Source organism: Biomphalaria glabrata, chromosome 6 (genome assembly GCF_947242115.1).
Source record: "Biomphalaria glabrata chromosome 6, xgBioGlab47.1, whole genome shotgun sequence".
Classification (NCBI taxonomy): Eukaryota; Metazoa; Mollusca; class Gastropoda; family Planorbidae; genus Biomphalaria; species Biomphalaria glabrata.
In genome coordinates this window covers 31,358,027-31,496,735 of record NC_074716.1, presented here as the reverse complement: position 1 = coordinate 31,496,735, position 138,709 = coordinate 31,358,027, and the positions used below count along the sequence as shown (strand labels likewise).

The 138,709-nt window shown below is 35.7% G+C and overlaps 2 protein-coding genes and 1 long non-coding RNA gene across 10 annotated transcripts; 1 reads left to right on the top strand and 2 right to left on the bottom strand.

The window, feature by feature from the left end:
- Nucleotides 1–17,018: 17,018 nt before the first annotated feature.
- LOC129926862 (uncharacterized) lies at nucleotides 17,019–17,894 on the bottom strand. The gene has a single exon (XM_056033328.1). The coding sequence runs from the start codon at nucleotides 17,892–17,894 to the stop codon at nucleotides 17,019–17,021; it is 876 nt and encodes a 291-aa protein (XP_055889303.1).
- An 11,215-nt stretch (nucleotides 17,895–29,109) lies between these two features.
- LOC106059497 (uncharacterized) lies at nucleotides 29,110–135,672 on the top strand. 8 transcript variants are annotated; one of them, XM_056032869.1, is made up of 41 exons: nucleotides 29,110–29,583; nucleotides 30,147–30,274; nucleotides 30,417–30,460; nucleotides 32,499–32,565; nucleotides 33,228–33,558; nucleotides 34,084–34,161; nucleotides 35,335–35,391; nucleotides 35,929–35,988; nucleotides 37,619–37,683; nucleotides 38,235–38,382; nucleotides 38,521–38,628; nucleotides 39,163–39,251; nucleotides 39,939–39,976; nucleotides 40,668–40,759; nucleotides 41,392–41,489; nucleotides 54,701–54,741; nucleotides 56,421–56,503; nucleotides 57,036–57,134; nucleotides 57,617–57,727; nucleotides 58,124–58,232; nucleotides 58,986–59,112; nucleotides 59,271–60,134; nucleotides 60,829–60,933; nucleotides 61,069–61,132; nucleotides 87,471–87,549; nucleotides 89,181–89,518; nucleotides 92,340–92,438; nucleotides 114,237–114,559; nucleotides 122,404–122,434; nucleotides 123,572–123,712; nucleotides 124,064–124,195; nucleotides 124,519–124,616; nucleotides 125,229–125,275; nucleotides 125,512–125,570; nucleotides 126,423–126,488; nucleotides 128,257–128,337; nucleotides 129,175–129,249; nucleotides 131,433–131,608; nucleotides 131,825–131,887; nucleotides 133,299–133,439; nucleotides 134,039–135,672. In XM_056032869.1, the coding sequence occupies exons 1-41, from the start codon at nucleotides 29,317–29,319 to the stop codon at nucleotides 134,235–134,237; spliced, it is 5,421 nt and encodes a 1,806-aa protein (XP_055888844.1). In that variant the 5' UTR covers nucleotides 29,110–29,316; the 3' UTR covers nucleotides 134,238–135,672. The 8 variants fall into 8 exon arrangements, with proteins under 8 accessions (XP_055888844.1, XP_055888845.1, XP_055888848.1 ...); XM_056032870.1 differs by having other exon boundaries at nucleotides 29,111–29,583; nucleotides 61,084–61,132; XM_056032873.1 differs by lacking the exon at nucleotides 92,340–92,438 and having other exon boundaries at nucleotides 29,111–29,583.
- Nucleotides 55,449–56,427, bottom strand: LOC129926800 (uncharacterized). Its single transcript, XR_008778540.1, has 2 exons — nucleotides 56,161–56,427; nucleotides 55,449–55,872 (listed from the first exon to the last, which is right to left on the bottom strand). It is a non-coding gene; the product is annotated as an uncharacterized LOC129926800 (long non-coding RNA).
- Nucleotides 135,673–138,709: the final 3,037 nt, after the last annotated feature.

The window sequence follows — 138,709 nt, the reverse complement described above, 5'->3', positions numbered from 1 at the left end:
TTTTAGCTTCCTTCACAAAACATCATTAGCCCCATGGATCGCAAGGTCTGAAAGGGAAACTCTTGCTTCACCTTCAAGTTACTGTTTAATGTCCAAATATCTCTGGACATCCAATGTTGACAAGGCAATAAAAGGCTTGGCTTCGAGTCCGAAGATTAATGAGAAATGCAGTATTTCCCGTGGCTATGCATCCCAAGCTGACAAGGTAGAGTGAATTAAATACCTGGGACTTAGTGGGTATCCATTAATTAGTAAGGGTATCATAGCATTATCTATTGATGAGCAACCCATCCTGTAAGGTCGACAAGGTTTAACGTAGGACCATCCATGAAAGACTCGTGTTATCAGTGGAATGCGATTACAGCAAATTTTGAGTTCCGTTCAACTAAGTTAATTTTTTTCAATATTTTAAGTGGCCCCCAATAGGGGAATAGCTGCTAATAGTTTTGTGCGATTTGTCTGTCCGTCAGTCTGTCCCGTTTAGATCACGAAAACTAGAAAAAAAGATTGAAAATCCATCATATTTTAAGATCTTTCAAAGTCTTGATGCAACTGCTTTTTGGCCTCTGAAAGCGATACTTTTAATTTTTTAAATTAATTATGCAAGTAGTGTTAGACACCTTATTTATATAGGTTAGTTATTTTAGTTATTTAGCGACGCACCATAGTAGACGCATATTGAACGGGACTAGTGACGTTTGGGATATGTTGGGTTAGAGACCGGAAAATCAGTTAGCGATAGAATATTCCAGGGTAACGACGTGTTTAGTGACAGAGACTTCTACTGTGGCCTTTTATCAGAATAAATCTATGTAAATTTGTTCATCATCGTTTGACTACATCTCTTCACTTGTTACAATAGATGTGCCAGTTCTTGTTTGTGTTGTAGTTCAACTGCACGTAATACACCCGAACAATTACACCCAAACGATTGCAGAGTAATTGGTTGACTTCAAGACAGCCTGAACTAGCAACATCACAGTGGCGACCCCCGACGCCCGAAGCCCGAACATCGAACCGGACCTCGAAGCAGAACGTTTACTCAGGTGAGGGTCGTGCACTCGAAGATATAAGATTTCATCGGAGTACGGCTGAACACAGCAGTATCGCAGAGTGACTTTATTCTGGATCTACATACAGTCATCGCCTGTTTGATCGCACGTTCAACGAGCCGTTAACTCAGGGTGACCTTCGTCAGGACCGTAATCATCGCAACGTCTGGTCTACTTAACCAGTATATTATCAAAGCCTGATCTTCATATGCTGGATCGACCTACAACCAGAGAAACCGTTCATTCATAACGGGTGAGAGATCGTTAGTGAACCTGTTGGACATATTTTTTCTTCGTCATAGGAGCCACGTCGAGTATCAAGTTTTACCTCGTCAGTTCGAGAAGGACAGTTTGCCCGCTGTCAGAAGTATTGTGAGTACTACAAGTTTGGTAGCTAACTAAATCGAAATCGCTCTGTCGTCTTACCCTTGGAGAGATTCTTGTGGAGCAGTTTGCTCATTGAACCGGTTGCTTGCCACGTTAATAACGGTCACTGTGTTTAACCTTTGGAAGGTTAGTAAAGTTGTATGTATCATTACTGAACATTGATATATCTAGTATTCGTCGGTCTAGACCATATCTAGACTTGCTGATATTGAAGTTGTGGAAACAGCTACATCCACTTAATTTCGTTGAAAACCGTTAGTCGTATAGCGGAACGTCGTCGGAGGTGACCTTGGTTTCACCTAGTCTACATTGGACAGTTTGGTCTATTGAAGCAGAGTACAACAACAAACTTCGTCGTACTACCATAGTAGCAGCAGAAGCAGTGAACTATTTTAAAGAACCGTTATTCGTCAGCCCAGATCAAGTCATCGTCAAGAAAGTCGTTATTCGTCAGCCCAGATCAAGTCATCGTCAAGAAAGTCGTTATTCGTCAGCCCAGATCAAGTCATCGTCAAGAAATTCGTTATTCGTTTATTCGTCAGTCGTCCAGATCAAGTTGCCGTCAAGAGACTGTTATTTGTCAGTAGTCGTCTACACAAGTCAAGTCATCGCCAGAAGAACCGTTAACCTATTCGTCAGTAACTGTGTACACAAAGTCGTCGGAACTACACATACGGTCATCAACAGTCGTCGAAGGAACTGGAACATTTTGCTGTGGCATATCAGGACATCTGTGGCATTACGTGGGATACTGGTAGCACCGGAGAACAGAGTCAGAACTGGAAGAGAGGCAGTGGAATTTGTTGTGATCTAGCATATTCGGGAGTCCGAACAAAGGGATCTTTCTTATCAAAAGCTAAGTGCCATTTTTCTTATTAGTATATGTTTAGATTGCCCTTAGAAATAGATTTTGTCTAAATTTGGTACGTTAGCCTGAGTAAAATCAGGTGGTGCGCCTTAAAACCCGTCGGGGTAGAAGACGTAATTTAGATGAAAAGCTATATTATACGTTTAGGATTGTAATTTGTTTTGTTTGTATAAACGTCATATCCGTTGTTGCCTGGTTACTTCGTGACGTCATCATTGTGTGCCATATTGTCATATCCCAACCCATAGCGATAGTCTCATTTTAATTATTTCATTTGTTTATATTATTTTAAATTATTTATTTTTATTAATTTAATTAGATCTGTATTTTTTTTCACTTAATGATAGAAAGTGCGGGTAGGATTCTTTCATTGTGAATCAGACTAAAATAATTTTTAGTTTGAGCGGTTAAAATCAAATATGATTTTGCCATGAGAATAATGCCGAAACTGGCTATGTAGTCAAACACTGTCGTCTGGCTAAATTTAGATCTGCAAATTGTTGTACATCTCTTTGGTACAATTTAATTATCTAGACTCTAATTTGAAATATTATTAATTGGAAGATGAATGAAGGTAGTACATTCTAGATATATATATCTTGTTGAAGATATATTTGACACTGTATACACATATTTGTTTTATACGGTTAAATAGAACCATAATCTACTCTAGATCTAGACTCTAGACAGTCTTTGAATTTACTCTAGACACTTCAGTCATACCAGATTTTTAAAATTGATCATAGTTATTCATACTAGATCTAAAAGTCATAGTGCTCTTGATAACTATAGATCTAAATAGTATTATTATACATACTATAATATACTAGATTTAAATTTGTGTGTAATACTGGACCTAATATACAGATTTGAATATAACCATAATAACTCAGACTAGATTTATACATTTACTAAATCTATAGATAGAGACATAACATTTAAAAATTTGTATAAAAGTGTGGAAAAACCTAAATATAAAATAAGTTTAAAGTATAGCCATAACCAATATAGGCTAAGTAAAAATATATATAAAATATAAATACAATGGCTACATCATCATATGTGGACCTTAAGGAGGTTAAGGAAACAGCTATGCAGGATGGAAAGGCCATGGAGTTAAAAGGAAAAGACTTAGCAGCTTATGTACAGCAAGTTGTGAAGGAAGAAACGGAACGTCAAAGACAAGAGATAGAAAGACAAGAAGAAAGGCAAGACAAAGAGAGAGAAAAAATTAGAGAACATGAAGCTAAAATGGAGAAGATGAGATTGGATGCAGCACAAGCCAGAGCTCAAACTGAACAAGGAAATAACACAAATAACTCAAATAATTATACCACTCAAAGAGACAACCCTAATTCGCAGACATGGCTAAAGAGAAAAATACAAAGTTTTGATGAACAGAAGGATGACATTGGTGATTTTCTGAAAAGATATGAGGCAAAAATGTCTACATTTAATATGCCTGAAGAAGAATGGTCTGAAATACTGATAGACTTTGTTCATGGTCAAGCTCTAACAATATGCCAAAATCATGACCATCATATTGATGATAGCTATCAGGTTTTAAAAAGAGAGTTATTGAATGCCTATGGTCATAATGCTACAACTTTTAGAAAGAAATACTTTGACAATATACCATCATTAGAAATAGAACCCCAAACTACCATTAATATGGAAAAGGATTTTTTCAATAAGTGGGTAAAATTAGAAAAAGTGAATAACTCTTATGAGGGATTAAAAAATTTTATTTTAGTGGACAACTTTGTAAATAAATGTGATTCTCAATTACAATCTTTTATTAGAGAAAGAAACCCCAAAACTATAGATGAAATAACAGAGATAATGAGAGTATACAAAAATGCTTATCCAAATAAACCATTTTCTGATAGGGATAAGAGCAAAGTAGATTTAATAGGATACACCAAAGAAAATGTTGATAGAAGTAGAAATAGAAACAGATCAAATAGTGGAAATAGAAAATATAGTGAAATAACCTGTTTTAAATGTCAAGGAAAAGGTCATATAGCAGCTAACTGTAGAAGAGGGAATAGTAGGTCTGGAAGTAGAAATAGATACAATGAACAAAATAACAGTAGATATAGGAGTAGAGATAGGAATGATAGGGGAAATTATAGAAATAGGAGTTACAGTAGGGAATACAAAAATAAAGGTACAGATAGGATATATTTCATGGAAGGAAATAGGAACAATTTTGCAGTGTACCCAGGGTTTGTAGATAGAATTCCAGTAGAATTAATCAGGGATTCAGGTTGTAACACTTTGGCAGTAAAAACTAAATTTGTCAAACCTCATTGGTATAAAGGGTTTACTAAGAAAGTAGAATTAGCAGATGGCACTGTAAGGGAATTTAAAGCTATAAGGGTATACATTGAAACTCCATTTTTCACTGGTTATTGTGATGGCATTGCAATACCAGAAATGAGATATGATATGTTAGTAGGAAACATAAAAGGAGTTAAAGAATGTTCAAGAAAAGAATTAGAAGACTGGCAAAACAAATACAAAAACATAAGACAAAATCATGAAAACATAGAAACACAAAATATAACAAGTATGGTAATAACAAGATCAATGAATAAACAAGATGAGAAACAGGAAAATACAATAAATGTAATTAGTAATGATAAAGAAAAAGAAACCAGTAATGTAATACAAATAGAAAATACAAATGTTAAGGAAAAAGAGATAGAAAATGAAACACAAAATAGTCTTGAAACACAAATATCTCGCACCATAGTAGACGCATATTGAACGGGACTAGTGACGTTTGGGATATGTTGGGTTAGAGACCGGAAAATCAGTTAGCGATAGAATATTCCAGGGTAACGACGTGTTTAGTAGATACCCAGAGGCAATTCCATTATCAAATACAAGTGCAGAGAATATCATTAATGCCATAACTCAAAAAGTAATTACAAGACATGGTATACCTAAAATTATATTGAGTGATCAGGGATCTCAGTTTAAGTCAGAACAATTTAAGAAATGGACTAAACAATACAATATACAACACATATACTCTTCGGTTTACCACCCAGAGAGTAATGATTTATGTGAACGATATGGTGGTTCATTAAAAAGATCACTAACAAAAATAATTCAGAATAATCAGAACAAGTGGGATCATTACATTAACTATGTACTATTTGCTCATAGAAACAACATCCATGAAGCAACACGATTTTCACCATATGAAATAATACATGGAAGAAAACCCAGAGATGAATTAGATGTTTTTAAAGAAAATCTAATAGACAATGAGAATAAATTAAATAATGACAGTGAAACAACAATCACAACAGAATTGAAAGAAATATGGACTCAAGCATATAACAACAATAAGAAGTACAAACAAAGTGCTCATGAGAATTTAAATAAGAAAAGACAATTGAAAACACTAGAAGTAGGAAACAATGTATTAATATTGATAAATGACCTGAAAAATAAAATTGGTAAACAATGGAAAGGTCCATTTAAAGTGATAAAACAAATTAGTGATGTGAATTATCAAATTGAAATAAATGGGAAAATTAAAACATATCACATAAATAATTTGAAACTGTATCATGATAGAGAAGATGAGTTGATACAAAACATTCAGGAGAAAATAGAAAATACATTTTCAGAAAGAGAAGAATGCTTTATGATAATAACAAATGAAAATCACAATGAAAATGATATTAAGGAAATACCTGTAATAGAAACAAAAGAGAATCAAACTTGGCAAAAGATTAATCTTAATAATTTAACTAAGGAAAAGTCAAAAGATATAACTAAAATAATACAGGAATACAAAGAAATTTTTTCCAGTATACCAGGAAAAACTAATATTATTAAACATGACATTAAAGTAACAGACCCAAAACCTATCAAGCTTAAGCCATATAGAATACCACTACATTTACAAGACAAAGTAAAGAAAGAAATAGACAATTTACTAGAATCAGGTATAATTGAGCCATCAACATCTCCTTATGCTTCACCAATTGTGATAGCCAAAAAGAAGAATGGAGATATAAGGTTATGTATTGATTATAGGAAACTTAACAACATCACAGAATTTGACCCATATCCAATGCCAAATATAGAGGATATTTTACATAAATTAAATGGAGCAAAATTTTTTACTAAATTAGATTTAACTAAAGGTTATTGGCAAATACCTTTAACAGAAAATGCAAAACCTTACACAGCATTTGTAACACCATATGGTATTTTTCAATGGAATTATATGAGTTTTGGATTAGTAAATGCACCTGCCACATTTAATAGAATGATGAACATGATAATTGGAAACAAAGAAAATGTTATTTGCTATTTGGATGACATATGTATTTTTAATAATAGTTGGGAGGAACATTTGGTAGATGTAAAAGAAGTATTCAAAATAATAAAAGAAAGTGGACTTACAATTCAAGCAGAAAAAGTAGAAATAGGATTGGAGGAAATAATTTTCTTAGGACATAAAGTAAATAACAACATGATTAGCCCTATTGAAGATAACATAAAGAAAGTACTTAATATTGAAATACCTACAACAAAAAGACAAATTAAAAGCATATTAGGAATAGTAAATTATTACAGAAAGTTTATAAAGAACTTAGCAGAAATAGTGAATCCATTAAATGACTTACTTAAAAAAGGAAAACCTCAAAAAGTAGTTTGTAATGAGGAATGTGTGAAAGCTATTGACAGAATTAAAGATGTTTTTAGTCATGAACTAATATTAAGACTACCTGATAAAGACAAAATATTTTATGTCACAACTGATGCATCTGGTAATGCTATTGGTGGTTGTTTAATGCAGAACTATGATAACTTACATCCTATATTATATGTAAGCAGAAAATTGTCAGAGGCAGAGAAAAAATATGGTGTCATTGAAAGAGAAGCCTTAGCTGTAATATGGGTAATTACTAAGCTAGAGAGCTATTTAATAGGAAGGAAATTCATATTATTAACTGATCATAAACCTATTCAGTATATACAGCAAAAGAGCATGAAAAACAGTCGTGTTTATAGATGGTTCTTAGCACTACAGGAATATAAATTTGAAGTGAAAGCTATTAGTGGATCTGTGAATATTGTAGCTGATCTATTGTCTAGAATGACATTGAAGTGAAATAATTTTGTAAATAAACTATGATTATATTGATTATGTACTATATATTAATATATTGACACCATTTATATGTTATGGAAAAGGGAGATAAGTAAATTTGATGTTAAGCATTTAAAAGTAAGTATGGATATTTTTTTTTGTGTGAATCATTTCATATATCATTGACGAAAGTTAGTTCTATGGAAAAGGGTGAGTATAAAAGAAAAATGGACAAAAGCGTATAAAAGGGTGGTAAGAAAAAATGTATTGAATGTATAAATAAAGTCTGTAATTGTTTTTTGAAATATTGTATTTTATCAGATTACTGCCAGTGAAGAACATTTGAGATGTGTAGGACATGCCAATAAGATGCCACATTTTCCTCCATGATGAACTGTGTACCAATGAAGATGATTTTGGAATGTTATGAACTGTTATGAACATTGACATGAATATGAGGAACTGTCAAGATGAAGATGTCAAGTTTTTATGTTTGTGGTCTTCCCCTTAAATTGAAAATGCCCTTGTAAGACTTGACAGTAGTGGAAAAATATTGACATATTTTTTTTTCAAGGGGGGGAGGAATCTGTTAGACACCTTATTTATATAGGTTAGTTATTTTAGTTATTTAGCGACGCACCATAGTAGACGCATATTGAACGGGACTAGTGACGTTTGGGATATGTTGGGTTAGAGACCGGAAAATCAGTTAGCGATAGAATATTCCAGGGTAACGACGTGTTTAGTGACAGAGACTTCTACTGTGGCCTTTTATCAGAATAAATCTATGTAAATTTGTTCATCATCGTTTGACTACATCTCTTCACTTGTTACAATAGATGTGCCAGTTCTTGTTTGTGTTGTAGTTCAACTGCACGTAATACACCCGAACAATTACACCCAAACGATTGCAGAGTAATTGGTTGACTTCAAGACAGCCTGAACTAGCAACATCACAGTAGATTTTTCATAAAAATACGCCATTTTTACAGCTATTCACTATTAATAGTAAAAACAACAACAAACAAACAAAAAACATGGGCAACTAAATAAGGGAGGCTATTTCTTGTTTTTTTTTCAACTATTACGCAAACATTTATTTTCCAAAATAAAAAAAAAAACTTTGTTGGACTATTATTATTATAGCTTTTATATAGCGCTACTTTCATGCTTATAGCATGCTCAGAGCGCTTTTGGTCCAATCTCATTTGTGGACCGGTGGGGGGGGGGAGGTATCTAGGTGCCTTTAGGCGCTCAGTAAACACAACTCTGCCCGAGTCGGGTGTCGAACCTCGAGCCCCCTTCTAGGTAGCCAAGCCAAGCCAAGTTCAAGCGCACTTGGCCTCTCGACCACGCTTCCCACTAAAAAATTATTATATTTTATACAAGCTATATAGCCTTTGAACAAATCAGCGTGTGTACTGTTAGATACTAATAGATGCTATTAGCAACACTTTCGATACGTACACGTCTCTTCTTTTTGTATTGGCGGAGACTAGTTAGTAGTTCTTAGCTTCCCATAGTCATTCTAAAAATATTGAAACCTACCTTTTAATCTACTATTATGAGTAGCTGAGGGAACCCAAATTTCAGTTTGTCTTTCTGCACAAAATATCCTAATAACTTTTTATAGGTTCAATCCGTGTTGATTTTTAATTCAGGGCAATCCAAGCAATTACAATTAGGCTATATATGACATACGGATGACTACATCATAGATACTCTATCTATCTATTTATTTATCTATCTAGTTATCTATCTGTCTGCCAGTCTGTTTGTCTGCCTGCCTGAAAATGGGGCTAAAGTGGTGGGGGGAAGTGATCCCTAACAGCCTCGGAAAACTCACTAATTGTGTTGAGATCACCTTCACCTATCCATTTGTCTGTTGTAACGTTGGTGCACCACACAAGATCTGTTGAACGTCTTTCTCCATTCCTCTCTGTTGTCTTGGACAGAATCTCTTTCAATTACAAACCCGTCTATTCTTTTATGTTCTCTTCCCGTTTTTTCCCTGTCCGCTTCTTCGTCTTTTTTCTGGTACTGTTCATTGAATAGGATCTTTGAGAGACCTGAGGACCTTGTGATGTGGCCATAGAGTTTTAGTTTGCGTTTTTTGTTTCTACAGTATTTTGCTGGTCATCGTGGGGTCAAATCGCTGTGTAAATACTGTTTCTAATCTCTTCGTTGTGATGCGTTCTTTGTATGTGATACCTAGGATCTTTCTGTAGCATCTTAATTCCATTGCTCTAGTTCTGCAGCCAGCGTCCAAGATTCGCAAGCATATAAGAATGTGTCCATAACCAGGGAGCGCATCAGTCTTATTTTAGTGTCAAGGGCTATGCTTTTGTCTTTCATATTGTTTTTAGTTTTGCGTGTGATGCTAAGGACTGTGCAATTCTGGCCAGTAGTTCAGGTTTGTTTCTTTCATCTGAGATGATAGCTACGAGGTATTTAAAACTGCTAACACTTGTAAGCTTTTCACCTCCCTTTATCCCTTTTAAATGCTATGTTGGCTATTGGTCATGATTTGAGTTTTTTCGACATTGATTAGCATATCTTATGCTGCGGAAGTCTTGTTTATGCCATCACCGTCTGCTACCTAGCTCTGCTCTTGTTCCTGCCAGACCATCTATGTCGTCTGCGACGCGCAAGTTACTAATTCCTCTTCCTTTAATGCTTACAGTACCTTTATAGCCCTAAAGAGCATCTTCCATTATATTTAAAGATATTGAAAAGAGTTGGTAAAAGTAGGCAGCCTTGTCACACTCCAACTGTGGTTTTAAATTAGCCCCCAATGATGTTGAAATACACCGCACTAGAACTAGTTGCTTGCTTGTAGAGTACAATGTAGAGGATCTGGATTACTTTTATTATGTTTTTATTAGCGGCCCCCCTAAGGGGAAAAAGCCGCTATTAGGTTTGTGCAAAATGTCCGTCTGTCACACTCAGATCTCGAAAACTAGAAGAGATATGAAAAATATTATTTCACCATTAAATGCGGCTTGAAAAGTTTAGGTGCAACAGGTACTTTTGGTTTTCTAAAAGCAAACCGTATAATTTATAAAATTAATTATGCAAGCGATTTTTTCATAAAAATACACCAATTCTAAAACAATTACGTAAATGTAAGGGAGGCAATGTTACAATATGCTAACAAAGATGAACAGTGTCAGTGTATTTTCAGTATCATTAAGTCAAATATATTTATAAAATGTACAAGAAATGTTTACAACAAATATAAATAATAGTTAAAGGTGTTTTTTCTGGTCAAGTAGCTGCTAAAAATAAAAGAAAACATTTCTGTTTGTTTATAAAGGCTAATAATGCACTTTGTATGTAAATATCACGCACATTTTTTAAAATGGACTTTTTATGCAGCAACTTTCGTGCAATAGCGTAACGCCGCAGCTCTGCTTGGAGCTAAACCAATTCCTTAAACTTTTTTAAAAAATCAGATTTTATTTATTTTTTGTTTAGTACCCCCATCCAAATAAAAGAAGCTTATTTTTGTGCCTTTTGTCTGTTGGTCGGTCTTTCCGTCACGATTAAATTTAACAAATAACACTAAAGGCTATTGTAAATCTGATTTAACCTTTAATTTTTCATTGAGGAATATTGCAATAGTTTTAAGTATCTATAAAAGATTGTTCCGGATGTTTTGTGAAAAACAAATCAATGCTAGCTCTTCTAACTTATATTAGATTTTATTTCCATGCTTAAACGATACAATAAACACATGATCTTTAATACATTGTTCCGGTTTTTTAATGTAAATAGCATATAAATGCTAAAATAATATATCTATACTGATTTATAATTCATTAACTATAAAGTTGTTCCGGATATTGTTTTATAAAAAATAAATTATGTCAAATGATTGTTTGAAATCGCATAATTGATAATATTACACTTATTTTAGACTTATTTTACTGTTACTTTTCTAGCCGAAACATAATAAAAGTTGTTTAATCGGTTCAGATTTTTTAAGGAAAACAACTTCCTAACACCAAAGTATGGTTTGAAAATCTCTCCATAAGTCTATGGTAGGCCTACATCTAATTTTCATAACAGACCATCCCACAAATTTAATTAACGGTATTTGATTAATCTGGAATTCTTATTTTCTCTCACTATAAATATATAAACATCCGGAACAATCTATTATAGAAACTTAAAACTAATGCGATGTTTCCAACGGGAAATTAAACTTAAATCAGATTTTCAATAACTTTTAGTCTTTTTTTTTCTCGCTATTAACATGACGGAGAGACAGACTGACAGACAAAAAAAGCGTCTTTAATCCTTTAATATATATATGTTATATACATATTTAGTCTATCTAGCCCATCAAATGAAATGCCAAAAGAACTCACTCGGTGCACCAATGTTTATGAACACTCGACAAGCTGCTCGTATAGAAGACATTTTTAAGTCTAACTAGGACGTGTGACGTAATGGAATTTTTTTCCTTTGACGTCATATGGAGTTAATTCTTTAAATGAAATGCTTAAAGATCTCACTCGGTGCACCAATGTCTATGATCCCTCGACAAGCTGCCCATATAGATGACATTTTTAGTCTAACTAGGACGTGTGACGTAATGGAATTTTTTCATTTGACGTCATATGGAGTTAATTCTTTAAATGAAATGCTTAAAGATCTCACTCGGTGCACCAATGTCTATGAACCCTCAACAATCTGCTCGTATAGATGATATTTTTTAGTCTAACTAAGCCGTGTAACGTAGTGGATTTTTTTCCTTTGACGTCATATGGAATAAATTCTTTAAATGAAATACTAAAACAACTCGGTATAGTAATGTTTATTAAACCTCGTAATGTGACTCGCATTTTAAAAAGACATAATAGCTAGATTTAGATCTAATCTAGATTTTTTATACTAGATCTAGATTTTTTTTTACACTAGAGCTAGATTTTTTACAATAGATCTAGATTTTTTTTTACACTAGAGCTAGATTTTTAGCGTCCCCCGAAAGGGGAAAAGACGCTATTAGTTTTGTGTGAAATGTCTGTCCGTCTGCTCGTCTGTCCGTCCGTCCCGTTTAGATCTCGTAAACTAGAAAAGATATTTTAAATCCGACTTCACAATATTTTAGACCATTCAAAGTTCTGCAACGGCTACTTTTTTTTTCCTGAAAGCGAAAATTCTAATTTTTTAAATCAATTATGCAAGCAGTTTTTTAAAGAGAAAAAGCTAATTAGTATGCATTATAAATTAGACCTAATTTAAAACGAATAGTAATATTATAAACTTCATTTTCGTGAACATTTTTTTTATGTAGCGGAAATTTTTTTTTTTTTTTTTTTTTTAAGGATTCGAATATGTGATTGAGCCTTTTCAAAACAATTAATTTATTTATTCCGAACCGAGGGTCCCGGGTTCGAATCCTGGTGAAGACTGGGATTTTGAACTTCTGAGTTTACCCAGCTCTAATGGGTACCTGGCATTAGTTGGGGAAAAGTAAAGGCGGTTGGTCGTTGTGCTGGCTACATGACACCCTTGTTAGCCGTAGGCCACAAAAACAGATGAACTTTACATCATCTGCCCTATAGACCACAAGGTCTGAAAGGGAAACTAGTTAGGCCAGGTTCACATCTTACTTTACATTCACTTTCACCTATCCTTTGATCTGCGGGACCGTTGGGGCACTACACAAGATCTGTTAACCTTCTTTCTCTATTCTTATCTCTCATTTGTCTTTGATATAATTTCATTCGGATGTTCTTTCTGAAAATATTGAAGCCTACCTGGGTGGACCACTAGTCGTGCGGTTTGCGCGCTGGACTGTCGTTCGGATTTATCGACGGTCGAAGGTTCAAACCCTGCCTGCTCCCATCCCCCGTCGTCCTGCTGGAGGTTTGGACTAGGAAGTAAACCACCTTCAACTCTGAAGGATTATCCGAATTATGTAAACATTTTACTTCGGGGGCCGATTTTGAGTTTGTGTTTCCACACAAACTGTCTTTTGTAACCTTGTTAAAACTAGATTTAGATTTAAGTTCTAATTAAAATCATTGTAGAATCTAGATCTAGAATTTCTTGATCTAGTTTAGAATGTTTATTGTTTTACATGTTTCGGATGTTCCTTCAGAGTTGTAGTCCAAACCTCCCGCAGGACGACGGGGGATGGGAGCGGGCAGGGTTTGAACAGTGTGACCATCGATGAATCCAAACGACAGTCAAGCGCGCAAACCGCACTACCAGACAGCCATGATTTAGACTATATCAAGATCTATAATTTTAATTTCTAGACTTAAAGTGTAGATTTTTATTTTAAAGTCTAGATTGTCAATATGTCAATATTGCAATGTTATAAAATACTAAAACTAATGTACTATTTAAAAATTTAATATTACGATTAGTCTATTAATTGATTATCTAGTGTGTGTGTTTTTTTTTTACATAAATCTTATCTAAATTACATCTACATTATTCCAAATTTATATTTTAGGCCTATATCTAGATCTAGTAGATATAGATACTGAAAGTGCTAAATTAGAAGTTTAATTTAGGTAGATCTACATCCTTATTCTAGTTCCATTGAAATGAAAATACTCAATACCAAAAGATTATCTAAAATCGCTCTACTGACATATTGTGCATATCCGGTAGTTGTCATTCCGTAAGGTGTAGGTATATTATCAATAATAGGCTATTAGTTTGTAACCAGTTTGTCATTAGGTTAAGAGCAATGCCTGGTCGGGCGGTTAGCGCACAGGACTAATTATCTCTACGGTCTCGGTTTCATACCCTGCTCGATGCCATCCTTCGTCGACCAGCGGGAGATTTTACATTTAAAAAAAAAATTACAACTCCAAATGAATCTTTGAAACATTAATACTGCTATAAATTTCCAGGAAAACACTCAACAGGTTAATGATAATATAGATAAGGATTTAATGATTAAATAAACAACACACACAAACCACAGAATGTCAATTTGTTCTAGATCTAGTTTGATTCAACGAAATAAGCCGGCATCTACTATCATGTCTCCATTTCCTCCTCTCCTTGTTCCACGCTCGTGTGGAACAGTGCCTAGTGCACACCATGTATCTCAGTGCGGAAATAGAGTTACAACACTGCTCCCCCCCCCCTTCTCAAACCTGTTCGTCCCGAACAGAACCTGTACTGCCACAGTACTGATGAAGTCGATCTACATGGACGACCTTCAGCTTAGACCGGGGACTTTTCTGAATGCGGTACACGACGTCGTTGATTCTTTTAATGATGCGGTATGGACCTTCCCAGTCTCTCTGAAGCTTTGGAGATCTGCCCTTTCGTCTATGCGGATTGTACAGCCACACCAGATCGTCCTCGTGGAACCCGGAGGCATTGGCCCGTTTGTTGTATTTTTTCTTCATCTGGTCACTGGTCATCTTGATATTTCTGTGGGCCAGAGCATGGGCTTCCTCCATTCGTTTTCGGAGATTAGTGACGTACTCAGTCGAAGTAGCTGGCTTATCACCTGGAACCCCGAATAGCAAGTCACATGGTAATCGCAGTTCTCGGCCAAACAACATCTTTGCTGGTGTATAATTTGTGGTGCCATGAACGGATCCCCTGTACGCCATGAGGAACATTTGGGATATAGGTGTCCCAGTCATCTTGTCGTTCTCTGGCGACCTGCATTAGGTGTTGTTCTAGAGTTCTGTTAAAGCGTTCTACCATTCCATCCGATTGGGGGTGTAGAGGCGTGGTGCGAGTCTTTTCGATGCAGAGTGTCCGGCACATCTCCTGAAAACTCTGGATTTAAAGTTTCGGCCCTGGTCTGAATGTAACTCAATTGGAGCACCGTACCGACTTATCCAGTTCTCTACAAGGGTTTCCGCTACTGTGGTGGCTTCTTGATTAGGTATCGCATATGCTTCAGGCCATTTAGTAAAATAGTCAATAACTACCAAGATGAACTTATTTCCTTTCTTGGTTTCAGGGAATGGCCCGGCAACATCGATTGCGATCCTTTCAAAGGGGTTCCCAACGTTGTATTGTTGCATATGTCCTCTTGTTCTACGTTGCGGGCCCTTGGCTGCTGTACAGACATCGCATCTTCGGCACCATTCTTCAACATCTTCCCGGTAACGGAACCAGTAAAACCGCTGGCGAAGGTCACCTTCTCCAAAGTTTTGTTGACACCAAGATGGGAGCCACTGAAGCCATTATGTATCTCTTTCAGTACTTACGACACCCTAACCTTAGGTAGTATCAGCTGAAAGCGATTGCTTGTCCCGTCTGGCGTTTCCCATACTCTCTTGAGGACACAGTTCACAATTGTTAGGGAGTCCCATTGGGCCCAATATGCCTTGGTAGCGGTTCCCCTATCAGAGATGTGTTGCCAATCTGCTCATTGTCCCTCTTCCTTCATCAAGAGAATGGGAGCCAGATCTTCGTCTCTTAGCTGATCCTCTCGGACTTTTTCGTCCGACCACGGTCCGGAAGCTTCTACCCCAAGACAATGGCAATCGACGACCGCCTCCTTTTCTTCGACCTTTCTACAGTGCTTGCATTCAGTTTTGCAAGGTCTTTGGGACAGCGCATCAGCATTCTGGTGAGTCTGTCCTTTTCGGTGCTGAATCTCAAAGTCATAGGTTTGCAGATGTTCGATCCACCTAGCGACTTGACCTTTGGGACTCTTAAAGAAGAGCAGCCATTATAGAGCGGCGTGATCACTTCTAAGGGTGAACGTTTGTCCATATAAATATTTGTGGAAATGTTTTATGGCGTCCACAACGGCCAGAAGCTCGCGTCTCGTGACGCAGTAGTTCCTTTCAGCCTTTGACAAACTACGACTGAAATAGGCAATGACTCGTTCAGATTCATCCACTTTTTGGGACAAGACAGCGCTTATTCCGGTACCACTCGCATCTGTGTCCAGTATGAATGTCGTGCCTGGTAAAGGGTAGGCCAATATGGAAGATGAGGCAAGTGTGTTTTTCAGCTTTTCAAATGCCTGTTGACATTCCGTCGTCCAAATAAATTGCTTCTTTTGTTCTGTCAGTAAATGAAGAGCCCTTCAAATGTTTGAGAAATTAGGCACAAAACGTCTGTAATATGTACAAAACCCCAGAAAGCTTCTCAATTCATGAATATTCGTTGGGGTAGGCGATCACTGCTAACTCCGTCTCCTGACACGATGTGCCCAAGATATTTTACACTCCTTCCAAACAAAGAGCACTTTTTTGAGTTGAGTTTCATCCCAGCGCCTCTTATCCTTTGAAACATCTCCTTCAAATTTGTAAGATGCTCTTCAAACGTCCTACCTAAGACGATAATGTCATCCAGATAGACAAGGCAGATGTTCCAGTTAAGTCCTCGTAAGACACGCTCCATCAATCGCTCAAAGGTTGCCGGAGCATTGCAGAGCCCAAAAGGCATTACGGTAAATTGCCAGAGACCGTTTTCTGCAGAGAACGCCGTTTTCTCTCTATCTTCGGGATGCATTCCAACTTGCCAATACCCGCTTTTTAAATCGAGAGTAGAGAATATCTGTGCTCCTCTAAGTGTATCAAATGTGTCGTCGATTCTAGGTAGAGGATAACTGTCCTTATGGGTGACCTCGTTCAACGATCTATAATCTACACAGAATCGCATAGAACCGTTTTTTTTTCACTAAGACTATAGGTGAGCACCAAGGACTATTTGAGGACTCAATGACTCCTTGTTGTCTCATGCATTCTATCATGTCCATGGCTTCTTGTTGTTTTGCCAGTGGAAGACGACGTGGTGGATGTCGAATTGGTCTGGTGCTTCCTGTGTCGATACGATGTTGAACCATATTCGTCCGCCCGAAATCTGTCTCATCAGTCGGAAAAATATCACTAAACTCAAAAATCAATTTTTCGGCACTGGCATATTGTTCATCCGATAAATTCGTCTTAATCTTCCCCAAGAGCCCTATAACTTGCGGGTGGGCTGATGCAGTGCTGTCCCTGATGATGTTATCATCGCTGCTATTTTGTATCAGGTCGACCGTATAGCAAACAGCTATGATGCTGTCTTTTCTTAGTTTTTTTTTACCCAAGCTAAGGTTCATAACTCTAACTGGTACTTTCTGATCTCTATCGATCATGACCAATGTCTTACCTACGGCAAATTCACTGTAGTTATCTTCCTTGCCCTCGACCAGTGCCGTTCTAGTTTTTGTATGACAAGGCTCCAATTTTCCCCAAATAATCAATTCAGACTGTGCAGGCAAACTCGTATCCTCCGTCAACATGATTTTTCTGATTCGATCATTCTCTTCCTCATCCCCATCATTTAGTAAAGGAATCTCTACGTTCCCACATATCAAAGCTCCTCCGCCAATGTCAATAGAAAACCCCAATTTCTGCATAAAGTCGAGTCCTATGATGCAGTCATCGTTTATATTGGCGATCAGGAATTCATGAATGAATAACTGATTCCCGAGCTTGAATTGAACACTCGTCAATCCTTGTATAGGCATCAACTCACCACTGGCGGTTTTTAAGGAATATGAGTTCACCTTGGTTATAATGTTTTTGTTCACGACCTCCGGCCGAATGACTGATCGAGAAGCACCAGTGGCTAGCAGAAAACGATAATTTTCAGCACCGATTTTGCCTTCTACCTTTAAAATCTTATTCTGCCCTAGCACGGCGACTGGGATGACGGTTGCGGGATTTCTTATTCTCTGTGTCGCCGGATTCCGCCCCTTGAAGCCGGCGCGTGCTAGTTTCCCTGGTAGCCCCGGGAACCAGTTCGTGCATTCATTTCTGATCTGTGATGGGTTCCGGTTTGTCGAGATCTTCCAGTGCAGCTTCTTTGAATATGGCCAAGTTCACCACAATTCCAACATCGTACAGGGGCCCTGGGTTGATTTTCTGGTATCCGGGTTGTTCGCCTTTCGTGCAGTGCCTCTGTCACCCTTCTGACAAGTTGTGCGAATTCCTCCTCCTTGACGTCCAGCCTTCGGCCCTGGTGAGTGCCCCCAGATGCGTCTTTAGCAGCCTCGTATGACAGAGCGTAAACTAGGGCTTCGCTTGCCCTGCGTTTACCACTAACTCTTGTGGCTTTCTTCAACTCAGTGTCTCGAAGCGCATCAATGAAAGCGTCTGTGATGATGACCTCCAAGAAATCTTGTGCGGCGGTTGGGTAGGCCAAATGTGCGAGGCGTTCGATGTCTGTCTCTAGCTCCTGTAGTGTCTCATCGGGGCGCTGTTGTCGGGTCTTCAGTTGCACTCGATAGACTTCTTGCAAATGTTCATCCCCGTATCGGAGTTCCATAGCTTGGACAAGAGCGGCGAAATCCTGCTGGTTCGGTAGAGACTGAAGCAATTCAGATGCTTTTCCTCTTAGAGATAACACAAGGGCGGTGGCTTTCTCTTCCTCACTGTTCCATTTGTTAACTTTTGCCGCTGCGTCAAATTGCTTCTTATACATGGACCAGGACACGGAACCATCAAATACGGGGGTCTTCATTTTCTTGGAGACTTCAGGTACAAATGACGTCATATCGGCATCTGGTACATTTCTGTGCTTGCATTGAGCTTGTATCTTCATTTCATCGATGACCTTCTCCACTGCGTCTACCCTCTGTTTCATCTGTTTGTCAATGTTGGTGATTCTCTCCTCCACAGCTTGCACGCGTTGGTTCATAGCCAATAACTCGGTTTTGATTCCCGATTCCATGAGATCTATCTTGTCATTGGTGTTTCCTAGCCCTGAGTTTAACTGTTCTCGCATAGAACCAATACTTTCGAGCACAGCTGCCATATCTGGTTCAACTTCAAAAAGATAGGTGTCCGGATCTGCTTCTTCCTCCATCAAACTCTCCCGTAGGCGTGCCTGTAGGGTTTCCTTATTTCCAATTGTCTTCAGACCTCCTTCACGGAGTTCCCGCTTCAGTTCCTTCATAAGGAGTTTGTCTAGCGTTTTCGTGGTAGCCATTATAAATCCCACTTCTGACACCAATTGCTATAAATTTCCAGGAAAACACTCAACAGGTTAATGATAATATAGATAAGGATTTAATGATTAAATAAAGAAAACACACAAACCACAGAATGTCAATTTGTTCTAGATCTAGTTTGATTCAACGAAATAAGCCGGCATCTACTATCATGTCTCCATTTCCTCCTCTCCCTTGTTCCACGCTCGTGTGAAACAGTGCCTAGTGCGCACCATGTATCTCAGTGCGGAAATAGAGTTACAACAATACTTTAAAAAATCAAAACAAAATCACGTCTTGAATATTCCTTGCGAATATGCGGATCTGACAGGGATCCGTCTCCCACGGGGGCCGCATGGGCGTAGCCAGGATTTGGGGGGGGGGGATTTTTTCTCCCCCCCCCCCCCACGAATTTTTTTTTAGTATGTATTTATGTGTGTGTGTACATAATCTTTATTGCATTCTGACCCTTCATTCTTTCGGAAGACGTTTATTGTGCCCTAGAATAGGTTCTTCCTGTAGTTAGTGGAAAAATTGCAGATTCCCCGCCAATACTAGCAAGGGGGTCTGGGGGAGTGCTAGGAGTTCCCACAGCGCGGGGCGAAGCCCCGCCGCCAAGCACTATTTCTGATATTGAAAGCCAACAAAATACATATTCTGAGGTATCTACAGTGTATTTTCCTGCTATTAAAAAGTTTTCTTTCAAAAACCGAATGTGCTATTCTTACTGACTTAGACCCTACCGCGCCGTTCGGAGCATTTGACGTCAAGCTGTTTCCATAAAAATCTGTCACTGGTAATGTCTGAAGCCTCTTCCCACCTGCCATGAGAACCTCAATGAATGAGTGGCGTCAAGTTGTACTAGGATATCAATGCAACTCTTCTTATGCGTAATTTATTTTGTCGGAGAAGATGTCCCGCAACATCATGCGTCGCTCTCTCACAATCTTACTAAATGGTCGACTCCCAGTTTGGCATAGGATTTCCTTGATTTAAACCCGATCTCTATAACTGACTCCTAAAATCTGTCTTAGCCATCTTTGTTGAGCCACATTTAGTGTTTTTCAATTTTGGCAGATGACTATTCACTGCAGTTTATTAAGGGAGCCCTGCCACTGGTAAAAATGTGTAACCACTCTTGAATACGCTCTTGGAATTAAGTGACTGTAGTTTGCTTTAGATTTTATAACGAAAAGAGAAGTTTTATCGTCAAAATCATCTGTTGGGGGTTTTCCACCTCAAAATGCTCTGTAGGGGGATCTTAAACTCAAAACCATCTGGAGGGGTTTTAAACTTTAAACAAACGCCATCTGTAGAAGAGGGGTTTTAACTCAAAACCCCCAATTGGATTGGCTACGCTGAAATAATTTTAGTTTGTAATTTGCTTTTTTTTATATTGAAGAGGTATTTTTAGCATTAAACCCCTCTGAATGGGGGTTTAAACTCAAAACCCCTTTTGCAACGCTCATAGCATTTTCAGTGCGTAATTTGCTTTTTTTCTTACACTGAAGATGTATTTTTTAGCCTCAAACCCCCCTGGCGGGGGGTTTAAACTCAAAACCCCTTAGGTTGCGTTCATAGATTTAAGTGTGAGTAATTTGCTTTTATTTATATTGAAGAGGTACTTTTTAGCTTCAAACTCCACTGGAGGGGAGTTTAAACTCAAAACCCCTTTGACTACACTCAAAACATTTTGAGTGTATAATTTGCTTTGTTTTTATTATTAAAGAGGTATTTTTTACCTTCAAACCCCGCTGAAGTGGGGTTTAAACTAAAAACTAAGTCAAAACCCATTTAGCTACGCTCATAACATTTTGAGTGCGTAATTAACTTTTTTTTATATTGAAGAGGGGGTTTATCGTAAATTTTGGAGGGGGTTTTTAAATCAAAATCTCCCTTAACTGTGCTCTTGGAATTAGGGGATTTTCGTTTGCATTTTTTTTTATAGAAGAGGGGGGGGGGTTAACTGCAAAAACCCCAAGTAGGGAGTTTAAAACTCAAAACCCCTAGTAGGGGGTTTTAAACTCAAAACCCCCTGGTAAGGGGTTTTAAACTCAAAACCCCATTGGTTGTGCTGGGGCAACTGATGGTTTAGTATTAAAATCTCACCTAAAATAAACAAAATCAAAGCAAAAAATCATTCACTAAATTCCGATCCTCCCCCCCCCAGGGGGGGATTTCATTTGGGGGGGGGGGTTTGAACCCCAACCCCCCCCTGGCTACGCCCATGGGGGGGCCGCCTCTGAGTTTGTGTGGCAACACAAACTCTCTTTGTAATCTTGTTTATATTGTACTTCACCATTGTCGCCCAGAGTGTCCCGTGCTATAGTCTGTCGAAAGCTTTCTTGAAATCAATAAGGATATGAAAAAGACTCTTTAGGGATAGCCTACATTGCAATGTTGCATATATATATATGTAGGCCTATATAAATAACTGCGCCAAAAATGGCACTAACTAATCAAAAATATATAAGAATTAAGAACCAAAGGAAATGTGTTTTTGTTAGAAGCAGAAACTAACATAATGTTCTATTTTATTTAAGAATTTGGTCGTACCTTTAAATTTACTTACACTTGCAGTCCGACTTGTATCAACTACAAGATAATATTTCTATCTTACTTAATTACTTTCACTTTTCCAACATAACAAAACAAATATTAATTACTTTTCCATTTCGTGATCATGACATCTGATCTGTGTCAACTGGCCATGGTAGGCCTACTAGTCTACTGACTGTGTCAACTGGCCATGGTAGGCCTACTAGTCTACTGACTGTGTCAACTGGACCCTGTCTACCTGATTCTATAAACAAATTCGTGCTTCCTACAGTTCAAATACGGAGTCACGATTCATGCTCAATATGTTGAACGAGCCCACTTCCTACAGGTAAAAACAATGAAGGTGAAGGGTATACAACTAATATAGTAAGATGCTGTCTTGTAGCCCCTCTTTGTGTACATCTGGATATATTTTTCTAGTTCGGCCGTCATCGCGTTTAAAATTAATAGTGTACAAAATATTTAGCTTCAAGAAATGTGTACAGATCAAGTAGGTGATTGCAGCGCTTGTGTTGTATAAAGACCGAACCGGACTTACACCGCCTCATAGCCTAAGCACAATGGAGTTTTTGTCATGTTTGGATTAAAAATGTTCACAAGCTTTATTGGAGATTCCATCCTTGATTCTGTAAATAGATCTATGTTTCTATAATTTATTTTTAGAGGTGTATGCATTACATCGAATATTCGTATCACTTCATAGTTTTTATTTCTCTCTAAGGATTATCGGTACTTTGTACTACTTGGGTACTTAATAATTAAATGTGTGTGTACTAAATTCAAAGTGTGTACCATCGCATCAGAACTCAATACAAAACGTTGGTTACCACATAAATGTTAATAGTAACAAAGGTTAATGTTTTGTTGTTCATTTAGGAATAAACCTACATTTCTTATGTTTGTCTATTTAATTATTATTTTTACTTACTCTGTTATTGTTACAGCTTTTTGGGGTCTCCTGTCACATGCTTAGTTCATCTTAGTTCGCTAATATGTTAGTTCATTGAACTTTACTCAGCTAAAAATAGTCTACTAAAACTATAGGCTCTAGCCTAAACTAGCTAGTACCGGTGCTTCGCCTTTATATACATGTTGGTTATACATCTCGCAAGTTCAAAGAAAATTATGATGTTAAAATGTATGTTGTTGATTTCTTCTTTAACCATCCTGTGGCTTACGCCGACGTAGTACATTATAAAACCATCACGCGCATTAAAAACAAACATCATGGGAGTAGCCAGGATTTTTTTTCGGGGGGGGGGGATTTTTTTCTCCCCCCCCCCTCACCGCAAAAAAAGGGTATGTATTTATGTGCGTGCGTGGGTGTGTACATAATTAATCTTTATTACATTCTGACCCTTCATTCTTTTGGAAGACGTTTATTGTACCCTAGAATAGGTTCTTCCTAAAGTTAGTGGAAAAATTGTAGACTCCCCGCCGCCAAGCACTATTTCCGGTATTGAAAGCCAACAAAATGCATATTCTGAGGTATATGTCACTGTAGTTTGCTTTAGATTTTATATCGAAAAGGAACGTTTTATAGTCAAAATCATTTTTTTTGGGGGGGGGGGGGGGTTAAACTAACAAATCTGTGGAGTTGTTTTTCTTTTAATTCAAAACCCCCTAGGCTACGCTCATAGAATTTGGTGACTGTAGTTTGCTTTACAATAAAATTGAAGAGAGAGGTTTTCCACATCAAAACTCTCTGTAGGGTATTTAAACTCAAAACCATCTGGAGGGGCTTTAAGCTTTAAAAAAAAGCCCTCTGGAGGAGGGCTTAAACTCAAAACCCCTTATGGCTACCATCGTAGGATTGTGTAATTTGCTTTTGTTTATATTGAAGAGGTATTTTTTTTAGCTTCAAACCCCGCTGAAGGAGGGTTTAAACTCAAAACCCTTTGGCTACGCTCATAGATTTTTAGTGTGTAATTTGCATTTTTTTTATATTGAAGAGTTTTTTTAAGCTTCAATCCCCACTGAGGGGGGGGGGGGGGTTAAACTCAAAACCCCTTCTGGCTACGATCGTAGCATTTTGAGTGTGTAATTTGCTTTTGTTTATATTGAAGAGGTATTTTTTTTAGCTTCAAACCCCGCTGAAAAAAAAAGGGGGGGGGGGTGTGACAAGTCAAAAACTCGCTGTCAGAGTCACTCTAAATTATCACAGCATTAATTATTATTTTTCATTATTTATTTATTTTATTTTAATTATTTGTCCATCCTACCCCTAAATCATTCACCCGCACCACCTTTTCCGCTCCAGGCTAGACTTAGTTGACCACCTTGGAGATAGCTAAGGCGCGTCCTTTCATTTATCTGCCCTTGATCGGGGACAGGTAAACACACAATCTCTTTTGTCTTGCCCGCCGGATGTCTGAAGGACGGTCGCGGTTGACACCACCTTGGTTTGAATGCAAGCTAATCCTTCTCCCCCCCCCCCACTTTCTCCTACGTCTCTCTTTGATCTAGGAGATTACTCGAGTCAAAGCGCCTCTCGACGCTCCCATCTTAAGGCTACTTCACCCACGTGTAAGATAATTCTTAGCCTAGGACATTTCCTGTGTCCGCCCACATTCTCCAGGCCTGTATATAAGTAGATTCAAATCAAGCCAGACCCTTTCACTCCTCTATCGCTGTCGATCGAGTCTGGACTATATCATTTATTCTCCCTCCTAGAGGAATACCTGGTGGTAAGCCGAACTTAATCACAAGTTCCATCTTAATTACTTTTGTGCTATTTCCATTGGATATCATCATGTGTATTTTGCTTAGTTCATTTATATTTAATTAGTGCATTGTGTATTTCTCACTGGCGTAAGTAGAAAACATAAACATGTGCTATGTATATATTTTAGTATTGCATTAATCTATTAATGCTACGTTGCTCAATTGATCATTGATGCAACCATGTATATATTTGTACACCTTATTTTATTTCCTTTATCTCGGTTGATCGCCTTGATAATTTTACTAGCGCACTGATACTGCGTTTAGAGAAGATATATGAATTATCTCCCCTTTACTCATTTTACTCTAATGAGAGTTGCGCCGCTTGAAGGGACATTCAAGCACGCTCCATTGTTCTCGACCCACGGTCATATGCAAACAAAGCGTCTCGGTCGCTGATCACCGCCCAACTCACCCCCCCCCCCCTTTCCTTTCTCTATCCACCTGTGTTGTTTATTTGAGACTATTATTTCCCCTTCTGTGTACATTTTTATATTATTACGTTCCCTTTTATGTACATTTGTATATTGCTACTATTGGCCATCTATTTTCCAAATCCCATTTGTCATCATCTCCACACTATGCTCTAAAGCAATTTTACCAATCTGACGAATGCACCTCAGTCGAGGGCATCGATAAGATGCATGAGAGACATGTCCTAACTTGTCTTTATTTATCCGCAGCCTCCCTCAGGTGTCTGCCTATTTAGATGCTTAGTGCTATTCAGCACTGTATTTGCCATCGAGAATCACCTATTGCCTAGCTATTGGATCAACGATCTATTTACCTGCATATGTGCTTAGTGCTATTCAGCACTGCACTTACCCACTGAGATCTACTCAACTCTACCACTTGGCGCTATCGGCATTGCCCGCCTATTCGACAGCCCACCTGTCATCTTATTAGGTGCGACGTCCCTATGGACTCAGGTCTGTGTGAGACGTCATAGCTACGCCAACCCTCTGCAACTCACTGGACATATCCTGTCAACTACGCTGCCCACGGCAGATCCGCTCTGCCCGCAGTAACCTTGTGCCCACGGTAGCCGGCCACCCGCCCTACTGTGCCCACTACAGATATTAGGACTTGGGATTGAGACTCCACAAGAACTATATCACCGGCGTCCCTCTATCCGCTAGAGCGCCACCTCCAGCTGCAGAACCTCAAGCCAGGACACAGCCAGCTGCGACATCAACAGGACAACCAGCTAAGTCAGAGGACAAAGTGACATGCTCTCTTATTAAGTGCTAGAGTGATGATCAAAATACCTTACTAATTAGAGATAGATGCAAACCCTCCCCCTTTTTATTCTTATATGTATATTTATGTAAATAAATATTCTTCATTTTTAACTTTTGTATCTATCTTTCATTGCTTTGTCTCGTTGCGTGTCTGCTCCCGATTCATATGCTGATAGGTTGGTGTGTGATAGCTTTAAAAATAATCATCCCCTAGACATAAAACGTGCCAAACACACGTCACATTTCCCCACCTGTCACAGGGGGTTAAACTCAAATCCTTTGGCTACGCTCATAGAATTTAAAGTGTGTAATTTGCTTTTTTATATTGAAGAGGTGGTTTTTAGCTCTAAATCCCGAGGTTGGGAATTTTTAACACAAAACCCCTCTTGGCTACGCTCATAGAATCTGGTGACTGATGTATGGATAGTCTTATATTGAAGAGGGGGCTTTATCGTAAATTTCGGTAGGGGTTTTAATTGGAATTCGGGGATTGTTGTTTGCATTTCTTTTTTGGTTTTGTTTTATAGAAGAGGGGGATTTGACTGAAATACCTCCCTGGTAGGAGGTTTTAAACTCAAAACCCCTTTGGGTGGGCTGGGGCAAGTGATGGTTTAGTATTAAAATCTCACCTAAAATAAACAGAATCAAAGCAAAAAATCAGTCACTAAATTCCGATCCCCCTCCCCTGCGGGGGGATTACATTTCGGGGGGGGGGGGATGAACCCCAACCTCCCTGGCTACGCCCATGCATCTAATAATTGTGATTGTCCTACGATAATAAAGAATTTCTCTTTTTTTTTTTTTTTGTCATATAATTCATGTAGGCCTAATATTTCTCTGTAGGCCTATCTAGATGCCTTTTTTTTTGTTACATGGTGGGGGAAGGAGGGGATATCCATAATATAGGACTATTCGTGTTTTTTTTTTCGTTCATTGAATGTCCAGATATGGCGACAATTAGGCCTATACACGTAGGGGCCTACTCCGTTCATTTCTAAATCCATGTCAGATTTAGAATCTTTAGAATCTACTATGTCCCATCTTTTCCAACTATGTTGATTTGATGTATTCTAGATATGATGGACATGTAAAACTTCAAATAGTCCGCTGATTTCTCTGCATCCGAAGCAATCAAGGATGGAGCCAATGGAGCACGTGCATAACCAAATTTTATTTTAATTATTTTAAAATATGAATATTTGTGATTAATTTGACCTTAGATCTAGATTATGTGCTTATTTTAAAAAAAATTATATATTATAATACGCCTTATTGAAAGTATTAAAGTGATCATATAAATAATTTTACAAGACTTAAAAAATAAATATGGTGTATTAAAAATTCAACTGTTGATCTTACGTGCTACTGAAACCTGCCGCCATATTTTTACATTTTGTCCACGATTAGAACAGTATATTTATGTATATGAACAGTACTAATATATTGTTTTCAAAAATAAGATCTTTTTAAATGATCTAGAAAGCAAATCTACGTATAGGCTCTATTATATTATAAGTAGATCTATATTTAGTTAGGGTATAGATAGTATGGTCATGGTAGCGGGCAGAGTTCGAACTCAGTCTCCGCGCCATCTTAACAAGCTTGAACAGATCTGAGATGCATGCGGGAGGGGCCTAGATCTAGATTCTAAAGATCTTCCATACATGAGGCATGAGGCCGTTTCAGGCATTTACCAGGCCACACAAGATTTTAGATACACTCTATTCTAGATCTAGATCGAAAATCTACTCAAGATCAAGATTATATTTATAGAGTAATATACTAGTTACTAGACCTAGATTGCCTAGAATCTTACTTATCTTAGATCTACTAATATAAATATACTAATCTGGATTATATTCAGACTAGATCTAGATCTTAGACTTATAGAATATTGTATAGCCTATATAAGTTTAACTATTATAAACTTATAAAGACTTGGTTTCAATCAAGATAGATCCTTAGGCTTATAGCAGTGCTCGGGGTCCTAGGTCAAGTGTCAAGGCCGCGAAATTTGTAAGATCATAACATAAAGATGGGCAGAGTGACAAAACTAAGTATCTCAGAATCTCGCCTGTATGATTGACTATATATGATCGCCCCCCCCCCCTCCCAGGAGCTGTTTCTCCACTCTCCATCCAAAAATAAAAAATGCCCCCTCTGCTAGAACTCATGATCTAGATGTGACAAATCTCTAGATATATATCTATATTATTATAATTCTAGATATAAATCTGATCTAGCTCTATATAGATCTAGACTATATTTAGAGTCATAAGTTGTTTAGTCTAAGTTGTGCATCACCATGGACTTAGTCTCCTTGTTAATAGGCTATAAGGTCCGGTCACTTAATTGATACTTACCTACGAAACCACTAATCACCAACCTGACTTCAGTCCAGTTTAGTACGTTAGATTATCAATCAATTTTAGACAGCTGATTAGAGAATTGGGGTTGAGGTCAGGAAAACATTAAATTGTCATGCTGCATCAACCTACTTTTATTTTTCATTCACATTGTAAACATAGTAAAATATGAGGACTAGACATACTTACCTAGTCTAAATTATTTAATCTAGATCTATAAATCAAGAATGTAGTCTCAGAAAAATTATGCTTTAAATACTTAAATCTATCTAGATCTAGAACTTAATTTAGACTCTTATTTAGAAATATAGAGATCTAGATCTTAATTTAATATTGTCATTTTGCATGTAATCCAGATATTGGTATGGAAATGCTTTGCTATTTCGATTTCTTGAAATCGCAGCTAATCTATTTTAAACAAGCTCTAAATATAGATATGTTGATGTATATTTTATATTTAGATCTAAACACTATTAAATTTAAAAGCATGTTTTCTTCCTTCAAACATTAACTTAGACACAGGATATATAAAATGCTACCTTAGAGAGTATATAGGAATAAAAAATCAGAAAACAGCTATTCTAAAGATCCCCCCCCCCCCCCAAACATTATTGTGGCTTTATAAATCTATGTAGGCCTAATTTGTGATAACAATTGCATAAAAAAAAGATTAAAAAGTATAAAAATATAAAGATAAGTTCAAGAGAGCAAAATATTACTATCATTAACTCCATGTTAAAAAAAACAAGTAAACAAGAAAGTTTTGACTACTGATAAGGCAGAGTGTGTATGTGAAACATACATGTGTTCTTTTAAAATAATTGAAATATTTGTTTTTAAAACTGTCTTTACTTATTGAAGCTAAAACATGCAGTTCCTATTCAAAAAATGTTATGATCAAAGTGAAGTTATTGATTTCCTTTTATTTTCTGTTGTGTCTTGCTAAAGGCTGAGTATAAATAATGCAGAGAGCTTTCCTGACAGTTTGGGATTCACTTAACAGGGAAATCTAATACCATTGTACCTGTGAACACAAGAGGCCCATTCTGCCCATAATTAACAAAAACAATGTCAGGTTTGTGGTTAGAGACAGTTTACTGTGACCAGGGCAGTGGGGACAGGGATAGTAACTCTAGCAATATTTCACTGGATATCCACCAGAAGATCCATCAAAGGCTGGATATGGATGTGAAAAAAACAATGTTGCTTGAGCTGGACTCTGAATTGGTTATAACAGAGAGGCTGTTTGAAGTCTGCGACAAGCAGGGGAGTGGTAGAGTGAAAGTGTCTGACATCATGGACTATCTCAGCACTATTGTAAATCAACCTTTCAGTGTAAGTTTTGATACATATAGATTTGTATTAACTCGTTAAAAAGTATTATTCATTTTTTAGTCCTATGTAAATATGTATAACAAACCAAACAGGAAAAATAATTAGTAAGATGTTTTATTTAAATAGCCAATAATATATAACTTACTAAAAAAAAACAACACTTATATATGCTAAATTACTACATAATAAAAATGGGCTCATTACATAAATAAATATATATAAAAAATTAGGTTATTTTGATTATTTTGATAACTTTTGATCTACAAATATATTTTGAAAGTATAATGTATTTCAATTTATTTATGTAAATCCATTTGTTTTTAATCTTTATTATTAGAGATCACTTTACTATCTCCATTGGATCTTAGTGGGGACTAGAAGACAGAAGTCCTGATTAGTACTTATATTCTACATTGTCCTCTTAGCACAGTATACTTGTTTTTGGAAAGTGCATACATATGCTTTACCTTTTGACCATACATCTTATGTTAGCAAAGTTATGAAAATAAAAGCATTTAAAAAAAAATACATTTATTATATACTCTTGCTATTTTACGATTCAGGAAAATGGTGATTTCAAAACCTTGATTCAGATATTAGATCCAGACAATGTAAATACAGAAGTAGACCTTGCTATGTTTAAGGCAGGTCTTCATCAATGGATTGAAGAAATGAAAGCTTATCAGTCCATGTAAGTGTCTTTGCTCTTTCATTTACCTTTTTAAAATTGTCATACATGTATTAGTTTCAGTTTGATTAATAATATATACTGTATTAAATAAAGATTTTTAATTTATATTATAATGAATTTTTGAATTTCTTTTGTTCTATAGGACCACTGACACAAATTTAACAGCTGATGAATCACTTTTACATAGTAAGAAAGAACTTTTGTAACATATTTAAAAAAAAAAAGTAACATTTTAAAAAATTCATCCTTTATGAAGCTGATGACTTTTTGTAAGAGCGATTACTTTGTTCTTAATAAATAATGAGATAGATAAAAATAGAAAATTGAACATTTTTCCTGTCCCAATTCCCCCCCCCCCCCTCAACAAGTAAAAAAAAATCCTGTTTCAATCTACTCAGAGTAAATAAAATTCTAGTTTGCATATAGATTCAGAATCGGAAACATATATTTTCTTCTCTTATAAAATTACAGATTTTTACTTCAAAAGAGAAGATAATTACATATCCTACGCATTTCATGTGTCAATCTAGTCATGTATGTAAATCAGTGATAAGTGATAATATATAGCTTTCCAGGCTGCTTCAGTGCTCTAACAGTTCTAGGGAAGAAGGAGCCCTTGTATGACTTTGTCCTAGTATATGGAATAAGAAATGTATCTTTATCTTAGTGTCTTTCTGAGTATTTTATTATGTTTAGTTTTTGTATTCGTAAATTATGGTTCAGTGTTTTATGTATTATTGCTAGATTACTCTTTATTCTTCTGTCCTGAAGGGTCTCTAAATTTCTTGATCTTTCTAATTGTGTTACTAATGTAAATATTCGTTTGTTATAAATCTTACAGCTTTATTTTGCGTTTGCTCTAGTTTTTTTGTTCTGTTAAGTTGAGGGATCTTAAACAGAGGATACATATTCTAATTTTGGCCTAATGTTAAATAGCATTTAAGTATTATGTTCCTGTTTGAATTGTAATAATTTCTTTAGATGAACACTGATGTTTTGCTTGATTTCTTAAATAACTTGATCAATATGTTGGTTTCATGATAACTTTACATTTATTATTACACCTAGATATTTAGAAAATTTATTATGATTTTGTTGAAGGTTGTATATATCATATACAGTGGACTATACATAGTTGTAAGTGAAATGAAGTAATTTTGAAAAATAACAGTTAACACTTTTACAAGAGAAATAATTGAATAATATAAATATACATCCTACAAAGTTACTCCCCCTGTTCAGGAAGTCATCAATGTAGGGTATTTCACATTTAATGCTGGAGATTTGTGTTTTTTCTTCAAAGGACTTGAACTTAATAATGTGATTATGTTTAGAATTGTAAGAAATTTAAATATAGCTACTGTCTGTAATGGCACTGTATCAGAGTGAAATTAAAAGAGGTAGTTCTGATATGGTTGGCTCCATGATTACGACACAGTGCACATGCCCTAGTCTGCATGCAAATGACACAAAGAAAATTGTACAAACCAAAGCAGTAGAGCACATTGTCAGGTGTGTGCGTGACTAAGAAAGGGAAGAGAGAGTAGTAATTTGGCCAGGTTTTGTCCTTTTCTGGCACACCCACTCAGGCAAGGCAATTTGACCCAGTACACGATTTAAACAAACCATATGCCACCTGATTAACATGCATGACTAGATTGTCACATAATGTGTATATGATGTAATTATCTTCTCTTTTGAAGTAAGGTAAGTAATTTTTTAAGGTATGTTTCCAAGTCTGGATCTGTATCACCAAACTAGAATTTAATGTACTCTAAGCAGATACTTTCATGTTGAAGGATTGCTTACCTTATTTGAATTAGATGACTCAGACTTAACTGACCGAAAATTTACCCTTTTTTTTTCCTTTAGTAACAAGATCATAAAATATCAGTGACAATAGTTACTGTAAACAATCTATATGTTCTATTCTTTTCATCATATACTTGTTTGTCTCCAATGATTGAAAGATTTAAATGGCATTTGGTTAAAACTTTGTTTTATTATCATTATTTTATTATTATATTTCATTACAAAGTTACAAAATAAAATATACTAAAGAAAAAAGTTATTATAAGAAATATATTACAGATTTTAATAGATAATATAGTTAAAAAGTTGTAGATGTTACATCTATATTTGTAAGATTTTTTAAAGTACACTTATGAACTTCTTATGACTAAAGAAATGTTAAAATAACTTATAAATGTTTTGTCTATTTTAGATGGTTCAGTGAGGTTGAACATGTTTATGGATAGTCAAGTAGAAGACTGTTGCATTATAGAAGAAAGGTAACTTGTTATGATAAATTCTTAGTGACCATAGCCATGGAAAAAATAAACAGAACATTCTTATGTGCAGCCATTGTTGTTTTTGTAATGGAAGAAATAAAGATTGCAGGACCATGCTTTCCTGTCATACAACCTTAAGAAATATTTAGAAACATTCTCAGATAGAAAGAGCTTCCATAGAAACAGAGAAAATACAGAATAATTTCCACTAGATCATTTTTTTTCTATATTTCTTTAATTCTCATTATCAAATGGGCTCCTTACAAATGGCTGGCAACTAAAGTAATACAAAAAAACACCAGCACATCAGTAAAGTGACTACTTCCACTCTTGCCTTCACTTATTTTATAGACTTTCATTATTGTCTTTGTTAATACGCAATTTTTTTTTCTAATATCTAATAGCTTTATTTCAGATGCACATCTTTTTTTTTTTTATTAATTTCAAAAATCTTTTGACAGGCTTTTCTTGACCAAATTTTATTTTTCATCTGAGATTTTTTTATGAGAGGCTTTGATGTGAGCTTTTTTTTTTTGGTCAGTATCTGATTTGCCTTTTTGATGTTGCACACATAATTACTTTCTGCATGAAAATTGAGTTGTAGGGATTTTCACAATTAGACTAAATGATTTAACTTTGTAATATGAGCCTTCTCCTTTTAGCTCAACTCTATCAGATGTTTTAAGTAAACTAGCAGATGCACAACACCAATGCCAAAGAATCACTGATGAGAACAGGGAAACGAGGGCTTTGCTGGAAGTGAAAGAAGAGGAGCTTATCAGCACTTGTAGAGAGTTGTCTGAAACTAGAATGGAAATGAAAAGACTCCAAGAGATGTCTGACATTCTACATGAGGCTCAAGCAGAAAACTCAGAATTGAGACAACATATTTTGGCTGCTGATAGAGAGTTGTATGACAACAAGCAGGCTATGCAGCAAGCTAAAATGGAGATAATAAATTTGGAACAACAAATAGAATCTTTTGAAGCTCAGGTAAAAACGTTTTTGTTATTTATATACATATTATTACATATATGTAGATATGGCATTTGGATACGTTTTAAATAAATATATTATCTTTCAAAAACCCAGTCAAGATTTTGATTTGTATAGTATTCAAGTATTTCATTGAAATTTGGCTATAATTTGTTCCCCTTTCAAACCTTGCGATGTATACGGCAGATGATGTAAAAGTCATGTGACCTGCACACCTTTACTTTTCCCCAACTAATGTCAGGTACCCATTCAGAGGTACCCTAAAGATCCTGCAATTAAAAATCCCAGTCTTGACCAAGATCCGAACCTGGGACCCTGGTTCATAAGCCACGCCTCCAAACAATGTTTTAGTATTGATAATATTTCAAATGGATATTGTTTGTGGTTATTTTATTTTTAGGTTAAGTCCACATCATTTAGAAAGACCTTGTACTCTAAAAGTGCATTAAATTTAAATACTCCAAAATATGAATTAATACTTCAGTATTTATTGAGGACTACATTGCTTTCTTTTTTGTTCAGCTGGCCAGTGTCAATTCTGAACTGTCTATGTCCATCCAAAATGAGGAAAGTCTGCGAGACAGCTTGAAAGAATTTAAAGTAAGTGATTATCATAAATATTCTCATTTAGAATTTTTGTTGAAGTAATTTAGTTATCACATTTAGTATGCACCATTAAATAACTAGTCTAGTTGAGTTTAATAAAGTTTTTCTGATGAGAAATCAAAAGGGGGTATCTAGGAGCTGGTTTTCTTTGCTGCCTTTAGGCGCTCAGTAAACACAACTCTGCCCGAGTTGGGTGTCGAACCTCAAGCCCTCTTCTAGGTAGCCAAGCCAAGCCAGGTTCAAGTGCACTTGGCCTCTCGACAACACTTCCCACTATATAACAAGGGTTGCTTTATTATTATATGCTTAATTTGATATGCAAAGTTCTAAAGCTGCATCTGGTATTATTACTATTCCCTGGTAACTAACAGATAAATAACAATTATACACACAAGAATAGTTACTAATTCATACTGCAGTGCTCACAACTTCTACAACTTCAGTAAAAAGATTTTGTATCTGTATAAATATTTATTAAAATAATGTTCTTGACCATACACAAATACAAGAAATATGTCTTAGATGATTGTCACATTGAATTTTCTGTTACAATAATAAACAGCCTTTAGTGCTGTGGAACATGTTTTTGTATTCACAGTTTTACTTTAGGTTTGTTTTACTATATCTATTAACTGCAATTGTTCCCCGTGGATAAGAAAAAAGAAAGTCTATATTGAAAGACTTTAAGATAACGAGTGTGTGCTGTTATTGTGTGTATTATATCATCAGTGAGAGCTGGCATTTGAGATAGTGGTAAACTCTTTATACATTATCTGTCCTCATATTGTACGGGGAACTGATACATTTAAATGACAAACACTTACAAACAAAATAATAAAAAAAAAACTAAGATAAAATAAAACAATTGGAACATACAATTTTAGGTCATTTTGTACAGTAAAATAGACATAAATTGTAAATATTCAAACATATTTATTACATACATAATTTATTTGTGTGGTACACTGCTTGATTTGATGAAATATTAATCTATAGACAGTCTTAGAAGCAATACTGTTGCAACAAATGATTAAGAGGAAAAGAATTATTATAAAAATATTTGTTCCAAAGTAACATCAGTAAATGTTATGGTCAATTTAAAAAGAAATTATTTTTTATAAATATCTATACTATCTATTTATTTACCTGGTTGCCAATGTATTTCAGGAGAAATGGATTCATCTTACAGAAATGTGCTCCTCACTTGAAACTCAACTAGCACAGGTAAATTCATGTTGTTCAAGTTAAAAATTTTTGATGTTATTATTGAACCGTTTTTTGGGGTTAAAAGGTACATTTAAAAAATCCTTAACAGAATAGTTAATGATTGCTTTTTATTTGCATTGCAAATAAGGCAATAATAAATTTGTCTAGTTTTCTGTAGTATAATAAAATATGGTTACACTCTTAATACATTTTGTATTGAGATATTTATAAATAATATTGTAATGGCGTACTTATACAAAGTATTGTATTCACACTAAAAAAAGCTTATTCTAACATTAAACACACTTATATAATTGTTTGATTACCATACTATCTGTTTCATTGCCCCACCTTGTTCGTGTAAAGCCTGGAGGCTTATGCTATGTTATATTTAGCAACACACCTGTGTCCAGTGTAACTTGACTTACTTTTTTTACTTTACTGTGTCCAGTGTAGGGCTAGATGAGTGTTAGGTTGAAGTGAATACAATTCTCATTTATCTTTTTTTGTTATTTTCTGAAGTAAAACTTATTTTTTTTTTTAAATCATTGTAAGAAAAATGAAAGAATCCAAATACTTGAGGAAAGCCTAGAGGATGTTTCCAAGTACTGTGAGGTAAGGCAGTCTAATTATTTTCAAACATGATTCTAGTTTAAGATTTACTGGGTTCTGTAATATGGCAGATGACAGGTTGTAAGCACTCGGGCATTGTGTGGACAATCCTTAGTGCACAGTAAAAAAATTAGAGATTTATACTGACTCTGATAAATCATTTTGTTCTGAAATAATTATTTTGTAAATTCCCCTTTAACTAAAGGCTAATTATACATTTTTTAAAATTTCTTGACACTATTTTTTAAAATCTCTTTATTCAAAAACTTGAAGTTGTTCTGATGTTGATGGATCACTTATTAAAGTAGACACAAGTAGCTTTCTTTATTTGATATTATAATTTCTATTCATTTTAGTCTACACAAACATTTAAATTACAACTAAGTCTGTCCACTTTTCCTGGTCCAGTACACAGAAAATTACTTTCTACTTATTGTTAATACTGTGCAGTATACAAACTATACTGCTACCTAGATATCAAATTGTGTTAGATGTGTCATTACAAATTATATAGCTTGTATACAGCTATATTACATCCACATGGTACATTTAGGCCTGTTCAAATATGTTTTTAATGTTTCTTTTAGAAAGAACTCTTCAAATAAATTTTTACTCAATACTTTTTGTGCATAGTAACATGTTGAAACCAAAATTTATTTTATTCTTACCTTAATTTATCAGAATTGTACAATTCAAGTTGTTTCTAAATATTAGGGAAAAAAATTCAGATTAACTAAGTTCTATATATAGGTGTATGAAACTGGGCACTGTATATAACCATATTAGATATATCTAATATAATATTAATCAGTATACCTTTATGAGATGAATAGGTGAGATAAAACATATGTTCTTATTCTATTTACATTCATTGCGTAGTCAAGACACAAATCTACAGCTAGCGTAACATCTGGAGTTAACACCAGCATACTTTTGAGATAAATTAAATGTGTTTAAAGTAGAAGTCATCTGAAAAAAACAAAACTAGAGGATGCTAGGGGAGAAGTGGCGCACATTTAGACATCTACTGACTTATGATTTAAAATGGTTTTGTTAATCCTAGTACAGCAGATTAAGATTATACCTACTTATTTTCTTTATAGTCTAAACTCAATGAAGACTACAACATTTTCTTGTCCTAAGGACATTTGTACATTTAATAGTATAGTGGTTCATCTTTTAATATGTCTTACTCAGTATAATTTTGTATGAACTATTGTGAAATGATTTTTTATATTTCTTTATTTCTTGCTATAAAGTCATTTATTTACTTTTTTTTTTTTTTTTTTTTTTTTACAAAGCTTATATAAACTCTGGTAAAAAGTTTGATCACATTATTTCTCCCACTCAATCTCGGATCTAGCTGAAATTTTGAGCAATTATTTTTTTATCTGAAAAAACAAAAAATTAACCAATTAGTTAATTAGCTATTGGTAATTAATTATTTTGTCTAGATCTATTACTAATTTAATTACATGATTGCTATAAACTAATTGATACAACTATGCGTAATATAAGATTGCTTTTTAAAAAAAGTTTTTTTTTGTTGTTTTTCTTGTTTTGTTATTTATTGAACTAGGTACAATCCTTGAACAGCTAAATCAAGCTCTATTTCTTTTTTTTTTTTTTACAGGACATGAAATTTCAAAAACAAGAATTGTTAGAAAAATTAACTGAAAGTGAACTGGAATTATCAAGGTTATTTAAAAAAAAAAATAGATTAATTGTTTTGTAGTTACAATTTTAATGAGTCAAAGCCCAAACAAATAGAATAGTTCAATGAGTCACTAGACATCATAAGACATGTGGCCAAATAAAAATCAAATCTAGAGCAAATTTAAACACATATTGTAAAGGTCAATATAATTTCATATTTACAACTAACATTTCACACTTACATGTATTTAGAATCACTAATAGACATAAGAATGTCTAAAAATCAATGTGGTAATAATCAGTCACAAAACAGTGAACTATAACACATACAAATGCTCAAGTAAAAAAAAAAAGATACAACTTTTTATATTATTTATTTAAAAGAAGAATTTAGATGCTTCGAGTCATATTTCAGAATTATTTATTTCTCATATTTAAAAATGGACATTGATCACATAATTCTCATCAGTCTGACCTCTTCCCCCTCCTTTTCCCCAGTGTTTCTTTCTGATCTCCTACGCTAGTAAGCCTACTTGCTTTTTAGTATTATTTGTGCTTAAATTCTTAAGACCAATGTACTACTCTGCTTTCAGATTCAAATCATTTCACCAAACCACTGGCAGTGTGCCTGTGTTACTTCCTAATTCAGAAGATTTGATAGAACTAACAGAGTCTGAGCCTAGAGATTTAGATGTTCAATATGCAAGAGCCTCATCTATTTGTAATGAGCTGAAAGATTTGGTAAATTGTATGCATTTTTCCCTTTTATTAAGTTAGCATTTCAGGTTGGTAGACTAATATAGATTACATTTTTTGTCAAGCTTGTTTGATTTTACACATTGTGCAAATTGTAAAAACATATTTATTTATCTTCAATAGTTAAGCAGTACGCCTGATCTTCCTTGGCCTTTGAGTGATAAAGATATCAATGACAGTGTTCTCACTGCCCCTGACTTGATCAGCCATTCAACAAATTGTGATCTAATAGTAAGTTATATTCTCTGAGCTGTTTTCTGAAGGCTAATCTGCTAGCTGAGGATGAAAAGTAAGGAAATTTAAAATGACCACAGGATTTTTTTGTATACATGACAATATATATATATATATATGACACAGTTTAATATTAGTACTCTTTCTAAATCTTTACAATGAAGACTATGCCTTTACGTTGTGTTTTAATCTGTTCAAAATTGTCTGCTTTGACAAGAAAGCAAAATACTGTTTTTGTAATACCTTTAAAAAAATATTTTTTAACTAACTAAAACAGAAGGACAGGAAAATTTTGTATAAACCAGACTTAGTATTCTGAGCAATGTTCTAACTATTTGATTTGCACCATTTTACTTTAGACGTCTCCCCTTGAGTTAGTACATGAATGACATACATTTATAACTGTGCAAGTCATTTTTATTGGTCAGTTTTGCCATTCCTTTTACATATTAAAAAGAGTTAACCAGTTTTAGTAGTAGTGGGTACTACTTACATACAATAAGTAGTTTGAATAAACAAATTTGATTTTAGGCTGCTGACAAAGAGTTGAACAGAAGTAAAGAATGTTGTGAAGTTAACACCAAAGACAGAGAGGTTCACTATGATATCTCCAATGAGAAGTAAATAATGTTTTGTCAATGTAATATAATTTTCACTTTCGATGATGGCCCCTAGAACATGATTAAGTCTTGAAAATTTGTTCTTCCATTGTACTAGCTTTCTTAAAGTGATTTCAATCTTCTTTAATTTGATCTTTAAACATATCAATTAATTATGTAAAAAGTTTTTGATTCAAAATTATTTTGAAATGTGATTGAAGAAAGAAAGGAATAGTTAAATATTTGAACAAACAAATTTTCAAGTAATTTTAACAAACATTTTATTATACAAATTTGGTCAAGATATTCTCAATGGAGCTAGTCAAGCTTCTCCTTTACTGTCTTTTCCTATGAAATTTAGATGACTATGGAATTTGATCTTCACTGGGAAAAGCCAATTAAATTTACTGAAAAGTTTTTCAAAGTCATAGATGTTGATTCCACAAATCTTTGGATTGCTTGTAAGAGTATCTAAACACTGAGCTATAGTGAATTCCAATCATCTAAAATAAAAAAATATCCAAGCCTCGTTTCAATTTTTTTCATGACACCATTGTAAAATACTGTTTGCTTATTTCCATACTTATTCATGGGTCATTATCACCATAAGTGATTTAACATATAGTATTATCAGCTATGGTATTTATTAATAGTGTATGACTAAACAATCCTTATTTGTAATCTCATTTCACTGTTTTGTCTTGGCAGACTTAGGTTTCTATACACACTTCTAACCAATTTCAAAGGTGAGGCTTTAAAACAAAATATAAATGTACACAGAATTTCGTTATAATAGTTCTTGTGATTGCGCATTTGTAAATAATATAATATATAGATTAAATTTTCATCTTTAAAAACATTTCTTTGAAAAAAGCTTATGAGATTTTCAAAGGTCATGGAACATATAGACTTTAAAAAAAACAACCTTAGGAGATTTTTAAACCATGGAACATAAAGTAATAAAAAAAATTTTGAACATGTTCATTGAAAACTACTTTTAAATATAATTCACTTATGACACCAAGTTTTGTTTGAAAAATTAACTCCTTAGCTACATAAGCTAACACTTAATATACAAGCAGAATGATTACAGATTGTGTCATTTCCTAAAACTCAGTTTTTTTAGTTTTATTAGATCTTGAGCGAGTTCATGTTTTGCCTTGCCATTTGTGTAGTAGTGATATCTAGGTGCTTGTTTAGTGTTCTGATTGTTTACCAAGGTTGGATTTAATATAAGGAAGACAAAAAAAGAAAAATAGATGCAATTGAACTCACATTGTGACCTACAAATAGTGTTTAAATATACTGAATCACTTTATTATTATATATATATATATATATATATATATATATATATATATAAGGCATATATATATATATATTTAAAATGTAAATAAAATATTTTTAATGTTTTTGTTTCTTTATATATACTTAAAGATGAAAACCGGAGGCTTCGATGCTTTGCAAAACACTTGATCTACATTGAGCACAAGAGATGTGACATTAGTCCCTCTGACATAGTTTTGACTGTAAGTTGTTCTTTGTAAACGTCATGATCTAAGGACATAAATAAATAGCAGATTTAAAAAAAAATACCCCTTTAACATTGGCTTCTCAAATTCATGAAGTTAATTTGGGGTCCAGATAGAGCTATATTATATCAGTTTACAGATTTTACTTGGAGTCAGTGTAGAGATCTGTTAAAAAAAGGAATGATTGATAAACTACCAGGATCACTACAGCCTGCATGCCATATCCAGACTCTGTGTCATGCCTCACTAAACTTACACCCACAGTGCATAAGGAAGCTGCTTACATTAACTTTAATTCTCAACATGTTTACACTCTACACATTAAATCTAGTCTCAACATGCTTACACTCTACACATTAACTCTAGTCTCAACATGCTTACACTCTACACATTAACTCTAGCCTCAAATGTTGACACTGCTACCAGTCCATTTTTGTTCTATTTGGTGAGAGAAAGAAAAAGTTGATGAATTAAGCATACATTTTTTTTATTTTCATAACTTGAGCTTCATGAAGCATTAACTGTTCACAATAGCTTATTTCAAAGGTTTCATTTTCTGTATGTCAAAATTGGGTTGCAGAGTACACATACAATTGTGTTTATTTGCTTCTTTGCTTTGTTGTTTCTAGGCAGTGGACAAGATTGACTGTGATGCAACAGAAAACAGCTTGAAGTACTTCCGAGAGTACAATACAATGTTGATTACACAAATAACTAAACTGAAAAGGTAATTGAATTAATTTTACTGAGCAAGCAGTGGTGTAGCAAGGTACCCATGGGCCCGGGTTGAAGAATATGTTGATGAGCCCCTTCACCCCCTCCCCCCAAATGACAAATATTTTGTGCGACAAAGAAATCCAGTACTTTGTATGTATCGGTACATTTAGCCTACTAAAAGCCCTTCCAATGCAACTTCATGAGCACAGATGACAGAATCACATTAAAGACCATGTTTAAGTACTGTTTAGCGCAGTGAACATAATGTATTTTGTTGAAACAATACCTGACGGTTATTGTACTGTCGCCCACATTAAAATATAATCATTGCTTTGGCATTGTAAGTTATTTAAAGAAAGATAGTGATATTTTATTACTTAAGTGTATTTGTTCAGTTAAATCCTACATACTTCTGGTTCTCACAAATATAAAAACCTACAAATGACTCTCTGCAATTTCTTTAAGTAGTTCGTCATCGCAGTTCAGAAAATAATGTCAGAAAAAAAACAACAAATTTAATAAATTTTTAATTCTCTTTGAGTGCTGTCAACCATGATAGAGAAAAATGTTGCTGATTGGATCTCCTTTAGTATTTTTGCTAAAACTGCATTGCCCAACAGGTCTATTATCTTGTTTTGAATCTGTGAATCTAGGTAAAGACTTGTGTTTCTTTTTCTTAAGAATTTATGTACTGCTAAGACATTGTCGTTGTTACTTGTTTCACCTAAACGATATTCCTCGTGATGACCATTAAATGAAAGGTTGTTGCATGCTAAAGTTAAAACTAACATTCACCATGCGATAAGTTACTTTCCGTCAGTAATTGTCAACTTCTTCAATGTGCTCTTTGTTTGCACCATCCACCTTTCTCTGTTGTTCATATTGTCTGTATGTTTGACAAGCTTGATGGTGAAGCTAAGCAATTAGTAATCCTATAATTTTTTTCATGATTTGGTTGGAAAACAAACATAGACGCTGTCTCAGGGTATAAACCCAAGACTATTGAGACCATCTGAACGACTTTCCATTGCACACACCATACGACAAAGCAACCATTCAAGAGAAAAGTAATTATTGCTCTATCTTCAAAAATTATTTTGTTTATAAACCTCGGTCACGTTAAGTAGATAACCACCAATGCATCGTCACCACATTGGAATAAGCCTGATGAAAGCAGTTTCTTACAATGACTCTAGCTGAAAACACGATTAATGTTTTGAAGTTTATATAATATAAAGTTTAATATGACGTCTAGGATATTTTAAGGAAATTTTAATTTTTTTAACCATTTTTTTTTTACAAAATTGCAGTGTAGGGCAGGCCATGATTGGTCATTAGTCATGGGACCAGGAAATATGAAACCCCTACGCGCAGTGCAGTGCCTTATTTCAAGTTGAAAAGGCCTTAAGCTATTAGAGATATGAGGCCCCATATAAGTCCAGATATTGTATGTAACTACTAAATATTTCTTGGAGGCCCTAAGCTAGAGCTTATTTTGCATAGAGGTAAATCTGGCCTTGGCCCAATGGTTGTTACACCATCGGGTCTGGGCCCCTAAATGATCTTGGGCCCGGGTTCATTGAACTCCTTCACGCCATGGATGCTACACCACTGTAAGCAAGTAATAGAAACCTAGTACAGTGGAGTCCCAACCATCTGAACTTGGGTGGGTCCAAAGTCTGCTGAATACAAAACCGAAATTATAAATATAGAAAAAAACTAAGAAAGAACAGTGAATAAGTTTGTTATGTACCAAAAATATGACAGTATGTTTCAAAGATAGTGTAATGAACAAAACAACAATATTCTGTGGGATTCTAAACTCTATTGATTTAATACAGTCTGTTGCCCAAGAGAAGACTTCTCTTTTGAAGCTTTAGAACCAATGTATCCACTGGGGTTGAGGTGGACTGTTGTTTTATATAATGCAGTGCTACATCAAATGCAAGGAAATAGTTCTAGGGTTTAATAATATTCACGTATGTGTGATTAATTGCAACTGTACAATACTGGTCTATTAAAGTCTGATACAGAAATAATGAAACTACTTTGACTACTGTATAAGAAACATTTGATTCTCTTGTCAAGCGTTTCCTACACAGGTTTGGTGTCAGAGAGATGAAACAAACTAAACTCTGCCTGTCACTCTATCCTGTACCACTTTATGTAATTACATGGTGTACTTCATAATTAGGTTTATTTTAGAAATAATTTCCCTTAATCTGAAATTGTGTTTATCCATCATTACAAACAATTGGGACACCATATGAAATACTCTTAAAATTAGCTGCTGATTTAAAACTATTAAATAGAGTTGATTATTTTCTGACATGATCAATCATACATTGTTGGAAACATATGGTACGTTCAAGTATGCAAAAAATAAAAACGGGGAACTATACTTGAAAATGAAGTGGCTTTAAACAAAAAAAAAAAAAGGAAAGAGCTTTTGAACATATTATTCCAGATAATATCATTAAAAATTTCTTATTCCATATGCTAGAACAAATTCGTACAAGTGCTCCTTCTTCACTAGAGAATGGAATGGGTTGCCTGAATCAGCCAGGAAAGTCATTGATTAACATAAAATGCATGACTAGATTGACACATGACATGTGTAGGACGTTATAATCTTCTTTTTGAAGTAGCTTCTGGAATGTATAAGATAAGAGGAAGATCAGATAAATTTTGTTATTGTTAATGCTATCAACATTTTAAAGAAGTAATATTGTGTTAGTTCTAAACATTTTTATGTTTATCAACATTTCAGAAGCATGATGGCTCTATGGTAAAGCATCTGACTTCTGAACAGTGTCTTGAGTTTAATTCCTAGCAAATAAAAAAATAGTACTGTATAAGATTGCACGCACTAGTCTTAATGTAGATATACATTTGACCATTATGATTTCATTTTGCTTCCATTAGGTGTAATGATTGCGTCTTCTGCAATTCTACATTTAAAAAAAACAACATACACACGTTATATCATTTTTAAACAAGATGAACAAGCCAGTTGGTTATTCATTAGAGGATTTAGGACCTTTCTCAAACTGTGCTGGCCTCCCCCTAGGTGAAATAAGCCATCCCAATGGGGCACAATGCATTGACAAAAAGGGTGGGTAAAGAAGGTCCATTTATTTTTCAAAGGACAAAAAGAGTATTTGTATTGTAGTCATCAGTTCATGTTTGAATGTATGCAGCAAGTACAATGACGGTGAGCTTACTGTTTGGTAAATAAAAACAGAAGTAAGAGAGATTGTTTCATCTTTTAGACTTTTTAATTAAAGACCTTTACAAATCTAGACTGTTTCAATGCAATTTTAGTGACCCCAAATAAACATCCCCGCTAACTTCATTCTTCTTAAATGTTTTGCGTCAGAATGGTCAAAATTCTCCCAACTTATCTTCTTATCTTATATAATGCAGACGTTACTTCAAAAAAGAAGATGATTACCTCCTACGCGTCATGCATTTAGTCATGCATATTAACCAATGACTTAAATTCTGCCAAGTCACTGGTTTTCCTGGCTAGCTCAGGCAACCCATTCCATGCTCTAATAGCACTAGGGAAGAAGGAGTATTTGTACAAATTAGTCCTAGCATATGGGACGAGGAATGTGCCTTTATCTTTGTGTCTTTCAGAGTATTTTATTAAATTTTGTTTTTGTATTTGAAGATTATGGTTCAGTGTTTTATGTATGATTGCTACTTTACTTTTGAGCCTTCTGTCCTGAAAGCTTTCTAAATTTAGTGATTTTACTAAAGGTGTTACTCTAGTCAAATGTGAATATTCGTTTGTTATGAATCGCACTGCTCTATTTTGTGTCTGTTCTAGTTTCTTAATGTTTTCTTGAGTTGAGGGGTCCCAAACGGAGGATGCATATTCTATTATTGGCCTAACCAAGGTTAAATAACATTTTAGTTTTATGTTCTTATTTGATTTATAGAAATTTCTTTTAATAAATCCTAATGCTTTGTTTGATTTTTTTGTAGTTTCATCAATATGTGGATTCCATGACAGTTTTTCATTTATTATAACACCTAGGTATTTTGCGTTTTTAGTCTTGTGTTACTGGTTTGCCATGAATAAGATAAGTGGAATTAATTTGTTTTAGTTTTTTGTTACTCTTAACAACTGACATTTTTCTGGGTGGAAAGACATGCTCCAATTTGATTCCCATTTCTGTAATTCATCTGATTCTCTTTGTAAAATATCTGTGTCTTGTGTTGTTTTTATTGTTCTATATATTATGCAATCATCTGCAAATAATCTGACTTTTGTTCCTGAAGTAATGCAATTTGGTAAATCATTTATGTAAATTAAAAATAGTAGTGGACCCAAGACTGTTCCTTGAGGTACACCTGAGTTTACTGTTATCGGTGTTGATTTAGAGCCATTTATTATTACAGTTTGTTCTCTCCCTATCAGAAAATCTTTAATCCACTGATGCAGTGGACCATTAATGCCGAAATATTTTAATTTTTTTAGCAAACTATGGTGGTGAACTTTGTCAAAAGCCTTAGAAAAATCTAGTAAGATAGCATCTATTTGTTCACTATTATCTAAACCTTTTGAAAAATCATCAATTAGTCCTATTAGTTGTGTTTCACATGATCTATATTTCCTAAAGCCATGTTGGTATGGTGTGAGGACATTATGTTTGTCTAAGTGGTTTATGATGTTGCTACATATTATGTGTTCTAGGATTTTACATGTGATGCTGGTAAGTGATACTGGTCTGTAGTTTCCTGGGTCAGATTTTTCTCCTTTTTAAATAGGGGGGTGACATTAGCTTCTTTCCAGTCCTTTGGTACTCTGCCCTGGTTAAGTGAAGCCTGAAAGAGTATTTTGAACACTGGGGCTAGCTCATTGCTTAGTTCTTTGAGTAATCTAGCTGGAATACCATCAGGTCCAGAAGCTTTATTTGGTTTGGTGTTGGCTAATAGTTTTTGAATTCCATTTTCTTGTACAACTATATCTTCTATGTTGTCTACTTGGTTCAAATTCAGTAATATGTCTTTGTCTCCTGGGGCTGAGAATGCTGATGCAAAGTATTTGTTTAGGATGTTTGCTTTAGTTTCATTATCATTATGTATTATGTTATGTTCATCTTTTAATGGCGCTATGCCTGTTGTTTCCATTTTCTTAGACTTAATGTATGACCATAGGTTTTTGTTGTTATTTTTAGATATTACATTGTTTATGTATTCACTCTGCAGCTGTCTGCTTACTTTTTGGGTTAAGTGTTTAATTTTTATATACTTTTTGTAAACTCTTTCTGCATTAGTTTCTTTAAATTTTCTATATAGGTTTTCCTTCTGTTTACAAAGCTTCTTTAGTCTATTATTAAACCAGCATTTATTTATTTTGTTTGATGTGTATTTAGTTGGTATATGATTTTCTATAATGCTTTTAAGATGGTTTTTAATGAAATTCCAGAGGTCATCGACTGGTTGGTTAATGTCGTTTTCTAATAAGAATGTTTGTTGAAAGTTTAATGCAGCTTGGTGTAGTTGTGTTAGGTTACATTTATTCCAGAGTAAGATTTTTCTTTTGGGTTTTGTATTGGCTGTGTATTTTTATGATCTCATGGTCTGATAGACCAGGGATAATATTGTAATAACTTAAGTGAGGCAACTCAACGAGACAAAGACGTTTATTTACAAGAGGACATGACAAACACAAAGGGGCATCTGCCTTGAGTACAGCATCTCCATCTTGGCTGTCTCGACTTGGGCGGAAATCGTTAGTCTCTTATGTCAACATCCGACTTGTCTAGTCACAGATATTGCGCACCTTCTTTCTGCACTATCTTGGATGGCGGTGCGCATGGCAAAGTCAAAACAATATCATAATCAACTACTAATCCATTTCTATTGGTTAAGAAGAGATCTAATGTGTTGTTTAATCTAGTTGGCTTTTTAATGATTTGATCTAAACTTAGGTTGTGTAAAGTTTCTATGAAAAGCTCATTTATGTCCTTAAGGTTTTGGTGTTTATCTATGGTTAGTGTTTTCCAATTTATATCAGGTAGGTTGAAATCACCCATAATAGTCTCTTTAAGTGTAGTAATCTGATTACATAGTTCCTGCATGTATTCTAAACTAGAATTTGGTGGTCTGTAAATGCTGCCTATTATTAGGGATGTTGAGGTGGTATTAATTTTACAAAATGTTGATTCTATATTTTTTGAGTTAGGTAAGGTAATTTCTTCTGCTATAAGAGTGTTTTTTTTATTGCTAAAAGAACTCCTCCATGATTATCAGCCCTATCTTTTCTAAAAATTTCATAATTACTATTGAAAATTTCTGCATTATAAATTTCAGGATGTAGCCAAGTTTCTGTGCCTGCAATAATGTCTGGTTTCTCACATTCTAATAAAATTTCTAAGTCTGCTGTTTTGTTCCTAATGCTTTGAAAATTTATTACTAAGGTTTTAAGGTATTTTGGTGTTACTTCTTTAGTTGGTTTGTTTAGTGAGGCTGTTGTATTAATTTTAGTAGATTTAGGTTTAACAGGAGTGGGTCTGGCTAGTGGTTGGTGAGTTTGGTTTGGGATGGTGTTTAGGATGTTGTATGGGTTAGAAGTGTCTGCATCAAAGGAATCAAACAGTCCTGATGTAAACTGAGGTAACCCACACGGTACACAGTGCCATGATGCATCTTTGTTGCCTAAGGCATAAAACACAGGTATATTCATATGGAGACATGATGCATGGTACCATTCATCGCAGGTGTCACATTGAATGGCTTTCTGTTTCATGGTGCATACTTTTTTGCAGATGTTGCATCTATCTTTAGATCTAGGCCCTGGATTTGACTCTACATCTCCTGCTATTAATATTAACAGTGATAGGTATTTATTTCTGCTGTGTCTGAATGAGAACTTCCATTTGTGATGGGTAATCTTCTTTAGTGTTATGGATGTGTATGTTAGGTTATTTTTGAAGTTGCTTTGATCTAAAGTGTGATGATTGATTATGACTGTTGTTTCCTTTTTAAGTTTAGTGTTGACTAAGGTAGATCTGGTTCTGTATTCAGCTAGTGTGTATTTAGTAATTATTAGAAGGCTAAGGCGGAAAGGAAGTTTTATTCATTTTTGTGGGGATGGGGACACATCACTGGGAAAAGTTTGACAAAATATTGATAGAGGGTTAAAAAAAACAAAAGAAACAAGATCCTGATTTGTATCCTGGAGTTTTAGATGATTCAAATGTCACAGTAGTTAATCCAAGACTACAATTTAGGTGGTGGGCTTATGTCTTGTGCATTATGTAATATGTGAGATAGATTGAATCTCAGTCTCTAAGTAGGCGAAGATGAACTCCCTTCATCACATTGTTTCTTCACTTGACAACTTCACCTGCTCGCCGTTGCCTTCATTGAATCCTTCCCTCTATCCAGTTGTAGACATTGTATTCTGTTGTCAGATTGGAATAACGCTAAGAAACAACCTGGTGCATACGACCGACATTATATTCACTTAGACCTGGAAGAAACAATGTTTTCCACCTAAATAAAGTCTATAATTTTTTACACTTTCTATGGGCTTAGTGCTGTGCGATACTAAAAGGTCAAACAAAGAAAAAAAACATAAGAACTATTGGATTATTGTTTTCTGTGTGCGCTGGCAAGAAGGATATGTTATGTGTTGCGAAACTATTGCTCGCATACTTCAGAATTTCCTAAACTCTATCTAATACAAAATACCTGGTACATAAAACAACAACCATTTCTCGTGGCTTGGAGCAAGTGTTTCTCACGAAAACAGTTTGAAATGTTTTACTTAAGGATGATACGATGTCACTTAATGTTAATGTAATAAATTATTTGACGCTATCCATACTTGCAATTCACATATCGGTTTATATCCACATTGAGAATACACACAATTTTTTTGTCCTTTGATAACGAAAAAAAGACCAACTTATCGTGTAACTTGGCAAGACATCTAGGGTCGAGCGCCATAGTTTGAGAAACATTGCACTATAATGTCTAGTTAGAAGCAACTCATACGTAATATAAATGTCTAATAAATTTGTAATGACATAACATACTAATCTGTTCCTATGTCCATACAATATATGTCTTTGGATATGGAAGAAAGTCATATTAAAATGAGATACATTGCTAACATGGAATGAAAGCTATAAGTGTCAGTGTTTATCGTTCGCGGGAGGGCGGGGGGGGGGTACTTTTACAAGTAGATTGGAAAGCTTCCAAAAATGGCTGTGACACCATGTTCATTTCATCATATAAACCCGCTCACTAATTCTCAATTATTGACACGTTTGTAGACTTTGCTCAGCCTTCATGTCAAGACTCTGGTCATGGTTGGTTGGGGATTGGGATCTCGGGTTATAGACTGGGAGAGACTTGGATGCCTCTAGTCAACCCACACTTCGTCTCTGACTCTACCTGACTCACCACTTCAAGAATTGTTTCACTGATATTTTCGTTTTAAATGTTGCATTTCTGTTGATGTCATGTGACTGATGACCTTTGTAGGGAGTAGTGCTGTAAGGAAAGTTTGTAAGGGCGTAAGTGTGAGTGCGTTAGACGTAACAGGGTAGGTAAAGTGTTTGGATATCTCTTCACTTCATTTTAATGTGCAAGCTCCCCACACAACAAGCTGCCAGAAACTAGATCTCAAGACTTTCACTGGATACCCTTCAGTCCAGTCTTGTCACACTCTCCCCTCCTCTTCACACTACTGTCTTGCAGAAATACAGCGGGGAGGGGGGGATTGTTGGAATATGACGCATCTTTACCTCAGCTGTCTCTCTCTCCCCTCTTTCACTCTCTCCACCCCCCCCCCTCTCTCTATCCACATATCTTCTTTTCTGTTACATTAGAGTAGAGCAGTTGAGAGACTCACTTTGGTTGCCAGACAGACCTGTATTAATAATGAACTCATTTAAGGAATCAAACCCAAGAAGACATTACTCCTGGTAGCAAGGAGTGTTGGCACCGACTCACGGCATGCTGATAAGTTTATTGATGTCAGGGCTGGGAAGCTAATAAGAAAAGTAGCTGTTTTTTTTTTTTCAGAATTTTTTTTTTTTTTTTTTTTTCAGAATTTTTTTAAAATTTCAATTAGCCTTGCGGTTGATAACCGAGGTGTTTATATTATATAGTTCAATCCCTTACTTGCCTACTCCGGTAAGAGAGGACAAGAAATAATGTAACAACTTGGCCTTCATCTGGGGACACATGTTTTGTAATTTCCTACATTTAAGATGAAAAGAACCGGGGGGGGGGGAGAGGTAGAGGTAGGTGAGGGTGGGAGAGAATAGTAACAGGGCTATCGGTAGAGACGAGGGGAAACTGGTACAACTTAGGTATTGATGTGGTGTGGAGGGCCGAAACATATCTTTGAAGTGGAGTACCTTATAGAAGCAGCTGTTCACACTTAAAGTGGGGAGGACGCTCAAGAATTAAATATAACGTGACTGCCTCGTCGTGTGGCATGCGCTCGGATTGTCAGCACGATTGTCCCTAGTTCGAGTCCTGCCTACTCCCATCCCCCCTGCCGCTCTGAAGGAACGTCCAAATCGAAATCCAGCAATATTAGGATTGTAAAACTGTAGGGAGAGCTGTACACATTTTTTTTTTAAATTTTGATTAGTATGTATCATCGCTGATTGTTACTTTCTCACATTTCTGAAGCAGTCTCTTGTGTCGGAGAATGTTGTGTGCTGGCGTGATTGTTACTTTCTCACATTTCTGAAGCAGTCTCTTGTGTCGGAGAATGTTGTGTGCTGGCGTGATTGTTACTTTCTCACATTTCTGAAGCAGTCTCTTGTGTCGGAGAATGTTGTGTGTTGACGTGATTGTTACTTTCCCACATTTCTGAAGCAGTCTCTTGTGTCGGAGAATGTTGTGTGCTGGCGTGATTGTTACTTTCCCACATTTCTGAAGCAGTCTCTTGTGTCGGAGAATGTTGTGTGCTGGCGTGATTGTTACTTTCCCACATTTCTGAAGCAGTCTCTTGTGTCGGAGAATGTTGTGTGCTGGCGTGATTGTTACTTTCCCACATTTCTAAAGCAGTCTCTTGTGTCGGAGAATGTTGTGTGCTGGCGTGATTGTTACTTTCTCACATTTCTGAAGCAGTCTCTTGCGTCGGAGAATGTTGTGTGCTGGCGTGATTGTTACTTTCTCACATTTCTGAAGCAGTCTCTTGTGTCGGAGAATGTTGTGTGCTGGCGTGATTGTTACTTTCTCACATTTCTGAAGCAGTCTCTTGTGTCGGAGAATGTTGTGTGCTGGCGTGATTGTTACTTTCTCACATTTCTGAAGCAGTCTCTTGTGTCGGAGAATGTTGTGTGCTGGCGTGATTGTTACTTTCTCACATTTCTGAAGCAGTCTCTTGTGTCGGAGAATGTTGTGTGTTGACGTGATTGTTACTTTCCCACATTTCTGAAGCAGTCTCTTGTGTCGGAGAATGTTGTGTGCTGGCGTGATTGTTACTTTCTCACATTTCTGAAGCAGTCTCTTGTGTCGGAGAATGTTGTGTGTTGACGTGATTGTTACTTTCCCACATTTCTGAAGCAGTCTCTTGTGTCGGAGAATGTTGTGTGCTGGCGTGATTGTTATCAGGGTACGAGCTCAATACGGCAGTTATCACACACAGTACTTTGACCGAATGATGGTCAGTGTCAAGTCTGTTTATCAGATGAAGATGTGTTTTTAAGTAATGACACTGTCACGCTGTATCGTATTCATGTTTTGTTTCGGTGACCTGCTGGGTGTACAATGACATAGGACCCACCTCGGATATATTCACTGCCTGTACCAGTTGAAGTAAAAAGACAGTGCACTTGTTCCGCTGATCCCATCAGTGTAAAAAAAAGTGTGATGTGTCGCTACAGACAAACAACATTACCGCTGTCATTCACAGACTGATATAATGCGATAAAAGGCCACATTGACGCAACTGAATTTTTGATGACGCCGAGCGGGGCACCCAAATGTTTCACTTTATTTGTTCTCGTCGTTGTAAGTGGTTGATGCTCAATGACATGTGTCCTAGTTCTTACACGTGATGGTTTGATGTGGTTGTTGTTGACATTCGCTTTGTAGTATCAATTCTTTGCTATGGATAATGACACAAGGTAGGTTGGATTAGTCGGAAGGTCAACACTGTTCTACGCTGTCTTGGTGTTTTTCATTTCAAATACAAGCCCTTAAACCTTACTGTGTTTTATCCTTCTGGCCAAGCGGCTATACAAAAAGATTGAGACGCTTAAATGCTGATGTTATCGACTTCACCTCACGCACAGTTCTCTTACAAGCAGCACTGAGACCTGTTTCAAATCCCCCCCCCCCCCCCTCCAATCGCACACGAAATTAATTGCAACTGGTTTGGTGATGTTAGAAATGTAGACATTGAGTTTTGTACTCGCAGTCAAGTATCCGTTTATTTTTATTTGATGACTACATTCTGGGAGTCCATGAAGGCCTGCACGTAGCATGGACACGTCACCAATAGTTGAATTATTGACAACCGCCTTCCTTCATTCATATTCTTAGACAAAAAAAAAAAAGGATGGACGGGGGCGGTGCATTGAGTTATAAAGATAACCTGTCACGCTTAGGTAAAACACTTAAAATAGCTGCCTGGTCTTGTGGTTTGAGCTTCGTACTGTCATGTCGATATTCCAGTGGAATATTCTGCAGGAAGTATGGACTTGGTCACTAAGGCATAATAATCTCTATTTCTAAAGTTCCGAAGCGAATATAAAACGAAGCATATGTTCGGCGGATTTTTATGAAGGCACCTTAGTAAGATGGCCTACTCTATCGATCTATTGGCCATGTGTATTGACTGCCGGTAAAACTAAAAAAAAAGTTTTGGTCCATGTATAAAATATCCTTGATACGCCATAGGCAGGAAGTAGAAGTGGATAATTACAGCGGTCGGTTGTACTCAATGGAGAGTCGGGTGTGAATGTGTGTGTGCGCGCTAGACTAGTGGCGGGGAAGGGAGGACAAGATGGCACTTTAGACTGAATGAAGCGTGAGACTTGGAGCTGCACTGACCATTGTTAGTCTAGATGAGCACGACTCGAAGTTCATTTCTTGCAAGACTGCTATGTACATGATAAAACATTGAAGTGTCCTCCACACAGACACTCAGTCCTATCCAATCATTCGAAATGATTGGCTTCAGTTTTTTTTTTTTAATATTTGTGTTCCTATGGCCAGAGCTAGTCTGTGTCCTCCTTCCTGTTTTATGTACACCTATCCCCCACTTACACCTGTGGATTGTGGACATCAATGTTCTTAACCTCTCCCGCTGCTTTTTCTTTCTACTCTGTCGCCATTTTCATTCTAATGATAAAGTGTGTTTGATATTGATGTCCTGCTAAGTCGAGCTGGACATATCTCAGGGTTTTGTTTTTTTTTAGCTGGCTTTGAACTGTGGAGACAAGGAAATAACATCAGCCCATTCAATCCTTACTTCCCAAAACAAAAATGTTGATGGCACTTGTGGCTCGCCTTTCCTGCCAGTCACTGTATTGACCTCATCCTCCACATTCCCATCCCCTACTGGGTCACTCGTGCCGTCTAGCCGCTATTGATTGAAAATAAGACCCACTCAATAATCGGGTGTGATTTCTTTGTCATCCTTTTTCGCCTTTTCGTTTTGTTTTTTTCTTTTCCAATTCCCATGTTTCAATCTCACCTAGTCCTGTGTGTTGTCACCCAAAGTGACGTGTTGGATCTACCATATAGGCCATTTCAAAGTGTTTTAAGCTGGATTGTGTGCGCTTGATTGTTCTGGACAAGATCACATCTGTACACGATCAAAGAAATAAATAGAGCTAAGGAATGCACAAGCCTATCTGTAGCAAGACTTGTATTTCTCTTTCAAGATTTTACTTAGGACTAGGCCATAGTTAGGCATCTTTTCACTCATTCATGGCTGTGCAGAGATGATTCGGTAATATCTTGTTACATTATTCACTTGCTGTAGAAATGTAAAGTGCTTTTATGTAGTGATGCACTGATTTTATATATATATATATCTAATGCCTGCGTATAATCTAAAATTGATTCTTTCATTAACTGCATTGATATTAAAAATGAATGGTAGTTCTGTTTTGAAATAAATAAGACACAAATATTGCACTAGATATTAATGTTTGTATAGTTGTACCAGATTTTCGTGTCTCCATTAATGTTACACTTACAAAACAAAAACTTTTCATTATTTAGATCTAACATTGAACTGGCTGAGAAACTCCACAAATCTGAATGTAAGTATTTTATAGTTAATGTTGAATCTTGAAGATGTAAAGGTCTTTAGGACTAATGCAATACAGAGTCAACACATTTCCAATAATTATTGATTTACTCAGGGTGTTATGTGACTTCCAAATAAAGCCATCAGTTTTATCCACAAGTAAACATTTATGAGTTCAGTCAATTCAAAACCAACCTAGAACTCCTGTTCTCTGTCAGGATTCCTATTGATGCCCTTTTTCTATTTTGTTGATATGCATCCTAATTCTCTGTACTATGCTACATCAATTATATTTTGGAAATATTATTTTCAAGTATTTTCTGTTAAGTTAAAAGTAGTTGCACCAACACTCTCTTCTATACTCTTTTTTTTATTTGCTCCTGAATGCACTGTGTTTTTTTTTTTATAGATGAACTTTGAACAAAATCATTGCTTTCAATTGTTTGTACCATAAAGTGGATGCTGCTCAAGTCTCTATTAATTTTAGTTACAATAACACCACCTAATTCAACAGTTACACCACCTAATTCAACAGTTACACCACCTAATTCAACAGTTACACCACCTAATTCAACAGTTACACCACCTAATTCAACAGTTACATCACCTAATTCAACAGTTACATCACCTAATTCAACAGTTACACCACCTAATTCAACAGTTACACCACCTAATTCAACAGTTACACCACCTAATTCAACAGTTACATCACCTAATTCAACAGTTACACCACCTAATTCAACAGTTACATCACCTAATTCAACAACAATGAAATCTCCTAATTCAGCAACAATTACACCACCTAATTCAACAACAATGAAATATCCTAATTCAGCAACAATAACATCACCTAATTCAACAATTACATTACCTAATTCAAGAAATACATAACTTAATTCAACAACAATTGCACCACCTAATTCAACAACAATAACACCACCTGATTCAACAACAATTACATCACCTAATTCAACAATTACATAACTTAATTCAACAACAATTACATCACCTAATTCAACAATAACATTACCTAATTCAACAATTACATTACCTAATTCAACAATAACATAACTTAATTCAACAACAATTACACCACCTGATTCAACATCTAACGTACCACCTAATTCAACAACAATTACACCACCTGATTCAACATCTAACGTACCACCTAATTCAACAACAATTACACCACCTGATTCAACATCTAACGTACCACCTAATTCAACAACAATTACACCACCTGATTCAACATCTAACGTACCACCTAATTCAACAACAATTACACCACCTGATTCAACATCTAACGTACCACCTAATTCAACAACAATTACACCACCTGATTCAACATCTAACGTACCACCTAATTCAACAACAATTACACCACCTGATTCAACATCTAACGTACCACCTAATTCAACAACAATTACACCACCTAACTGAACAATTACATCACCGAAATGAACATAGACATAGCCTAATTTAACCATTTTAGAATCATATTGATAGCACCATTGTTTTTTTTTTATACATCAAAATTTAGTGGCATTGGAGACTTTCTGTTGAAAAAAAAAAGACAATATCCAGGACTTTGTCAGGTTAAACAAATTCAGAATAGGTGTTTGTGAAACAGTATCCCGTGTATGTCTATGTCTTTTCTGTCAATGAATTCTTTCTCTTCCTTCTCCCTCACAGTGAAACTGACTGAACTGCATCAGGAAGCACAAAATACCAATGCATATTTGGAGAGAGAAAGGCAAAAGTGTGCTGACTTAGAAGTAGGTACTCTCCTTTCTCATGTAGTGGGGGTGGCTAAATCAATTTAAGGAGAGAGGGACAAACAGAAAAGTAGTTACAAGGTATTTATTGAAACAATAACCTGGCTCCTTCTCCAATTGTACTCACTGTTTTTACACAATTGAATTGAATTTTTAAAAAATTAATTTAGTTGAAAAATCTATATAAATAAAAGAAAAACACACACACTGCTTATTTGCCCTTCCAACCATTCTCACATCTTGGAATTTTGGTTAATCCCATGTTTGGAGGTTGTACAGTAAAGGTCTACAATGAAAGAAGGATAATAACTTGCATTCAATTAAAAGTTTAATGAACATAGGAGACTGTAAATATCTAGTTGTCATATTCAAAAGTGACATTATCAATTTGTTTATGTGGAATCAAAGATCAAATTTAACAAGACAAGTTCTTACACTATTAGAACGTTTCAAGTGGGCATAATCTGATTGAGGCATGCAAGAAATTGTTTGAGAAAAACAACAATGAAATACATTTGTGTGTCATGTTCAGGAAAATCTGTGCAGCAGCACTCTAGCAAGACAACTTGACCTGAGAGACATTTGGAGACTGGTGCAGAAAGATGTGGAAACTGAGTGCCAAGAACAGCAGGTAAGTCTGAAGGGATTCCTTAATTAGTTTTATGGTGTTTAAATTGGATTGTTTTTTTTCAATTATTTATTTTAGTTTTTTAATTAAGTATTAGAAACAGCTGTATGGAGAAGGCAAGTATTACACAACTTGGCAGAAAAAAAAAAGATTTCTGATATCAAGAAATGTTAAAATTAGAGGGTTTGCCTAGTTTCTGTCCAGTACAATAGTCATGTTATTTAAAGGTTAGAAAGTAATAGCATCAGTTATGCTTGTAGCAGCATATATTTAGTGTAATGATAGCAACATCTTTTAAAGAGCTTTTTTCTTGAAAACAAGACTTATTTGTTTGTATTCATATTTGTTTGAAATCTAAAAGTTAAAAGTAGAGTAAATGGGAAACCCTTATAATGTACACAGACTGCACCGAAGGAGAAATTACCTTACACATTCATACCAACTCATTTTAAAACCCAACTTTTTGCATCCATCTTGTTTTCCAGGAAGATGCTTTCAGTGCCATTGACTCTGAACAAATTAAAGAGAAGATTAAAAGAGACATAGAAGTGTTGAGATCTAAGCTTCACCACAGGGAAGCTACTTTAGGAACTTTGGTGAGACTTTTAAACTCTCCTGGCCTAGAATGAATTTTGATTGAACATCATAGAGCAAATAAAAAATAACTTGTAAATATGGGCATGACTTTCATTTCAAAACTATTTGCCTCTTTGAAAACCTTAAAGAATATAGTTTAAACATATAGGTTTCAATGATTCCAATTTGCATTAAGTATTCAATGTTGAATCATAGTTCAAGTAAAGGTCAACTCTCATCCTTAAATATTAAGATTCTTGAAGAGCCAAAAATGTTATAATAAATAGAGAACACAAATTTGTATCTTAATGTACAGTCATACTATTAAATAAAATTTATTTGGGCCACTTAATAAAAAGAAAGATTGATTTTAATGCTCACTCAGAATGACTCTCTGATTTGAAACTTGTATTTAGCAAAAACAAAGTTCCACCAGCTCTGGGCTGTTTAACTGCAGTCATTTGCAGCACTCTATGAACTGGTATGCAAGTGGCCAGAGACTATCTCCAGGATCAACATTAGTAGGTAGGCAACTTTCTCTGTGGCTGCAAGAATGGAATGTTAATAGAATCTTTAAACTTTTCTTTGAACCATTTTCTTAAGCAATATCAATGAACTAAAGGCTGTAGCTACTGTTTTAGTAAGTTAATTAAAGTTAATGATCTGGGATCATCCACCGTCTCATCAGTTTGACTGAAAGGTGGACCACTTTTTGGAGCAATATTGTTTCTTACTTTAAAAAAAAAATATTTATCAATTTACAATTTTTACTTAGTTCATTGATTTAGTCCAATATTAAAATTTTTTTCTTTCTTTAAAATTGTCACAGTGATCTTCAAGGTATATGTTAAATAGTTAATGTATGCAACTGATAGTAAGTTATTGTGATAGAATAGTCACAATGATTTTATATAGAAACTTCTTTAAAGTAACATTTGTATTTTATAAGATAAATTTTGCATCATTTATCTGTTTAGCATAATACCCTTTAAGTGTGAATACTGTCTTCATTGTTTGCAAAAGAAAATGTTTATTGGTCATCTATAAATAGCAAACATTTACACACAAAAAATTTCTTATGACATACCCAACTTTTTTAGTGGACTTTGTTCTGACATGTCTAGAACTAAATTATTCAAAAGATAACATACTCGAAAAAAAGTATGGAATGATATTGCTAGAATGATTTAATGTTATGATAATGTAAAACTATTTACTGATTTTACAAAGAGCATTTATATAAAAATGAAATTAGTTCTATGTACTTTTTATATTTAGATGCACTGACCATTGATGTTTTAAATGGAAATCTGCCTACCTATCCTGTAAAGATGCCATCACCTATCTCCTGTGAAGATGTTGACTGTTACGAATGTAGAGCTGCTAGATTGGTTGCCCAAAATAGGTAAAGTTCATTTTAAATAAATTATAAAGAGTGTTTTCAATTTACTCTGTTGACTTCCTTTTTTTTTTTGTTTTAATGAATTGCATTTCAATTAGCTGTTATTTAAATTCTTATTATTTTCATCTTCTGTTACTGGTTTTAATGGTTTTATATACCAGGTACACATCCTCTTGTCCATCTATATCACCTTTGGATGGTCAACTCATTCATAATTACAACTACAGTCAAAATAATTTGGGTTACAAAGGTGATACAGGCATAGACGCTAATTTCTTGGCTCAGAATGCAGCACCTATAACTGCCATGGCTACCTCCCAGCAACCCAGCACACATAAGCGACAGAGGAGCTTATATGGTAGCAATAGAAGACAAGACTTCATTAAGAGATCTGGTAAACGTACAGCAGTGAGGTCTTTGCAATCCATGAGCTCAGACCATCAAATGGATAGTTTTGAGATTTTGCACAGCGGATATAAGACAGGGCAGTTAACTCAGGAGGATTTTTCATCCATCAGTTCTAATCATGACAATACTAAAGCCAATAGCAATGAAACAAATCATCTAGTCCGAAGGCCCAGCTTCAGAAAAGCGGTGGAAGGATTTAACGCTGAGTATTCAACTAGGTCAGATGAATCAAACTTGATGGAAACTAGCCTGACTGAAACTAGCTTGATGGACTCCATCTCTGATGAGCTGCGGCGGCCTAGCTTTTGTGCAGCTATTGAACAAGGGAAAGAAGAAAACATTCCAACTGTGTACAGAAAGAAGAAAATAGTCCCCATCAATGCACCAGAGACTTTGAGAGTTAGAACTAAGCAAATGAGAAATGATAGTGAGCCATCCAAAACAGTAACATTTCAGTTGGAGGAGAAAACTGCAGACACTTTTTGTGAAGATCAATGTTCTAGTGTGTCCAGCTCATACTACTGTAGGCTGCCATCTTCAGTAACAAGCCTCCAGCCTCCATTTTTCTCCTCTTATATGTCTAGTCCTCAGGAAACAGACCATTCTCTCTTCTTAAGGTAATTTATAGGACCAACCTTTTTTAAAACGTTTTATACCAATTTACTCAGTTTTTGTAATCTAGATAGACATTAGTTTTGTCATATACTTTGAATTCATTCAAGTCTAAGTAATAAAAATGGCAACACCTAAACAGTAGATTTGTCATACTGTCAAATCAAGGTTTTCTCAATTTCAGTTTTTCTTATATTATTATAAATATAAAATTTTCTGATAACAAAAAAAAAAGTTATATATGTTTAATCATAACTGGGTAGTGAAATACATATGAGGAAAATGAATAATTCTGCCTGAACGTGGAAAATAATTATGGAGAGAAAGAATTAATTATTTTCTTTGATATTTTATAAGGGAAATTAATCATACAGTATTTAAAGACATTGCTTAAAATTGGACTATTTAAAGGCTCATTCCTTGTTCTATATGCTAGGACAAATTTGTACAAATGTTTCATTATCTCTTAGCTAAGCCATGTTTAATTTTCCCTTAGCTATGCTATTGTTTCATTCATGTATCTATACACAATTATTGTAAAGAATTTAGAAAAAATGAATTTAAACAACTTGTCCTCTTCCCAGTTTCTGAGTTCTGAGCATTTGTATACATAATTACATATTATTAGTATTTAAAGATTGTATAAATACATATTGTAAATTTATAATTGTTATACTACTTCTTTGCACTTCATTGTAGTGACACACCCCAAAATTACAAACTACAGCTGTTTTTAGAGGATGTTCAAGCTTACACTGTACCAAAGTCCATGGAAGATTGGGACATGGCTCCACAGAGTACAGGGTAAGAACAAACCTAACGCTAGAGAATATTTTAGTGTACTGTCATTTACTAAACCCTTTAAGTCATAACTACAAATAGAGTATAGAAACCAACAAATGAGATGGATAATTGTAGTTATTTGTGCATTGCTTTTAGTGGTGTGTATTTCAGGTATGATCAAGACCAAGAACACATAGAAAATCTGTCAGATCCTGACCAGGTATGTTTGTTTCCTAGATCTCATTTTCATTTCTGGATGGCTGCCTGGTCACTTGGTATGGGCTCTGGACTGTTGTCTTTATGGTCCTGGTTTCAAACCCTGCCAATCACAATTCCCTGAGAGGTTTGGATTAGGATGTATTAATCTTCTTTTCTAAAGAAACATCTGAAAACAATAAAATAAACAATATAAACAAGTAAAAGTATCTACCCATTATTTCCCTTACCCTTTTCCAACTTCATCAATCCAAGGTTGAGAACTTTATTTTCTTTTTTTTTTATTTGGAAATGCTCAGATTTTTAAATACTAATGTAAAACATACGTGATCTGTCCTGAAATAAATACTATACATTTATATATGTATATTTATTTTGTATGGTTGAGATCTCTATTTCATACTTAAATAAACGTAGAAATCATATTACAGAAACTTTTAGTGGAATGGCTTTTAAAAAATTTTTTTAAAAGTTATCTGTTTCTATAGCTAGTTTAATAGGGTGTCATGTGGCCTGGCAAAGATCTACCACCTTTACTTTCCCCAACTAATGTCAGCTACCTTGGTGTCCTAAAAATCCTTATGTTCAAAATCCCTGCCTTCACTGAGATTTAAACCTGAGCCTTTCTGCTTAAAAAACAAGCACTAAACCGCTCAGTGACCTCACAGGTGGCTATGGTAATGTGTTATTGTTTTGTTTCACTTAGATTCTGATAATTGTATTGCATTTCGAAAGCTGTTGGAGGATTTGATATACCAATACTAAAATATCATTTTAAAAATATGGAGTAGCTTGATTATCTAGGGGAAAACTAATTATAACTCCCAAGGATATTTCTGATGAACATGATCAACAAAAATGTACTGAAACGATATGATAAATTAAACTTCTGTGGAATGTTTTTTTTACATGTCTTCTAATCACTTAGAAAGAAAATATAAACTGTATTGGTATGCATTCTTATACAGCAATCTACAATTTTTTTTATTCTTTTTTGTAGATGTATGGCTTTAACAAACAGACCACCATTTTTTGTAGATGTATGGCTCTAACAAACAGACTACCATTTTTTTTAAATGTATGGCTTTAACAAACAGACTACCATTTTTTTTAGATGTATGGCTCTAACAAACAGACTACCATTTTTTGACCCTTTCTTCTTCTTTCTATTGTGGCTCTAGCACTACTGTCTTACTTTGTTACATAAACTACATTTCAGGCTCTATTTCTGGAGAACTCTCCCTTTACCTTTCATGTTGGTAATTCTGGGGGGACTATAATTAACAGAACTCCAGGTGAAAATGGAAAGAGTTTAGGAAGCTGTATTCCCTGCTTATAGATTTTGCTCTTACTTTATTTAAAAATCACACCAGAAAAAAAACAACTTTATGACACACATAGAATATTTAGGTTTAGTTGTGAAGTATTAACACACACAAAGTTGGTAAATATTAGTTGGGAAATGTTCTCCTTGGATACCTGAATGAAAGACTTTTCATGTATAGGTAAATAAAAGAAATGACCATGTAATAAGTAACTGGCACTTTTGGGGTAAGTTGAGAGGCAGTGCTTGAGAACCCTCTGTAAGTTTCAAAACTGTGGAAGGTGTGGTGAACAGTTCTTGGAGGCTTGTCTTTATAGCCGTGTGCTTGGTCTGTGAGTTGAGTTAGCTTGATTAGGACTAGTCAGAGATATGTAAGTAGACAGTTTCTTTTACTAGAAGTAAGTAATAATACAAAAATAAATGGGTATGTCTGTCGTTTAGTTTTATGGATATGTTGAACTTAACTAGTAGTGCTTAGACTGACGCCTTCAATAACAAGTCCTTAACAGACTTTTTTCTTCTTTTTCCCTTCAACTAGCTAGGCCTACAATGCCATTATATTAAAGATATCTTGGTCGTCATGTGTTCCTAGTGAAGAACAGAAATAAGGAATGTTTTTTTTTTAATATACAGTCACTAGGATAATTGTGAATCTTAGAAAGTATTGTACATTAGAGTCTACAGGATCAAAAGAAGTAACACATTTTTTTTTTTTAAATGTGCATATATTTTTCTTCTTTAGTCTAACTAGTCGTAAGAGAAGTCTAGATTTTTGCCACCACTCTTAATTAGTCATTATTCCACTAATTGACCAAAAAGTGATTTGAGGCATGCTGTAGATCTGATGTGTATAGTTGGCTGGTAACTGGGGGTAAACTTACTGTCAAGTATCCGTCATTCCCTGTTGACTATCACAGTCATCTAATCACTAATGATAACCTATCGTGCTGTTAGTTTCACTGCAGCTACTGTCGGGTGGTAGCCCCTGGTCTATAACTAGATCGTGCTATATGTTTGTGTGTGTGAGAGAGATATCTCGTCATAGATTCATGTGTACAGTAGTAGGCCTACAGACATGATTGGAAATGTGATAGATTAATGGTTCAAGCTATGCCATCTCGATCGGAAGTATGTTATTAAGAGAATCGGACTGTGTTAACTGTGAATAATGTTTCCAGCAGACTTTGTCTTAAGGAGATTCAATTTTATGTCTGTTTTCCTTGGACACTTGATCTGCGCTAAGTCTTGTATCCGCTAACAAAGTGCTGTGGGAACCAAGGTATCTGACAAGGTGCCCGTTTTTTTTAACTTTTATCAGTGCTGCTTTAAAAATGTACACAACAGTTACAGCTGGTTTCTATATGTCTCATTAAATATATAATATATAAAATAAAATATGTTGTGCTGTGCATTTTAAATAATTTGAACCTAACGATAAAATTCTTTTCTAAGCTTACTGGTCATAGATATATTGGTTTAAATTAATTTGAGAAAAGATCTAATCAATTTAGAAAGAGGAATGGAAAATAATGTTTTGGATAAAATGTTTGAATTATAAGCCTAGTATTTTTACAGTGGGATTTCTGTCACTCCGTGTAATCCCCTCCCATTTGTTTCCGCGTGGACTGCGTTCGAAGGAGGGGGTGGTGTAGGCTAATTGTTTAATGTTTTATAGAAGTATGCATGAAGTGAGTTGGAAGGTTAATGAATTAAAAAGGGAAAAAAATGCTTTGCGAGCACTGAACTGTCATTGTGTATTGCCTGGAAGGGAACCGAAGGGAGAACATGTAGGACACAGACCTTCACATCATTCATGGGAGCCCATGACTATACATTTAGAGTTCTTATTAAAAATAATAATCTGCGCTGTCCAAGAACAACGAAGAACTTAGAGAAACCTTTTGGACAATGGTTTAAGTCGATAAAAAAAGGGGGGGGGGGAGAACGGATATAGATCTGTTTCTTTGTAAACGTTGACTGCTGGTAGGGATAGGATTTTGTGAACGATTAGATCCGAAACTTGATAGCGGTCGTTGATTTGTGGATTGTTCTTCTCGTTTTAAGAACCATCAGTCACAAATGTTGTGCTCACGTGGATATCAATTTTTACAAAGTTCATATCAACTCACTCTGTCTGTCTTGCCAAAAGTTTGTACAAGTTATTTCTCCGACACCTAATCTCGGATCAAACTGAAATTTTGCACAATTATTTCTTTTACCTGCTAACACAAGAATCAATAAAAAAAAACCAACTAATTAGTTAATTAACTTTTGGTAATAAATTACTTTGTTTTGGTATCTCAAACAAGAGAAAAAATAGTACTTGACTGAGTTGGGGCATAAGCTGAATTAGTCCCCTTTATATTAGGCTTCCTTCTGAGGCCTAGTGAACACAAACATGAAATAGAAACAATAGATAACTATACAATCTTCCATGTTGATAGATTCTTCGCTAATATTGTGGTTAATGCGTTGGTTTGAGACGCATGAGAGGGTTTTAGTCCGCAAGTTCGATTTCAGGTCGTTCCCTTTTTTTTAAATACATTTAAAAAGCGATCGCACAGATACCCAGTTCTTTATCCCCCTTTCCAACTGTTCCAGACAAGTGATAGGATCATAGTGTGTCACAGATGCCATTATAGATTTATTTGTATATTTCACGTTTAAAAGCTTGTGTGTAAATAGAAATATAAACCCTTGACTGAGCCTCAGGAATTACCCCACAAATCTAGATCCTTGACAGCGCCTCAGGTTTTACCCGAGACGTAATTACGATGTTGCAAATCTATTGGTTGATTTGAAAATAAATAAAGACATTTTTTAAAAGAGTGAGCGCCAGAGAATTGACGAGAGTAGAAAGAACGCCAGTCGATAAAAGAATTTCCTAGTATACAGTCGCGTTTTTCTAAGAGCTCTGATTTAAAAGCCTTTGTAATATTATTAGTGCTTGTTTATCTGTAACTTGTACATAAGCTGTACTTACGTTTTATATTTAAATAAAGTTCCAGAGTTGTGTTTTAACAAAGAATCTTTTATTGTGAATCCTAGATCGTCATTTATTCAACTATTTTAATTCAAGTAAAATCCCCGGCACCACAACACACGTTGTGACATCTGGCACTCCGACTAATAAAAGTTTATGGACAACTTCTAACGAAATTTATTCAAGATCTAGGACCAATTTCTAAACTCTTCAAAGGAACTTCATTCTTATTTAACGGAGGACAGAATTTCTGTGTTTAACAGGTCAGTTGGTTATCGATAATTCTTTTATAAAGATTTTCGTTAGAGTTACGTCTAACTCACGAAATCTATTATTATATGTAATTGGCAAAAGGAATAAGACCAATATACATAATAACTGGCATTATAAAAAAGACCAGTAAAGCAAATAACTGGCAATATAAAAGACCAGTAAAGCAAATAACTGGCATTATAGTCATTATAAAGAAGACCAGTAAATAATCATTTGTCTGGCACAAAGTAAACAGAAGACCAGATTTAACCACTGTTAAACCAGTAAAAAAGTACTAGGCTCAATAGATATATATATATCGAAGCTTACGACTCCAGTGAAATACAATTTTACTGTCAAGCATTATTAGCAAATTGAGGCTTCAAGAACTTTGTCACTATATTATTATTATATCTGAGATAAAGCCAAAATCCAGATATTGAACATTTTGCTCCAATACAAGAAACAAACAAAAAAAAAATTAAATATGGCTTCCGGTTCTAGAACACAACGACTCCTTGAATTGATGGAATTAGCAAAAGAGAAGCAAATTCCTAAGCCAGACCTGTGGGCAGAACGCCAAGAAGAGAAAGAATATCAAGAGCAAGAAGCTGAAAAACAAAGGCAAGACGCCGAGAAACAAAGACAACATGAAAAAGAAAAAATGGAATTCGAAAAAACAAAATAAAGAAAATAAAGAAAGCATTTTAACTCAAGGTCACTCAAATATGTTTGACAAATACAGATTAATGAGCAAAATACCGGCTTTCAACGAAAACATTGACAATATGGACTCGTATCTCATAAGATTTGAAGAAATAGCTACAACATCCGGTCTACCTGATGCACATTGGTCGAGCTCACTCCTCACCCTCTTGACTGGCAAAGCTGTCAACATTTGCTCACAACTGTCCATCAATGAACGCAGCACTTACTCTGATATCAAGGAAGCTCTACTGCGCCAATACGGAGCAACTTCAGCCAACTATAGAAAGAAATTCTATAACGAAAGGCCACAGCAAAATGATGATCCTCAAATTTTTGTAGCTAATATGTCAATGTGGTTTGATAGATGGGTATCCATGGCCAAAATAGAAGAAAGTTACCAAGCTCTTCGTCAACATATTATTATCGACAACATCACCCATGCTCACTCAGAAGATATTCAATCCTACATTATAGAGAGAAATCCTACTGATATCCAGACATTAACCAAGATCATCAGACAATATAAAGCAGCCTATCCAAACAAGTCAGTCAAACCATCTGTTGAAGAAAATTTTGTCTGCTTTGCTCAAGACAAAAATGCAAGATATAAGTCAGATGACAAAATCAAATGCAACAAATGTCATAAACTAGGGCATTTCACGTCTCAATGCCGCAGCAGAACCACAGAATGTTCATATTGCCATAAAAAGGGTCACCAAACTCATGAATGTTGGAAAAAACAGGCTGTCTCCAAAAATTAAAATTTTGATAGACCTACATCACCAACTCAAAGATACAGCAATAGAGAGCAATACAATCTCAACAAAGCACCTGGAAATAATAAACCAGATAACAAACCTCGCTACAGAAGTCATTCACAGGACTCCAGACCACAATATATGCCAAACAGAAGCTCATATAACAGAAGCTATCACAATGAGCATTCAACTATGACAGTCATTGCAAAGTCCAATGGTCTCAAATTTTATCCAGGCTTTGTAGGAGACAAGAAGGTGGAAGTTCTTCGTCACACCGGAAGCACGTCCACGTTAGCACATGAACGCTTCGTACACGCAAACCGTTTCACAGGCAACCACGTCCAAGCCACCATTCTTCAGTGGTCAAACAAAAGCATTAGTAACACCCAATCTACCAGTGGACCTAATCATTGGAAACATAGAGGGAGTTAAAGAATGCACTCCTCAAGAACTTACTGAATGGACAAATGCCATAGAGCAAGGTCAAAAATGTTTGGCAGTAATGACAAGATCCATGTCCAGACAACAAGAACATTTGGCACCTGAACAAGTTAGCCAAAATAATCACATAGCTACCTCAGTTACTCAAGTTATGCAGAATGCAACAGAACCAGTTACTAGTCCAGTAGCCAGCAACAATCAAGAACATTCAACATGGACACCCCTAGTTACATCAAGCCCATCCCTACCGGTCATAAGTCCACCTCCAATTCCCGAATGTCCATTGTTGAACTTTGAAGAACAAGACTACATGCCCAGAGTCTCTAACAAAGATACAAGAACTCTAACTGGTCAAACTGAAGTCCATCAAGACAAGTCATATTTCACACATGATGACTTCAAAGAAGAACAGAAACGAGATCCAACATTGCAAATACTTTATCAGAAGGCTCAAGCAAACAAACAGCTGAATCTACCAAATAAACCATATTTTCAAGATGGCCTCCTGGTGAAGAATGCCATGCATAAAGACAATACCATTCAGCAAATAATAGTACCACAGAAATACAGGAAAGAAATACTGGCAACAGGACATAACATTCCACACGCCAGCCATATGGGTGTAGTCAAAACTAAAGCCAGAATCCTCAAAGAATTTTATTGGCCAAGTATCATTAAAGACGTCAAGAAATACGTGAAGTCATGTCATATTTGCCAAGTCAAAGGACCTAAGAACAACAAATCACAGGCACCAATTCAAGATATGGAATTGACAGACAAGCCATTCCAAAAAGTCTCAGTTGATTTGATTGGTCCTATGCCAGTAGCTTCAGCAAGAAACCATCGATATGTCCTGACATTGATTGACACATGCACAAGATGGACAGAAGCATTACCTCTAGTCAACATTACAGCGCTTGACATCACCAGAGCTTTGTCAGAGATATTTTCCAGAATTGGTTTCCCAGAAGTTATCCTCTCTGACAGAGGCACACAGTTCACAGCTGACATACATTACCAAAGACTTCATGAACATGTACCACATCAAGATGAAGTTCACAACGCCCTACCATCCCCAAAGCAACGGGCTTTGCGAACGATTCAACGGTACTTTGAAGAGGTGCATTTCAAAAATAGCACACGACAATCCGCAGAATTGGGACTTATTGCTACCAGCAGCTCTGTTTGCATACAGAGAAAGTCCTCAAGAAACCACAGGATTCTCACCTTTCGAGATGGTTTATGGCGCCAACCCACGAGGACCGATGGCAATCCTCAAAGAAGCTATTATTCGCCAAAACTCAATCTCATCAGAAACCAAGACAGCGTTTCAACATGTGCAAGATACCAGAAACATAGTCATATCTGCATGTGAAAAAGCAAATGAAGCCACAGCCATAGCAAACTCCAATACCAGAATGAGAGTCAATAGAAACAGAACACTGAAACAATTTGAACCAGGAGATCAAGTATGTCTCTTACTACCAGACAAAAGCAACAGACTATTCATCAAATGGCAAGGTCCATTCTCCATACTCAGAAAGATAACAGATGTTGACTATGAGATAGACATACACAACAAAAAGAAAATCTATCACGTCAACATGTTACAAAAGTATAACACAATAACAGAAGGTACCACAAGCCCAGAACAAAATGAAAGAGCCATATCATGTCTTGCAATCATACCAGAAGAAGATGAAAATGACACGTCTGAATTTGACGACATCAGTATGCCACAAACAACTACCAAACAAACTGAATTTTGGCAAGACATCAAACTCAATTCAATGACACCGCAAAAGCAGAAAGAACTGACTACCATTCTCAAAGAAAATTCAGACATATTTACAGATGTTCCAGGCAAAACGTCAATTGCAGAACACAATATAATACTTACTGATTCCAAGCCTACAAAAGCAAGACCTTATCCATTACCAGTACACTACAGAGACTTTCTTAAACAAGAAATTAACCAACTATTAGAGCAAGGAATCATTGAACATTCCAACTCTCCATATGCCGCACCAATAGTTCTTGTCAAACGGAAGCAAACGACAACTCCAAGAATGTGTGTCGACTTCAGACAGTTGAATAAAATAACCCAACTCGACTCATATCCTATGCCAAATCCTGAAGATCTTATGACCAAATTTTCAGAGGCAAAGTTCTTCACCAAAATAGACCTGTCCAGAGGTTATTACCAAATACCAGTCAGACAAGAATGCAAACAGTTTACGGCATTCACCACAGCTTATGGGCTATTCCATTTCAACTTCATGCCATTTGGTCTAGTCAACGCCAGCAGCACCTTTAATAGAGCCATTCACAGCATACTAGGCAATCGCTCTGACACAGTGTCTTACATAGATGACATTTGCATATTCCATAAGACATGGAACGAACATATCAAAGGACTACAAGAAGTTTTCAGCATACTGAAACAACATGGTTTTACCATAAAGCCTAGTAAGGTAGAACTAGCCATGTCAGAAATATCCTTCCTGGGTTATAGAGTCAGCTACAATTCGCTGAGACCACAAGAGAACATTATTCAACGCATACTAGACATCAAAGTCCCCACCAGTAAAAAGCAAGTGAGAAGTATTTCGGGTCTGTATAATTTCTACAGACATTTCATACCAGGTTACACAGCACTCATAGCTCCATTGATTGAACTCACTAAGAAAGGACAACCAACGAAGATTCCATGGTCTACAGAGTTACATACCACGGTTGAGAACATTAAAGCTGAATTTTCAAGAGACACTATTCTCAAACTTCCGAATCCAGAGAATCAATTTTACCTCGCCACAGATGCTTCATCTTCAGCCATAGGAGCATGCCTAATGCAGAAATACCAAGACACTTCACAGAAATGCCAAGAGACTTTGCACCCAGTATTTTTCATCAGCAGGATGTTGTCACCAGCTGAAACCAGATACTCAACCATCGAACGTGAATGTCTAGCCATTGTATGGGCCATAGCCAAGTTCTCCAGATATCTACTAGGTGCTCATTTCACACTCCTAACTGATCATGCACCACTAGCATTTCTAAACTCAAAGAAGTTAGCTCGTTGGAGTCTACAACTCACAGACTACCAATTTGAGGTCAAGACAATTCCTGGACGTGAGAATGTCTTCGCTGACACACTTTCCAGATGTATTTAATTCTTTACATAATTGTGTATATATTTTTCTTCCACAGGTGTAGTATATCAGTTTTGTATTGTCATATTTTAATTTTATCATGAAGCACCATGAAGAGAAGTAACTCATTCAATTCAAGATTTAATTGATTCAAGTATTATGCTTTGTACAACTTTTGATATTGTCTCATTTTCATAACCACTTGAATAGTGAAACAGGTGTTCTAAGTCATCAATAATTTTGTTCTCATATACCTGACACTGCATTTACATTTTTTTTTATTGTTATCTCCAAGTTGACTTTATTTTTTCAGAGCATTGTCATATGTTACCTCAACCATTTTTCTATAATTTCATGTATGGTATCTTGTGTATATTTAAATATTTTTAATACATATAAGCATTTCTATTTCCATACAAATGCTAAATGGAAGGGGGGGAGGGTAATATGTCACAGATGCCATTATAGATTTATTTGTATATTTCACATTTAAAAGCTTGTGTGTAAATAGAAATATAAACCCTTGACTGAGCCTCAGGAATTACCCCACAAATCTAGATCCTTGACAGCGCCTCAGGTTTTACCCGAGACGTAATTACGATGTTGCAAATCTATTGGTTGATTTGAAAATAAATAAAGACATTTTTTAAAAGAGTGAGCGCCAGAGAATTGACGAGAGTAGAAAGAACGACAGTCGATAAAAGAATTTCCTAGTATACAGTCGCGTTTTTCTAAGAGCTCTGATTTAAAAGCCTTTGTAATATTATTAGTGCTTGTTGATCTGTAACTTGTACATAAGCTGTACTTACGTTTTATATTTAAATAAAGTTCCAGAGTTGTGTTTTAACAAAGAATCTTTTATTGTGAATCCTAGATCGTCATTTATTCAACTATTTTAATTCAAGTAAAATCCCCGGCACCACAACACACTTTGTGACATAGTGTATTGAGAACGCTAAAAGCATGAAATTGCGCTAAACAAAAACAATTTGTAAAATTATTTTATCGTTATTGTTTGAGTAATCTATTACTAATTTAATTAAATGACAGATCCAACTAATACACATAAATATAAGCTTGTTTATATATATATATATATATATATATATATATATATATATATATATATATATATATATATATATATATATATATATATATACATATTGTATTTTGCTTGTTCTATTGTTAAGCCTACTTTTGATTGGACTCACTGAAATTACTTGTTTCATTGTCCCAGTGTTACTTTTGATTCACCTTGACTAGATTTTTTTTTTTACTTATGTGCTTATTATTTTAGTTATTCTTACTACTATTATTTTCTACTGAAACTCTCTGCGCATGATCACAATAAGCAGACATTAACTGTCAGAATTGAAAGCAAAATTCTTTGTGACTTTTCTCTCATATCCTAAATCATGCTCATGATGTTAAGGTAAACTCGGGTAACGGCAAATTAACGACTCTCATGACGTATTAGCTCGTACATCCTGCCGGCAGTCTAAGTGGTTGTCTTATTGCTTCGTCTGGCGGGAAAACAAAGAAGGCTAGGGTTAGTTTTCAATGCTTGCTTCTGTAGCTTATCGGAGATGTTCCTAGATGGCGCGGAGAAGCTCAAACTAGCCAGCTTGTTGGTGTCTCCGGTGTAGAAATAATCATGAAAGTCTTGCTAAGATGTGAAACGAACATGTACAGGTTACTTTTCATGCCCAATGGAGCACTGCAGAGTCCGACACTTGTCTCTTCTCTTGGTCAGGTTTTTTTTGTGTCAATATGGAAGTTCTATTGATCGTCCTTGACATTGTTGAGTTTATCTTGAACATGTGGGTCGTGTGAGTGTGTGTGTGTGGTGTCAAACTGGGTCCTCTCCCCATTGACGCCTTACCCTTCAACAAATGAAGACAGTCGTTTATTTCTGGAAAGATTTGTTTCCCTCCTATTTACAGCTCCCACGTTCCTCATTGTCAAGACGCTAAAAAAATCTCATATATACATATAGGTTTTCCTGAACAAATAATCTTGCAACTGTTTAAGCTAGATCTAGGTTACAATTAACACACTTTTTAAACATTATACATTATTGATTTTTTCCCTTCGGGTTAGGGTGTTGAGAAAGTAAAACATCATACTTGATCAAACATATCCCTACACAGAGTTGTTTCAAGACATTGTAAATCTATATCTTGTGATGTTCTTGGGGTAGATTCGAAAGAACTCTCTCAACCCCTTTCTTTTTGTTATTAAAAGTACACAATGTCTTGTACGTGGACTGAATGTTGTCAGGTCTATCAGGCTGGCCAAGATCACAAGCACTGGAAGCCTGAGCTCACCATCTTTTTACAATTCTTTCTAGTCTCACTGCTGCACCTATTGCATTGTCTCTTTTGTCTTCTGTGATGCCATTGCGGTGTCTCATTTGTTTGCTAAGATGTCAAAGCGTTGTCTCATTTGTTTTCTGTGATATCAAAGATTTGTCTCATTTGTTAGCTGTGATATCAAAGCGTTGTCTCTTTTGTCTTCTGTGATATCAACGCGTTTCATCATTTGTTTGCTGTGATATCAAAGCTTTGTTTTATTTGTGACATCAATGCGTTGTCTCATTTGTTTTCTGTGATATCAAAGATTTGTCTGATTTGTTTTCTGTGATATCAAAGATTTGTCTCATTTGCTTTCTGTGATATCAAAGATTTGTCTCATTTGTTTGCTCTGATATCAAAGTTTTTTTCTAATTTGTTTTCTGTGATATCAAAGATTTGTCTCATTTGTTTGCTCTGATATGAAAGTTTTTTTCTAATTTGTTTGCTGTGATATCAAAGCGTTGTCTCTTTTGTCTTCTGTGATATCAAAGCGTTTCATCATTTGTTTTCTGTGATATCAAAGCTTTGTCTCATTTGCTTTCTGTGATATCAAAGATTTGTCTCATTTGTTTTCTGTGATATGAAAGATTTGTCTCATTTGCTTTCTGTGATATCAAAGATTTGTCTCATTTGTTTGCTCTGATATCAAAGTTTTTTTCTAATTTATTTTCTGTGATATCAAAGCTTTGTTTTATTTGTGACATCAATGCGTTGTCTCATTTGTTTTCTGTGATATCAAAGATTTGTCTCTTTTGTTATCTGTGATATCAAAGATTTGTCTCATTTGCTTTCTGTTATATCAAAGATTTGTCTCATTTGTTTGCTCTGATATCAAAGTTTTTTTCTAATTTGTTTTCTGTGATATCAAAGATTTGTCTCATTTGTTTGCTCTGATATGAAAGTTTTTTTCTAATTTGTTTGCTGTGATATCAAAGCGTTGTCTCTTTTGTCTTCTGTGATATCAAAGCGTTTCATCATTTGTTTTCTGTGATATCAAAGCTTTGTCTCATTTATTTTCTGTGATATCAAAGATTTGTCTCATTTGCTTTCTGTGATATCAAAGATTTGTCTCATTTGTTTGCTCTGATATCAAAGTTTTTTTCTAATTTGTTTTCTGTGATATCAATGATTTGTCTCATTTGTTTGCTCTGATATGAAAGTTTTTTTCTAATTTGTTTGCTGTGATATCAAAACGTTGTCTCTTTTGTCTTCTGTGATATCAAAGCGTTTCATCATTTGTTTTCTGTGATATCAAAGCTTTGTCTCATTTGTTTTCTGTGATATCAAAGATTTGTCTCATTTGTTTTCTGTGATATCAAAGATTTGTCTCATTTGCTTTCTGTGATATCAAAGGTTTGTCTCATTTGTTTGCTCTGATATCAAAGTTTTTTTCTAATTTGTTTGCTGTGATATCAGCTAACAAATGAGACAAATCTTTGATATCACAGCTAACAAATGAGACAAATCATTGATATCACAGAAAACAAATGAGACAACGCATTGATGTCACAAATGAAACAAAGATTTGTCTCATTTGTTTTCTTAGATATCAATAGGTTGTCTATTTTGAAACAACTTTTGTATACCGCATGTCCTGCTAATGCTTGCGCTATGATCCAATCTCTGTATTCATGGTGGAGGGAACTCATCAGACAGTAGGGTTTTCAACTCGAGCCCCCTTGATTGGTAGCCAAGCTGCTAATATGTCACTTAGCCACACATCCCACATGTCTTGAATTCAGTAAATGTCCAATAACCCACAATGTGACCCAAACTCCAGTATTATTTGAAACTACGTAACAAGAGATGTGTTCACTAGACGCAGTACACGTGTGTTGATATTTACCTTCATTGACTGCGGAATGTGAACATGACGATCTGAATGTGTACAGTTCCACTGTGGTAATTGTCTTCTCTTGGAAGTGATCCTTTTGGTGTTCCACTTGGACTCAGGTTTTAACAAATGTCATGGTATCTATAGGTCCGCCAGGAGAGACTGGCCATGTGTTGCCCATTATGTTACACCTGCGCCAATCAGCAGCTTCTGCCCTGGGCAGTTAGATTAGTGTGGTTTACATCCAGAGTAGCGTCTTTGTATACTCTAGGCAAATGTTGGTGCCTTTTTTTAAATTTCTGTTCCGTGTGTCGTAGTGTCAGTGTCTATGAGCAGTTTATGATAGCAGATGCATTGTCTTAGTCTTGACATTTGTTGATATTCTCATGAGTAATTGGGGGGGGGGGGTAGACGAAACAAACAAGTTTGGTTTTGTAACAGAGTTATGTATTCCCCCATCATCTAAATCATGGGGGGGGGGGTGCTGGCTAGTTGCAGGCTTGTTCCACCGATGGTCGCATTGAAAACATTTCTTTCACGCACACTCTCTCTCTCTCTTTCTCTCTCTCATATATATATATATGTTTATCTGTGTGTGTGCATGTGTGTTTGTCAATCAGCATCTTTTCGAGATGTTCACTATACATATATACTTGATTAAAAGATAAATATTGCCAACTAAACAATAAAACTGATTTTTAAGCGTACGAGCTTTTAATTTCTACAGTGCTAAGTGTGATTAAAATGTATACTCTACCTTTTACTTTACATAGATAATCAAAACTTCCTGTTGTCTCTACACGATATATAGCTAGTTATTTGCCAATTCATTTGAGTGAGAAACTCATTTTTGAACTGAAGTGTTTAAATCGAGAATCATTCCAATCCTGAGAAAGGTTCTGATGTTACTCTTCCAAACCTGCGCTCCATGAGCTGGTGTTGCTTCTCATCCCCAGAAATGAACAACAATTTTAGGTACAAACTTATAGGGAACTTGAAGCAGTCTGCGGGCCACATCACAAAACTAGCTTGACAGAAGACACCAATGTCAAAAATGTTTCATTTACTAGTCAAGCACTAGGTGGGGGAAAAACGAAATTAGTTAGGACATCTGGATCTGAAGTCTTTTTAATCGATCGAAATGTTCCATTTGTTATTTTCCACATCTTCATGTCACTTTGTCTTCACATTTTTGCAGCCGCTCATCAAAGATTTTTTTCTCGAGGACATCTTGTCAGCCATCCCTCCCTTACAAAGACCAATGTGTGCAACTAGAACTGTATTTCTAGCCACGAGAACAAAGGTGCCCAACGAGTTCACTTCCTGAGAGGAGTGTCTCTCTACGTAATCACTTCCTGAGAGGAGTGTCTCTCTACGTAATCACTTCCTGAGAGGAGTGTCTCTCTACGTAATCACTTCCTGAGAGGAGTGTCTCTCTACGTAATCACTTCCTGAGAGGAGTGTCTCTCTACGTAATCACCTCCTGAGAGGAGTGTCTCTCTACGTAATCACTTCCTGAGAGGAGTGTCTCTCTACGTAATCACCTCCTGAGAGGAGTGTCTCTCTACGTAATCACCTCCTGAGAGGAGTGTCTCTCTACGTAATCACTTCCTGAGAGGAGTGTCTCTCTACGTAATCACCTCCTGAGAGGAGTGTCTCTCTACGTAATCACTTCCTGAGAGGAGTGTCTCTCTACGTAATCACTTCCTGAGAGGAGTGTCTCTCTACGTAATCACCTCCTGAGAGGAGTGTCTCTCTACGTAATCACTTCCTGAGAGGAGTGTCTCTCTACGTAATCACCTCCTGAGAGGAGTGTCTCTCTACGTAATCACTTCCTGAGAGGAGTGTCTCTCTACGTAATCACCTCCTGAGATGAGTGTCTCTCTACGTAATCACCTCCTGAGAGGAGTGTCTCTCTACGTAATCACTTCCTGAGAGGAGTGTCTCTCTACGTAATCACTTCCTGAGAGGAGTGTCTCTCTACGTAATCACTTCCTGAGAGGAGTGTCTCTCTACGTAATCACTTCCTGAGAGGAGTGTCTCTCTACGTAATCACCTCCTGAGAGGAGTGTCTCTCTACGTAATCACTTCCTGAGAGGAGTGTCTCTCTACGTAATCACCTCCTGAGAGGAGTGTCTCTCTACGTAATCACCTCCTGAGAGGAGTGTCTCTCTACGTAATCACTTCCTGAGAGGAGTGTCTCTCTACGTAATCACCTCCTGAGAGGAGTGTCTCTCTACGTAATCACCTCCTGAGAGGAGTGTCTCTCTACGTAATCACCTCCTGAGAGGAGTGTCTCTCTACGTAATCACTTCCTGAGAGGAGTGTCTCTCTACGTAATCACCTCCTGAGAGGAGTGTCTCTCTACGTAATCACTTCCTGAGAGGAGTGTCTCTCTACGTAATCACTTCCTAGTAGTCGAAAACATTTCCACCTAGTCCTAGTGTGTACAGTTCATTTAGACTGCTGCCTGGTAATTATAATAAAATACCAACTGGAACCTTCATTAAAAACTTGATATAAGTATTAAATGCCAAACTAGTTTTTACAAAGCTTATATCCACTCACTCTAACTATATCAAATCTTGTACATGATAGTCTTTATTACAGAGCTTATATTAACTCTATCTGTCTGGTACTGTCTGGTTATTTCTCCCGCTTCCCACTCTCTTCATTGTCGAAGACAGTATGTGAATCAATAAAACAAAAATTAACTAATCAGTTAATTAATTAGTGGTAATAAATTTGTAGTATTTAGAGATATGTTGTCTTTTTGCGATGTTTTTTTTTTAAAGTATTGTTATGACTTTGCCATGCGCACCACCATCCAGGCTATTCAGAGATGCGCACTTCTAGTAACCAAACTAGAACAAGATGTTGACATTAGTGGACCAACGATTTCCGCCCAAGTAGAGAGCCAATATGGAGATGCTGTACTCAAGGCAGATGCCCTTTGTGTTTGTCATGTCTCTATGTAAATAAACGTCTATGTCCTCGTTGAGTTGCCTCACTTAAGTTATTACAATTGGTGTCAGAAGTGGGATTTATAGGCAACTCAACGAGAGGAGGTAGGATTAGATCTCTATGGCATCGTTGAAGCTATTACATCAGCTCTTAATTAAAGAGCTAAGACAAGAGCTTCGAGACCGAGGTTTAAAACCTGTCGGTAGCAGGGAAACGCTCAGGGCTCGTCTGCGGCAAGCTCTGATTGATGAAGAGGAAGATCCGGAGACCTATCAATTTGAAATTGAGCCTGGGATTGTTGATGTAATGGGCAAGATCCAAGACTGTGGGGATGCATTAAAGGAACAATTGAACATGATTAGGAATATGATGAGGAGCATGATGTGGAACAAAGTAGATGAAAGTGTGTTGCCAGTAGAAGGCCAAATAGACCAAAGTGATAACATTGTGTCGCAAGCAAAAGGAGGAATAAACTCGTTAGGGAAGGAGCAGTTGCCTGGTCAGGACTGTGGCTGCACAAACAGTGGTGATGGAGGCGCTGGGGATTGGAGCGCTGTCTGTGACTGTGTTGTGGGCAAGTCTGGCGGGGATGACTTTCAAGGCGAGAAACGTGACGACGATTGCTGCGACGATCTGAACGGTATGTTTCAAATCGAAAGGAAAGAAACAAATGAAGAAACAAGAGAAGTCTGTTATGTGCCTGAAGTATTTGTTCCTGTTGTACCTGTTACCAGTACCTCAATGAGCCGGGCAGATCAAGACAACGTTGGGTCTGCGTCCAAGCTTTCTGCTGTGGATCTTAAAGACCTCTGTTTATCTGTCAGTACCTTTGATAAGAACTCAAACCATGAAAGCCTCAAGACCGTTTCTGATTCCTTGCTTTGGATGTCGTCGTGTAAAATTGCGAATACGGGCCCCAACAATGGCCGAGGCAGAAACAACGAATTTGACTTTGACAGCGGCATAAGAGAGAACTCCATACTTGGCAACTGCATCCAGGCGATTGACATGAACTGTATATGCGGCGTCCTGCGGGGACAGTGCCCATGCCAAGAAACCCAGCGACAAGATCTGAACTTGACAGAAATGTGTACTTTTGCCCACATCAGTAAAAGTGACTTGAACGGTGGTGAATTAATCTCAGCGAAACCTGATGTAGTGGTGGATGAACATTACAAGGATGCTTCATGGGCATACCTTACAGATGAAGCTGAGAAAGACTGTGTGCTTGAAACCATGGCTAGCTCTGGGCCTACAACTGTGTCACAACACGTCCATGGAAAAGGTCCGCTGACTCAGCGTCTTAGAACAACAAACCTGGAATCTACGGTGATCACCACAACATTCATTTGTGTTACGTGGCTGGCAACCCTGACCTCCACTAACTCTCCATGTGTCAACTGGCTGGCATCAGCGACTATCGTCATGAGGTCGAAGCAACGACCACGATATCGCCTCAAGCGTAGACTTGCCAACTGGAAGAAGAGGAAGCGACGACCACGGGAAACTGTGCAGATGGCTTTGTGGGCAACAGACACCCTAACGTCTGTGGTTCCCACCGATCGACCTCCACCTGAACTGTCAAAGCTCCACTGCAGTGTTTCTTTTCGGGACGAAAAGTGCTAAGACGGGGGCAATGTTATGATTTTGCCATGCGCACCACCATCCAGGCTAGTGCAGAGATGCGCACTTCTAGTAACCAAACTAGAACAGGATGTTGACATGAAGAGACTAACGATTTCCGCCCAAGTAGAGAGCCAATATGGAGATGCTGTACTCAAGGCAGATGCCCTTTGTGTTTGTCATGTCTCTATGTAAATAAACGTCTATGTCCTCGTTGAGTTGCCTCACTTAAGTTATTACAGTATTTTAATATGTTGCTTGTTTTTTTTAATACTTTTTTTTTAAATAGCTTTTGAAAAAGCCGCACAGAAACCTTCTCCATTATACCCCTCCCCCCTGCAGTGATTGGACCATAGTTCACTGAGCATTCCATACTTTATAAGCTTGAAAATTAAATCGGCTAAACATAAAAAAAAATAAGAAAAATGTATCCAATCTCTGGGTTCATGATAGTCTAGTTACGTGATTGATTCAAAACAATTGATGTAATTTCACTCAAGCTTTTATTTTTTTTTAAAGTATTTTTAAAAAGCTTATATCAGCTTACTTTTCTGTCTGGTAAAAAGTTTGTACACGTTATTTCTCCGACACTCAATCTCGGATCGAGCTGAAATTTTGTACACTTATTTCTTTTACCTGACAACACAAGAATCAATAAATAAAATTAACCAATTAGCAAAGCTAAAGAGTACTCAAGTTAAACTGGTATATGCCCTCTCATAATATCCTTGGTAATTAATTATTTTGTTTTGGTATCGAACATGGGAAAGAAATTGTACTTAACTGATGTGATGGTATAAGTTGAAAATAGCCCCTTATATACTTTGTAGGTCGCCGTTTTAAGTTTGAAAATAACAATAGATAACTATAAAACATTCTATTTTCATAAGCAATTCATTGTCACAGTGGTTAGTGTGTTGACTTGAAGAGGCTTGAGTCTCGAGTTCGAATTCGGGTCTTTTTAATTTTTTTTTGTTATAAATGCAATGAAAAAGCTATGATAGTAACATTGACACAGATACCCCCTTTCTTTCCCCTCTCCCCTTCTATGGTTCATAGGGTCATAGCGTAGTGAGAAAGCTAAAATAATTAAATTACGTTAAACAAAAACAATTAGTAAAAATATTTCTAATCTCACAGATTTATTATTGCTAGTCTAGAGCTATTAAAAATGTAATTACATGACTGATCCAACTAATTGATACATCTACGCTTGATATAAACTTTTTTTTTTTTTTTCAAGTATTTTGTATATTGCATTTGTTTTTTTTAGAGTATATGAAGATGTTTTGCCCAGTCACAACAGTGTTCACGTGTACAGTACACGAGTTTCAGAATGGCTCATTTGGCTTATCTGGGTCACTGCACAGCCAGTGCTTCTGGTGCACGTGCTATAAATACAGTGGCACTTCGTCTTACATCCATCGCTTACCTTCTCTCTACTTTCAGAACCTGACCAACACAGTACACACAGTGTTTGGTGACCTAGCAACGACATAGAGAGGTCGTAGTCAAACGTTCAATGAATTACATCTGTCCGTTCTCACAATCAGCTGTTCTGCAATAGTTATTGACACTATACTGATCTCATCTCCACTACCAGATTGTTACCCCCACAATCATTTGGACAAATAACATATATACATTAGACATACACCTCTCTAGACTGAACACATCCACTTGTACTGCTCACAATCATACATGCACGTGTATTCTGCTCACAATCCTTTAGACATGAACCTGTATATTGCTGGCAGTGTAAGAAGCGGAAGTGATGCTTCCTCTCTCTCCCCCTACTCACTTTATCAAGGTTTGCCAGGATTAACAGAGGGCGTATATATACGCTATGGGGAAGCATGAATACCCCTGATAGGCCTTATCGGCCTGTTAGGATTGACATAAATTACTCATCGTGTGTTGGGTGGTTCTGTGGTGCAGTTTCCTGGTGTTGGGTATAGTGTAACAATCACTCTTTGAGGACATAATATCAAAACATAATGTCATGACAACTAAAAGTCTTCAACTATTCTGGGTCAGTATTGGTATTAGGTCAAAGCTGGAGAGTTCAACTGTTCTATGCCCTCTCTTACAATCCTCCTGTGAATTCAAAGCGATGTAAAATAACTTTCAAAACGTGCCGCTATTTTTGGTTTAATCTTTTCCAAACCGTCAGTAAACAAACAGACGGGAATTTCCCCGTGAAAGGTTTCGGAAAATGTTCTCTTTTTCCCCACTTGGTAATTTGTACGTTTCATGTCAGTTCCATCTCTACGAATGATCTTGGATAGTCTGGAAAAAAAAAGGTATTTATCAAGAGTTTCTGTTCTGTTAGTGAGTTAAACATTCATATTCAATCTATGTTTTCTTCTTTCTATCACAATACCTTGTGAACATTTTTCAGGATTTTTCTTGATATATTATCTAGTTCTATGTGTGCATGAGCTTCTGAACCTATTTCAATACAAGTAGTCAGACTATAGGAATAAATAGTATATTAGTTCCCAATGTGTCTGTCCAGCTATCCGTAGAAAACTTTTGTTTCTTTAGAGTACTTTAGACTCTAGTTCCAAGTGATTTCATCAACGTAACGGCTTGCTCTTGTACACATTTAGACACAAGCTTGATCAGTTTTTGCGCGTGCTGAATTGTCTATTCAACATTGCTTTACAGATTTGTTTTAGCACTCAATAGAAGTACTTGAAAATCTGAAGTGTATTTAAGTGGGTTAATACCATATATTAGTTATATGCAGCCAACATATTGTCAGACTGACAGGATAAAATACTACAGTATGTAATATTAGAATTGGTTGTTTTTATTTAGTCAGCGTCCATAGGGAATGGTCAGAATGACTACAACACACTTTTCAGATTTTGAATCTTATTTTATAAAATACAGACGTTAATTCAGAAAAGAAGGTGATTACGTCATATGCGTGTCCCTAGGTCAATCTAGTCATGCATGTTAACCAATGACTTAAATTCTGCCAAGTCACTGGTTTTACTGGCTGACTCAGGAAACCATTCCATGCTCTAATAGAACTAGGGAAGAAGAAACATTTGTACCAATTTCTCCTAGCATACGGAAAGAAAATGTGCCTTTATTTGAGTATTTTATTAGTGTTTGTTTGTGTATATTATGGTTCAGTATTTTATGAATAATTGCTGCTTAACTTTTAAGTCTTCTATCCTAAGGGTTTCTAAATTTAATGATTTAACTAAAGTTGTAACTCTAGTCAAATGTAAATATTCGTTTGCTATGAGTCTCACTGCTCTATTTTGTGTCTGTTCCAGTTTCTTAATGTTTTCTTGAATTGAGTGGTCCCAAACAGAGGATGCATATTCTATTATTGGCCTAACCAAGGTTAAATAACATTTTAGTTTTTTGTTCTTATTTGATTCGTTGAAATTTCTTTTAATAAACCCTAATGCTTTAATAATAATAATAATAATCTTTATTATCCATAAGGAATTTGTCTTACAATTCGTGCATTACACCAAACAAAACATTATAACTATAGAAAACCAAAATATACATTCTCAACAGACTCTTTGATTTCTTAATATTTTCATCAATATGAGGATTCCATGATAGTTTTTACAAAGCTTACATAGACTCTGCCTGCCTGTCCGGTAAAAAGTTTGTACAAGTTATTTCTCAGACACCCAATCTCCGATCAAGCTAAAATTTTTCACAATCATTTCTTTTACCTGACAACACAAGAGTCGATTTTAAAAATTACTTTGTTAACTAGTGGTAATTAATTATTTTGTCAAGGGAAAGCAAGCCTTTTTTTTTTTTTGTTAATGCTTTTAAAAACCAATTAAGGTAAAATCACCCCATATATTCCTTTCTTTCTCCCCCCTCCCCCAACTGGTCCAGATAAGTGATAGAATCATAGCTTATTGAGAAAGCTAAAAGCATGAAATAGCGCTAAACAAAAACAATTGGTAAAAAATTGCACAGATTTATTGCTGTTGGTCTAGATCTATTACAAATTTAATTATATGAATGATCCAAACTACTTGATACAAATACACATTGTATAAGCTTTCTGTTTTTTTTTTTTGTTTTGTTTTTTTAATATTTGTTATGCTTTTCTTGTCTATTCATTGTAACACCTAGGTATTTTTATTTCTTAGTCCGTGTTACTGGATTACCATGTGTAAGATAAGTGGTATTTATTTCTTTTCATTTTTATTATTTTGTGTTACTCTTAATAGTTTCATATTTTCTCGTTGGAAAGACATGCTCTAATATTATTCCCATTTCTGTAATTCATCTAATTCTCTTTATAAAATTTCTGTATCCAGTGTTGTTTTTATTGTTCTATATATTATGCAATTGTCTGCAAATAATCTGACTATTGTTCCTGGACTAACGCTATTTGGTAAATCATTTATTAGCGGCCCCGGAAAGGGGAAAAGACGCTATTTGTTTTGTGTGGCCTGTCTGTCCGTCCGTCCCGTTTAGATCTCAGAAACTAGAAGAGAAAATGAAAATCGGACATCATGATATTTTAGATCATTCAAAGTTCTGATGCAACGGCTACTTTTTTCTTTTCCGAAAGTGAACCATCTAATTTTTAAAGTTATATATGCAAGCAGATTTTTCAAAAAATTACACCACTTTTCAATGAAAAACTTCAGGGGAAGTAAGTCTTATTAAAAAGTTCACAAGCTTCTTCATTAACAAATTAATGCCACTTATCTTATTTATGGGTTCGAACCCTGCCCGTTCCCATCCCCCGTCGTCCTGCGGGAGGTTTGGACTAGGAAGTAAACTATCTTCAACTCTGAAGGAACATCCGAAACATGTAAATCATTTTACAAACATTTTATAGACCTAGTCTAGATTCGAGATCTAGATTCTATTATAGATCGAGATCTAGATAGATCCAGATCTAAACTAGCTCTATATCATATCTAGGAGTAGTTCTTATAGATATAGAGCTTGTCTAGATCTAGATTCTATATATATTCTATATTCTAGATCTAGTCTAGACCTATTAAGTAAATGAGGTAGTTCCGAATCTCTGACCTACTTTATAAAAAATCTCGTGACTGTGGTCCTCTACATTGCAATAATGGCAATATCTTCCTACGATAAGATGTAGATCTAGATTTAGTGCTAGCCTAGATCTAGTAGACCTACTAAATAATCATAAAAATTAGTGAATTATTGTAACATAGTTTTTATTACTTAAAGATGTCTAGATCTAGACTATTTTCATTTTTAAATTACAATGAAATCAATGAGGTCATTAACACACCCACGTGACTGAGAAGAGATCCGGAACTACCCCATTAGAGTCTAGAGGCAGAGCGATTATGATCAGGATTAGTAGGGCTACTAGTGGTTAATAGTATAATAGCCTATGCTGTTCGCATGGCAAACCTGTTAAGTAGTGCAGGCCCCCTTTTTTTTAATTTCTTACTACGTCTACTCCAATATATTAATCGAAATTGTTGGGGAGGGGGCGAGGGGGCGGTCCGCACCGGTCGACACCATTTTGGGTGTGACAATCAAGTTGGAAAAATTATAACTTGACAAAAGCAGACACATTGAAAAGATAATAATAAAATCTAGACTTGAAGGCTTGTTTTTTTTTTTAAATGACTTTCTATTCATCCAAAGCTTCACTTAGCTCGAGATAACAAATACTATATCACTTAAATAACATTTCTCTTATCTTCTTATCTTATAAATTACAGCGTTATTCTAAGCTAATTTTACCTTTAGGTTAGTCATGTCCTTAAAGGTCAAAACTTACTCATTGACCTGCTTGCTTGCAACTTCAATGGGTTTAAGACCTAAATATGACAAACATCAAAACTGATGGACTACCTACGAGGAATTGTACAACAAAAGGCAGGTTTCAGCAACGGCTACTTGATGAGAGTGCTCCCCCTTTTTAGGAGCAATTTACGTTTGATCTGCTAGTTGAAGAGGAAGGAAGTTGTTCCTATTCTTCAGGAAGTGTTTGAGAGAAGCTGCTACCGGTTACACAATAAGTTGACAACGTTCCTCACAGTTCACTTACAGAGTGGATTCATAAATGGTCTTGAGACTTTCTTCTTCTTAAATCAAGTACACACATTTTTTTTTAGATTTTGACCTTTTCACATTAAATCTGTTTTAAAGAATGTTCATTTGGTGTTCATTTGATTTTCCTTTACTGCTGATTTTATTGGCTAAAACCACTCCTGTGCTTCTGCTATAAACCTTCTCTGCAGGTGCATTGCTAAGTCGGTCTTGTTTAGAGAATATATTTTTGTCTTTCCGCCTATGTTTCTTTGAGTCAATAAATATTTGACCGAAGCAGTAGGATATTCTGTGTTCCGAATTTATCTGATCAGATGCTAGTTTTCATAAAGTTGTCTAGTGAATAATGGGGTCAAAAATTAAGTCACGTTGTTTTTTCCCTTAAGCTTGTTTTTTTTTTTTTGGATCATTCCACACCATTGTGATGCATTTGAAAACGTTTACTCAAACTCGCTAACTATTTTTCTCGATATGATATGAAGTAACTCCTCATCAGTAATTACTTTATTTGATGTGTTTGTTTCTTTTCAGACTTCAAAAAAGTTTTTAAAAAAAAATAAATCTGTAACATATACATAGATAAAATTCATAATTATTAAAGAGTACTTTCTAATGTCCATGTTGTAAATGTATGCAATCGGAGGGTTGAGGCGCGGCAAAGGTTTGTGTTCAGTGGAAAAAAATATGAAGGGACACAAAATCAATGGCTTTTTTTTTATTTTCTGTGAAGACGTCTTAAATGGATGATCCTTTAAGTCGTACTTGTAAGATGACTTCGTATGTTGAGCAGACCATCACGTTCCTGCCCTCCTTCATTAAACTGTGGAGGTCTCCAGTGCAGCCATCCTTTTGTTTACATTACACGCTGTCTTGGGAAACAGGTAGAACACAAGGGAATCGATGTTGACAATAAGAGACGTACTCCTTCGTGCTGATTCTACCTTCAGATTTCCAACGGGAAATAACCCACATCCGGTTCCAGGCTGCTTAGGTAAATTTGTCATGAGTTTTCGCTCTTCCTTGCTGTTATTCTGAAGAGGGAAATGAAGAACACTTCAATTCGTGATACGGAATAGTGTGAACGAAAAGTATGTATTGCTGGATCTAACAGTAGGTGTGCAGAGGGACAAATAGGGGATGGAAATAGAATCACTAAACTAGAACAACAAGAAAAAAAATGTGTTTCTTTTATTAATACACTTTTTAAAATATAGATTTTGAAAAAAAACTATGCCTATCGCTTCAGAATAAGAAAATACACATAATGTATTAGACTTAACAAACGAATTTCAAAATTTTGTAAACCGTTTTGAATACATTTACTGAAGGCCAAACTAGTGTCATCTATGGAAAAGATGTTTCATTTTAATAATTCCTGTATGTAAACTTTTACAATTTGAGAGCGGGATTATGACTCGACATCTATATTAGGGCCTATGAAGCATGGAACTAAAGGCTCAGCGTCAGTAGCGATATATGCATATTGAATTATTGAAAATGTTAACAGATCTTCCCATTATGTTATTGGGTACTTGATATTGTAAACCTATTCCTCAGTTGTGACGACCAACATGTTGGTGCTGGGAGAGTCTAGACTCTAGAGACTCGAGGCACTAAGTCTGGGACTTGCTTTCTCCCATCCTTCCAATGCTGAACTAAGAATCTATACTGGACATTGAAATCATTATTCTTGTCTCAAAGCGAATAGATTTGTTAAGATGTTCTAAACTATATAGTAGGGATCGTTCTGAAGATACATATAATCTCTGATAATGAGGATTTATTGAAATCTTGAAACTCTTTTCATGTAAATGTATTCTTATTACAATATGAAACTTCAAGCGTGGTTTAGTCTTCTGTGACAAGCAGGAGTTATTTACAATGCTGTATTTTAATTGTAGGAACTTCCAGATGTGAGCACCTACATGAATGAGTCTGATGATATGCAAGAATCCGTCAACTTGTCTAGTCAGAAGAAAGGTAACTCTCTTATTGGATGAGTCTTATAATTTTGACCTTCCTCCATTCCACTTTCACCCTTTACCCTTTTTTTTTATTTATGTTTCATACAGTAAGAAGATTGTTTATTTTATAGTTTGTACTTGAACCATTAGCCATTTAGAAACTGTAGACTACATCTTACATGGTGACCATTATTAAATACTTTTTTACTTAATGTTAATATAAATAATATTTTTCAAAGTTATCATTAAGTAAAATGAGTACAAAACATGTTGAACAGTTAGAAACATCTAAAAACTAAATAGTGTTTTTTTCCCCTGCCATCATTTTTGAGTGTTTCCCCTGCCTTTAATTTGTGATCATAAGATATCCTCGAGTCGGAACATACTTTACATTTCGACCTTAACGACTATGCTATACTTGATGTAAGGGTTTAGTTGAAATGTATGGTGTTACATTGTATCATCTCTTTAATAGACTGAAGGGAGAGATTCAGTTTCTTGACCAGAGCGCTTTCTTTGCACAGCGCTGTTGATTACTTGAAGGAAAAGTTTTATTGGAGAGGTTCCTCAAACCTCTTTTGGCTAAGCTCATGGAATGTTCTGGCTGAAGCTTTGTTTTTGTTTTTTTTTTATTTTTTTATAAGAAGATGAATCTCAATATCTAGTCCTCCTTTTCTAAGATTATGGAATTAGTTCGTTTTTTATTTGAATATTGGGGGTGGGGGGGAGGGATTAACTCTTGTTAGCTACTCCTAAGTAATTTAGTGACTTCAGCTTCGCTTTCCTTTTTATCAGAAAGGGGGTTGATCCTCAAAATCACATTGGCTAAATTTATGGAATTTAATTACTGTAGTTTTTCTTTAGCTTTTTATTGGCCCGGGGGGGGGGGGCAGACAGGTAAATTCAACATCTCCCTCCATGGTTACGCTCATGGAATTTAATGACTGTAGTTTGATTTAGATTTTTTTTATCGAAAAGGAAAGTTTTAACATTAAAACTTTTATATTGAAGATAGGATTTTAGCTTCAAAACCCTCTGGAGAGGGGGCTAAGCTCATAACCTCTGCAATGGGAGGTTAAACTCAAAACCACCCTTGGCTACACTCATGGATTTTTTTTTACTGCTGCAGTTTGTTTCGTTTGATATTGAAGAGAGCTTTTTAAACCTTAAAACCATTTGAAGGAATGTGTTTAACACAAAACTAAGCTCATGGAATTCGTTGACTGTAATTTGCTTTAATTTTTATTGCAATTCGTTGCCTGTAGTTGGCTTAAGGTTTTATTGATGGTGTGATTTTAACCTCAAGCCTTCCCCCCCCCCCACCCCTCGGAAACGATGGGGCAATTAATGGTTTAACATTAAAATCCCCTCTCCATTTATAAAAAAAAATTAAAGAAATAAAAAGTCACTGAATTCCCCCTCCCCGGCTACGCCCATGCTATAACTACATCACTATGGTTTCAACACTAGTCAGCCTGGAGAGAGTTGTTCATGGACAATTTTTTTTACCCGCTATCCCTTCAGTTTTTATAAAACTGTCCCCTGCAGTAGAACTGAATTTTGATCATTATATTCATTTTTTCTATCAAGGTAATTGTCTTATCCCATGAGCTAATATAATTTTAATTTTATATTTCTGTTCTTCAGAGCCTGTTCATGTTCACGGAACCAAAGATAACTCGGCAATCCTCGATTTGGATGTCAAGAACATTCAGATTAAGTCTTCCATCGCCCCCCACCAGGGCGCTGGTAGGCCGGCACTCTCTGCCAAGCATGACCCAGCACCTGCCTCTGCGTCCAATATCTCACAGCCTCCCACACCTTCAGCCTCACTGGAAGCACTCCCTCCTCTACCTGTACCTCATAATAGTTCAGGGGGCACAGAGGCCGGGCGGGGAAGCTTAAGTACCAATGGTGGAGGTACTCACAAGTTATCTTCGGCCATCCCCTCCTCTGGCATTCAAGCCACGTCTGAGACCCACAAGGTAATTCTTTTTTTTTTTTTCTCTATCATTTGGTTCATTCTGTCTTCACATATGTGTCTTTAATATCGCTACTATCTCACTTGCCTTTTTGTTCTGATAAGATGGACTCACTGTAAACATAACAGGTGAGCAGAGTTTCTAGGCTGGCTCCTGTACCTCTCTTGTTTAATACTTGTTTTGTAGTTCTTTCATCTAAAATGATACATATGAGTTCAATTGATATAAACAGAGTTATGTTGTGTGAACATTGAGCCAAACATTGTCACTAGTGCTAGTTATACTACTCTTTGTTTAAAAAGAATTGCCATTGTCTAGAAAGGAGTTAATAAACGTAGTTTGCATGTCGTTACTAGAACACCAGCGGGATTGTGACCTATATGTAGTCTTTGTCAACGTTTAGGCAATGTAGGCCACGTGAGGTAGGATCAAGTGTAATTCTTTCTGCACATGTGCATGATGTGTTGTGAAACTATCTGTTGGGTTGTAGATCTAAATGAGATACACACACTTGTTTCTTTTGAATGTTGTATTCATTTTATATTTACAGTCAAACTAAATACACACATTTATAGTCCCATGTTCAGATGTATGGACCTTGTTTTCTCTACTTTCCTAGGATTACATTGGAATAGTTAAGTGCAGAGATTCTCGACAGGTGCCCACTTGATAGTCAGGGGAAATTACGAAGTGTAGAACGAGCAAGGGAAAGATAATGCGTGAACTACTCGCTGAAGCGAACACTCTCTGTTACATCCCCTTTAGATGCTTATCTTATACCTCCTCCCATTGTCTAGAGCTTAACTTTATAGTACAAAGAATTTATGTTCTATAGTTCTCCACAGATTTGATTAAAACTCCAATTTTAAATCCGCTTTGCATTTTTTAAATGTCAGACCTTAGCCTGACATCGACATTTTTTTATGTGTACCAACCTTACATTTCACAGGAGAACATGTACTCACTAGCTCATTTTGCAATGTCAACATTTACTGGGAAGTTTCAAATGTTTTCTAGTTATCTCTTTAGTATAACCTTATATCATTGTAAACAACTGTTCAGTGTCATTTGAATATAATATCAACTATGTGGATATGCGGTCAAGCTTAATTAAACATTGGGTATTGAAAACATTTTATCCAGGTATGCTAGTATAAACACTTTTATCATAACCTTTATTTTTAGCGACCCACGAAAGGGGAAAAGACTCTATTAGTTTGTGTGGAATGTTTGTCCGTCCGTCCGTCCCGTTTAGATTTCGTAAACTAGAAAAGATAGTGAAAGTCCGACATCATAATATTTTAGAGCATTCAAAGTTCTGATGCAACGGCTACTTTTTTCTTTTATGGAAACGAATATTCTGATTTTTTAAATCACTTATGGAAGAAATATTTTCATTAAAAATACACCACTTTTACAACTATCCACTATTAACAGTAACAAACACGGGCGGCTTTTTAGTAGGGGACACCCTAGCATGCCATATTTTATAACATTTATGCAAACCGTTGTAGATTTTTTTTTGACAAAAGTTATTACTTTACATTTGTATTGCTAAGTTAAATAACTTCAGTACATTAGTATTGCTAAGTTAAATAACTTCTGTCATACTGACTACTACATCTACACAAAAAAAATGTTTACTTTTTTTTTAAAGAGAAAAATTCTATTTAGTATGCATATAAGTTGGACATAATTTTAAACAACAATTAATTAGTAGTTTTTCATATTATCGCGTAAACTGCACGGTGTGATCATTAGACAAATAACTAAAGGAATTATTATTTTTTTTACGGAAATGTCATCTTGTATCCTTTGGCTGCTGGACCGCTGGGGCACCACACAAGATCTGTCAACCTTCTTTCTCTGTCATTTGTCTTTGATAGAATTTCATTCTGATGTTCTATTCCAAAAATATTGAAACCTGCCTTTTTACCTGCCTGGGTGGACCACTTCGGTGGCCGATTTTGAGTTAGTGTTTCCACACAAACTGTCTATGTAACCTTGTTTTAAATGACTTAATAGTCTATACTGACATTAATACAAGTAATTTATGACTTGAACTTTGTACTATGAAATGTGACTACCTTTGACTTATTTTGCAACCTATTCAATGTGTAGTCCTTTCACAATCATCAGTGAAGAATTGAGATTTCAAAAGAAACATTTTTTCAAATGCAAAGTAGGTTCACATAAACATGGTATAATTTCTATGTCTATATTACTGACTTTATGCTGACGCGAATGAAACACACAGTCAGCTAGCGCCATACCTTGTACTGCAAATGTTCAGTATTTGAGGCGTTGTCTTTCACATTTAGCGCATTTCTTTTATCCTTTGAAACTGATCCTCCTAGCCCTGTCACCATGATCTACCAGTTTTCTGGTGCGCCTTACATTAGCACACTAATGCCATTAATGCTCAAAGAACGAGATTGATTTCATCCTGGAAAGCTCAGCACTTGAAGAAAAAACACAAGATTTACCGATAGTTTCAACTACATGTGGACCATGGAAGACTACGTAACTGGACCACCCATTGATAAGTCAAGATAAACTTGAAAAGTATATCCCCCCCCCCCCCCCAAAAAAAAAAAAAGATTGTTTCGTGTCTTTAAGGCTTTTAGCAACTTGATTGTACACATTTTTAAATAAATATTTTCTTAATCCAGTCAGGTAATGTCAACCTTTTTAAAAAAAATCATTTAGACCACATGGAATGATGATTTGAACTCCGCTGTTAAAATAACGTCTAGTCTATAAACCAAAGCATTGCATTGCTTGTTTAACTGCCTAGTAATCTTGATATACCTCTATCGTACAGATTGTACTTCCTCCAAGCCCCCCTTCTCCAAGGAGCGGTGCTCCCTTCAGCTTGCAACCTCAGCCTCTTGCTCCCACCAGGCTATCAGAGCTGCGCCAGGTACGTCCTTAGCATGCGGCCCTGACATCTATTTGTTTAGAGCTGTCTCCTAGATTGATAGCATGGTGCTAGCATGCTTGTTTCTGTTTTGCTTGTCGACCAGAAATATCCCTGGTTGCTGGTGTTTTGTTTTGCTCAGTATCAACGTGGATGTAATGTCCAGTCACTAGTGTGAAGTTGTTGTTTTTCTTCTTTGCATTGCATGCTAGTGTGTCTCTAAGAAACAGGGATACACAGACTTAGGTTGATTTTTAACTCATTCTAATCATCGTGGTAAGTGTCTGTCTTCTTGTTTACTTAGCAACTCGTCATTCCGATCATGGGTTTTCACAAAATCTGAATCTCAGGTTGAAACCAAAACTGATACAAATGAAGAAGTTAGAAGGTTCTCAAAACTATATTACGTTTTCAGGACATCCGAAGAGATAAAAAGAGTTTTAGAGTTTCCGAGATTAAATTGTGAAAAGAATGACATATTACTTGTATTATCTAATGACATATTACTTGTATTATCTAATGATATTTTAGATGTATTATCTAATGATATATTACTTGTATTATCTAATGACATATTACTTGTATTATCTAATGATATATTAGATGTAATGAACGTTTCTAGTCTGTCCAAGATTGATGCTTCCTGCGTTTCTTTCATTTTATTCCTCATTATGTCTTGTTTAATAACCCTTAACAAATGTGATTTGAAAGAAGCCCGAGAAATTTAACGATTCTTCCATTCAAGAAAGTGTGCATTCATCCTTGTATCATTATAATAAATCTATTTGTGTACTTGATGCTTATATTTAGTTTCTACACTTATGCTTAGCAAGTTTGGGGATGATGCCAAAGTTTCTATAAATCCATTGTTAGCATATTTTACTCTAGACTTAGCACTGAAAAAAAAAGTAGAGCATTGGGGAAAAGGGGTGGGGGCGATTTTAAACCTAATTTTTTAACATTATTTTCTTGTCGTGTTGTAATAGATTGTCCAAATACTAGTAATTTGTTAGTGACTTTATTGCCTTCACCTTAGTCCTTCCATTGACTGGTTCAGGGCTAGTTAGTGCATTCTGATTTATCAACACAACTTTCTTCTCCCATTGACTGGTTCAAGGCTAGTTACTGCATTCTGATTTATCAACACAACTTTCTTCTCCCATTGACTGGTTCAAGGCTAGTTAGTGCATTCTGATTTATCAACACAACTTTCTTCTCCCATTGACTGGTTCAAGGCTAGTTACTGCATTCTGATTTATCAACACAACTTTCTTCTCCCATTGACTGGTTCAGGGCTAGTTAGTGCATTCTGATTTATCAACACAACTTTCTTCTCCCATTGACTGGTTCAGGGCTAGTTATTGCATTCTGATTTATCAACACAACTTTCTTCTTCCATTGACTGGTTCAGGGCTAGTTACTGCATTCTGATTTATCAACACAACTTTCTTCTCCCATTGACCAGTGGTTCTCAAACGTACAGGTGCTCCAAGAACCAGCTGAGGTTGCTTGAAATATATTACATGAATCTCTAACAACGCTTTGATTCAGGATAGTTTACATTATATATGTCCATCGGGTGGGGGAGGGGCAGATGGGAGGAAGAACTAAGAATTCGTCTAGTGTAAATCTACTCAGCAATAAATAATTACAGAGGAATATATCTATATATATGTAACGTTTTTACCAATGACGCTATGAACAACTAAATGTGCCTCTATGAACAAATAAATGGTACACAGTAGTGAACTTTGTATTTAGAAAGTGAAGTGATTAAACGAAACCATTGTCTTGTCCTCAAGCTGTGATCTTCATTTCTTTCATACAACTAGTGGCTCATTCTGCTGAGATTGCTTCTGCTTTTATTCAAACTCATTTCCATTTTTATTTCATGTCTTCAACAAGCCACAAAAAGCCAATTCTATAGGCTCTCGTTTCTACAACCAAAAGCCTTATCACTCGTTCTGGAAGAACACCTACAGATAAAAGAAAATCAAATCTAGTTTTTTTTTTTATTTAGGAACGTAAAATTAGAACATTTCATTAAATAAAAACAAAAGTTATATTGATACAAACATGTTCAATTTTCAAACCAATGTTTCATTACCTTTATTTTTTTATGTTATAAAAAAAATACAAATTCAATATCTAAACATACTATAAATGTACTCCTCGCAAGATCAGGTCAGATTTTTGTATTTTGATCAAATGGCTTTAAAAGAATGTACAGTTTCCAAATGAAATCTACTTGTATGTAAGTACTGCTGGTGTGAGCAGTCACATTAGGAGAGTACATTTCAAGTGACTCACTTTTCTTTTCCACCGAGAACTCAATCTTCAGCGTTTCTGCACTGTTCTCTGACCACTGCCTTACAGGTCTTTTTTTTTTTTTAAATCGTGTTAAACTGAAATTCGGTTAAAAAAAATAAATTTTTATGAGCTGTTTGCTCATCCTACAGGATGTTGTCTTGGCTCAGGTAGGTTAGAAGCTGAAGCTTAGTGGCGCCGATTACTTTGATATTTAACAGGAAATAGCATTACCCCCTGGCAACTCTTTTGAGACATTTCTGGCAATTATCGTTCTTTACTTTCTAAATGAACAAAAAAAAAAGTTGATTCTACTCACACTAAATCTACTCTAGGGCTGGCAAAATATGAAGTCTGTAATTTAACCATGAAAATTGACATTTCAGTTGCTGTTTGTTATATTTAAATAACCTTTTTGTTTAACAGTGTACTGAAATGCTTGTACGGTGTAAATTCTATCAGAATAGTTTCTCCTATCATTTCTAGTTACAATACTTAGTCAATAAAAGAAACTTGTCCAGGACCTAGGGTCATGCATCTATGTTCATTGTTTTTGTTTGAAATTGAATGAATTAGAGTTTTGGATGGTAACTCATGGAAACTAAGGTCTTTCTTTTTTATTATTTATTTATCTTCATAAACAGAAAGATATTTTCCTTGACTTGAAGTGACAGGTTCAACCAGAAGATAGCCTGCATCATGTTTCAGCACTATCTTTGTGTCTCCATTTCTACATATCTAAAATACAGTTTTATAGACAGAATTGCAATGTATAGAATTGTGTAACATTTAGGCTTCAAATGGAGGCCCCATACCAAATATTAGATATTCAGTGTGCGGGAGATGTATTCTATTGAGGTTTCACTCACCAACAAGTTTTGACTACGTCTACGTTATTGCTCCTGTCACGACCCGATTGTCCTTCATTGGTCACAACCTCATTTTACTTATTTTCTAATATATAAATGTACCAGCATTATTCCATTGGCTCTTTTCGTCTCTCTCTCTCTCTTGGTGCGTGTAATTACTGTGTCTGCATAATTATTAGAGTACTTTGAATGTATATAAATTAAACTAATGACAACAATGTCACAACATAAATGACCACATAATGAATACTGTTACGTATTTCTGAATCTTCTGGCTAGAAGTATTAGTAGGCACACAAATAAAAACACTGTAAAGAACTTGACGACTAAACTTTCAGTTTCATATAACTTTAATGACTATTAACTCTAACAATTCGTCACTGTAACATGTAGCGTAGAAGAATGTACAATATCTGTCAGTTTACAGTTAGCTATACTTCGTTGCAATTCATCTCTTCACTTCGTTGCAATTCATCCCTTCTCAACTTTCCTCGAGCCGTATTCCACAGAACAGACCAACGACACACTTCCCAGTGTCGCTCCAGGTCTCCCAAAGCTGAACCAAGTCGTACTCAAGTCTACCGAATCAGAGCCGCACACGTCTTACATCGACTGTATCGACTGTAACGGCTCAAGTCCACTGTAGTTCGCTGTATAGACTTTAACGACAGTAGTCCACTCCAGTTAACTCTACCCTAGTTAACTTGCATCGAGTCGTACACATTTCTCTTCCACAGAGCCGCACACGTCTTACATAGTCTGTATCGACTGTAACGGCTCACTCACGACTCCATACGACTCCATACGACTGACTTTAACATTAACTCTCTGGCTTATATAGAGTCCCTAATCGCTTGTCCAAAGTTGCACAAACACGGCTAGTATTCTCTGAAATAACACGTGAGGAAACGTCACATCCTGTCTTTGTTTATACATGTAGATTCCAGAAAACATCGGCTGCAGTGTCATCAAGTTGGGGTCACACGTAGTGACCTCTATCTGTCACTGTTCATTAGTAACTGTCCCCCTACTTAGATCTGTTCGTCCCCTGGAACAACACGTGAGGGCACGTCACATCCTGTCTTTGTTTGTACATTTAGATTCCAGGGAACACTAGCTGCTGTGTCATCTCGCCGGGGTCATACGTTGACCTCTACCTATCACTGTTCATTTGTAACACTGCCCCCTTCTTAGATCTGTTCGTCCCGAACAGATTCTACTTCATCACGATACTGATGAAATCGATCGACGATCAAGTAGGAAGCTTTGGTGGTTGCCCCCTTCTCAGAGATGTTCTTTCAACCTGGCCGTTGTCCATCTTCTTTCCATAGAAGAATGGGAGCCAAATCCTCATTTTTCAGCAGTTCCTCACAAATGTTTTCATCAATCTTGGTATGGAAACATCGACCTTCAGATGACGACATTGGGCACTCTTGTCGAGAAAATTCATCAGCATTCTAACGAGTTCGTGCTTCACAGGCTGAGTTTTACATTCTCCAGCATCTTTTTACAGAGCTTCTTCAGAGATACACAGGTTCATAACAGTACAGCAATATTCACATGTTCTTCTTACAACAGCAACTGACTTTGGGTTTGTACGATGTCTGTTGGGTTGATCTTCTTGTACAGTTCTGTCACAGATGGTTACTCACTACAGTTCTGACATCTTTAAACTACTTCTTTTCTGTCCTTCTTGCTTCTGACTTAATTAGCGTTCTTCTAAAACCTTTGTTATACTTCATCAAGCTATTCTCATGAGGAATGTTCTTAAATTATTCTTTAGTGGCTTCACACTTTCAACTGATAGTAAGGCTTTCTTCTTTGGTCTGATGGTTCCGGACAGAATCTTTCTAAAAACATGGGCTGTGGAGTTTCATCAGTGCAGGTAGGGGTCTATCAGTGGGAGAAGTGGTGGGCTTGTTTTCTAACAACATGGGTTATGGAGTTTCATAAATGCAGGTGGGGGTCTATCAGTGGGAGAAGGGGTGGGTTTGTATCTTGATCTTGTCAGAGCCATCCACGTTGCACTCTGCATATGTCGCTTTCTCCGCCTCCTCAATTTGATATTTCTTTGGTTGCGTTGATGTCGTTGTCGTTGGCTTGCTTTCTTGTCGATCAATGCTGATGGCAGCTTCTTAGCACATAGGAAGGTATGGCATTTCATAGCTGTAGTCATCAAGACTGTTGATCTAACAAGTTGCTTCAGCATTATTCTTCGATGGGTGCTTTGCGAATGAGCTGCAAGTCCACTTGAAGGCAAGTTGTCAAACACGTCATCACCTTCATCCGAGTCTGGAGGACTCGACTGTGGGGCAGGTTGATAACATTCAACGTGCAAAGGTCCATCAACTTCAGCATCAGTTTCTATTGTAATTCCTTGACTATCACCAGGGCTTCTCCCGCCTACCTTGATAGCTGTACAAGCTTCTGTTAAGTCTAGAGCTTGTTGGTGTATTTCTTGGCATTCACAGTCTTCTTGCATAGCTACGTACGTACAGTTCTTGTCAAACGCATGGGTGCAATAATCCAGCTTCGAGTTCCTCTCGTAGACAATGACAGATAGACAGAAGTCTTTAAGGCCCACAGCAACAGGCTTGGACGCAGACCCAAAGTTGTCTTGATCTGTTTGGCTAGTTGAGGTACTCATATCAGGTATATCTATAGCTAAAGCTTCGGTCAAACTATAGGTCTCTTCTATTGTTTCCTCAGCGGTCTCATTCTGCTTCTCGTTGAAATAGTAACAGCTACCGTCTCTTTTCATTTCCCGTGGGCCACATTCGTTTGGTTTACCATCACAGTCACAGACAGCACAACCATCACCAGCATCCCTATCGTAATTGTCTGTATCGCCACGTTCTTGGTTGGACAATTGTTCGCTGTTCATCAATGGTGTAGTTCTTTCATCTGTCGACTCAATCTGATACTGCTGAGTGTTCAGTAGCTCGTTAATCATGATTCTCGTTTGATCTTTTATCGTATCTGTTTGTTCTTCTGTCTTGTTGGGCGTGGTAGCTATTTGTTCATTCTCATTCATGGCTTTGGTCAACTGGTTACATGAAGAAAATCTGGTGTTGATTTCTGATTCTATCTCCTTAATGCTCTCTTTCACCGAGTTCATTTTGTATTGCAAAGTTCTCAGGAGCTCCATCGTATTAGGTTTGATTTCAAATTGGCAAGTGTCTGGATTCTCATCTTCCTCCAACAGGGCTAGTCTGAGACGTGCTGTTAGCGTTTCCTTATTTCCGTTAAGCTGTAGACCTCTTTCTCGAAGCTCTTGTCTAAGTTCTTTCATGTCAAGTTCATTAAGAAGTTTGATGGAGCACATTCTAGCCAGAAAGATCCCACTTCTGACACCAATTGTTACGTATTTCTGAATCTTCTGGCTAGAAGTATTAGTAGGCACACAAATAAAAACACTGTAAAGAACTTGACGACTAAACTTTCAGTTTCATATAACTTTAATGACTATTAACTCTAACAATTCGTCACTGTAACATGTAGCGTAGAAGAATGTACAATATCTGTCAGTTTACAGTTAGCTATACTTCGTTGCAATTCATCTCTTCACTTCGTTGCAATTCATCCCTTCTCAACTTTCCTCGAGCCGTATTCCACAGAACAGACCAACGACACACTTCCCAGTGTCGCTCCAGGTCTCCCAAAGCTGAACCAAGTCGTACTCAAGTCTACCGAATCAGAGCCGCACACGTCTTACATCGACTGTATCGACTGTAACGGCTCAAGTCCACTGTAGTTCGCTGTATAGACTTTAACGACAGTAGTCCACTCCAGTTAACTCTACCCTAGTTAACTTGCATCGAGTCGTACACATTTCTCTTCCACAGAGCCGCACACGTCTTACATAGTCTGTATCGACTGTAACGGCTCACTCACGACTCCATACGACTCCATACGACTGACTTTAACATTAACTCTCTGGCTTATATAGAGTCCCTAATCGCTTGTCCAAAGTTGCACAAACACGGCTAGTATTCTCTGAAATAACACGTGAGGAAACGTCACATCCTGTCTTTGTTTATACATGTAGATTCCAGAAAACATCGGCTGCAGTGTCATCAAGTTGGGGTCACACGTAGTGACCTCTATCTGTCACTGTTCATTAGTAACTGTCCCCCTACTTAGATCTGTTCGTCCCCTGGAACAACACGTGAGGGCACGTCACATCCTGTCTTTGTTTGTACATTTAGATTCCAGGGAACACTAGCTGCTGTGTCATCTCGCCGGGGTCATACGTTGACCTCTACCTATCACTGTTCATTTGTAACAATACTTATAAAGTCCAACTCTCTAATTATAACTAATATTTAATATTCTAAATAGGGCATCGATGGCCACTTTAAAATCATGTAAAAAAATGTAATAATAGATATATGAATGTATTGATAACTGCAATTTCATTTATTAATAACATAAAATAAAAACATAAGACAAGTGGCTTCAATCCTATATACCAATAAAACTATTGTATCAGTTAACATAATAAACAATAAAGACACAATCAACAACACAGCAATTAGTCACCCATGCCAATTAGACCACCACGGCTACTCCCTCCTCCATGCACTGGACCCAGCGCCGCAGACTGCATTAGAGTTCAGTACCTCTGTCCATGTCATCTGATGTCAATCACTGCATGTCGCTCATTGTCTTGCTATCTGGTCTTCGCCAGCTAACATCTGTCTACATGGGCGTAGCCAGGATTTTTTTTCGGGGGGGGGGGGTAGCGCCCCCCCCCCCGAAAAAAAAATATTTGTATGTATGTGTGTGTTCATAATCTTTATTACATTCTGACCTTTCATTCTTTCGAAACACGTTTATTGTGCCCTAGAATAGGTTCTTCCTGTAGTTAGTAGAAAAAATTGTTGACTCCCCGCCATTGCCAGCAAGGGGGTCTGAGGAAGCTCTAGGAGCTCACCCTAGCGCGGGGCGAGCCCCGCGGCCAAGCACTATTTCTGGCATAGAATGCCAACAAAATGCATACTCTGAGGTATCTACAGTGCATTTTCCTGCTATTAAAAAGTCTTATTTAAAAAATTTATGTGCATTTTTTTTACTGACTAAGACCCTGCCGGGCCGTTCGGCGCATTTGCCGTCAATCTGTTGCCACAAAAATCTGTCACTGGTAATTTCTGAAGCCTCTTCCCACCTGCTCCTAGGACCTCCATGAATGTGTGGCGCCAAGTTGTATTAGGATGTCATCGCAACTCTTATTAAGCGTAATTTATTTTGTCGGAGAACATGTCCCTCAAACCTCATGCAACGCTCTGTCACAATTTTACTATGGAGTTGACTCCCAGTTCGGCATAGGATTTCCTTGATTTAGACCCGATCTCAATAACTGACTCCTAAAATCTGTCTTAGCCATCTTTGTTGAGCCACATTTAGTGTTTTTCAATTTCGGCAGATGACTATTCACTGCACTTTATTAATGGAGCCCAGCCACTGGTAGAATGTGTAACCTCTCTTGGATACGCTCTAGGAATTAGATGAATGTAGTTTGCTTTAGATTTTATATCGAAAAGTGAGATTTGATCGTCAGAATCATCTGTTAGAGGTTTTAAGCTAAAAATCTCAGGACTTAGTTGTTGTTTTTTAAATTCAAAACCCCAATTAGCTACGATCATAGAATTTGGTAACTGTAGTAATATTGAAGATATAGGTTTTCCACCTCAAAACGCTCTATAGGGGGATTTTAGACTCAAAACCATCTGGAGGAAAGGAATTTAAAATCAAAACCCCTATTGGCTTGGCTACGCTCAAATAATTTTAGTGTGTAATTTGCTTTTTTTATATTGAAGAGGTATTTTTTAGTATCAAACCCCCGTGAAGGGGGATATAAACTCAAAACCCCTTTTGGCAACGCTCATAGCATTTTTAGTGCGTAATTTGCTTTTTTTTGTTTTTTACATTGAAGATATATTTTTTATCTTCAAACCCCGCTGGCGGGGGGGGGGGGGTTAAACTCAAATCCCATATGGCTACGCTCTTAGATTTTAGAGTGTGTAATTTGCTTTTTTTTTTTTTTTTATTGAAGATGTATTTCTTTGCTTCAAACTCCACTAAAGGGAAGTTTAAACTTAAAACTGAGTCAAAACCCATTTAGCTTCGCTCATAACATTTTGAGTGCATAATTTGCTTTTTTTTTCATATTGAAGAGGGGGTCTATCGTAAATTTTGGAGGGGTTTTAAAATCAAAATCTTCCTTAACTGTGCACTTGGAATTTGGGGATTATCGTTTGAATTTTGTGTGTGTTTTGTTTTATAGAAAGGGGGGGGGGATTTAACTACAAAAATCCCTGGTAGGGGGGTTTCAAACTCAAAACCCCTGGTTTAGTATTAAAATCTCACCTAAAATAAAGAAAATCAAAGCAAAAAATCAGTCACTAAAGTCCGTATTTCCCCGCCCCCCCTCCCCGTGGCAGGGGTTTTTAAACTCAAGACCCCATTGGCTGCGCTGGGGCAAGTGATGGTTTAGTATTAAAATCTCACCTAAAATAAAGAAAATCAAAGCGAAAAATCAGTCACTAACGTCCGTATTCCCCCCCCCCCCCCCCCCCCGTGGCAGGGGGTTTCAAACTCAAAACCCCATGGTTGGGGTTTTAAACTCAAAACCCCATTGGCTGCGCTGGGGCAAGTGATGCTTTAGTATTAAAATCTCACCTAAAATAAAGAAAATCAAAGCAAAAAATCAGTCACTAAAGTCCGTCTCCCCCCCCCTCCCCCCCTTGGGGGGGGGGATTTCATTTCGGGGAGGGTTTGAAAACCCAAACCCCCCCCCCTGGCTACCTTAGACTGTCACATACTGCTACACAGACTGCTATCTACCGCCTCGGACTCTGACTATGACAGCGAATCTTGACTGTCACTCAGACTATCACTGCGACTTTTGACTAAGACTGCCTTCACTCAGACTGTCACTCTAAATAAACAAATAACCAACTAACAACTAGCTAAAGCGCCATTCAATTTATTCATAATAAACTAACATCTAATGCTAGATATATAACTAATAAAAACATTTCTTCTTACCCTGGTCCCTAAGAATTAATTCCTACATGTTGTCTCTGGCAAACAGCTCACACCTCTTGGAGCCAAGATCGCGAGCCAGCTCCCAATGTTTGTATGTGTCGTTTACCAGAAAACGCCTAGCACACGACACACGCCCCTGCTAACACTACATGGCGCTGTGTCCCGACTGCCCCAAAACTCTACTCTATATAGGCGGAGACCCTAACCCACGCCTAAACTAACGCTACTAAATCTTCCGTATCTGTCCCATCTTACGGGTATCGAGTCGCCCTAAAAGCTATACATCTAAGTGTCACACTATTCCTACCCTTTGTCTGTACTCTGTCAAGTCTGTTGGTGAGCCGTGAAAACACCTAACAAAATAATTAACTTGCTCACACACACACACACACACACATCTGTGACAGCTCCCATTCGTAGCTAAGGCTTGTTCTTCTTTTTCTTGCAAAGCTTCTAGGTAACATCTCTGAAAACAAACGTTTGGGGCTTTAAGTATACACGATGAATGAAGGAAAAGTTAAAAACTGACCTCGTCAACAATCTTCGGAGAAAAGGGATCTTTAAGATAAGAAGTTTTCTGGGTTTAACGTTATGTCCTATATCGAGTACATAACGCATTGAGACTAGAAACACAAATCCCAATCTCATATTATAACATTACCAGAAACAAAAAGCTCGTACCTTTTTGATCCATTCACGGATGTGCATTGGCTGAGCTCACAAACCAACCTACGATGATTATTTATTGCACGAAAGACTGTGTTGAGCTATAGGCGAGGTGTTCCTAATCATCTCTATATATAACTCTCTTCATGGCTCAAGAGTTTAGACACGCAAGCAAGAAGTAGTAGCGGCGAAAAAAGAGGGGGTGGGGGAAGAACAAGTAATCTACTCTGTATTCACCCGTATCTAAAAAGTAGGGCCGTTTTTTTATCGCGCGTAGGATTGGCATTTTCCATATTGAATGACACCCCAAAATGACAATATATATATATATATATATATATATATATATATATATATATATATATATATATATATATATATATATATATATATATATATATATATATATATATATATATATATATATATATATATATATGTGTGTGTGTGTGTGTGTGTGTGTATATATATTTCGGGAGATTTGTATGAGTGTTTTAAAGATTTTAATAATTTCAGGATATTTCCATGACTTTTTCGTATACTTTGCAATTTCAGGAGATTTCTAAGGGCTCCTGGTAAATCGACAGGAGGCCGCGGGAAGTCTGTTATAAGTTATACAATGGTTTAATTTAATAATTTATACACCTAGAATTAGCGCGGGTTCTATGAAAGTGCGTGGCCCACTCCGGTCACCTAAGGCCGGCCCTGTAAAATAGCGGCGTATGCTACGCCGCCGGTCGACTAGTAATAAATATCAACTAAGCCGTTTAGTGGTGTTTATTTCCTGGTCGTACAAACACCTATGGAGGATTTCGGGATCTTTAGGGCGCCTCTGAGTCCCCCCAGCTGACATTAGTTTGGAAAAGTAAAGGCGGATGGTCGTTTTGCTGGCCACATGACAACCTCGTTAACCGTGGCCTCCCCCCAAAAAAAACAAACACGGATGTGGGTTTTTATTGATAGAACATAGATCTATATACACTTGCATCTGCACGTTGGCCAATCACCAATGACGCTTGCACAGAAATAGTTTGAGATAAAATTGTGTTCCAAATACAGACACACTCACACTTGGTGGTAGGCTACATATTACGTAGCCATCAGCGTGATACATTCAAAGCAAATTGTTATGTCTACCTTAAAACGTGATGAGCTAACATAGCCTCACTGTGAAGTGTCCAACATAATTTCTGCTATGGCTCTGGGCTAACTGACACATCACTGTAAATATTTTTGCACGTCCAAGTGTAGAAGTACCTGGCCTATGAGTGTTACTATTTTTACTATTTCAAAACAAGTAGCTTGTTTACTTTATTTAAAGTCACCCTCTTTTTTTTTTAAATTTCCCTTCCAATTCCTCTCCCCCCCCCCCCCAGTTTCTGGTATAATGAACTCCTTTGTTACCTGTCAGGTGTAACCTAGCATCCTATACAGTAATGACATACTGCTTGACCTGACTTCCCTTTACTAATTGAGTGTAAGGCCAGACCTTGTGTTATCTCAGCCTGGCTACACCCTGTGATGTCAGTGGTGCAGCGTTTTCCTTTCTAAACTTGTTACATCTAGCTTCAATAGATGCCGCTAAACATAGCTTTTTACAATTCCTCCTATTAGCTGACAAACTTCAACAAGAAAACTGGAAATGGGACACTGGGTGGACACGGAACCGTTTTGACGATTTTAATAGAAATTGACAGTTTATGTATAACTTGGGGGGGGGGGGGAGTCCTTTGTCCAGGTCTTTTGCCTCTCTATTCCTCATACAAACGGAGTTTAATGAATAATAGTTATTATTATTATTATTATTAATATTATTACAAAGCTGAACTTACTGGATGATTCTCTGCACTTTTTTTTCTCTCACTTCCCATTCTCAGATCATGTTGAAATGACGCACATTTATTCATTGTCGATGACAACACATGAATCAATTTTTTAAAAAGTAACAAATATTTAGAAGTTTATGGTAGTCAATATGAGCTTTTTTATTTAAATTATTTTTTATATTTTTGCTTGGGTCATTATTTCGATTATTTAATACACAGAAAGACATAAAGAATTTCCATTTCTTTAAGGTAACCTTAACATCATCTGCTCTATAGATCACAAGGTCTGAAAGGGGAACTTTACTTTACTTTTATATTTGAATTCCATGTAGACTATTAGTCTATTTTATCTATAGTGTAGCTGAAGAATTATTTTTTTACAAAGCTTATATCAACTCACTCTGTTGTTGGTCTGTCTGTCTATTAAAAAGTTTGTTCACGTTATTTCTCCCACACCCAATCTTGGATTAAGCTGAAAATTTGCAGCTATTTCATTTACCTGATTACACAAGAATTAATTAAAAAAAAAAAAGTTAATTTACTATTTGTAATTAATTATTTTGTTTGGTATCTTGAACAAGGGAAAGAAATCGGACTTGACAATGTGGTGGTTTAAGATGAATTACCCCCCTTGAGGAGTCTTGACCCCTGAGTGAACATTTTTAATGCAATTAAAAAACGATCATGTAAACATTGACCAAGATACCCCCTTCTTCCCTCTCCCTTCACAACTGGTCCAGACAAGTGATAGGATGGGAGCGCATTGAGAAAGCTACAAGCGACGAAACAAAAACAATTGGTAAAACCATTTCTAATCGCATAGATTTATATTTCTAGGTCAATCATACATGTAATTACACAACTGGTCCAAACTAATTGATTCAGTTACACTTATATAGGCTTTTTTTTAAAAGTATTTTTTGTTGCTCTTGTTTTTAGATTGCGATTATGAGATCATATGCATTTAGGTTAATCCTACTTGTTAGCTCCCCTACATTTAGATTCTAGACCTACTTGTCTGCATCATTGATTATTATAGTGAAGTGTTTGTTTTGAACTTAGTCTGGGTAATGCATTAATGCAGAACGTATGTAAGGAACTTGGACCATGATTTAAAAGTATGTTCAACTGTTCACGTTTCTTAAATGGGTATCGGTGATGGCGCAACACTACATGGGACTAGAAAGCTGATCACATTCGAAGTTTGTGTCACGTAAGGTCAGCCCAATAGTATAAAGGAAAGGGATATGGACTCCTTTCATACACATAGATCAGTGTACTGTCGCCGATGTCTCTTGAACAGTCAGAAGAGCTGTTTGATTTAGGCTTCCCCTTCGACTTTGTCAAACAGCCTGAGATGTTTCTAGTGTTATCGCGCTACAAAGTTAGTCAAAATTCTTCGGTATGATACTTATTCTTCTAGGAACTTTGTCATACTTTTAGCCTATGTTGACTGAGCTGATCGAGTCATAGGTACTACACTCCAAAATTCTTTTACTCATTTCCCACTGATTCCCTAATTACATCCCCTTTACCTGTTGGTTGAAATACAATTATGTTGCATAGCTTTAATGTTATAGAATTACTTATAATTTTTTATTAGCAATTTGGGATACATGCTTCAATAGATTTGTGTTACATTTTTATACTCAAGAAAGAAAAAACAAATTTCATTTGCATAAATTGTTAAATAGTTTCTAGAATTCTTCAGTTTGTAAGAGGCGTTTTCAGATTCAAATTGACTGTATTCCAGTAATCGCATTTACCTCTCTATATTTTGGAGTAATATGCCCATTTCTCGACCATTGCATTGAATATTGTGGACACATCCTCCTGGGTTAAGATCTATCTTCCCTATGATATTGTTAGTACCAGACATTTCAGATAGAAAGTCTTGTGGTTGTTGTAACGCGAAGTCAACATTTGAAGAGGATAATGTCTTCAGAGAACAATTGCCTAATACGTAAGTAGTGTCCTAAAGTGGGCAGCTTTAGTACACTGGCTTATACGTCCACCAATGTCACGTCAGTCATGTTTTGATCCCTTCAAAGAGGAAACCTTTTCGTGACCAGGTGATGAAAGGTCATCATGAAGTGTTCCCCCTTCTTTGCCCGTAGGAGAAAAACGTCTTTGTGCCTGTTGACGTAATACGCTTTACTTTTGGTCGAGTTTGCATATGTAGTGACGTCTTGTGTAGTTACACAATTAAAAGCAACATGTCTTGTTAACAACATGGATACTTACCTAGTTGCCCACCATCTAATCCCCAACATGGATAACAATCAACTGTTCTTAGACTACTTCACCAAGGTATTTTTAAGTAAAATGTTTTTAATCCAAGTATTTAGTTATCTATAATGAGCTTAAATCTAACGTTCTATAACAGGGAATTAGTGCGTGATTGGTCTGTCCTAAAAGAAAGTCTGAAATCTGTGAAATATCAAATGTCTGCTTTGAATATGTTTTTCTTGTCTTTTTCCCGGATTGCATTGTTGATAATGATCATTAACATGCATTTTATAAAATCTCTCTCTTGATGTGCGTTATTTAACTATATCCTAGGCGGGCACTGATCATTATACATAATTAGTTGTAAAATGCTGATTCTCAGATGTATCAGTTCTTTCAATGCACTTTTAATATATATATATCTTTATTATTTAATACGTGTGTACTGATAAAAAATACATAGTGTAGCTTTTGTTTTGACTAACCAGTAATGAGACAATTGAGAATCTGTCATGAACTCTCCTACAAAATAACATCATAGTGGACGTGAGTTTGTATTGTTCAGAACTATCGCTCATTTCCCAGACTGAAGAAGGGGTTGACTGCATGCATTTGTATCTCTTGTAGATAAAAGGTTTCAGTGTGCTCCTGGTTCTCTATTGTATCGTCTGCTTGTTAGGTTGATGTTGAAAAACACTAGCTTGTATTTAAACCACATCTTTGTTAAGACCAATAATTTGATCTCCTATTAGTGATGTTTATAAATATTTCGGATGTTCCTTCAGATTCTGAAGATAACTATATCCTAGCCCAGACATCATGAAGGACGACGGGGGACATCAGTGGGCAAGGTTCGAACCCGTGACCACCGAACGACAGCCCAGAGCGCATACCACACGACCAGGCAGCCATACATACAAATAATGTGTCAACTAAGGCTTATTAAATCTACTTGGTATTGGTTGGCTAACCTCTAATCATGTGACTGTCTAGTTCGGTCTACGTCTAAGGCAATGCTCGTGCTATAGGTTACTCTGATTCGGTAAAGTGTCTCCTGGCTGCCTGGAGAATAAAAAGAAAATCTCTTTAATTAAAAAAAATTAAATAAAGCTTGCATTGTCTCTGTCTATTGAATCGTAATTAACACTCCCACAATACCCAAATAAATATTCATTGTGCAGTTAGTATCAGATATATTTGGCTTACTATCTAGATGTTTTTAAAAATCAAGATCTTCTAAACCATGGCGGACATTTGCTGATTTCTCAATGATCAACTGCTGAACATTTGGTATTTCGCCTTCTCGCCACAATTGTCTCCTAAAATATGTGGTGATTAAAACTCAATTAGCGTACTCGGTTTGTTCAGACTCGACACACTCTACCGTAGAAACAAAGGACAAAGAGATTCTTATGAAGCTGACAGTGGTTTTTAATTTCTTATTCGATTTATTTCTTGCAATGCATGCCTTTTGCCAGCAGCGTTTCCATTGAGCTAGCACAATCAAGTTCCTCTATTCCAGTCCAGCTGATTTCTTCCTAAGATAGTGGCACATTGCGCGTTCATGAACGTCGATTTTCTTCTTCCACTCAGTACTAAAAACACAAAGAAACATTTGAGTCGAGTACGGAAATACCCGCTGAAAGCGAGTTCAAGGTAGCCAAATTGATGATTTATTTTGTTTTATTTAACAGTTAAACCCGAGTTTTCACTGTGCGCGCTCATTTAGGGAAGGATTTAAAAGAAAATCATTTGAGCTATTTTTGAACCCAGGTTCCACCCTGTTTCCATAAAGAATTTGCAAGCTAATAGGGAGAAATTTGTTTTTTAAAAAAGTGTCAAGAGAGTTTTTTTGTTATCCTCATGTGAAAGTGTATGACGTGGTGCAATGTTTCTGAGCTCACTCTGTTTCAGAGTTCACAACACGGACATCTACTGGTGTGCAGATAAACAAATGACTTTATAAAAAAACAATGAAATGTGTCCACAGAAAATGAGTGAGATGTAGCTGATTCTAATGATTTGGTCGCCTCAATTGACTTGTGTCCTATTCTGACACTTAGTGTAGACGTAACAGTGTGTGTAAGATGGCGTGTGTCTTGTTCTGTCTCCTACTGACTACCTAAGGTAAATGTGGCGCCGCCAACACGTAGTGCAGAATCTCCCTTGTGTCTGGGTGTACTCGCGCTATGTTCAGTCGCTTGTGATAGCCCCTGGTGCTTAATGGTTGACCCAGGTCGGCGGGGTCGCTGGTGTAGCCTAGCTGCTATTAATGCTTGACTGGATAGTTATCACTTCTGACGGATAACGTTACCACTGAATTGATTGAGCGAATCGGCTAGAAGAATGTCTACAGGTAGGACGGTCTTGTTTCTCAGTGAGAGATTGTATTTCTGAAATGTGTTACCTAAATCCTTGTTTCATTAAACAGATTCGAAATGTGTAGATTTACTTGCCATGAATGCACAGTCAACAACTACTGAATGGTGTCATTTTATTAGACAAATAATTTAATTTATGAAGTCATTTGTTGAAAATGAATGTTATGTAAAAAGACTTTTATTTTATTAATTTGCAATGTTATAATATATATATATATATATATATATATATATATATATATATATATATATATATATATATATATATATATGAGATACTTTTTTAACGTCTCTAAACCTTACTGCATTATGTTCTAAATCTTTCGGTCATTGAAAAGAAATAGTGTTGATAATTAGGCGTAAAGTCTTTAGAGTTTGTTTATATGTGTTAAAAACAACAATAAATCAATATTGGTCATATCAAACAAAACAATCTTAAGGCATGATAGGAGCTATTGAATAGAGTGATAATTGAGGTGTGCACAAGCTAATGTTTGATAACTTTAGGTCTTGTTTCGAAGCACAAAAAAACTTCCTCATACAGTCTGATGTGTTTGTGTTTCTCTACTGAGACTAGTTTTAAACTGGTGTGCTATCGCTTCAGGCTCATGACAGTATTTGGATGTAACAGCTGAAAACAAACCAGTTTCTTGGTCTAATTTACCTTGTCATCTGTCCAAGTAATATTTAGTTAATAGCAAATTTAAAAAAAAACAACGTTTTTTCAATGTCACTGAATTTGGTTTGTTTGGTGAACATTAGAGGGCTATAATCTCTACTATACTCAATTTTTTAATACATCAGCTATCACATAATTGAGTCACGTTTTAACTGTTTTCTAGACTCACAGGTCAGCAATTCAAACCTAATAACTCATATCAATTGTGACGGGGTAGCCAATAGTACAAATATTTCTTCATAAGCTTTTGTTTCCAATTAATTAATGACTAATATGTATTTAAAAAATATGACGATTTCGAGTCTTAGCCACTTAAAACTATACTTTTTTTTCTGCTTCTCCTACTTTTCGATGTCAATATCCACTTTCTAAATCCTAATTGCATGTATTACAGCACCGTGCCAATACATTCCATTCAGACTTGTGCAGTTGAGAGTTAGTGCTGGTTTCAGTCTCCTGGAGTTCTCAACTCTAGACTAAGATTGGAGTTTGAGCACAAATGTGACTAGCTCATTAATGTCTGGTTCAATTGTACAGCTTTTAGAACACCTCATCTAGCCGACTAATAGGAATTCTAGAAACTTCTGAGTACGTAACAAAGTGGAATCTTTTGAAATGGCTCTTAGTACTTTTGTGTGACACACGAAGGAAGCATTTCTTTGATCCCATTTGAATAGATCCACACTTGAACTGTCTCTAGATAGACAAAAGTGTGTAAGCCTGTTGTGTCATAGTCTCCACCTTGCTCTGATTAACAAGAGACAATCCGCGACAAGGCGTGGGGGGGGGGGCAATGACAGTTGATGTGCTTTTAGAAACACGATAGTGTTGATGTTGCTGTCATGAATATCGTACTGTGTTTTGTCCTATACAACTTCGAAATAGTTGTAGGAATGTACTACTCATGCGCCATAACTTGTACACTATATATACAATAAGTTTACTTTTTGCAATAATTGAAATCAGTGGTTTCTGGTTTGAATTTGAGAACAGCTTTTGCTCTGTCTAGTACAGTCGCTATTTCTGTTCTAAATGATAGTATTTACTGTTTGCTATGTTTCACTGTGTTATCACTCTATAGAAGACTGTTCTTTTGCTCTGTCTAGTACAGTCGCTATTTCTGTTCTAAATGATAGTATTTACTGTTTGCTATGTTTGCTATGTTTCACTGTGTTATCACTATATAGAAGACTGTTCTTTTGCTCTTTCTAGTACAGTCGCTATTTCTGTTCTAAATGATAGTATTTACTGTTTGCTATGTTTCACTGTGTTATCACTATATAGAAGACTGTTCTTTTACTCTATCTAGCACAGTCTCTGTATGCTGTAATAAAATTACCTTTGCATAAAGTGAAATCTCACTGAACACTAAGTGGGCCTGCCAGTTGCCAGCTAGCTTAAAGTGACAGTCTTTTTTCCTTCTATGTCAGTTAATGTCAACAGTTATCAAATCAAAGACTAGTAAGTGTCTGGTTTATTCCAATCTACAACTATTCACAAGGTTATTTCTCTTTTGTTGTTCATTGGAATGTATATATTTATAAGCCATGAGTCGTAATTTCTGTTATAATGAAATGAGCCTAAAATTTAAGAACCCTAATGTACCCGATAAAGCTGAACATTCAGTGTGAAGCTCATGGAGGAGTCTTTTCGAGTTACTTATGTGTTTTATTCAATGGAATGTTAGATGTTCCTAAGAAAGTGTCATCGCTTTTACTCACTGGAAGACAGGTCTCATTATGAACTGGACATGCTTAAACATTTGGAAACATAATGTCCGCATTTAGTCTTCTATTTGAAAAAATTAATGTGTAAAGTTATCGTTCCTTTTTTTCTCTCTCTCATGTACTGTGTTTTCCTTGCCGTCAGAAATGTTTTGATTTAAGGCATACCCGCTTCTGTAAACTAATGTGGCTTTGAAAGTATTAAGAATAATAATTTCTTTAAGAAAAAAGTTGACAGTTCTTTTCATTGAGTTGAACTTTTTGACATCTGAACTATCACTGTAGGTCCGCAATAAATTTAGAGAACACTTGAAATAGATATCATAGTGTGCAGTCATGCGCTGTTCAAGAGTATTGTTCTGGTTTAAAGCAGTATTTAGTTCAATCTATTTGCAAGATATTTGATCTGTGTACTGAGTCCATTTCATTGTAGACTCTGTTTACCATGTTTACATTGTCCATACAAAGTGTTCACGTCTTTCTTCAGTTTAGGTACTAGTGTAATATCAACATCTCTCCTGTACACAACAACTGACACTGAATGCACTTTAGTGTACAGTGTTTGTGTAGTGTTCAAATAGGTCCATTTGAGTTGCATACTTCATGTTTATGTACTATATATCTTCTGGGATAGTACTTTGGTGTTGCTTAATGCCAGGGATGGACAACCTTTTGCTCATTCTCATGCGCCACTTCAATTTGTACAAGTTTCAGTTCTTTTTCGCTATAAAGGTGTTTAAACATTGACATCTTAGAAGAGGACAATCTAACATTCTTTTGAACAAGATTACAGTTCCAGTAATTCCACTAGTCATTGATTACTTAGTATACTTTACAGCCATCTTTGAGTCCATAGGAAATGAGATATGTGCCCATCTTCGATCACGAAGGAGGAGCTATATATATATATATTGTATACTTTAGTTAACTTTATTTGACTGAGGATTTCCTAGACATGACTTTGCTACCTGAAATATGTCTGACCATTTGGTTTTTCCTTTAAGTGACTTAAGGGCAATAAGTTTTTTTTAAATTTGGAAATTATCATTTTATTAATAAAAAGCTTAAATAGTTAACATCGATAATATCCAATACTAACGAAACGAACGCGCATACGTATTCACTAGAAATCATCCGAATGTTAAAAATTACATTAAACCAACGTGTTCTGTGTTGTTGTTTTTTTGGTCTAATTAGTGTTATAAACATTTCGGTGGATTTGAGCGTCGTAAAAAATAGTCAATTAAATTCATGTGGAATACTTTTTTTTTCTAGAAATCAGTTATTATCATTTATTTATTTATTTTGCTAACAGGCATGCTTTTTCTTGACATTTTTTCCGAGTGGAATGCGCCACTAGTAATTGTGCAATGCGTCACTTTTGGCGCATGCGCCTGTTCCATAGGTTGGCCACCCCTGCTTTATACTTATTTATTATAGGTTGTATATTTAGATAATTTATATGGTTTGCATTACCCTTTGTGAGTGTCGGATAGAGTCGGGTGTCGAAGGCACTAATTAAGACTCTTGCTTGACTTAAGAAAAGTCTTTCGATGACCAGGAGTGAACTATTGGCTCTTCACCGACCTCTGTGTCCAAATGTATTCAATTAACTAAGAATAATAATGGCAATGTCTTCCATTCCGAAAATAAAGGGTCAGTGCAATGTTTCACATGACTACGCAAACCCAGTTGCATGTTTTTCCTCATCTGATGTAGGCCGTTGTCCGCTGGGGGTTTATGTAAGTTTTATTTTCGTCTTTTGCGTCTGTCTTCAACAAGAGTTCATTGTGGTGCCATGGCTCTTGACAAGGGTAACAAGCCTTTCCTCCTCACCATGGGCAATCAGCTCGGTACTGTGGAAGCCCATCAAATGTTAGTGTTAGTCCAAGTTAGCCTATTCATGTCCGCTGGTGACACTGTGACCTGGACTATACCGGGTCTGAATTGACCTCCCCAAGTTTCTTTTCTAAAGACCTAACTGTTCAAGAAAATTTTTATTTCTTTTGATATGTAGAAATACTAAGAAAAAAATCGTTTGTTTCAAATCATTCTATTGTTATTGTACAGTTACATCTGGCCAACAAGAGGAAAGATCAGATCAAATCCAGGAACATGAAGCTTCCTGAACTGTCGGAGAACTCTGAGCTAGACATCACGTCTGCCGGCATTAGTCCCATAAATCCTTGCACACTTTCGCCCAGTCATTCGTCTCCCTCCAAGGACAAGGGCATGCCTCAAATTTCGGTGACAGACTATTTGGAGCCGCCTCCTCCAACAGATGATCCCGTGACGCCTAGCCTTCCTTCGTCTTTTTTGAAGAAACTCGGATTAAGTGTCAAGGAAATGTCACCATCCAGTCAAATAGAAGAGAATGGAGAATCAGAAGTCAGGTAGGTAGACTTCAAGCATTGGTGCTAATCTTGTGTGTGGGTGTGTGTTTTCTATTAATTAAGAGCATTGCAGTTCTTGTGCTTTTGTATATTGAAGGAGTTACTCGGTTAAAAACCAACTAAATCAACATATTGATGCGTTCTAAAAAAAAAATAAAACAAGCAAAAGAAAACCTACTGTTCGATATTTAGATGTAATGGGTAGTCACATCAATAATTGTATAGGCCTAATACTGCTCTCTTCCGTAGTAGTCTGGCTCGAAAACAATGCCATAGTAGGCCCCTATTATTAGTATTCCTAACAAAAAAAACAATCATAATAACAATGTAGAGAAACAAAAACACAAGCAAAATACTAAAAATCCTTTAAAAAAAAAACAAGTTTATCTAAGGAGAAGAACTCCGCACTTATAACCCCATATATCAACAATACAGAAGTTATTTCCCGTATTTGATATCGAACTAATTAATTATCAATAATTAATTAATTAGTTGTTTTTTTTTTTAATTAATTCATGCTTTGCTAGGTACACATTAAATAATTGTTAAGAGTATCAACTTGTTCGGAGAATACGTGTGGAAAATATAGCGAATGAATTATTGTGAAAAGAATGGGCATTGAGAAATAGCGTGCATAGACTTTTTGTCAGAGTTGATATAAGTTTTGTAATAAAAATACCGAAGGACCATATAATATCTTTGAGGATGAGGGGGGCACTTGAACTCTGTTGATGTCTTCCTAAAGGCAGCACAGAAACCTCCTATATACCACCTACCCCCCCCCCTTTTCCAAAACAGATTTGAACATTAGCATGAAAAATGCGCTATAGAAAAGCAAATTTTAAAAATGTATGTTTATCATTGACTAAGTCGCAAGTTATTTAGCTTGTACTTAAAAGTCGATGTCTATATCTAAAGTTTTACCTACCCAGCTTGTCTTCTTGTAGCTAACTTATACTATTAATGACATGCTCTCACGTGACCTGTCCATCAAAGTCTAGTACCGTTACCAAGAGAAAAAAAAACGAAAGTACAGAAATGATTATGTATCGGAATGTTCATACAGTTCAACACACTGTCTGTCTGTCTGGTACACATTTTGTACGCGCTGTTTCTCCCACTTCCCATTCTCGGATCAAGTTGAAACTTTGCACAATTATTTATTATCTATGACAAAATATGAATCAATGGTAAAATTGATATACTGAGTTCCCCAACCCCCCTACACCAATATTCATTCGTTTCCGACTCGCTCTCCTGAGAATATAGTGTAATTCATGCAACTAGTCGACCCACGGCGTAGCATACGCCGCTATTTTGCAGGGCCAGCCTATGGCCACTGCAACCTATGCGACCGCACTTTCATAGGACCCTCGCTAATTCTAGGTGTAAGTTATTAAATTAAACCATTTTATAACTTATAACAGATTCCTCGGGGCCTCTTGATTTACCAGAAGCTCCTGGAAATCTCCTGAAATGGCAAAATATACCCAAAAAAGTCCTGTAAATCTCATACAAATCTCCTGAAATATATGGACAAAAATTTTCATTTTGGGGTGTCATTCAATGTGGAAAACGCCAAATACCTGTAATTGTGGAATCTGGTGAAAGATGCTTCTCGCGCCTCAAACTAATGAAGAATTACTTGAGGTCAACAATTCTCGTAGATAGATTGAAACATTTGGTAATTCTTGCTATTGATCGTGATCTATGTAGGAAACAGAATTCTTATGATACACTGTATGACTTGGCTTCACGCAAGTCTCGTAAAGTAGTTCTGTATGTAGTAAAGAATGAATAAAATGCGAAGACGAATGTATTTTCTAATACAAATTCTTAATTTTTACTTATTATCCGTATCACTACCCAAACTTGGCCCCGCGAAATGCGTTTCGCATAGGGCCCCACAATGGTTAAGTCCGGCCCTGCTATTTAGTGACTTGTGAATACAGAGTAGATTACTTGTTCACCCCCCTTCTCTCTTTTTTTTTTCGCCGCTAAAAATACGTGGGGTAACTCTAGTCCGACTTGCAGAAATAAAAGAGTGATCTTTCTTTTACTTCTTGGAGTCCAAACTGTTGAGCCATGAAGAGAATTATAATCATGCAATTCTTTTCAATCCGACAATTGTCCAAAGATCAGACAAGGCGAAATTACAGGAGAGCACAGTCATTTGCAGTACAGTAGTGACTGAGTTTGTTTTTAACCTACGTTCAAATACATGTGACAAGAGTTCAATCTTCACTGGCTCTTTCTTATCTTATTTGGAAGCTCTGTTCTTTCTCACCCCTTTTACTTCATGGTAAACACGTCAACAAAACTCTGGTCATTCTCAGAATGGAGTCGTTGAGACAAGTGATTCACACTCTGAACTTAAACATCGGGCGAAAGAGAAGGTTAGACAAGCGATATGTGTTTTTGTAGAGCGTTTTCGTCTTTTGTTTTTAGACATTGGTTTCTAGTAGTGTCAGAAAACCTAGGATAATAGATTGTTCATTTAGTATAAACCTAGGATGTTATAAGCAGTTTCTCATCCTGACCGGAACAGGTGGTAACTGGGGTTATTTGAGAACCAGTGTTTCCAATGGAATAAATCTACGGGTGTTTGACACATGCCCAGTGGTAGTCCTGAGTTAGTTTCATATAAGTTCTAAGTTGTCCTGGCCATGCTGCAACGTTAACAACTGCAAGGTGTGAGCACTGTGTCTCGCCTGCCCCCCATAGGTGAGGTGCACAAGAATGTGCATGTAAACAACTCTATCCTTATGAACGGTCAAGATGTTCTGATAGACTGGGGGAGCGCCATAAGTTGTTTTTACTTCGAAAAGCTAGCACTACATTTTGGGGCTAATATTTGTCTTCCTAAATGTTGAACGATGTAGTGTGTGGAAATTTTAAAAAAAAATAACGTAATGCTTTATTTAGTGTGGAATTAGAGTTGTTTCCCTATTATCTAGACTATCTTATCTTTCTTTGCCTTGCATATCTAGTCCTACTTTTATTTTCTTGATAAGAAAGTTGTTATCCTTGTATGATTTAAAATTTTTTTAAAAAAATGTCCCCCCCCCCTTTTCCTCTTGTCTAGAGTTCACTTTATTAGTAAAACAAACACTAAGCCATCTACTTGACGTTAGAGTCTATCATAGCTAGTTCGCACTGGGTTATAGAAAAAAAAAACAACAGTATCTATAGACATGTCCAGAACCTGTTGGTAACTGGCAGTAGGTGGAGCACACTCGCGTAAGGACGAGGCGCTGGCCTTGCTGGTGTGTGATGTGTTCACGTTTTTTTTCTCTCACAGTCCAGGTGTTGGTAGGATCCATGATGTTTCTTTTATTCATAACAGTAACAGTCTGATCCACAAGAAACTATCCTCTCTACTTCAGTCATTATATTAGTCTCATACATTGAGCACTATATCATCTGCGATTGTAATTGAAATCATTAATTCTACAGTCACTTTAATTTGAATTTTACATGAGGAATATTGTTGTATGAAAAATTTAAAACTCACATCAACAGGTAGAAAAAAACAACAACACACAACATTGTCAGTCTCAGCCTGTTATGTAAATGAAGTCTAACTCTTGCTGCTGTTGTAATCATTTGGTTTTTAATTTCTTGGTTGATGTATTCTCACATTTCGTTTTTAATTTCTTGGTTGATGTATTCTCAGACTAAGACACTCATTTTAGTTTCATACTAGTAGGTGTCTCTGTAGTGTGAGAAAGGGAAGAAATAGCCTAATGCTGATGCCCATTGTTATTGCTCACTTGTGAAACATCAAAAGGTGTCATTTTTAGCGGCCCCCGTAAGGGGAAAAAAACGCTATTAGGTTTGTGCAAAATGTCCGTCTGTCCGTCTGTCACACTCAGATCTCGAAAACTAGAAGAGATATGAAAAATATTATTTCTTCATTAAATGCTGCTTGAAAAGTTTAGGTGCAACGGCTACTTTTGGTTTTCTAAAAGCAAACCGTTTAACTTATAAAATTAATTATGCAAGCGATCTTTTCATCAAAATACACCAATTCTAAAACAATTACGTAAATGTAAGGGAGGCAATGTTACAATATGCTAACAAAGATGGACAATGTTTGTGTATTTTCAGTATCACTAAGTCAAATATATTTTAAAAATGTACAGGAAATGTTTACAACAAATATAAATAATAGTTAAAGATGTTTTTTCTGGTCACCTAGCTGCTAAATTTAAAAGAAAACATTTCTGTTTGTTTATAAAGGCTAATAATGCACTTTGTTTGTAAATATCACGCACATTTTTTAAAATGGACTTTTTATGCAGCGATTTTCGTGCAGTAGCGTAAAGTCGCAACATGATCAGGTGCTAAACCAATTCCTTAAACCTTTAAAAAATCAGATTTTATTTATTTTTTGTTAAGTGCCCAAATCCGAATAAAAGAAGATTATTTTTGTGCGTTTTGTCTGTTGGTCGGCCTGTCTGTCACGATTAGATTAACAAATAGAACTAGAGGCTATTGTAAATCTGATTTAACCTTTACTTTTTAAAATCAGAAATATTGCAATAGTTTTAAGTATCTATAATAGATTGTTCCGGATGTTTTGTGAAAAACAAATCAATGCCAATGAATATTTGTTTGCTCTTCTAATTTATATTAGATTTTATTTCCATGCTTAAACGTTGCAAGAAACACATGATCTTTAATATATCGTTCCGTTTTTTTAATGTAAATAGCATATAAATGCTAAATAAAAATATCTATACTGATTTATATTTCATTAACTATAAAGTTGTTCCGGATCTTGTTTTATAAAAAATAAATTGTCAAATGATTGTTTGAAATCGCATAATTGACTAATATTACACTTATATTCTTTGACACTACGTCACTATAGTTTATTTATCAATATCAATTGTTCCGAATTTTTAACTTAAAACAAATGATATGTCAAATAATTTTTTTTCAAAAATATCGACAATAGGTTATTCAAGATTTTAAAATAAGAAAGTAATTTACTAGAAACGATTATTGAAAATCAATTTTTAGACTTATTTTACAGTTAATTTTCTTGCCGAAACATAATAAAAGTTGTTTAATCGGTAAAGCATGTTCCGGATTTTGTTTCGAAAAAGAAATCGACCTACATTATCTTAATTTTCTTAGAAATCGTCGCCAAAAATGATCCGAATTTTATGTGAAAAATCTAATAACGCTAATAATGTTTGAAATCCATCTTCTAATAAATAAAACAAATAATTTTCTCATTAACGAAAATTGGTTGTTCCGGATTTTTTATGAAAAATAGTTTAACTCTATTTATGTAAAATGGCACTTCTCTCTTACACTACATTTAACTTTCTAACTAAAACGTTAGAAAATCTAATTATTGTTAATATTATGCTCCGATTTTTAAGGAAAACAACTTCCTAACACCAAAGTATTTTTTGAAAAAATCTCCATAAGACTATGGTACATCTAATTTTCATAACAGACCATCCCACAAATTTAATTAACGGCATTTGATTAATCTGGAATTCTTATTTTCTATCACTATAAATATATAAACATCCTGAACAATCTATTATAGAAACTTAAAACGATGTTTCGGAAGGGAAATTAAATTTTAATCAGATTTTCAATAGCTTTTAGGCTTTTTTTTTTTTCGCTATTAACATAACGGACAGACAGACTGACAGACAAAACAAAAAAAAGCGTCTTTAATCCTTTTATATATATATATTAAGTCTAACTAGCCCATCAAATGAAATGCTAAAAGAACAAACTCGGTGCACCAATGTCTATGATCCCTCAAGAAGCTTATCGTATAGATGACATTTTTTAGTCTAACTAGGACGTGTGACGTAATGGAATTTTTTTCCTTTGACGTCATATGGAGTTACTTCTTTAAATGAAATGCTAAAAGAGCTCACTCGGTGCACCAATGTCTATGAACACTCGACAAGCTGCTCGTATAGATGACATTTTTTAGTCTAACTAGGACGTGTGACGTAATGGAACTTTTTTCCTTTGACGTCATAAGGAGTTAATTCTTTAAATGAAATGCTAAAAGATCTCACTCGGTGAACCAATGTCTATGAACACTCGACAAGCTGCTCGTATAGATGACATTTTTTAGTCTAACTAGACCGTGTGACGTAGTGGATTTTTTTCCTTTGACGTCATATGGAATAAATTCTTTTAATGCTAAAACAACTCGGTATAGTAATGTTCATTAAACCTCGTAATGTGACTCGCATTTTAAAGACATAATAGCTAGATTTAGATCTAATCTAGATTTTTTGCACTAGATCTAGATTTTTTTTTACACTAGAGCTAGATTTTTTACACTAGATCTAGATTTGTTTTTCTTACACTAGAGCTACATTTTTAAAACTAGATTTAGATTTAAGTTCTAATTAAAATCATTATAGAATCTAGATCTAGAATTTCTTGGTCTAGTTTAAAATGTTTGTTGTTTTACATGGACGACGGGGGATAGGAACGGGCAGGGTTTGAACCTGGGACCATCGATGAATCCAAACGACAGTCCAGCGCGCAAACCGCACTACCAGACAGCCATGATTTAGACTAGATCAAGATCTATAATTTTAATTTCTAGGCTTAAAGTGTAGATTTGTATTTCTAAAGTCTAGATTGTCAATATGTCAATATTGCAATGTTATAAAATACTATATATAAAACTAATCTACTATTTTAATATTTCATATTGCAATAAGTCTATTAATTGATTATCTAGTGTTTTTTTTTTTTATAAATCTTATCTAAATTACATCTACATTATCCCAAATATATATTTTAGATCTAGTAGATATAGATATTAAGAGTGCTAAATTAGTAGTTTAATTTAGGTACAGATCTTTATCCTCATTCTAGTTCCATTTAAATGAAAATGCTCATTATCTAAAATCGCTCTTCTGACATATTGTACATATCCGGTAGTTGTCATTCCGTAATGTGTAGGTATATTATCAATAGTAGGCTATTAGTTTGTAACCAGTTTGTCATTAGATTAAGAGCAATGCCTGGTCGTGTGGGTAGCGCGCAGGACTGATTATCTCTACGGTCTCGGTTTCATACCCTGCTCGATGCCATCCTCAGTCGACCAGTGAATATGCGGATCCGACAGGGATCCGTCTCCCACGGGGGCCGCCTCTGAGTTTGTGTGGCAACACAAACTCTCTTTGTAATCTTGTTTTCTTTTGCTCAAGTTTCTAGAACTCAATTTGTTTACATAAAAAAAGACATGCTTTTGTAAATTACTTGTGATCCATTCTTTGAAATTGTTACCACAGTGCTGTGTTTGTAAAATGGAGATAATTTTTTTTTTAAATAGATAAGTATAAACTTGACAAGATTTTCTCCATTCATCAAAATAAATAGAGAACCTGAAACTTGTGTCATTCTAAACACATACATACATTTTATATAGTGCATAACATATTAGACACTTCTGCACTCTTGCATCCAATGTGTCTATATACAAAAACTTGTTTAGGTGTTATTTCGAACTGTCTAATTGTAAATGTTAATCAGATTTTAAATCAGCATAATAAATAATGTAAATATGTTTTCAGATTGTTAAAAATTGTAAATATCCCTTCTAGTAGGAAGAACATTATAAAAGAGTCACTTCCCAGGCTGCTACAGTAGCATAAGGGATGAAGATAGCACAGATTTCACTTCTTGACTCTTGGTGTTGGCAAACTAAAAGCTATAACACAAAGCCAGTGACTAAAAAAAAACATTTTATCATATATTGCTTCTATTAGTTGATGTATCATTTAAAACTTGATATAAACTCCAATTTGACGATAGTTCTATTTCTTTGTGTTGGTTTACAGTGTGGATCAACTCCCACAGAAAGAATTAGAGGTGAGAAATGTTCTCTTGTTGTCTTCTTGTACATTCTTGCTTCTGTCAAGCACATGCAAATACTTTGGGTCAACAAAATGAAATAGTAAAAAAAACACTTAAAACATGCTATACAAAATAAAGTAGATTTAATGTTACTATTTGTTTCAATTGTAAATGAAAAATTATTTTCTGTTTGATTTTAGAAATCACCCAAAAAAAAAAAAGATTTAAATCAGTCTAAAGTAGATCCTATCATTTAAATTCTAGTTGTAATTTTAATGATGACCATGAATATGACCAAAAATATATTTGCTATATTTGTTTTTTGCTTTAATCAAGAAATTCAGATCTACAAAATGTGCGTATTGGAACTCATGTTTTTAATCATTTATTCAAATGTTCTATATTTATTTCTTGTTGTTGATAAATATTGTATATTTAGAGTAACAAGGCTTTAACTTTGGTTACCTCTTGACTGTGTAACTGCTAACATATTTCTCAATGGATAACAATGAATAATGCTTATTGATAATTTGTTATTATTAGCATAGACCTAACAAAATTTACATGAAATACATCGCTTATTATTATCGTTGCCAATTCAAAAACTGCTGTGCATCTGCTAGGGGGGGGGCCTACATTTTAGTCATTAAAATAATTTATGTATAGTGGAAAATTCTATAACCAGAATAGCTAACACCCCTTTCCATCTAAATGTTGCATCACAATTTAGCTGGGCTGAGAAAAGGGGAGAGTGGGGGCTACTATTACTGGTCGTTGCAAGTGGGGATGTCATCGCAACGTAGGATACAAATTTTGTAGTATGCAGACCTGTGTAACGCTGCAGGTGTAGCGTTCTGAAAACCTGTATAAATTTCAAATATTTGTAGAAACTTCCATGGTACATCTGCAAACCTTCCTAGTGTGCCGCAGCACACAGTTTGAGAAAAACTGAGCTTTATAGACTACTTACAGTTAAGAAATTATTTTAGGTTAGTAGTCCTTATTACATGAATTTTACCTTGTTTATTGAAATAGAGCCTTTTATTGAATGTAGATGTCTAAATAATTGTGTGTGTTTTTCTTTCTTTCCTTGTTTGTTGTACTTAATGAACTTGTAGCTGATTGTAGCTTGTATTTGTATTTCACTCACAGAGTAAATTTATCAGCCTGTCATTAGCTTTCAAAACTGACAAGTTTACACTGCAGCAAAGAGTTAAGGTTCAGGAGAGATCTAGAGACTTGGCAGAACAGAATGTAGACTCAGAAATCAAATCTCTTAGAGAACTTCTGGAGGTTAGTTTTGAAGTCTACAGATTGATACAAATTAAATATTTTCGTCCACCTAAACCTTTTTATTTTTTTCTGTTATTTAACCATCACATTGGATCACTGAAATACATAATAATGACTTTGCACCCCACAATTTGAAAAATGGTTTTCCTCTCAATGTAATTATAACATGAAATTTTTTCTTTGTTGTAATTTTTATTTAAACCAAACTAAAAGATCAGCCTTAAGACACCTTGAAAATAAATACATTTTTGTAAGTAATACTATTCAGTCAATGTTAAGCAACTTTAAAGTTACTTCTGTTTAACATGAGAAATCATTCCTAAAATAGATTTTTTTTTTTAATTGTTTCAGTCGCTCTATGAACAAGTATCAGAGCCTCAAGCTAGAACAATTGTACAAAAGTTAAGACAAAACATTGATGTCTTGGAGCAAACAGCAGCCCGAGTGTCTAGCAGAGCTGAGGTGTATGGGGCTGTTCAACAAGTTGGTCTTCTTTTAATTTTAGTTTTAACTATTGTTCCTACTAAATAGAACAAAAGACATAAATCATGAGTAGTTGTCTAAAAGTTCTGCACCAATCTCAACAGTTTTGTCACATTTTTAAATATTTCAAGTTTCAGAAAACAGTTTGGACAATTCAGTTATACCTTTTGAGAGCATTTTAAACTCTTTAAACATTTGTAACATTTACTAAGGACATAATTTAAAGATCTGACTACTTTAATCTCCCAAATGCTTATCAATTCACACATATCCTTGAGGTTTCAGATAATTAACTAAATAAATGTCTGTTGTACAATCTTCAGGAACAACGAATGTGCCAGGCACTGGAAGTGATGGTACTGTACACTGAAAACTTAAAGAGAATTCGAGAGAGAGAAGAATCTGAACTGTTAGAGGCTAGGTAAGTAGCTTTTGAAGAAGTGATTCAAGTGCTGACACTCTGTGCTAATTTGTGAACTCAACTTTAAATAATTCACTAAAAACAATTTAGAGCTTAAAAACATGCTAGTTGTCCTACATTGGCTCAAAGATCATAGCAGGAAATAAATGAAATGTTGAATTGTTTGTTGTTGGCAACATTTGCTCTGTGACTGGATGTCTTAGCTAACTCTAGATGGATCATATCTACTTTACTGGTTATTGAAAGAAACATTTCATTCACACAAAATGTTCATCATAATCTTCTTCACCTCAGTTCTTGTTTAGTTGTTTTCCCATAGTTCTTATGTGTTAGGTTGTAATATATTGCTATCAGACCTAAATACTGCAATGTACTTTTCAACACCAGATCTTCATTGTTAGTTTTATGCCAGTAGGCCCTGATATCATTGATGCAATGCGGTTTTACATTTTCAAATACACATGAATAGACTAGAACATTTCGCTCTACCCTTTCGCTAGTCATTTTGTTTTTTCTTTACATTTGAATAAAGTTTGAAGTGTTGTTTTTCTAGTACATTTGAATAAAGTTTCAAGTGTTTATTACATACTTTGCATTCTTGTACTGTTGTAGAAAAGTACTTAGTGAGAGGACAGTGAATGGCTACAGCGTAGACACAGGTAAACACCTGAAACCTTTTTTTTTTTTGGGGTCATATTTTGTTGTTGTTTTTATGACTGTTTGATAGCTAATAGAATCTTGCTAGGACAGACTTAATATTTTCTCTATGTTAAACATAATAATAAGATCTAAGTGCCACAACAAATTTTAATATGCCTAATAAATTACCAATACTTTATTATCCTTAGTATTTGTATTAGTTTCAAAGATGTTAATCTATGATGCTATTATTCAGACTCTACATCTGGCAGACGTTCCATGTCCGTGTCTGGGATTAGTCCTGGAGGAAGACCAGTAAGTCTCTCTTTCAATGTGGGGAGGAAATTTTTTTTTTTTTTTTTTTAAATTCTAGTCCATATATTTGTGTTTCTGTGCAATGAAATAGACCTATAAATTCAACAATGATGTAGAGATGAGGTAGTATACCATGAACAACTCTTGATGTTCTACCACTGTGTTACCACTATCAAGGAAGGGCAGCCACTGGGAAAACAATGTCTTGAGGAAAGGCATACCACATGGATGGTCTAGGGGTTACAACTCCATGCAAAGTACGCTGGAAGCCTACATATTATTGTTTCCCTGTTCTTCTATCAATGTCCACTTCATGAAGGTCCTAACAAGGCTGACAAAGGGAGAGAATAACCAGAGTTGAGCTGGTTTGTACATACAACATAACTCAAGCCAGAGTTGGTTTGTACATACAACATAACTCAAGCATAACAAGCTACAATGCAATTTATAATCATGTATTAAATTGGATGAAAAATGATAAAATGATTAAAATCAAACTCCAACATATCTACTGTAATTTTTATTTATCATAATAATTTTATTACAAACATACAAAAAGCTGGATAGTTTTCAATACAAATGTATTCTGCTCTCATTCACTTGTTGGAAAATAACAAACAAAAGTCCATGATACCTGGTTGTGCAGTATGCACAAATGGGCCGTTGTTAGGTCATCCAGGGTCCATACCCATACGCTGCCATTTCCCATCATCCTGCAGGAGATTTGTACTAGGAAGTAGATTATCTTCAGAATTTGAAGGAATATGTGAAACATTTGACAAACCAACTAGTGTTCACAGATAACAGAGATTTAGATAAAGCTAAAACTATTCACTTTTCAATTTAATCCAGATGCCTACTATTTCTTCATCCCTTCATTGTGTGACTGAATCTGGTGATTACACTAAGCACTCGTGTGTAAGAACTAAATGTGACCCTTAGTTTGTGTTGTTTCTTTGAAAGTCATTCTTATACATATGGCCTTTTTTTTTATTGCTCTTGTTATTATTCTTCATTTTTGGGTTAGTAATTTTGTTTTCTTTTTGTTGTGTGTTTTTTTTTAAATGAGCATTTTTTTTTTCTAAAATTGTGTGAATTCTCACTCCTGGGTTTATTTCTAGAGGTGTTATATGGTCTTGAATATTTTTCCAACAAAACATCTTATTGTCGCCACCAGTGGCACTCAAAAAGACCTTAATTAAGATCTGATCATATGGTTTGTGCTTGGGACTGCCATCCCCTTCATCCTGCAGGAGGTTCAGGCTTGGACATAATATAATAATCTTCTGAAGAAACATCCCAAAAGTATACAACAACAAAATATCAAGCTATGAAATAAGTTTCATTTTTTTTTTAGTTCTTTTATTCTTGTTGTTTATTCATAGCTACTTCATATGCTGCATGACTTTTTAAAATTCTTGCCATGTTATTTTATCTTCTCTATTAGTTACTGAATTATAAAGGAAATTTGCATGAAACAAATTGACTTCTTTTTTCCTAGTTTTATTTTTATATTTGCCTTTACAGTGATATTTTTAAATCTGAGTTATAATGCAGAAAGAATACATAAGAACAAATCTAATGGAACAAAATTCTTATCAAAACAACTGTATTTAGTACAATGAAGCTTGATTTTGAGATAAAAACTCAGTCTTTATACAAGTTTAGAAAATCTCTAAAGTATCTATGATTACTTCCTTGAGGACCAGTATTAACATGATTTGTGTAGCCTATAATAATAAGATACCATAGTAGCTCGGTTGGCCCATACTCATTATAGACCAAATAAAGGTAATTAGAGCCCAGATAAGTAAGAAAGCCCTAAAGCTGTTGTTACACAATATTTATAATGTACATAGAGTCAAGTAAAACCATAGTGACTTTCTGGCATGTGCAGACAAAATGTTGAGAACATTTTTGAAAACTATAAATGACCAATAGCTAATTAACAAATGGATTAATTTTTTTTATTGATTCTTGTTTTGTCAAGTACAAGAAATAATTGTGAATAATTTCAATATGATCCAAGATCATAACTAGTACAAACTTTTTACCAGATAGATAAACAGACAGAGTTAATATAAGCTTTGTAAAAATCCATGTACATGACTTGGCTGTCAGGATTAAACAAATAAAGTACAAAAATTCCAAGCCTTACACTAGTCAGTATCACCAGTTCACTTACACATTGTCACCTCATTTTGATAGAGAAATTGGGAAATAGGAAAAAAATGTTCATTGAACCAAAGAATGTGTTCTATTTATTTGTTTATTATCATCCAGCAATTTTCTTTTGTAGGTTACATTTCATTGCTTCACAATTGTGTCACTATGTGTAAATGTTCTGATTATGCATATAACTTTAAATGTAACTTTAGTAGTGGTGTAGTCAATTTAATTTTTTTTTCCATTGATTAAAGTGTATACTTTAGAGTATGCTTCCTGTTTATTAATATTACATGATTTCAACTTTGTTTATTTATGATACCTAGTACTTTGAAGTAAATTAAAAATACACTTTTTCTTTGAAATCATATTTCAAACTAATACCTTTTTGATTTATAAATAAATTAATTTGGGAATTTTATTGATAAATGAAAACTAAATATTGGTTTTCATCTCCTCTGGTTTTAGTGTAAAACATCAAAGTGTACTCCCGATTTCATTTTATTTTTCCTTTTTGTAGATGAGACGTAGAAGTGAGATAGCTTTACCTAAAGTACTTGGTGGATCTGGAAGTCCCTCAATGATACAGACAGCTTCTTTGGTCAGTATTTCAATACTCAGACATTTCTATACATTCACTCAATATATTTGTATACCATTTCTTAGGGGAAGCATTAGTTTAAAACAATACTTTTTCTTTATTGAATATCCTATTTACATATTATAATGATTTTAAATGAATGCATTTTCAGTCATAATCTAAGCTTTTGTTTTTGAAATGGAATTGTAGGTATAGGTAGGGTGAATGTGAAGGTCAGACTTTGATTGCTCAGAATGAAAATGTTTAAGATCTCTATTTCATATACATTATTATACAAAGTCCACTATATTACTAGTGCTGTTTGTTTGCCTTCATAATATAAATAATTTAATACTTTAATTGCTTCTTTGTATTGATTCACTCATGACACTTAATCTGATCACTTGACATAGTTTTCACCCAGTTTATTTATTATTTACTTGTTTTATAGTTAAGCATGAAATAATTTTACAAAAATTATCATGTGTAATTTAACCAATTTTATTTCTTTTTTAAGCTAATAATAATGACAATGACTTAATAATGATTGAAACCAGTGCAATAAGTTGTTTTAATGGTTAAAAGTCAATTCAGTCATGTATTGGATGTCTTTAGATTATTTAAAACTCAGTTTGCTCAAATGTATTTAATGAATGAAGATTATTTAACAATTATTTGTCATGATTTAATTCAATTCAATTATGATATGTGATGATTGAAATCTATTGCATGGCTCAATTAGACTGTAACAGTAGTAAAAAAAAATAAATATGTTGAAATGCTGATTAACTCTATCAGCAAATCTATAACATTAACACTATAAGCAAACTATAACATTTCTTGACCCATTCCTAATAGGAGACAGCGTCTCCATTTCTGGATCGCTCTTATCCTAGCTTCAATCTCCTTGGTGTGTTTGCTGAGACTGGGGAGGTAAGACCAAGGGCTGCTTGATTTTCTCTGGTAGATAAAACTGTTGTTGGTTTCAGTCTAGAAATAGGGCCGCTGTATCATTCATGGACACTGGACTTGTGTATAACTTTAGACAGATCTGTTAATTGTTTTATATGAAACACATGTAAGATCTATCAACACCTATTACTGTCTTAACCTCTTCTTCTGTCTTAACCTCTTCTTCTGTCTTGGCATAGCAATCTGAAAATGAATGAGCTTATCAAATAATATACAATTCTTTTAAACAATTTATCAGGCTTTTATAGGCCCATTTGTTGCTATTCAAAGCTTTAAAGGATGCTATAAACAAAAGTTGCAAATCAACACACTCTCTGCATTTCTAACCATATAGTGATGATTCAGTGGTAACAGTGTTAGTGATGGTATCATGTACAAGAAAAAAAATAAAGTGCTTAGACTTTCAAATTTTGTGAGGAATAGTGTTGACAGGAATGACTTTTTAAGCAGCCCAATTGTTGACATGATCATTCTAAGCTTAACAAGGTACAAGGTTAGCCAAAACATGGGGAATGAAGATTGAAGATATTAAATGAAGTTTCAAAAACATGTTTTGATTGTAATTTTTATAAAATAAATATTAGTTGATGTTAAATTGAAATGACTTAATTACTTAAAATTGTATTTATCTGTAGTTTCTTAATTTGTTTATTTATCATTTTTCCTGTGACTATTTTCACAGAAAATAGTTGACCTATTTTTTCTTTCATCCTTTGTTAATGTCTTGTCTATGGTCAGTATAAACATAATAACAGTAATAATACTAAATAAACTAAGGTAATAGTAGAGCAGTGACAGGAATCAGTTCTCTTATTGAGTTGATCCAGCAGTCCAACTTGATACATCGGCTATTTTTTTGAGTAATCCAACTAATTGCATTGACTGAGCTACTGACACCACTAATTAACAACCATAGTTTTTTTTTTTTCTGAACTAATTGTGTTCTTTTCAAATGTGGACACAACTGACAGTTAACATTTGTTGTCTCCTGGGCTGTCTTGTAATTGTTATTTCAATGTCCACACAAAGAATGTATGAAAGTTTTTTGTCAGTGCACTCTTCAACCTCTTCTCAGCTAAAGAGTTGAGCTCAGATTTCTTGACTAGATCTTCATTTGCTTTTAGAAATACATCAAGTCAATGACACCTTGCTATCCTATTAACATGATACTTTTAGTTATAACGTATCCATTCTGTAAAAAGTCATATCTAGAGTTGTACTAACAAGTAAGCTCTGAATGTCTCATGTTACTCAGTCATTCAGCTCTTTGTATATCCATAGCAGATCAGTTTTGCTTATGTCAGTTGTAGCATTGATAGTATTGCTTAATTATTATTTTTAACATTTTGATAAACTTTTTTTTCTTTTTAATTTCATTTTTTCCAATAACCAAATTTCTTAGTCTGGTTTCTTAGGTAAAATGGATTTTAAAATTAATGTCATCTATTACTTCACTATCTACTAATTTTGAAGAAAGTTAGAAAATCTTATTTCACAATTGTTAGAATTTTAAATATTTTTTTTAAGACGAAACAACAATGTTAAAGTTCTTGTTTATCAAACCCTGTTTTAATTTTTTAAAGTGCAAAATTAAAAAAAAAACACTAACTTCCTTCCAAAATAGTTGTGCTTTCGCTATACACTTGAAGGTGTAGTGCACTTCTGACTTATAAACTAGTCCTATAATCATGTAGTGAACTTAAGATTTAAAAATTATTCATTAATCCTCTGCATTGTTAAAAGAGCTTCAACAATTCTTTTAGATGGAATCAAGGGAAAGTTATTTTATTCTTAGTTCTGAAATACTCAGTAATACAAAAATACTAGACTATATTGTTTAGTACCGTAAAAACTAAGCTTTTTATTTGCAACTTTTTTCTTAGAAATTAGCAGGAGAAACAAGACATAAGACTTCCTTGACTAACTCAAGGCTGTAAACTGATTAGGCAATTCTTAATTAAATTCTTAAAAAAGACTTCCTTGACTCAGTCAAGGCTGTAATCTGTTTAGGCAATTCTTAATCAAATTCTTTAAAAAAGACTTCCTTGACTCAGTCAAGGCTGTAAACTAATTAGGCAATTCTTAATAAAATTCTTTAAAAAGGCACTTGAAATTCATTGATCTTTCTCACCTCAATGTTGTAGGATCCCAAGTCCAGGTTTCAATCAGCTGTGGCTAGTATGTCCATGCAGCATGCTGTCACTAGCACAGTCAGGCAAGCATCATTGGAAAAGCAGCGTTCCATGTCCTTCACACCATCTCTGTCTCCTTCATCATCTCTAGGCTCACCCTTCAGCCCCTCAACACCGTCTCATCAAAGGTAAAGTGAGACCTATGGAATGAAATGCATCATAACATTCTGAGTGTAGTCATTTTTGAAGCAGTCATTTCGTTAGATAAGTATTCATCATTATTGTGTGCATCTCATCTTTTGATTGAGTTAACAAGTATTTCTGGTTAAGTAGTGCCTAAAAATTAAAATGTTAAGCACCACTGACATGAAATAATTATAAAAACATCTATTGTGTCCTTTCAGTATATCTAGTGTCACTGAGTCTGGTAGAAAAATTTCTCAAGATGAGGATGCATTTAGAAAAGGGTAAGAGATATTTAATCATTCTCTTCTCAATTTCCTTAAGGGAAGTCTATGTCATAAAGTTTTGTAATTTTCTGATTGGTAAAACAGTTGAATGTGATTTATCGGACCACCAGTTAATCAAACTAACCATTTATTTGGAGAAAATTTTAAATTGCCAAAACAAATCCTATTAATCATACCAGCCGGTTATTGGGACCAAAACTTTCAAGTTCTAATGTGACCTGATTAATTTGACCTGACTGTATTTCTAAGTTTTAATAAGGATGTTTGTTTATTTTTCAATAACTTGTATTTTTTTATTGATATTAAGTTATAAAATTATGCAATGACATTTTATCATTATATGAAACTAGAAGTATGCACAGGCTACGCCAGTTGATTTGTTCCAAGGATTTTTATTGTTTATCATGACCGGATTTCAGAACGCCCTTTATTTGTGAATTTTAATAAAGGGGCCACATTTTAATGATCAACCTATCATACTTTTTTAGCCCGTGAATCGGTGTATGTTACAACGAAGTTTCACGCCTGCTCTCTCTTTCCTGAACACCCCGTTTCTTGACTTTTAAAAAAATTTTTGAATTTTAATAAAGTGGCCCCTGACACATACACACATTCATATTTTGGGCTTCTTAATTCTAGTAGCACTTTCACTGCTCTTCCCCCTCCCCCAGACAAAAACAAAAAGTTAGTCTTTTGTACACTCTTTGACTTTTCTTCTGCTTCTTATTTCCATCTAAATTTATATATATATTTCCACCATGACCACCCCCTTCCTTTTTGGTTCTTTTTTTCTTTTGCTTTTTGTTGTTTTTTTTTTTTTTACAATCTTAAATCTTAATGCAAGCAATGTACAGGATGGCTGCCTGGTCGTGCGGTTTGCACGCTGGACTGTTGTTCCGACTTATCAACCCTGCCCTCTCCCATCTCCCATCATCCTGTGGAGGTTTGAACTAGGAAGTAAATCATCAACTCTGAAGGAACATCCGATATTAGACACCAGATACATTTCTTCATTACATCAATTTCAGGCATTTTCAAAGGCCTCGATTGAATGACACATTCCCGTTCCCCTTTAAATGTTATTAGGATTGGTTTTGTTTTTTATTTAGACTGCGTCTAGAAGGAAGTTGAAATTACTTAAGGCAAGTTTAGAAAGTTCACTTAGGGGAAAAGAAATAATATACAGAAAGTCCTATTTTCATGATATGTTTTAAATGTTTTATATGTAGACTGCAGCCTTTTGGGGAAATACCTAAAATAACATTCATAAGTCTGGAGGTCAAAGAAACCTGTGTATGAAATTTCATGTTGATTCTTACATTTTAAAAGATTCTTTGATCAATGTGTCTGTGGTATTTTACAAATATGTAATAGATTGATGCACCTTCTGTTTTAAATTATTGTTTAGTTATGAAGAAGGCTTGAAAGCTAAACTCTCCAGAGAATTGAATGAACTCAGAGAACAACAGAACTGTATCAGTCACAATTTGGAGCACATGATGGACAGGGTAGATCAGACTGAACAAGAAGAAGAAGAGTTCCTATCTCGGTATGCCTTGATTATTTTTTAGAAACAAATCAAATATACATCTAAAGTCAGACTTATGTCAGGTTCAATGTATGTTGGTTCAGAAGTAATATAAACATAATTCAGTGTATGGCTTCAAAAAATTTAAGAATCAGTTATGCCTGGATAGGATCTTGACCAACAAGCTGAACATTAGTTAACAACAAATTTTAGCAATAATTTTTTTTTCATTCAAAGAATTGTGCTCAGGATGAATCATTTCACAGGGAAAAAAGTGACCATTAATTATTCAACTACTTAGTCCTAATTAGTTTTCTTGGATAAATATATATATATTTTTTTTTAATTGAGACGCTATTCACTTTAAATAATTTCTAGCATCATTATTCTTTGATTTAATTGTGTTTCTTTCTCTTAAAAACAATTCCCATGGTGAAATAGAAAACAAAAAGTGTTTGTTGTTCAGTGATACACTAGCTCATCATTTTATATTGATAATGAAAAAAATGTTTTTCTTTGTTTTCATGTACAGTGTAGTCTGCTTGTTTGTGAGACCCCACTATTCATAAAATATCTGTCTCTATAGAATATATTTAGTATGTGTTCTATTTATTTCCCAGGCCCACAAGGCTAGATACTTTACTAGGCTACAGCACCAGGTTCACACAGAAACTTCTTCAACATGACTGGAGATCTAACAAGAAACTCATCAGAAACTTAGCTGGGTTTTTTCTAGTTTTCTTAGCCATCTTTATTGTCTTTCTGTCCCCTCCCATTTCCACAGTTGACATCAGACAGATCACCAGGCCACCAACCTAATGATAGAATAGAGATTTAGCATCCTGACAGTTAAACTTAGGACTAAAACACTTGTAAAAATGATTTGCAAGTAATAGTATTCCTGCTGTAAAACTAGTGAGGATCTCTTAGTTGAATTCTATTGGATCCATTAGTCAACTATTTTAAGAGTTGTGTAAGCCCAAAGCTATTTTAGGGTGATAGGCCTACAGAGTTCCCTTGAACTAGTTCTAATCATGTTTGCTTTGTATCATGTACAAAGATGTACATCTGAGAAACAGCTACAATTTCCTAGTTAACTCATGCGGTTTTGTTCCCTGGTTATGAGTCCAAATACCTCTCTTATCAGAACTGTTCTGAACTCCCCCCCCCCCCCCTCACAGAGACCAAACTAGAAGCATTATTTTTTAGTTTCTTTAAATTTTAGTTTCTTTGACTTTTTGAAAAGTAAGCCTATGCATGAGCGCAAATGTTTTTATGGGCAGATGAAGTAACATTATTTGAAAAGAGAAATCAATAGTTCTGCTTATCATTTCAAATAAAGAATGTAGCATGCAGGTAATTGTCAGAGCAGAGTGCATGTCAAATTACACAAGTTTCATTTCATTATGTAAATGTGAGAATGAAAGGGAGACTAGTAGTGCTACTGTTATTATTGTTCTTGGATATTTTGTAAACTGCTCCATATTTGTGATGACTATCTTGTGTGTCGGAAGAAATGACCGAGTTCATCTGTGATACTTTTTGTTTCTTTATGATTTGTATCTATCAGTTTGTTTCACGTCTGAACTACTTAGGTGTAGAGATAGAGAGCCTAGTTCTTTGCCTTCTATGCATAGCCATTCAGCAGCCAGGATTCATGTAGGGTTCTATTACATGCTCCTCCATTGAGACCTCTAGTCTGAGGTTGTGATCAGTTTGACTTTCTATTGATTGTTCTGAGCCCAAACCATTGTGTGTGTGCTACCAAACACTGCAATGAATGTCAAGAATGTTTAATTATATTGTCCTAAATGCTTTGATCCTCTTGGCAGACATGTTGGCCTATGCAGTACCTCTTATAGTTGGTCAGGAAGGTGATGGGGATGTAACCATTTTCAATTGCTTACTGTTAGGGACAAGTTTTGTTGTTGCTTTTTTTTTTTTTTCTCGAAAATGTTAATATTGTTTTGAAAATGTCTGATAACATTTTACATTTTTTGTATAAAATAATTCTTTCAGCTGACTTCAGTCTACATGAGAAGCTCGAGTAGTAAAAAAACAATGTTGACACTATGTTAATGTATTGTATCTAGAGCTGCTCCATGTAGGCCCATTGTGGCTTTTTCTTTTGTTGAGTTTGAAATACATTGTTGTTTAAAGCAATATTCACTGTGAGTTCAAAGTTCTTGTTGTATTTTCTTAAACTATTTTCTAATGTTGATTGAAAACCAAATACATTCATTATTGTAGAGAACTTTGGAAAGTCTTTGTTCTGATTTCTTTGTTTGTAAACATGTCTTGTGTTTAGATTCTAATAGGTAGTTAGCCCTTACAGCACAGGGGGGGGGGGGGGGGGGGGGGGAGAGCTAATGACAAGAAAACAAGGACACATTGGAATGTTTAAGGAGTTAGTGTACAACTGCCACATACATAGTTCTACAAATCGATGGACCTGTTTCAATGTTGCTAATGCATTCAATAGTTTATTTCAAGTGTTGACCTAGCAATCTTGGTGGAATCAATTGAAGGACAGAGTGAAATAAACTTAGAAAATGTCCAATGGGACAAACTTACTAGTACTGAAAAAGGAGGGGGGGGGGAGGATTTCAGGCGTTACTATTGTCTTTAGATTAGGATACTTTAAGACTCATGTAGATGGTATGAATACCTCCAGCCCTATTTCGAGATTATTTTATGTATTTAAACAATTTGTTGTTTGTGTCAAAGCTGAGACCTTGACCTTGTAGCATGACATCAAACGACTGGACACAAAACATTTCACTGATTTCATTTTTAAAAAGTTGGACTTTAGTCCAGATAGGAAGTCTCTTTTCACAACTGGAATTTATAGACAGCTTTTTTTTTTTCATCGGTGGCGGTGACTTTAGAGTGGGAGAGGTGTCGATGTTCACCTTATGATCTGGCTGGTGTCACTTTTTCTTGCCTTAGTTAATGTTATATTAGACCTGCTCCTAAATATCCCTGAGTTCAATGGTTACGAATGCGTAGACTGTCAGACTGACAAACCAAACCAGATGCTAGAAACGTTTCTTTGATGGTATGGAGAATCACGCATGCAACAGACGTGGTTTTTAAAAAGAGCGTTGTCACGTGAATCTGCAGACTCTAGTAGACGAATTCTCAGGTGCCTGTACAGATGATATTTAGATACTTGGAGTAATGCGCCTAATCTCCCTCCTCCCTTTCTCTGTTTGGATTGATCTTCTAGGGATGATGAAAGAGCTGAAGTCATGATAAATGACTGTCAAAGGAAATCAATACATAACATATTGAAGGATTGGGATTAGTTTAACAGCAGTAAAACAAAACTGTCTACCAGTTCAATGTATTGCAACAAACTCGATGCGACACAGTGGTTTTCCCATCCTACTATTGTTCATTCATGAAATAAGGCGCAGCACCTCACTTCTGGCAGTGTATCACTAAGGTTACAGCCTATCTAGTTCTGTTGTACTTCATTGATGAAACTGTTCATCCTGACTTGAGTTAGCTGTGTAGAGTTCACGTTTTATTGTAGACGTACATCCTATTAATACAGGGGAAATGTCCTCAGAAAAATGAGAAAACACCAAAATATTTGTTGAGTAGGCATAGCGTTAAAATAAAACTAATGTAGGCCTACAGAAGGAATGAAGTCCGCATGAATTCAATGGAAGCCTCTTTCAAGTCAGCGAGAATCTCCGCCTTGTATCGGACACTAGGCAGGAAACGAAAGAGAAATACTAGTTCTGGTTTCAAGGAGAGAGTCAGAAGTGCAAGGAAAGATTGAACACAAAGCCTTGATCTATAAAACAGATACAAACAGAATGGTTATTAAGTAATCTAAACTATAAAGAGGACAGCCTCGTTTAAAAACAAAACACGTGATCAAGATCATGTTGTACTCTAAAGTCGGGTTGTTGTTGTTTTTTCTATTGTACATTACATAAGGGCGCACATTAAAGGCGTGTGCAAATGTTTTTAGAGCAACCTGCTCATATCTTCATGTAGGGACCTAACAGTAAAACACATCCCCCAACACATTTGGCTTCTTTCATTTTGTATCTCACTTAAAATGTTTGTCCCACTGGCTATCGTGATTGAATTAAAAAACGGGACAAACTTGGACTTACGACTTGATCATAAACCTCTTCAGGACTTGAAGGTTAAAAGAAGAGATGCACGTGAAGGAAACGTTGCGTAGGAATCTTAGAAATGAAAGAAGTTCTTCACTAGAGGAGGGTTATTTGTACGTTTTACGCATATCCATGGGCATTAATATTAGCGTGTATGTTCATCATAGACTTGACTAAGTTATTGTTTATCTGGCTTTTTCAGAGTTTGAGTTTTTGGCACATCGTCATAATTTAGGCCATGTCGTCCTGGCTGATTCAGACAACCCGTTCAACGCTATAAACACATACCAGCAAGTGCGAAGTCCTCTCTCTCTTTCTCTCTCTAAATTGGACGAGGATTTGAATCATGGTGGAACAATTTTTCTACGTGTCCAAGCAAATCTCTGGGGAGACTACTCTACTGTTCACAGGGTTTTGCATGTAGTTAAAAAATGGAAAAGAAATTGTCAACTGTACACATTCAACAGAGACCTATCTTTCTAGCTAGTAGTCCTGAACACTGACCTGCGATGTCACAACCTGTGGGCAGTGCAGACCAATAGCGCGTTGCAACGACGTACAGATCTATGACGTCGCAAAGAGCTATTGGTCTCGGCTGCCCACGGGTTGCGACGTCGGCAGGTCAGTGTTTAGGCCTTCTATGACGATTGGTCTCGATCCAATCCACAACGCCGTCCCTCAGTTCAGGTTGTTCTCCCTCAGTTCAGGTTGTTCTCCCTCATAGGTCTTTTCACCGGGGGGGGGGGGGGGGGGGGATGAAGTGTGTGTTTCTGTGGTGACGGTGGGAAGAGGTTATCGATTGGTTGCTAGTGATGCAAGATAAACGACTCCAGATTGTCAGAGTAGTAAGATATTGTTCAAAATACCATTTTATATTATTACTAAAGTCTGCTATATTTATTTCATATCTAGTTGAATTTGTTTATATTGTAATAAAAGTATATATAATATTTCTCACATAGAAGTTTGCAACTTAACGATCGTTCACAACGGGGGTAGGGAGGGGTTTAACATTAAAACAAGAGTGAAGAATATTTATGGCGAGGGACTTTAGGGTAAGTGTCGACCCTAACTAATGAGATTGTTTACGGACAGCGATGTAGAGGTAGAATCACCCGGGCACCTTGTTGACTTGACACACTGTCCGTTAGTTCC

Excerpts from the sequence above, each read along its gene's own strand:
- LOC129926862 (XM_056033328.1), bottom strand. The coding sequence starts at position 17,894 with ATGCCTATACAAGGATTGACGAGTGTTCAATTCAAGCTCGGGAATCAG.
- LOC106059497 (XM_056032869.1), top strand. The coding sequence starts at position 29,317 with ATGTCAGGTTTGTGGTTAGAGACAGTTTACTGTGACCAGGGCAGTGGG. Across the intron at positions 32,566-33,227 it reads TGTTGCATTATAGAAGAAAG|CTCAACTCTATCAGATGTTT; the intron begins GTAACTTGTTAT and ends TTCTCCTTTTAG. Across the intron at positions 60,934-61,068 it reads ATGGCTCCACAGAGTACAGG|TGGTGTGTATTTCAGGTATG; the intron begins GTAAGAACAAAC and ends CATTGCTTTTAG.